The sequence below is a fragment of the Tiliqua scincoides genome, chromosome 5 (genome assembly GCF_035046505.1).
Source record: "Tiliqua scincoides isolate rTilSci1 chromosome 5, rTilSci1.hap2, whole genome shotgun sequence".
Taxonomy (NCBI): domain Eukaryota; kingdom Metazoa; phylum Chordata; class Lepidosauria; order Squamata; family Scincidae; genus Tiliqua; species Tiliqua scincoides.
Genome location: NC_089825.1, coordinates 17,189,957 through 17,329,306, shown reverse-complemented (window position 1 = coordinate 17,329,306; position 139,350 = coordinate 17,189,957). Strand labels below are relative to the sequence as shown.

Below are 139,350 nucleotides of genomic sequence, written 5' to 3'. Positions count from 1 at the left end.
ATTTTATAGCGATGCATAAATTGAGGCTCTTTATCTTTGCCATCACCCCTTAGTTCCTATTTTTAGGGGACAGGGTGAGCGATGTAGCTAAAACTAGGGGGAATCAAAGGGAGACTGTGTGATGGATTTGATTAGAGAAAGCAGAGTCTCCTATTCCCCTTGTCCCCATTCCAGTATTTTATTCTTTTTTAGTATAGCTTTCAATTTATAGCTTTCCTTCCCGCTCCTTCTCCTTCTCCAAAACAGATAACAGAGCTTCTGGTGCAATGCCACTACAGCAATTTCTGCCACACAGGGTGACCAGACGTTCTCTTTTTCCAGGAGATGCCCTCTTTTTCAGCCTCATGTCCTGGAAAAGAACTTAAATGTCCTCCTTTTCCCTGTGAGCGGGCCCCTGTAGGCAGTGTATAGCCTTCTTGGAATTAATAAATTATATGCAATAAATTATATGCAATATAGTTTTAAATTTAATAATAAGTAATATAGTGTTTAAATTAACCACATGAAATCAATATACAACTGTTCTTAGTTGTTGTTTTTTGTCATGTCCTGCATTTTTCTTGGATGTCCTACATTTTGGGGTGCCTGGTCCTTTTTTGCCGTTATGACATCTGGTCACCCTGCAGCCACATGGCCTACCAGTTTGAAACAAATGATTTACAATTCGTTGTAGTGTCTCGGTTGACCAACAGGGCTTTCATCGTAGGTAAACCAGCCACTAGAGGGCAGTGGTCAATACATAGGAATGTTTTATGTCATGTTTAGACATGTTTTATGCCTTTGTAGGGAAGTTCTCATTAACCGGAAATATGTAAAATACAATGTTTTATGTAACAGCTAATCACAGTTATTATAAGCCTTGGCTGTTATCATATGAAGCAGAGAAGCCTCTCTAATGATGGGAAATTCTGGACATTTCAAATGGTTTGAATTGTCAGTATCACAGATGTGTCCTGGAGTAACACTAGTGATTGGAAGGAAAAGATGAAACATACATTTCAAAGATGTCTATGGAGATGAATAGAGGCTTGCACTTTATGGGTTCATTGTGATCTGTGCACTGAGGTAAAGAGCTCACCATTCTTATTTTCACCTCCTTCTAGAAATACACACATGGCTTTACAGTAAATCAACACTGAATAACCTTTCTCATCCCTTTGCTGAGCTCTGAGAAGGGGAGAGGAGAAATGGTCCCTGAAATATTACTTCAGAATATCCTAGAAAGGGAAGATAAATCCTCTTCTATGGCTCTGTTGCCCAGAGTTACTCCTAGAGGACGGGCCTACTCTAGTGGAGGCAGGGGAGAAAAGTGCTGCCACTTGTGAGGTCTGCAAGCACTCACAACCCACGTGCACCACGTGCCACAAGTCCAGTGCTGGCACTCCTGAGCACAGTGCTTGAGTACTTGCACACTTTACATGCGGCGGTGCTTTTCGAAGGACTCTGGTAGAGAGGTTCTGCCTCATCTGCCTCCCCACTCATGGCATGTCTCCAGCCTACTCAGGCAAAATTACACTAGCAAGTCTTTCTGTGTGTCTGTTTTCCTTAACTTCGTTTGTTGATAAGATGGGTTGTCGATGACACAGCCCCTTACACAAAAACATGCCAATCTCATTGACATACTTCAAGAAATGTGAAAAGGCCTTAAAAAAAACTACCATGCCAAGACCCAGCCTCAACTGAGAGCAGGGGGCTGAGAGCTAGTGATTAGATGCTGTCTGTGGGTCTGGATCCTTTTCCCACAAAGTGACAAGTGATTTTAGCCAGGCACAAAGAATCCAAGTGAGTTCAAAAGTTCGGATGGTTCACCGACAATGCTTGTGGCCCACCAGCTCTGGCCCTCCAGTCTGGCTTCCATTTTGGAAGTGTTTGCCGAAGGCAGTGGTCCTCAGACATCCCAGGAGCTTTACTCAAGGGGTAAGTCATTGCAGGGGAGGGGGTGAGGGTGTGTGTGATGTGTGCAGGATGTTGCAGGAGGAATGGGGAGCCCCACACAGCCCTCCACAGGGCACCCCGAGTCTTAGAACGTTGGAGAAATGTGAGTGCAAAGCACTTCCTCTTTGCGTTCGCAGAGACTCGAGGAGCTCTGGGGAGGGCTGCATGGGGGGCTCCCTGCTTCTCCTGCAATGTCCTGCACACATCTGCAGGTAAAAGCATCCCCCCTTCCCTTCCATCCTGTTAGTGACGCGATCCTGGGGATCGTGTCGCTGCCCTTGCCCCACCCCCACCCCTTAAAGGGTTCAGGGAAGCTTTACACGAGCTAGTGGGTCATGACCCACCAGTTTGAGAACCACTGCTCTATTCTATCCAAAGTTATAGGCAAAGAACCAGCGGGGCATTGCCCTCCCACTGCAAGAACTGCATGGGAGGAGGTCATGGGGTGACATGCTGGCCTGCCATACCGGGTGACCCAAACCCTAGACAGCCACTGACTGCACCCCACATGCTTTTTAAGTAAAATAATTTAAAAGCAACTGGCTGGAATACATATTTCCTGCAATGTGTAGTTTGGCCCAAGCCACTTGCAGAGTCATCCAGAAAATTTCTTAAAAAATATGCAGAAGAAGTTAACTAAAATAAGTTGACTTTACTTTTGCATAAGAGATGAGCATATGGATTCCAAGAAGGGCACTGCATATTTTACCAAAATTATAACTACAGAGAGGAAATGTATTATAAAACTAAAGGTAAAGCTTAGTTGAGAACATCTCAGTTACCACAAGCATGTAGTAAAATCTAGTAGAAAATATAGTTATTGTAAAATAACACTTCCCTATTCCATCCAAGAAACTTCTGCAGAATTATAGAAGGAATAATATACATTTTAAATAATTTGGGCGTAAGGATGCAGTGATCCATTTAACGACACCAGGAGAAAGACCATGGATATAATTTCAGCCTTCAAATTTCCTGGGTTTGGTGAGCTTAAGCCAGATGCTCAAGTTTGTTTTTGTGAGGAAGCAATATATAATATCTTTGATGTATTCATGATTTCATAAGGGAAAGGTATGCTCTGTGTACATAAAATACCGCCTCATTATGGATGGTGCTATTAGAATGAATAGGGTACAAAGCAAAAAAAGGTTCCTTAAAGGACAATTTTGTGGAGAAAATTGTGGAGAAAAATTACGTACATGTGAAGAACGTCAACACCACCATTTACATTGTGTAGGGGATAGTATGTTAAATTTTGACCAGTGACATCCAGGCTCAAAGTCCTGCTCAGTCACCAAATTCCTGAGAGCGCTTGGGCCAGTTATCTTTCAGCCTGGTGTGACTCACAAGAAAAGAAAGGAGAGAGAAAAACAGGTACTGTCCAGAGCAACATGATGGATCAGTAAGATAAGAAATGTAAATGTCCCTGGTGCCTGCTTCATTGTCTGCCTTCTTTACAGGGTGCTCCATATTTTGTGGACCACAGTACAACAATAATGAAGCGGCATATTTTGTCTTGAAAGAAAGTTGACCCTCCTTATGGTCAAAGCAAAATCTGAGCAAGGGATAACTGGAAACGATTTACACTATTAAGTCTCAGTTCTGGAACCTGAAAATAAGAAAGGGAAGTGTGATGTGCATTTCTAGGATGTGCAGAGTGGCTCTGCCCAGCACTGAGTACACATAGCACATCCTACCTGTCTAGGATGATGTGTAACGTGCAATTTCCATTTTCCCTTCCCATGTAAATGTGGTAAGGGAATGTTCAGAAAGTAACTCCATGTGTGTAATGTTCTGTCTAGTAAGTTCTAGGATGCAGTCCTTTGTGATAATTTAATGAAATTAGCTTATTGCTTTATATCCTTCCATTCCACGTGAAATGCATTCAAGGCAACCTACAAGTATCATATGCACAATATAAATACAAATTGCAGCGGACTAACAGCCCAATCCTAACAGCAACGCCACCGCCGAGTGTAGCAGTGCCAAAATGGCCGCCCTGCCGCGACTGCTGGAGGCTTCCATGGGGGAAGGGGATTTTTGGTCTCTTCTCCCAAGTAAGAGCCACAGTGGGTCTTCTCTAGTCTTGCTTTTCAGTCCAACACAGAGCATAGAATCTGGCAGAGCAGGGCTCTGCAGTCCCACTCCCCTCCTGCCCCGGTTGCTCCCCTCCCCTGCCCTCCCCCACCACAGAACGCCTCCCCTCCCATCCAGAAATCCCACACCGCCACCCAGCGATGTACCTTACCGTGAGTGCTCCCCCGGTGGCAGCCTCTCTGCACTGGGCACAGCACCGACTGGCATGGCCCCAGCACTGGTGCTCCTTCCTCTCCTGTGCCGTAAACATGCTTTATGGTATGTTTACGGCACCCAGTGCCAGAGCTGGAACTCAGCACTGGTGCTGGCATAGCATAGGATTGGGCCCTAAGATCATAACTCAAAGAGGCAGCAGTCCTAAAAAAGACAACTGAAAAAGCGAATTGTCTTCACTATCCTTTTAAGAGCACAGTCCTATTGTGCTACTCAGAAGTAAGTCCCACTGTTCGATGGACTTTATGCCCAGGAAAGTGTGTATAAGAGCACAGCCTAAAAGTAAGCAGAGACGGAGCCAGATGGATCTTTTTTGGAATGCCATTCCACATGGTACAACAGGAAAGGAGTCCCTGGCACTCAAACATCTGATGGTGGGAGATTACAGAAAGGCCTTCGCAGAGTTCTTGGGCAGGTTCATAGCAAAACTAGAGGTGCTTTGAGAAGACTGCTTCCGTCATACAAAAACCAGAACATTCAAACTGGGCTATAGGAAGCAATCAGTCCTCAGTTCCTGAATCGCAATAGGTTACTACCTCCAATCACTAAGGGATTGTACTTGTGTGTTTTTTTTTCCTGTGCAGCGACTGTATGAACATTTAACAGTGGTAACCCTAGCATTGTTCTGCAACATGAAAACCTGACAAATGTTTGAACATTTCTCCTCCATCCAGAGGGCTGTCAAGAGATTCCTTATTGGAAGTAGGCATGAATATTGTAAGTCAAGACATATTGTTTAGTCGTAAGAGGCGACTAAACAGCCAGCAGGTAGATGAAGCTTGTCAGCCTGGGAAGGCAGCTCATCTGAGAGAAGGAAACTCTGACCTCAAACCTCCACTGCCTTGTGGCTATATCCAGTTGTGGAAAAGGTTTCAGGAGTCAACCTTGAGGCAAAATCAGGAGCCAGAGTCCCTGAGGCGGCTGAACACAGTCACGCTCTGGCAACCCTTAGGAATCAACCTCAACAGATGGGAAACCTTGGTCTGAGCGTCCCGCTTGGAGGCAGGCTGTGCAGCATGGCCTCTCCCAGTTTGAAGAGACACTTGGCCAATAGTCTGAGGCAAAGAGGCAAAGAAGGAAGGCCCATATCCAGGGAGACAGACCAGGGACAGACTGCACTTGCTCCCAGTGTGGAAGGGATTGTCACTCTGAAATCGGCCTTTTCAGCCACACTAGACACTGTGCCAGAACCACCATTCAGAGTGTGATACCATAGTCTTTCGAGACTGAAGGTTGCCAACACAATTCTCCCAATGTGATTGTGAAGTGGTCGAGGCATGAACTCTGGGAGACTCATCCGTATTAATAAACTGTGTGGTTCTGTAACGACTAAAATTGTGGCTGCTTTCCCAAAGAGGACAACAAAGTACACAGACTTGCAAAGTGTTTGCTAATTTGTGGAACTGGGTTATGGTTCACCGAGTTCCATAAATACTCTTCTTTAGGTATGCAGAAAGAGTAATTTATATATTTATGTAGCTCCATTTCTAGCCCACCCTCTCCCTTGGGCTTGGAGCAGGTTACAGTTTTAAAATAACACAACCAGTATCCTGATTAAAAACAAACAAAACTAGATGAGAAACGATTTGTAATAAAAACATGATCTTGTTAAGCAAAAAAAAGCGGGGGGGGGCTTGTGCAACTTCTGGAAAATGCTCAGATTTAGGCTTGGGAGACTACTTCATCACATGTTATACAATTCTTGCAAAGAAGGCACTTCTGTGTAAGATAAGAAGTAAAATTTATGTGTCAGAGATGTGGTTCTCCACCCTTTTGGGACGTGTGCATAGCATTTTGATAATGCCATTTTGATAATGTGTGCATAGCATTCGAAGCAATCAAGAGCCTTCTGAGAAAGGGAGTTCGATAGTACTTGTAAAGTGCCTGAGGTAGATGTTCTACCACACCTTTGTGAAGTCTGTAGTCACTATTTACAGAAATAAAATTGAGGGATACCACACATGCTCAGGGACACAAGACTGTGGCAATGATACAAGTGAGTCCCTGACTGTTGGATGTGTGCTGTGCACCCCAGATCTGCCAGCTAAAAAAAAATGAGGCTCAAAATAGAAAGCAAAACAAATGCTTTTTATTGAAAGAATTAATCAACAGTGAATGAAGGTGTGTGTTTGTGTGAAAATAACACCAATGCAAGACTAACAATTATTGTTTGTGGAGCCACTCAAAAAGCTTAGTGAGGGTATGTGTGGGTATATTCGGGGGGGGGGGGAATTTATGGAGGGATGCTGAACCCTCAACCCTATATGTATGCAAAGTTTGGTTCTCCTCAGAGCGGGGGTGCTCAAACTTTCAACTTTAGGGATGCTGGACCTTTAACAAGTGTATAGAAGAGAGAATTGCAGCAGGTGCAACTTGTCATCCCACAGATGACAAGCTACACCTGCTGAAATTCTCTCTTCTATACACTTGTTAAAGGTCCAGCATCCCTAAAGTTGAAAGTTTGAGCACCCCTGCCTCAGAGTTCCCCCAGACAGTGTGAACAAAACAGGTTGTCAGATGACCAGGAGAGAGACAGGGAAATCCTAGAACAGAAACAAAGAAAAGCCAGCTGAAGCGTGAGGCTATAGCTCAGGGGTGCCCAAACTTGCCTCAGGGGTGCCTCAGGGACCCGCAGTCCAGCCCGCGGGGAGCACCCAGTCTCCAATGAGCCTCTGGCCCACAAGAGACTTGCTGGAGCCCACACCGGTCCGATGCGACTGTTCAACCGCTCTTGAGAGCTGAGGGCCAAGGGCTCCCTCTACTGCTTGCTGTTTCAAGTCTGTGAAGTGGTGGTAGCAGCAAAGGAAAGAGCTCCTGGTGCTCCCCTGGTGTCAGCCTTCCAACGCTGGGCCCAGCGCTGGCACTCCTTGCTCTCCTGGTGCCATAAACGTGCTTTATGGCACGTTTACGATATCCAGTGCTGGTGCTGGGAGGGGATAGGATTGGGCCCTAAGATACTGGAAGAGTGTTTTAAAGGATGGAACAATGTGAGATCTTCCACATGAATACTAAGAAGAAAGTTCCCTCATTGTGACTCCTTCACCTCAAAACCTGTCATTAGAATAATTCTTGGAGTGCTAGGAACTCTTTGTTACAGTTAATATTTGGATTTGCTGTTTTTTGAAGCATTCCTGTGGTTCGGTAACTTGGCCTTCTACTTTTCCCAACCCAATAAAAACAGGTTTTTCTTTTTACCTTGCATAATTTTTTGTTCATCACAGATATTCTGTGTGTCTGTTTCCCCAAAAAATGAGTTCTAGAAAGTGGAAAAACAATCTTTTCTGAAATTCATTGAAATAAAACTAAAACATATTTATCATTTCAGGGTAACATCAGAAATTGCAGATGAAGTACAGCTTCAGAATGGGGGAAAATATGTAGTTTTGATATTGCTTGGTCAAAAAGCATTTTTAAACTTGCCCACCTGCAAAGAAAAATACAGTTTACCTCAAAACAGTTGTCTAATTTCCCCCATGATTCCCTAGCAATGCAAACCTCCTCCCAAAACACCCCACCATATGGCTGAAATGGAATTTTTTTCTAAAGGACTCACATAAAATAAAAATATTTTCCTTCTGTGGAAGGGAGATATTAAGTGTGTGCTTATCAAAACACATATCTGAGCCCTCAGTTCTTAATCAAGCAAAACACTGTGGGTGTTTGGGCAGTCCATCACCCCCAAAAATGTGGTTTGGGACAAGGCACAACGTTTTTATTATTTTGTATTCATTTCTTCTCATGCTTTTCAGTTTCTAGTTAAATATTGGAAACTGTTCAGGCTAGGTTGGGTTGGATGAGTCAATCCAATATGTTTGACCAAGGCATGTGGAATGAGAGAAGATTGTCATTAAGGCCACATAAGAAGTTGAGGGATGCCCAGCAACACCAATGCATTCACACATATTCCCCAGCATGTCACTATCTTCCCTGTGGGCAAAAGAACACTCACACAACATCAATACTTTAGACTTAGCCCTATCAAGCACCCAGCATACATAGATCCATCAAGGCTGCCTAAATGAGGAGAGCGGTTAGATCCCACCAGGAATGACAGAAGGGCCTCAGAAGGGACAGTCTCCAAGCTGTTAGTTCCAGAACCAATTAAACTGTCTATCCAAATGGGCTAGAAGTGAGTGCTTGATCCATAACAAGCAGGAAATGAGATCCAGAGCAGCAAACAAGGACCAGAGGGGCTAGAGGCAGGTGCCTAACCAAAGACAAGCAAAGATCAAGATACAAGGCTACAGTCAGGAACAAAGAAATGGATCTATGAACAGTTCTCACAATAGACATAAGTTGCCCAGCCTGAGACTACCTCTGAGGCCAAGGCTTTATAGAGCAGGATTCATAGACCAGAATTCCAAGGGTGCCAGGATTGGCTCTGGAAGTCAGCTGAATGAGTGCTCAGGCAAACCGATACTGTAGAGTAGATGATGCCCTTGAAGCCCGGAGCTCTGTCTACTGGGCTTGCAGTAGGAATGTTTGTAGATGGCACAGAAGGTAAGGAGCTAGAGCCTGACCCAAGCACCTTACAAAAGCCCATAGCTTTCCTTTCCTCCTATAACTGGGCCAGTGGCAACCAGTGGCAGGTGATGTGCAGGAAGCCATTGACCAGAAGGGAGAGATGTGGTTGTGTGTGAGCACAGTAGAGTTTGAGGAATACGCCCTTCATTTTTATGTTGAATCAGACAGCAATAGGGGAAAGTTTATCAAAACTTGGCCTGTGACCAGTGTCCCCTTAGCCAGTACGCAGCCTGTCCAACAACTAACACCACCCCTGGCTAGAAAGATTAATGGAAAAGATTATCTGAAAGAGGAACATTCAAAAATCACTGCTTAAGATCATCTTAAAGTAGTGGTTCCCAACTTTTTAGGAGCCTGCGGGCCACTGAGACAAAAATTGGAATCGTCATGGACCATATGCAATCCCACCTTCAGCATATTAAAAATACAACTAAATTTGGTAGTCCATGGGGGAGCACACAGTGAAACACTGGAAGTGTCAGGTGTGGATACAGGTGGTCCATTCTCCACAGTGGAGTAGCTGGAGGGGGGTGGAGCACCCAGTCTGGCAGGGAGCCTCAGCCCGTTGGGCAAGCGGCCCGTCCCTTTGGAGCCATTCCAGGTGGGGGGGCAAAATGGAGCGGTATGGCTTCGTTTTGCTCCCCCCCCCACCGGGAATGTCTCCGAAGGGAGGGGCCGCTTGCCCATTGGGCTGAGGCTCTGAGTGCTCCGCCCCCTCCAGCTCCGCCCCCTCCAGAGAATCCAGGGTGATTCTCCACCCTCTGTGATGGTCCATGGCGAAGCATCTCCCGAGCAAGCAATCCCCATGAACTACCAGAGAGGGCAGAGGACCACCCACATCTACAGCCAACATTTCAGTAGTCCATGGGGGAGCACTTGCTCGGTCAGGCATTGGAAGTGTTAGAAGGTGATCATCTTTTTTTCCTGAGACCTCACAAATCACTCCTCAGGGTCTCACAGATCATCTGTGGTCCAGGGACCACAGGTTGGGAACCACTGTCTTAAAACTTTTCTTCCACTGCCAGTGGAAGAAAAGCATGAACAGTGTCACCATGCAGTGACTGCTTCAAAAAAACTGGCCATCATGTGATGGTTATTACACTCCTGTGAATAGCATGGTTGTCTGAATTGGTCCTGGTTCTGTTGTGACATCAGCCTTCACAGAGCCACCTTGGGCCCCGGCATGCTAGAACACAGCATCCAACAACTACAGCACTGTAGGTGTTTGTGTGAATTGGCCCCATTGTAAGAGACATTTATTTTCATGTCATCTTTCTACAGTATTGTTTTTCAGGTTCTTGGCTCAATTATGATCATTTCCAGCTGTTGTTATTTTAAATTATCTGGAATCCTATGGTTAAGTGAATCTGTTTTTCAGGAATGCTTCTTCCCATCTGAGTCATGAAGAGGAGGAGGAAAAATAGATATGCGCTGAATAGCCTGGTGTTCTGTCTGTCATCACGCAGATGCGGACAAATATCAGAGCGCTCTACTCCTGTGGCTACAATAACTTTCTTTGTGGCTGTGGAAGGAGAGTTTAGTGATTTGCAAGTGCAAGCACTTTGTAGAGCTGCTTATTCCCAGCCCTTGTTTTCAAGATCCAGATTTACCTTGCAAAACATTGCAATAGCAAGTTTACTCTGATCATATACAGAATGCTTTTTCCACCTCATTATTGAGCCACTCTGTATAGACACTTGGCGTTAAAAGCTCCCAGGGTTAGGTAGTTCCAGAGACAGGCAGGTTTAAACTCCAGAACACGCTTCATTTTGGAAAGAAAACACTGTAAGAACAACACAGTTTTGCAAAGAGATACTCGCACTTAGGTATTGTGGCCCATCTTCTAAAGTCCTTTATTGAATTTTTTTAATTGAAAAGATGCTCTTTTCCCTCTCACACAACACCAGAACCAGGGGACATCCACTAAAATTGAGTGTTGGGAGAGTTAGGGCAGACAAAAGAAAATATTTCTTTACTCAGCATGTAGTTGGTCTGTGGAACTCCTTGCCACAGGATGCAGTGATGGCATCGGAATTAAATGCCTTTAAAAGGGGATTTGACAAATTTCTGGAGGAAAAATCCATCATGGTTTACAAGCCATGATACGTATGTGCAACCTCCTCGTTTTAGAAATGGGTTATGTCAGAATTGCTAATGCAAGGGAGGACACCAGGATGCAGGTCTCTTGCTGTCTTGTGTGCTCCCTGATGGGCATTTGGTGGGTCACTGTGAGATACAGGAAGCTGGACTAGATGGACATATGGCCTGATCCAGTGGGGCTGTTCTTATGTTCTTATGAATTTGGATTTCTCATGCTTTAGAGCAGCCTTCTGCAGGCCTGATGAAGACAATCTCAGGAGGTGCCCCCTCCCCCAGGATCCTGCACCTAGAACAAACTGCGATAAAGTGTTCTGATTGCTTATGTCTGTGAGTAGCACCAGCCCCCATGCCAGTGGCATTGCAAAGACTCCTGGGATGCAGCTCCCAATGCCTTATTTATTGGCATCCCACATGACAGTTTGTGCAATCAAGCTGTAGACCTTTCAGGGAATGCATGAATGCCACCTACTCATATCTCCCCCTTGCTGTTCCCCAGCAATGTCAGTTAAAGAAACCCTTGAGGGAATGTTCAGCATTTCCCCACTCAACCCTCATCCACTTCACTGGAGGCAGGAAAGTGCTGAATGTGATGCTGCTGCTGCGTCACTCATTTCTTAGAGCAGGGGTGCCCAATACATCGATCGTGATCTACCGGTCAATCGCGAGGCAAAATGAGTTGATCGCAGGCTTCTCTCCCGTCCATGCATTCCTGGGAGTGAGCCCCGTCCTGGGAGTGAGCTCCCTGGGAGTGACACATCCCTGGGAGTGAGCTCCTGTCCACGCATCCCTGGGAGTGAGCCCGTTGACTCTACTGGGGCTGACTCGAGAGTAGACTTGGAGAGGAGCCACTGGCAGGCTTCTCTCCAGTCCACGCATCCCTGGGAGTGAGCCCCATTGACTCTACTGGGGCTGACTTACCTTTCCCCTGTTTTTGCACTGGTATGCATGGAGATCTGCCCCCCCCCCCCAACTTCCATCTGTTGGTTCTGTGTGCAAGGGGTTTTGCACTGGTCTTGCTGTGATGTCTATATAGAGATCTTCCCTCCCCCACACCTTTCCCCTGTTTTTGCACTGGTCTATATAGAGATCTGCTCCCCCCCCCACTTGTATTGGAATCGAGGAAGATCTGGTGAGGAGGTAGATGTGGTGTCAGCAGTGGCCCCTTTAACGGTAAGGCCTGGGCATCCAGCAGAGTGTGCTGCACAGCTGCAGCCACTTGAAGGCAATAGGGCCCTCAGGGATATAAGAGCACCTGAGGCAGGAAGGACTCCACTTATTTATGTCAGTCAGCCTTTTCCTACATGAAGATCATTAAGTCCAAGTTCCACCATGACTGATGAACATTTGGAAGTGTGCTTGAGGCTGGCTGTCAGCAGCTACTGTCCGGACTATGCATCCTTGGCTGATTCACTTCAGTGCAAGTCATCAAAGTAAACTCAAGTAATTACAAAAAATGTTTATAGTTAATTGTGTTGTGCAATATTGGCTCATGCGGTTATGCAAGGTACACCAACATACATTGTACCCATAAATGTTATATGTTATGATGGCGTGATCATTGTAAAAAAACTCTGGTAGATCTCCGGGCCTTGCTGGGTTTCAAAGTAGCTCTCTAGCCAAAAAAGTGTGAGCACCCCTGTCTTAGAGGGACATAACCAGGGAGACAAGTGGGGATGGGGGCAGTCTTATGGCCGAAGTAACATCCACAGGGTCTTAGCCAGGCTGTGCCTAACCTGAGTTCATGGTCACCTGAAGCAGGGCAATTTCCTCATTCAACAGAGACAACTGTTTTTATAAATGTTCTGATGATGCTGTGCTATTTAACAGCAGTGGTGGTTGGATAACTGTGTGTGGGTCAGCCCAGTTTCTAGGTTTGCATTTTGTTTGAAATGCTAGTATATAAAATAATCTTCTGGGACAAAAAAGGAAGGCAGGCAGGCAGGAAGCATAAAAAATAATCTCCAGCTAATGGAGGGAAATAAAAGTCTTTTTCATAATGAGTCGCCTTAAGCAAGTTATTCAGCTACTCATTACCTGCAAAATAATATGTAGGCTATTTCCATACTGACATACATGACTATGCGCATGAACCCATTGATGCTTGTGAAACTTCATACACTTTGAGCAGAGGAGTCTAGAAAAGAACATGTCCAAAGTCATGCTGATAAAAACAAGAGCGTGGGTTCGAATGCAGAATAATAGCTGCTGTGGGATCATAAGAATGAGAGCTTTCACATTAACAGTGAACAGGTTTCTGGCTTCATGGTTCTGGAGGCAAATTGTAAAGATGTGGGCAGTTTCTCTGTAGCTAAAGCTGATAGTGGGGGGCCTTTCAGTGACAAAGAACAGTGCTTCCATCAGCATTACCACAAGTCCCTTCCAATTGGCAATACCAAGCTGCCTTATACGAAATAAGACCAGTGATTCATCCAGCTCAGTTTTGTCTCCACTGTCTGGCAGTAGCTCTCCAGGTGGTTGGACATAGCTCAAGCCCTGCCCTACCTGGTGATGTCAGGGACTGAACCTTCCTGCAGTACATGTGTTCTGCCCCTGCTCCTCCCACCACTACTTATGCAAATATTCATTCTCGGCCTCTCTAGTCATTTAACTGTCTCCCACTTCTTGTTCTAGTCAGCAACCTCCTCTTCTGCTGGCGATTGCTTCCAAAATAGCATGTGTCCTGTGCATGGGAAGCTGGTCTGCTAGAATGATTGAAGGTGGTGGCGCCATCGTGTTAAATATGGTCTTCTGGATCATTGCTGTAGGATATCTATACACAGTGCATATGCTGGCACCATCTGGAACAGTGGTTCCAAACTTTTTAGTACCAGGACCCACTTTTTAAAATGATGCCCTATCGCAGGGGTGCTCACACTTTTTTGGCTCGAGAGCTACTTTGAAACCCAGCAAGGCCTGGAAATCTACCAGAGTTTTTTTTACAATGTTCGTGCCATCATAACATATAACATTTATGTGTACAATGTATGTTGGTGTACCTTGAGCCCCACTGAGTATAACAGGACTTACTCCTGAGTAGACATGCCTAGGATTAGGCTGTGAGGCTGCAATCCTAGCCACACTTACCTGGGAGTAAGCCCCATTGAGTACAATGGGCCTTACTCCCGGCGTTTCCTCCCAGAGGCACCTGAAGGGGGGGTCGGCACTCCGCGATCTACTCATTTTGCCTCGCGATCTACCGGTAGATCGCGATCCACCTATTGAGCACCCCTGCCCTATCGGGACCCACCTATCTTTACAAGACTAAAAAAAAAATGGTTTCACATTACCAGCCACTCAAGCCTATGTTTCCATCCTTTTTACTATGATCGGGGGATCACCTTCTGGAGCATTTGTTGAGCTCCATGTACATCAGAACCATTCTGGTGGCCTTGCATTCCCCTTCTGCTGGCCTTTGATATGAGTCAAGGCATGTTTGCCTACTCACAAGTATAGGTGTGGCTCAGTTTCACTTTCCATAGGGCTCAATACATTTTCCTTGTCAGCTATCAGGTTGTCAGTTTCAGCTTCACAACCCACCAACAATCAAGTTGAGAACCACTGGTGAGCCCAGACCCATAGTTTAGGAAACACTGATCTAGAAAGTTCTTCTCGCAGCTGTCTCTACCCTCACTCCATGGGCAGCTTTTAAAAAAAATATTTTGAAAAACTGAGAAAAGATACCCACAACGGTGCTCAGAAACTGGCAGACTAAGGGCTCAATACTACAGGCCTTACCGATGGAGGTAAAGCACATTTGCAGTACTCGGGGAACAAGGTGCGCTCGTGTCACTTGGTGCTGGGCCTCAGCACAAGGAGGACGGCATGGAGCAGCCAGCAGGAATACTGCTGGCTGGTGGAGTGGCTTCTGGGAGCAGGGAAGGGTGAGCAGCAGGTGGACCTGGGTGGATGGAGGCTGGAATTTGTCCCCTGGGAGGGAGGCAGAGACAGCTACAGAGTCTGCCACTGTATCCTGTGCTCCCTGGCCAGGAAGTCCTACATGGGCTTCTTCAGTTCTGTGCCTGCTCAATAGCGGGTGCAAATTCAAGGAGACCTGTTACTGCTGACTGTGTTCTACCTGGGATAAAGGAGCAAATGCTCCCTTACCCCAAGGAGGATCTGGTGGCTGCCTCCGCACACCTAGGATAGAGTAACATCCACTTCAGCACTGTTGTTCTTCTGGGCACTGGGGCAGACAGGACTGGGATAGGATTGAGTTGCTAGAGCCTAACTCACCTTGCTATATAGTAAGATCAACTCTGGCACCAGGTTATTTTTATTTTTGCATGTTCCATTCTGGGAGGAAAAATCTGTTTTTCATTATGCAGTTTTCAATACTCTGTTTAAAAAAAATGCACACACACACAAACCATCTCTTTTCCTTCATTAAATCTGAATGGTTATGCACTGCCAATCAATGAGTTTGGAATCCCTCTAGAAAGCACCACTAATTTAACTGTTCCAGGTAGCAATGAAAGCAGGTGTGAGACCATTTCCCACACTGGCCATTTTGCTTTGCTCATTAATCTTGCTATCCCATAGGTGTGGCTTTCATGTCTAAAGCTTTTCATGTCTAAACCTTCTTTAGGTGTCAACCACTCTGTTCCTCATGAGAACCAGAGCCTTTACTAACAGTTTGTAATTATCATTACATAGGATTGGGCCTTGCCCTTAACTGGAGTATGTTGTTTGGAATTGCAAAACAGTTGTGTATATTAGGCTTATGCTAACAGACTGGGGACTGGCTTTTCTCCACCATGTCAGTTTCACAAGAGTAAGGGTATTAGTGTTGACATGCTGGACCAGTTCCAGAGTAGATAATTACAGCTTCTTTAACACCCCTTGTGGGTTCAGCTGGATTTGCTATCCTTTGCCTCTTACCCTGGTGGAGCAGTATCCTTGCATTTGCACCCTGTGTTGTCCCTAAAGATAGGCCAGCATTTCAGGGGTGGGTGCAATTGTGCCTCTTTGAGAGTGGTTTGAAGCTTGATTATTTATAGATCTGGGTTTGCTCTACATGGAACTAAACCCTGGTGCTTTTGTTTCAAAGGACAGATTAAAGTTGATCCATGTTTTCAGTGTAGTTTTATTTTTTCCTCTCTCTTCTGTCTCAATTTCATGGGCATGTGCTTTTTAAAGTGGCATTTGCTTTAGAAAGCCAGAGGGCTATTAAGAATTGTGATTCTTTATTGCTTCAGAGGTATGCACCAAAGCAGGCTGATATCATCACAAGCCTCAGATATAATATAGGAATTCCAAACCAGTTTTACAGCACAATTTAACCTTAATTATGCCTGTAATTATTTCTAGCATGCTTGCCTGTGTTAAGACATAGCTGTTTCTTTGCTTTTATAAGTCAAGGATCTTGCATATATTTTAGTATCTAAATGTCAAATTCCAAGAGTGATTTTTTTTAAAGCCAACATGCTGTTGGAGGTCAATTTGCACAGCTGATTTATTACTAAGTGGCCAGGATTGGGCCTGTTGATTGGACTTTACTGGCTCTATTTGTTCTAGACCAGTGGCGCTCAAAGTCATGACCACTGTGTGCCTGGAATACAGTCCCCTTCTGGACCGCATCTGAGCATTCCACCTGTCCATTGCGCAAAGTCCTTTGTTAGGACAGGGATGTTCTGGGCAGTCTTGTCTCCTGCCTGGCTTCCCAGAAGGCCATGCAACAGGACAACTGGGCAGATGTGATTGCTCAGAGCATCCCTGTTCTCCAAACAAGGAAGACTTAGCACGGTGCCTGGGTGGAACCAAAAGGTCTGCTCACTAGGCAGACGGATCCACCCGAATCACGGATCTGGCCCCCGGGCTAGGGTTTGAGCAACCCTGTTCTAGACTAGAGACTGATTCCCACCAGTTCCTTGTTGACTATTTCCCTATGATTGGCTGCATGGACTATATAGCAAGACTCCAAGAAGACAAGACTGGTTTTACACCAACATTTACGTGAGGTAGGGATATGTAGAACTCCTCTGAGAACTGCTATACCTGTCTTATTCTATACTTGTCTTATAGAAGTCCAACGTGCAAGGGGAACAATCCCCGCTGCCCCCTTGCAAAGAGTGCAGTTTTTTCTGGTACTTTTTGCAAGAAGCACAAGCGGCTTTTGGGGGGCAATTGCATGGGCTGGTGGCCAGGTTGTTGCCCCCAGGCAGCCCGCAGCCTGGTGCAATTGCTACCGCTGCATCCCCTCTAGCTACACCACTGACATGGTGTAAAGTAACAAAGACCTGGAGTAAATCCAACATCACTGATTCATTATTCTTGTGAATTGTACCATTTGCCATTCAGAGTTCACGTACAGGGAGAAACAACTTCTCGTAAATGGACAAACCCTCTCCATAACTGTAAGTGTAATATGGACAAATCTTTCAAAATGTAAACAGTCCATGGAAGTATTGAATGACGGGCATCTCTTACACCCCGCAGTGCCCTGCAGCCCTGAGCCAAGAGTGTCAGAAGCTGCTGTGTGACCTGCGGGGAGCACATCAGGCGGATTGTATATCAGCTGAAATCCACTTTGCATTAACAGGTGCTGGAGACGCTTTTCCACGAGGTATATTCTGGTATTCCCATCTAGGTTGGCACACACTGAGTATTTCTGCTCCGCCTCCCTTGTGTTAATCTCTGGCATGAAATTCCACACATGCCTTTTATTTAGGAAAGAACATAAGCATATGTTATCTTACTCCTCTGGAATTTTACACAGTTCTTTAGCATGTTAGTTTAGGCATAATTGGCTTGGGGGTCTCTTGAAATGTATATCTCAACACGAAGCTCTTCTTCCCGTCACACTGAGGGCTGTTCACTTCTTGTGCAGTGAATGTGCAGCATTAGATTGCAAACCTACCTAATCCATCCCTCCTCCCCCATGACTAGAAATCCTGCGGTTAAAATAACACAGTCTCTATTCAGAGCACAAACTTGGAGCCGCTCGCTGGAGCAGGATTGAAAAACTCTCAGCAGACGAGACCGTCAGGGTTGGTTTTTCACCCTGCTTCTTCCGATCCATGCAAGGAAAGCAAAGTCTCTCCTGTTTACATTTCAGGTAATGGTTTTCTGGGCGCAGCGTGTGTGAGTGAATGTGAATGTGGCGGCAAAAGTGACGCTATTAATATCATGAGTAGCATTTGGGGGAAACGGCTTCAGGACTTTGAAGTGTTTGGCTGGTCTGATGGCTGTTCCTGAACTGTACATAGAACCTGAGCGAAATGCTGAAATGATTCCTGCTCACTGAACCGACAGTAGCACATCCGTCCTTCTGGGTCACATGGAGAAGCCGCTGTGTGTTTAGGAAACTGCAGGGCTCAGGACAGCGGCAAATCTGGATTTTGTTATGATGAAGTCAGCCTAATGCTCCGCTACAGCCTGATTTTACTTGGCTGAATAGGAACCCCAGCAAACTCTCCAGGTTTGTCTGACTGGTGTGTGTAATCCTCGTGCCAAAGGCTCAAGGCGATGCTGACTGGATCACACTAGTTGTGTTTACAGTGTATGTCTTAATGCTGTTACAGTAACAAGACGGCCCTGTGTTCTGGGGTATTTCTTTAATAGATCCATGCCAGATAATTAAGCACCTCTCTGTCTGCTGGGTTGCTTTTCATAAACTCAGCAAGGCATCACTTCTGATGAAAACCTCTTTTGTGCCAAAATGTAGATAACAAAGCAGCATTGCAAAGAGAGTTATAAAAGCATTCTATACATAGCAGGCAGTTGTGCAAACACTACCTCCTCCTCATCTTTGTGCTGTGCAGATAATGAGAAGGAAATCTCAAAGTAAAGCAGAAAATCTTCATTTTCTACTTAATCAGTGCGCCGATTATTATTCACTTGTTGCAAGACATCCAAGCCTCTCTCTTCAGGATATAGCAGATCTGTGGGGGAGATTTTGCATTTTCTCACCACTCAATTCATGTTACTTGAAGCTGGGAAATACACTTCTACCAGATAGCACTTTGTTAATGGGAATGCCATGTGAAGTGTGCTTGTCTGAAACGGCACAGGCATCTATTGGATAGTATCTGTGACATGAGTTACAATGATTGAAACTCTCACTCTCACATGGGAGGCACGGAGAGAACATTGTGAAGACTGAAACCATTCATGTGGTCCTCTCTCTCCAGATGGCATAGATGATGTTGTCGTTTTGTTGTGGGGTGTGAAGGTGGTTGCACAAGTGGCACAGGAAGCTGTTGTGTAGTGCACTACCATCATGGTGACAAGCAATGTGCAATCTTCCCAGTGCTATTTTGTCAGCTTAAAAAATTCATCTTAGAGGCTGACCTGGCATGAGCCTGAAAATGCACCAGCAAATGTGCTGGCAAGAAGAGGAGAAGCTCCTGTGCAAGGCTTTCCTTGAGATCATGTGGCAGGACAGTTGGGAGAAAAGAGATGGCTTGCTCTGTTTCTGCTCTGCCTCTTCCCAGTTGCTGTGGGTGAATTGTGCTCTGCTGTTGGCCTTGTTGCAACTCTCTCTCTCTCTCTCTCTCTCTCTCTCTCTCTCTCTCTCACTTCCAAGTTCTGCTTTTTCCTCTCTCTGACACCATTCCTTATATGGGAGTTCTTGGTATGCACAGAAGTGCCAGATGATCAACAACTGTGTGGCACCTCACACTCTTGCCTAATGCAATAAGTTACATGATTGTACACAGAGCAGTATGAGTGGGGGTAGTAAAAATGCATATGTCTCCCCAGACTGCTCTGTATGTAAGGAAAATGTCATGTCTACCTTCAGCTTCACTGTTTTCTAGGTGGGATCTATAGCTGATAAGGATGCAAAGTTTTCTTGTGCCTGAGAGTGTGCAACACTGCCAGAAAACCATGGATTGGCAGAGGTACACATTGCCTTAAAGCCAGCCATATGTCCCTGTTGTATTGAGAGAGAGAGACGCTGTTTTCAAGTGTCCCACTTTTGTGGTGTGAAAATCCAAGTTATTCTGAGTACAGAAACCCACTTTGTAATCGTTCTCTATATATGGTCAGGCTGTATGAGAGATGCAACCACCCAAAGCCAACGTGTTCAGAACAAAGAAATGTGGTTCAGTTTCAATATAGAAAGTCAAGCTGATGTCATTTCAAAACTCCACACAATAGTGCCAAGAATTTTCTAAGTTCCATATCAAGCGTTTTTGTTAAAACACACACAGTCAGAGTTTGCTCATGTGGAAAAATGAACTTTTGTGGAAAATATTTATGGGAATCTGCCAGAGAAATATGTTAGCTCTTTTAAAATGGATTTGGATTGCATAAATAGACAAAAATAAAGGGCTCATGTGATTTTGCTTTCCAGTTCATTTGCAAAAAGTCCTGATGTTTAAAATGTCTTACAACATTAATTAGTATTTCTAAGGGGACTGGTACATTTGAAATATGTTCCTCATATTACTCTTTTGGCATTGAACAGGAGTTCTTCATAACTGAGTCTCAAAAATGCAATAGAGCGTGTTGGGTTTGGGCCATAGATATAAAGAGCCATCCTTTTAGTTTGGATGGAATTGAGCTGGCTTTGGATATGGCTTTCAGTGCCATATCCAAGGATGTAAGGCAATAGTCTCCCCTGGGGGCTGGGGATAAAAATAGGCCCTCAGTTTGGCTGTACCTGTCATAAGAGGCGACTAAACAGCCACCGGGTAGGTGGGACTCATTAGCTGGGAAGGCGGCTCATCTGAGAGAAGGAAAATTCTGATCCCAAACCTCCACTGCCTTGTGGCTACATCCAGTTATGGAAAAGGCTTCAGGAGTCAACCTCGAGGCAAAATCCAGAGCCAGAGTCCCTGAGGCAGTTCATGGTTGAACACAGTCATGTTTTGGCAACTCCTGCGACGCCGCTGGAACCAACCGTATTGGCCTCTGCCTTTCCATTGGACCATTCCAGCGACGTGGAGAGGGGGGATTTGCTGCATGGGAAACAGTCTATCCTCCATATCTACTTTACCCAGGCTTCGTGCACTGGAGAGGACACTCTGTTCCAGAACCACCATTCAGAGCATGATACCACAGTCTTCCGAGACTGAAGAATGCCAACAACAAGGCAACAGTAATATTCCACCATCCCACCCAGAAATCTGCTGGCCTCTACAGAGTTACTAACATGATCATTGTGCTAAAGGGGACAGCAAATTTTCTACTTCTGCATTTTAACTTAGTTTTGGTATTGTACAGTACTGTATTTTCTACAAACAACTGTAGAAGATACAGGCCTTATCTGCACTTATGCGTAAATTGCTCCCAGCTTGCTCCCAGGGCTACAAGGGGGCCATCTTTGCCAGGGGTATAGTCAACGGGGAGCAGGGGAACTGGAACTCCGGGACTTCTCCAACAGCAGAAATGGTGATGTCATGAGTTGGAGTGCTCAGGTGCTGCCTTTGAAACTTTTTTTCAAAGAATTTTGGCCAAGAAAAGGCATCAGGTTCAGCAGAAGGCAAACTGAGATATTTGCTCAGGGGCATATGTCAATGTCTAGGACTTTCCTAAAGTTTGCCTGAGAGACAATATTTAAGGCTACAGTCCTGTGCCAATGTACATGGAAGGAGGCCCTGTGGAACACAGTGGGACTTACTTCTGAGTAAACATGGACAGGCTAGTACACTGACAGCCCGATTCAATCCCTCACCATTGATGATGATGCCTTGCTAATAGAGCATGTGCTGTGTCCAGTGGTGGGGAGGTGACCAGAAGGCCAACCAAAGGAAGTAAAAACATTTTTTACTTACCTCTCGGTTGGCATCTTGGTGGCCTATGGGTCTCCTTGGACCCACACAGCTACGTAGCTGGTGTACATCTGACAAGAGAAAGGAGGTAGGGCAGGTTGAAAAATGGGGATAGAATCCTGGCACAAATCATTGCTACCAACATCCACCCTGTCCGACATGCTCACTGACCCTTGCCCTCCCCCTTCTTGCCTTGAAATTTCCTCTGTCCTCCCCCTCCCTGCCCTTGACACACCCTCACCACCAACTTACTGGCACCAGAAGGGTCCCCCAGCTTAACTGGCCATTTGGACGCTGTTTGCAGCAGTGGCCCAGAAGTATGCGATGGGAGCCTGGCTTTTGTGCCACCTCAGAAGACCTTGTGTTGCATGAGTGAGTGTTCCGGCAGCGTGAGGCCTAGATAGGATTGGGCCCTATCTTGTACATTTATTTGGGATATTTTAAATCCCATTTCTTGTGCGTATAAATTGGTTTTAAAACTATTGCAACTCACGCCAAGAACTTGGGACAAAATGAGTAAGATCAGTGGCTCCCAAACTTTTAGCACCAGGACCCACTTTTTAAAACAACACTCTATTGGGACCCACCTAGGTTTACTAGCCTTTTAAAAAAAAGAGATCTAGAAAGAAGTATTTCCCTTATATATTTTTAAGTAACAATAACCAGAAAAAAGACCCACAAACATTTATCTCCCTATATTTACACATGCTTGCAAACTACAGAAGCTCAGCTCCCTGTAGGACAGCAGCTATCTTGCAAACTGCAGGAGCTGAGCTCTTTGCAGGGTAGTTAGCAGCTATAGTATCTGATTTTTTCAATAGCCTCAGGGCTTGAGGCAATTATCTGATCTTTCCATCACCCTTTGATGAGCCACCAAAAATCAGGTCGTGACCTACCATTGGGTCCCGACTCACAGTTTGGGAAGCACTGAGCTAGATAATTAAATCAAGTAAAATAATTTTCAAGGCAGAATAAGTGGCAGGAGAAGAAAATACTAATGAAGAAATGTAAAAAGCTTAGTCACTACATGTGACTACATGAGCTCCTGTACTGCATAGTTGTCAAGATAAGGGCCTGCACGTTCAAATTTGCCATTACTCTCTTGATCTCTGCATTTCTTTTTTGGAGACTAACAATAGAGATTTACACTGGAATGTAAGACTTGATCTGAGCCTAACCAGGGGGAGTTAACCTGATTCTAGAAAGATATTCAGCTTTTCAGAAACAGTGTACGGAACTCCTCGGCAATCTCTGTCACCCTATCATTCAGGTCCATAGCTGGTCTAGATCTGAACTGGTATTCCAGTTTGACCTTTTCAGTATTTCTGATGCATCTTTTTATGCATTTCCTTACAAAGGGAAGAGTTACACTGAAACCGATTCCAAGCCAACTGAAATGAACGGGGCACCCATCCATTTAAATCAAAATACTTTAACGTAAGAGAATTGCAGTTGGGCAGTTAGATGCATTTGTCTACAATTAATTTCTGGAGTGGAAGGGATTCTTCCTCTGAATCAATGACATGAGCACATTATCCTCACAGGGGAGCCTGTAGCTACTGCCTGGTCATCTCTCATGTTCAACCAAGCATCTTGTGATTATGTCAGTGTTGATTATTCTAGCTTTTCGTCTCTCCACTTTCAGCATCAACTGGAGGACCTGTGAGTTCAAACTAATCTGGAAGAACAAAAGGGATGCCCCATATAAAGTGCTTCAGGCTTTATACAGTATTCTCTACTTTGACTGCGTTCTCCCCTGTTACCTGCAGAAGAAACTGATGAAAGACATGCTTGGGATTCATTTAATAATAGAGCTGTATTAGGCAACACAAGGCTTAAACCTGAGGCCAGGTTTCACAGCAGGGCCAAAGAGAGGTAGGGATTACGGTACAAATTACCAGGGTCCAGAAGGGGCCTGGGGCCTATATTTTTAGCAACATCCACTCTTGCTGGGGGCCTCCAATTTTTTTTCCACCAGAACCTGAACCCTTTCTTGGTGGTCCTGCATGCCAGGCACAGGTTTATCTGTGCCTTGCACCAGCAGAACTGCTAGCTGAAAAAGAGAATGAGCTCAGTGGTAGAGCGCATGCTTTGAATGCAGAAGTCCCACATTCAATCCCTATCCTTTTGAGATAGGGCAGAAAAAGATTCTTGTCTCAAAACTCAGAAAACTGCTGCCACTCAGTCTAAAGTCACTACTGAGCTCGGTGGTTCAATGGATTGGCACACTATTAAGCAGCTCATATGTTTTAATTCTGCCTTGGGAATCACATGGTCCCACAGCACTAATCCTATGGCACTGCTCTATCTCTTGTAAACCTTTCAGATCTGCAGCAGCTCCTCAGTTTCTTACTGAAGGAAGCCACCAGGATATCCCTTATCAGTCCTTGGACCCAAGTGTCTGATACGTAGTCTTTTTTCTTCTTCTCCAGAGATTGAAGATATTCAGAATTCTCACCAGGCAAAAGCCACTAAGCTCTGATCTTGGGCAAACCTTTTTGAAGCGAATGGAAGTGTAAGCTACAAGTTCCATTTGTTATGCTCTTAAGGATCTCAAACCGAAAAGCAGGGTTCATAAGGATGAATGATTCACTTCTCACTCAGTTACCCTGTCCTGCAGAAGTGACAATAAACTGAACAAGTAACTATACATGTATGTGTGATATGATAAGTACAGTTCTTCTCTCCTCCACACAGAGCATAAGAGTTAGTCATAATATGGTCTACCCACAAAACTGCTGTTACATTTGCTTAATGTCGACATTTTGGTAGTTGTTAAGTAAACATGTTGAACTTATGAAACACCACACAGACAGTCATTCTAATCAAATAAGCCATATGGTTATGTGTGGAGTGATAGTCAAAGAGGACTGTGGGTAAATAACTGGATTTTTCAAATGGCACCAGCCAAACAATTTGTTCTCCAGTCAGACATAATGACTTAGGGCCCAATCCTATCCAACTTTCCAGCGCCTACACAGCTGCAATGCAGCCCCAAGGTAAAGGAACAAACATTCCCTTATCTTGCAGAGACCTCTGTAACATGCCCCGTTGGCAAGGCTGCATCAGTGCTGGGAAGTTGGATAGGATTGGTTGCAATCCTGTACATAGTTTCCTGGTAGTAAGCCCCATTGAACACAATGGATCTTACTTCTGAGTAGACATGCATAGGCTTGTGCTGTGTTCTATGGAATTCTCTAAGGACCAGAATGTACTAAGACCGCTCAAAACAAGGATTGACCAGACATCACATCTTAGTTGGGATGAGACAGGAGTCACCCTCATATCTATAGATGCGGACAAACATATAGGCCGAACTAGAAGTTATACTTTGATTTGCCTGTTGAGACATCTAAATCTATTCAATCCAAAATTCTCCTCTGTACACTATTATTTCTCTTCTCAGCTCCACCTTACTTCCCAACTGTGTCACCACCAGAACTGTCCACGAGACATTTTTTTGAGGAGTTTTCCCTTATCTATTGCTCCAGAAGTGATTATCTCAACACTGGCTTGCTCTGGTGCCCTGCCTGCTTTTTTTATCAGCTCTGGCTTTAAATAATCTAGGGTTAGCTGATCTTTCTCAGGCCAAAATGACCCCAATCAGTCCTCAAGCTCCAGAGAAACGGTGGAGCTAATTTCCACCATCTGAGATGGCTGGCTGAAGCAAATGAACCTCTTGACCCGTGGAAGATTAATTAACCTGCTACGGAACCACTTTCTTTTAAGCCCACCCAAGTACGCTGGCATTAATATTTATTTATCTGTCCTCTCAAACAAACAAATAAGCAAACAAACCCCAGTTCAGCTTACTAGACCTCATGTAAAATACATATAAAACTACCTAAAATTCATCAGAGCAATAGGCACAGTAATTAAAAGCAGAAACAGATTGCACAAGAAAAGATTCATCACACTGAATCTGTAACATCTGGACTAATAACATTCAAAACAGAGCCAGTTTTAAATGATCACAGTTAAAACGACAGGCCTTCATTTTCAGCCCAGTGTATTTCCAGCAATCAGGTCTTCTCTGCTGCTGTACATGATGACTCTCTTCCCAACTTCCTTTTCCTGGGAAATGTTGCCACTTCTTTCCAGTGTGCCCTGTCAGAATTGCTGTTGAGAGAGAGAGAGAGAGAGAGAGAAGTCAGTGCCAGTGGGGCTGTTGATTGCCCTGCACAGCAGGGCCCTAGATCTGCCAGCTGCTTAGTATCACCTGTCTGTGGAGGAAGTCATAGGTCACAGAGAACCAAAGGGAATCCAACTGTGAACTCCATTATCCTTCCATCTTGACAGGCCACTGTGCTTGTTGCAAGGGTTCCCTGCAAATGGGAAGAGACCAGCTCTCTTGGCTGACTTCTTACATCAGCACATTTTTGATCCACAGTGTGGCTTTCTGTGTTATTTTAACGAATAATCTTTGATTCCACCTACAATTATTTTGTGCCTTTTACCTTCAAGGTTCATTTCCTTGGGAAGAAGGGATCGCATTACAGGGAGGAAAGCTAAAGTAAACATCACTGAGCTTTTCCAACTGCTGTTTGTTTTGAAAATGTGGAGGAAAAATCAGGAAGACCACCAAGCTTCTGCATGTATCTGTTTCCTCTATATAGTTTGGGTGTAGTTCTATACAATACTCTATATACATATTTTCAAAGGTTGCAAGAAGCAACAGTAAATATCAGACATGTAGTCTAATCAGTGTGAAATACAAATGAATCCTTTAAAGAGGACTGTCAGTACAACAAAATCAGCAATTGGACCTTTAATCAAATCAGTTTGCTTCCATCAACAGAAGTATGAGCAGGAGGTGGGTGGATATAAAGATGTTTGCACCTGCTGACCAATTTTCTGTTTGGAGAATGCCACACTGTAGGTACCATGACAGAAAAGGCCCTGCTCTCTGCCCTAGTCAATCTTGTAAGGGTGTTGTTGTTGTTGTTGTTGGCAACCTTCAGTCTTGAAAGACTATGGTATTATGCTCTGAACAGTGGTTCTGGAACAGTGTCTAATAATAATAATAATAATAATAATAATAATAATACAGGTATTTATATACTGCCTTTCTTGGTCTTTATTAAAGACTTTATTCAAGGCGGTTTACATAGGTTCTTTCTTTCAAGAACCACAACATTCAGGTGTTTCTCTCTGATCTGGTTTCACATTCTGGCCTCCATCCTCCCACGCTCAGAGCAGATGGAATAGCTCAGCTTCAGCTTGTCAGCTGCTTCAAGGTCGCACGGTGCCGGTGGCCTCACTGGTGACCTTGTGGATGTTATCTTCAGGCAAATGGAAGCTCTACCCTCTAGACCAGACCTCCTGCCCAAGGCAGACCTCCTAGTGTGACTGAAAAGGCTGATTCAGGAATGCGATCCCTTCCACACTGGGAGCAAGTGTAGTCTGTTCCTGGTCTGTCTCCCTGGCTATGGGCCTTCTTCTTTGCCTCTTTGCCTTAGCCTGTCGGCCAAGTGTCTCTTCAAACTGGGAGAGGCCATGCTGCACAGCCTGCCTCCAAGCGGGACACTCAGAGGCCAAGGTTTCCCATCTGTTGAGGTTCAATCCTAAGGCCTTCAGATCTGTCTTGCAGATGTCCTTGTATCAAAGCTGTGGTCTACCTGTACAGGTGAACAATCTGAAATCCAGAGGAGGTTTTTATGGTTAGGAGATCTACAGCCCAATCCATGGTAGAATGGTGTCCTGCTAACAGAAACTACTTTATGGTAGTCATAGAAAGGTCTCTGGCAGCACATGAAACCACGCACTTCCCTAGTCCACAATGAGCTCATTAGTCCCACTACACCTGATTATTATTGCTATACATGTGCAGGCATGCTTTGTTCAACAACAGACTGCATTTATGTTGGTGGTCCCATAAGATTATAATGAAGCTGATAAACCCTGTGGATCTTGTGTAGTTGTGTAACCTCATGTAGATGTCACAACCTGATTTTTGGTGAGTCATGGGCTGGTGCTGGCTATGGTGCCGCAAGACGTTTTGGGGTGTCACCGGCTGCCACAAGGCATTCTGGGGTGTTACCTGACTGCCACAAGGCAAGTTGAACTGCTGCTCAGCCACTGCAGTTGACGAAGCGGGTCAAGGTGCTAAAAAGATTGGGAAGCACTGTGCTACACCATATAGACAAGGTTTGTAGTATACCATTGTAAATATTAGTGCATCCCAGCAATAGAAAATAATTCTGTTAAGTCCCGAATTGGAGAGAACAATCTCTGTAAGCAAATGATGTTCATACAGCAATGAAATAACCTAACAACGCATTTCACAGAACACATCGTTGCCATTAAGCCACACATACCTGTACAAATAAATTGCGTATAACCTTATTTGCCAAATGCTAATGTTTATTTGATGGGGGAGGAGTGTTTGTTTCTTGAAAGAGTTGGAATTTATCATTTGCCCTAGAAGAGAGTTTTACAAATCTCCTACCTTCTCTTCTCAAACCATGCACATTTTGTTGATCTGAATGTCAATGGATGAGCAGGGAAGAGAAGAAACTATGAAGCATTTTTGTCTGCAGCAATCTTTTTCTCCACCAGTGATATGCAACTAATGGCAGTTACTAGAGTATAAGGGAACAGGTTCCAAAACAAAATCCTATGGCCTAGATATGTTCCTTTTATAGGCTTAAAGAGATTTTTTCCCATCTCACAGCTCTCTATGATTTTCCTTTTCAATCAAACCTGACCAGTGAAGCAGTTATCGTTCCAAAAGAATATTCGGCAGAACTGGATACACTTTTGCTATTACTGTGATTGGTACCTCTGAAGCTTATAAGCATTCATATTTTTAACCACAAAAGCTGAGGCACAGAATAGGTAGAGATGCCTGTACTGACCTAGCAAAGAAGACAACCCAAAGGCATTGGGAACGCAATCCCAATTCCCAGTTGAGCGGTGCAGCCAGTCCTGTGCCAGCTCAGAGTGTCACAGACATGCCTTGCTGAGTAGACATGTATAGGATTAGGCTCTTGATCCAATTGTATGAGTCGCATCAAAGTGCAATTTCACACATTATGCACTTAGGTTTGTCACTGAGTGTGTACTCAACAAAGCATTGCTCCCAGTTGAGTGCACAACAGGTACCTGATGAGAGTACGTGTTGATATATATTGTCTGACACATTGCATTTTTATGTCTACACTTAAGCTATCTTAGGGCATGAGCCTAACCAGGTCTACTCAGAGGTAAGTCCTATTTTGTTCAATGGGGCTTACTCTCAGGAAAGTGTTGTTAGGATTGCAGCTTTAGTTATACAACAAAACCAGGCAGGGTGTGAAATGAACTTTAGAAATGGGCTTTCAGGTCCTAAGCATTTTGTTCAAATTCTGGAATACGTCTGGATAATGCTTCTCATGGATTCCCATAATTCTGGGTTTAGGTTTGAATTTTTGTGTCAAGACCAAGCAGCCCTGTAATTAATTCCTTGTAAAAAACAAGCACACCCCCCCCCCCCAAGATTATTATATATACAGTAGTAAAGAGAGCTGCTCTGCCTTCAGCTGCATAACAAAGATTTACAGAGTTCCAGTGACTGTCCAGCACCAGATGTGTATTATCTCATCACATATATATGCTGTGGAGAAAAAAAATGTTGGGGCTGGGATATTCCTTCTCTGCTGAAGAGGCATGACTGGTACCGCCAGTTTGTGCTGACATAAATAATAACCTGTCCAGCCATCTCCCGTATCAAGCCGTGGGAGGGACTGAGCAGCACAGATGTTCCAGGTAGAGACAGAACTAGAGCCCTGTCATCTGGCCTTTCAGTTCTGTAACTGATCCCTTTGCAGATGTCCCAACTCCTTTGAGTCCGTCTACATTCTGACTGATGCACACAGAGAGCAGGACATCTGAAAAGTGCTTACAGTCTACAGCTGCACCTGAGCTTCTTCCGTTGCCAAGCTGCTGAGGAGGCTCTACCTCTCCGTAGGCACCTGGGGAATCTGCCATTCCACCTGCACAGAAGCTGCAGTTACAGAGAGTGAATAAGGTCTTGCCTTTTCTATGCAGGTTATCAACTAAAATGCCAGATGGGCTGTGAGCCCTAAACCTGAGTCACTAGCCAGTGCTAAACCATTTACTGCAAAGAGGTGAAAGGAGGACTGACAGCTTAAGAGGGAGTCCTCGTCTTCTCCCTCGCCTTCTCCCCTTCTCCCATCAATGACTGGTGCCTCTACACGCCTTTTTAGAAGCCTTTCCAATTTTTCTATTCTATTCTTAAATCAATTACGTAAGATCATTAAATGCTGGTCTTCTGTGTTCATGAAACTGAAGGGGTTAGGACAATGGTTCCCAAACTTACCTGAGTCAAGATGCCCTTGCCTGCAGCCTCTTCTTCTTGGCTCAGACAGGTGCTGCCATCTTGGTTCTAGCGAAATCCAAGATGGCAGCATCTGGGGAAACAGGTAGTAGGGGCGATCAGGGACATCTGCAGCACCCTTGTGAGTGTGCCGCAAAACACACTTTAGGAACCCCTAGGTTGGGGCACAATTTAAGGGCCACAGGCAGGGTGCTAACTTCCTCCCTGTTCAAGGCTTTGATCCTTGCAGCTGCTATTTCCAGGGTCATCCTTCAGGCAGGCTTACTTCCTATATCAGAACTGAGGGTGTGAATATCATGGGGACAAGGGGGAGGAAGTACAGCAAGGATTTTCTTTTGTCCTTTAAATGTACCCCACCTCACTTGATGTGTGAGTGAGGCACACCATTTGAGACAAATTCCAGAGGGATAGCTTTGTTCATCTGCTGCTGTCAGCAGAAAAAGAAGCCTTAGATTTATTGTGGTGTAAGCTAGTCCCAAATGTTTTTGCCATAGTAAGTCTTCAAACTGCCAGGACTTTTCTTCTATATGTGTTTGCTTCCTTTACAGTATTGAAAAGCTTGCAGCATCTCACTGTTTCTGTAGATGGCAGAGAGAAATTGTCCTTGCAATCAAAACATATGCACTTTCTTTTAATTACAGGATTGTTAAACGTTTCAGGATCACTTCCTGTACAAAAGACTGTAGAGTTCTTCCATTCTTTGTTGCTACAGTATTCCTCCAACTGGGCTACTCTTTCCAGAATTTCAGATCTGCCTTTGCGTGGTCCTGTCTCAAGAGAAATTTAATTGCTATGGGGGGGGGGTAAGAGTTGTGTGTGTGTGTGTGTGTGTGTGTGTGTGTGTTTGCCAACTTCACATACTTTTCTTTGTTAACTTCCAAGATTCAGCTCCAGATGATTATGGGCTTTTCATGTCAAAATGTTGTTCAACACAGGAATATTCTAGGTGTCCCTTTGGTTAAAAGACTAGGAGGATGTTCAATAGCTTGCCTTGATAGATCTGAGGGGGGAGAGAAATCATTGTCAAATTGTTTGGGAGTAGAGTTAGGACCCAGTCCTATCCAGTTTTCCATTGCTGGTGCAGTTGTGCCACTGGGGTGTGCGCTGCATCCTGTGGTGGGGGGGGGGCAGTCACTGGGGCCTTCTCAAGGGATGGGAACATGTGCTGCCTTACCACAGGGCTACATTGTGGCTACAATGGAGCTGGAAAGTTGGATAGGATTGGGTCCTTAATCTACTATTTTGTTCCAATCATTCTTGTGTTCTGTAACCACTTGCATTGGTGCCAGTTCTCACTTTTGGGTCCATTAGTTTTGATCAAGTAATGATCAAGCAGTCATTAGTTTCATGTGTGAAAGAACATTTCGCTTTCCCTTGCCTGAAACAAAATTAAGTTTCGACAGATAAGGTTCACGTACTGTACTCTGTATTCAGCTGCAAGTCATCAAGTGATGCTTGAATGCCAGGCCTCCAAAACAAGTCCTACTCTCTTTACAAATCCCCATCTTTCTATCCATATAGTAGCAGAATCTCATTCACCCATCCTTTATCACTCTGTAGAATCCTCATTCTGACCAGGGGGTAATTGTACAGTTCTGCAGAGCTGTTGGAGTAAAAAAAGATGAGCTGCTTCACTCCAGCCTTCAAGGAATAAGGAAAAAGCCAACAAGAACAACACCTCCTGCCTAACAATTCTGACTTAGTACTGTTCCAATTAGATGCTGCGTACTGTAGAGACCATTGAAAGGTGAAATCCCTGCAGGGAAGGATTTGTGAGATTCTGCAGGAAATTGGTATTACATGTAATTGTTTCCTGCTGAGAAAGATCTGAGAGAAAGTGTAAGAAAACCTGCTATACTTTTCAGCAATCACCCTTTGGATGTAGATTGAAAATGAGTTTCACTCACTCTGTTCTGCTAAAATATTGACTAGTTACATACTGTCGGTGAACTGTAAAGTTACATTACATTACTTATATCGTAAGTCATAAATGTCCTGCATCTACAGTGAGCCAGGGAGTTAGTGAATATTAGCGATTAAGACCTGTTGCTGGTTTGCCTGGAAAGAGGGGAGGAAAGGTTAGTCAGAAATATAAACCTGAAAAACAAGCCATACGGCCCCATCCTATCCTTTCCCCCTGTCCTTTTCATGCCATAACATGAAGCCGCAACACAACAGGCTACACTGCATGCTATGGTGGGGTGGGGGGGGGGGTGCAATCAGAAGGCTTGGGAAGGGAAAGAAGAAATGTTTTCCTTTGCCCCTCCAAAAGCCCCATGACTACCAATGGGACATGTGCCATCTCTTTAGTCTGTGTAGACAAAGGAGGTATGTCGGCTCGCTCTGGAGGGGATAGTATTTGGCGCAAGTCACCCACACCTGGTGCCACTCACTCCTGTCTCTAACATGCCCCTGGCCCACCCCCTGTTCAACCCAATCCTCCCACCTCCTGCCCCATTCTGCTGACTCAGCAGGGCTCCTCTTAGCTGCTGCCATGGAGGATTTTCCCTATCGTTTGTATTGGAGGCCAGGAAGCACACAGCGCTGTACTCTTGCAAAAGGTGTTTTATGATGCTGTAAAGCAGGGGTGCTCAATAGGTGGATCGCGATCTACAGGTAGATCGCGAGGCAAAATGAGTAGATCGCGGAGTGCCAACCCCCCCCTTCAGGTGCCTCTGGGAGGAAACACCGGGAGTAAGGACCATTGTACTCAATGGGGCTTACTCCCAGGTAAGTGTGGCTAGGATTGCAGCCTCACAGCCTAATCCTAGGCATGTCTACTCAGGAGTAAGTCCTGTTATACTCAGTGGGGCTCAAGGTACACCAACATACATTGTACACATAAATGTTATATGTTATGATGGCGCAAACATTGTAAAAAAAACTCTGGTAGATCTCCGGGCCTTGCTGGGTTTCAAAGTAGCTCTCGAGCCAAAAAAGTGTGAGCACCCCTGCTGTAAAGTGTCATCACCAACAGAATGTTGGTTCTGGCCTGATAGGAAGGGGCCATCAGTCACATTTAAAACCCAAGATTTACCTATAAATCAGATTTGTACTTCTGAGTATAGCCCCAATCAAGATCTTATCCGCTTCTCTCACAAACAGGGGACCAGGCATTTGTTCTTTCGTATCCATTGCGGTAGCACATCGATGGCATGTGAAATCCCTCAGGTTTGTTCTCTCACATCTCGCATCTGCTGTTAAAGCAGCAGACAGCAAATGATGAGAAAGAGCTCTGCCGTAGACCCTGGAGACGCTGCCACTCAGTTAACAGGAGAACAGATAGCTAGATGGTCAGCAGCAGGTGGGCTTTATATGGTCACATTTGGAATATAACAGGTATTATTAAGATACAATTCCATTTGGTGAAAAAGGTTATGATCCTCTTGGTCTTAGTTGTGACCCAGATAGTACACCAACATTTCTCTCAATGAGATTCATTTGGTTCAACAAGTGACACTTGAAATGAGGGAAATATCAGAGCCACAAACTCATTTCTTGACAGAACCTGTTGGCGTCATCTTTAAATGACTTTGTTCCATTTCAAGAACTACTTAGGGCCCAGTTGTATCCTCCCCCCCCCCACTGGTGCAGCCCCGCCAAAAATGGACACACTGTATCTAGTGGGGGGAGGAATGGATTGGGAAGCTTCCACAGCAGTGTTTCTCAGGCTGTGGGTTGGGATCCACCAGGTGGGTTGCGAGTCAATTTCAGGTGGGTCCCCATACATTTTAGTTTGAATAGACTTGATGCTACCATGGTATGTGACTGCATTTAGGGAAATGTGATAGACCTGTACTAACAAGCTACTATGTATATTCTTTTAACCAGTGGTTCTCAAACTCTCTGGGAGAGTTTGAGAGCCACTAAGTCTTTGCTGCAGGCAGTGTTGGTGATGGCTTGCTACGGGGCAGAGGGAAGGCAGAGACCCCCCTGCCTGCAGCAGCCTTCTGGGGGTTGGGGGAGCCTGGCGCCAGCCTCAGCAGGGCTCACCACGCAGCGCAGAGCCCTCCAGAAGACGATTGCGACCACTTCCTGTTTCACAATCACAAAACCGGAAGTGGTCACGATTGTCTTCTGGAGGGCTCTGCGCTGCGTGGCGAGCCCTGCTGAGGCTGGCGCCAGGCTCCCCCAACCCCCAGGAGGCTGTTGCAGGGAGGGGTGAGTGGCAGCGTGGCCCTGTGCCCAGATCAGAGGTGCGATGCTGAGCCCTCCCCAGCCCCTCCCCTTAAGGGAGAACTGCCCAGGGCTCTCAGGCTGGGGCGTTGCAATGCCCCAGTCTGAAAACCACTGCTTTTAACAGTGGTAGTCAATGGAACTTACTCCTGGGTAAGTGTAGGTAGGATTGCAGCCTAGGATTGTTAAAAATTTACCTGTTTGATGATGTCACTTACAGTCATGACATCACTTCCAGTGGGTCCTGACAGATTCTCATTCTAAAAAGTGGGTCCCGGTTGCTAAATCTGTGAGAACCACTGTTCCACAGGAAACAGAATTTAAAACCCCTTCCCTTGTGTAAGCCTCCCACTCTGCATTGGATTTCCTCCAACCTGCACTAGTGATTTCATTAGCTCAAGTCTGAGGAGAGAAACGGGGTGGGAAACTGTAGAAAATGGGGGCTAGGGTCAGGAGCATGCCATTGCCACTGAATCCATCCCCTCCCGCAGCCTTCCTGTTACACCCCCTCCCTACCCAGTACCTGACATGGGTGGAAGAAGATGACTGCAATTTAACCTTGATTAACACTTTAGCTGCGCAATCCTAACTTGCATGGGAGCAGGCAGGCCAGTGGGCCTGCGCTGCATCCAGTGCAATTTGGGGCCAGAAGCAGCGCCAACGGAGGTAAAGGGAAAACTTTCCCCTTACCCTGTGTCACACTGCACTGGCCCCAATGGGTCTACTTGGATCTGCGCCACTTGGTGAGGTGGCACAGATCTGAGCAGAATGGAGTGTCGGATCCTGGCCCCACCTCCCATTCCCCGCCCACCCTGGGAACACCCAGCATCTGCCCTCCCCCCATCCTGAAATGCCTCCTCCCTGCCCTCCCCACACCCTGCATTGGTTGAGCTTGGCTGACGCAAACTGACCCCACCAGGTCTGGATCCAGTGTGGGAGGGCCAGCAGAACTCCTTGTGCTCCCCCCCCCCGATTTCTGAGTCAGCACAAATGTGCCTTATGGCATGTTTGCAACACTCCAGGGTTAGCACAAATGACTCATGCCGGCCTAACCCAGGGGTTAGGATTGTGCCCTAAACCATTCAAAACTCTTTTATCTCTATAATCCCTACAAGAACCTTGTAAGGTGGGTCAGTATTATTATTCCCATATTGCAGATGGGAGGGGGCTGAGACTGAGACTTGTGGCTTGCCAAATACTATCTGGGGAATTCAGAGAAGTGGTGAAATTTGCACTTGGATCTTCCAGAACCCCTTAGCTACCATTCTGCGAAGAAAGTAGCATGACAAATGGAGCAAATAAGAACATAAGAACAGCCCCACTGGATCAGGCCATAGGCCCATCTAGTCCAGCTTCCTGTATCTCACAGCGGCCCACCAAATGCCCCAGGGAGCACACCAGATAACAAGAGACCTCATCCTGGTGCTCTCCCCTACATCTGGCATTCTGACTTAACCCATTCCTAAAATCAGGAGGTTGCGCATACACATCATGGCTTGTACCCCATAATGGATTTTTCCTCCAGAAACTCGTCCAATCCCCTTTTAAAGGCGTCTAGGCTAGACGCCAGCACCACATCCTGTGGCAAGGAGTTCCACAGACCGACCACGCGCCCGACCACAGACCGACCGACCACCAAAATATATTAAAAATAATATATTTTTATTATAAAAAATAACTCTTTTATAGTAAGCAACAAAGCAAAACACGACTGTACCAAGTTCCTATATATGCTGCAAGAAAGATGTCACTTTCCTTGTTAAGCTATTTCTGCCCAACGTTGCATATATGCAACAGGGATCAAATGTGTACACCTGTGGGCTGGACAAAAATGGTCAAGGAAAACTGCTATGGGCAATCAGCTCAGATTCCAGCTAGCCTATCACAGATGCCACTTCTTCACTTTCTTATTCAAATAAGCCCAAATGCACACTTTCCCCCAACTCAGCTAGATAAGTTCTGTTGCTGGCTTATTACAGTACCTATTTTTTTCCCCTTTCAGCTGCTCATGGTTTATTGCAAGTGAGGCAGCAGAACAATTTTAACCATGGAAGTGGCCTGGTGCAGCCTGGTTTCTTCATTTCCCTGTAGATTTGCAAAAGTAGGCCGTTGCCAGCTGTTGGTTAGGATGCCCCCCCCTTCTTGAAAGCACACGCTGTATTATTTATTGGCCCATATAACTGTTCTAAACTTGAAGATTTTGAATGCCACAAAAAAAAGGCAACAAAAGCAGCTCTATCATTATTGCAAACTACAACAAATGTGCTGTAATTCTGTTTTGTAACTGAAGTTGCTTTCAGGCTTCCAAACTATGCCAGATCTACCTGCTCAGATCTCTAAGCAAATTGCTACCTGGACCTTTTTCACTTGGACACAAAGATGTACTAGCTGCCCAAAGGACGTTTGCTGGCTCCCTTGCTCCTGGTAATTTTAGGAGGAATGATGGTCCCTTGGAAACAGGGAGCCTTGTATTTCCAGAGTAGTACAGCAGCTAATTGCAGGAAATACTGTTGAACAAGGCTCTTTCATCTTCAGAGCTGTTCACTATCATGCTCCTTCTCATTATTCTCTTTCCCTGATGCGTCTGCATGCATATAAATATTTTAAGCTGGGCGCATGTACATGCTGGCTGGCAAAGGAGGTACTAAATCTGAGCTTGACCCCCAAGACAGAAGATAATTTCCCTTCTTCTCTTTTTCTCATGTTCTTCATAAGTCCTCAGCTGTATTGGTCATGATTATTTTAAAGGAAAATACTTCTTTTGCGAGGTCTGCCCGCCCAGTGCTTGCCAGACTCATTGGCTAATTAGGAAACCCACTTGTTGGAAAGGAGTGTAAAAAGACACAATTAAAGTCTACATTGCTCCTATGTATTTGCAGCAGCAGGCTAAATGTAGGCAGAGAAGCAACTTCTGGCAGCTGCCTAAATAGCACCTGGCACCAAGACATTGCTTGCACCCCCATCAAGCCACATCTGTTTGATGGGATAAGGATTTGTGGTCAGGGGGAAAGATTCTTGAACATCATACTAAGTGACATGGACTAATAGTCTGACAGCATATGGCAGATTCCCTTGTTCTGTGTTTCTGTGTATAATGAATTGTTAAGGGAACAGTGCTTATGGGTCCATAAGGTCCATCTGAGTTCATCACCCTGCTTCCCATAGTGTCAACCATGTGTCTCCAGGAAGCCTGCAAGCAGGGTAGAAAGGCCATTGCTGCCTCCAGCTCCTCCTCCTTAACAACATACTGCCATTGACTATTGGCGATTCCATGGCTGACGGCTGTTGATACACTATTGTCAATGAATTTAATTCCTTTTTAAAGCAATCTAAGCTAGTGGCCACCAATGCATCTTGTGACAGTGAATGCTGTACACTAAATACACATTATACTTGCTTTTGTTTGTCCTGAATGTACATCAGTTTCACTGAGTCATCTATTGCATGCTAGTGATGTGGAAGGGGGAGAAAAAAAATACTCATTTTGTCTATATTGCTCTGGCTTCACCATTTGAAAGCATGAATCCTGGGCTACAGAAATATTAGCCAGGGTTGGGCTAGCAGTAACAGTCTACAAGCCCTAGCCTGCAGTCCACAGGACTCAAGAGCTGTAGCACAATACAGCTAAAGAGTAGCTGTAACTACAATTATATATGCTTGGGACAGTCAAATACATTAAGATATCAGAAAATAAAGTGGAACTCCTCCTGCTTAATGCTCTGGTGACGCCACTTACATTTGTTTGTGCCCAGATGTTTAGAGTTCAAAGAGGGTCTTAAACTTTGTACGAGGCCCTGGAATTCCAGGGCCAGCAGCCTTGGTCCTCCCCTTGAGAATATGTATCTGTACCCACTAGAAGCATCCACAGGACTGTTTGGCCAGAGAGATGGTCTGCTCTTTATTTTTGTCTTGAAAACTCATTAGCTGACAATGGTGCAATGTGAAGGGAGGGAATTGAAGGATGTATCCTATAGTTTGTTCTTAAATCTTCCTTAATGTTGGTAAGGTGATAATTAGGGAACATTTCACATGAGTACAGCACATTCATCCACCCTTAGACTCTTGTATCAGATGATGACTTTGTGAAAAAGCCATCACAGAATAATTACCACAGGTACAATGTTCATATCACCTGATAGCAGGTGTCCCAAATAGAGTTCTTGCATGTGCGAACCAAGCCCAAGTGTTGAGGAATCAAGCAATGATAGATGCAATTAAAGAACTGCGTGTGTGAAGCAGCCTTAAGCAGCTAAATTGAGCAGGCCTGACTACAGTTTAATGTGCATTTACGGAAACTGCACCAAAAGATTCCCAGACTGAATGACTTAATGAATAAAGCATATTGTTCACATCAAGGCTTACTAGAGGCAAATCTTTGAAAAAGTGCAAGAGTTGCTATTTCATGTATCCCTAACTGCTTTATCATATGGGCAGAGAAATCTGGCAGTTCTCGTATAGCAGCATATACACTCTTTTGAAAGGTTTCTGTCAGATCACCCAACCAGATAGTCAAACTCCAACTAAAAGGCGCGGCTGATGAAACAAATTGAGTTCCCTGTCTTATTTTCTCAACCATTCATTCCTTTGAGAGGCTCACATGAAAGGAAATTATGTTTTCCCCATTCAATGCAGGAAGAAAATGAGAAATTCTGTAACTTAGGTCATATTCAGAAGAACTAGCAATCCCCCTCCCCCTGGAATGTTACCACATTTCCTTAGCCTGATAAAAGAGCATCAAATACAATAGCAGGGAGCTCATGTTACAATATATATTGCACCTTGTATGAAATTGAATGAAGATACCCTTTTCAATGTTAATCTAAGAGTAAGCATTCTTCACTGGTGCAAATGTCCCCAACTTAAAATCACAAACTAGCTAGCATAAATTACTTTAATATTAGCTATCTGCGGCAAAAAAGGATGTCTGTTCTCCTTTTGTCTATTTGGTAACTACAGACACTTATGGGATAGATATGCCTAATAACACAGATGTGTTAATCATGGTGAATAAACTTAGGCTAAATACATGGCTTAATTTACACCTGAGAACTCATCAATTGAAGACTAACTTCAAGACATAACTGAGGTGTGAATGAGCCATTGCAGTTAACAATATAGGAGCTTCATACCATCAGATCCCGAAGATGTAGTGAAGTTTAATAGAGTCAGTTCACATGTTCAGATGCTAATTTCAAGGGGGGGGGGGAATACCAGTCTCCTTGCAGCTAGCCTCCAGTGCTTTATCTCCTAAAACACCTCACCTGGCCCTTCAGCAAGCCAAGTTAAAACAGCCTAAAGAAAGGCTGCCCTTTAGGGAACAATGCAGTTAGTTGGCCTTATAAAATTCATACCTCTAAGCCAGGCAGACAATCCAAGTAACTTGTAAAAATAGTAACAGATTACCTCACCAAGTTAATAAAGTTCAGGCATTTTAATGTTTTGATTCATTTGGAAGATGTTCCAAAATATGTGTTAAAAAGCAAAAATCTAAAGGCACTATAGTATTTTGTATAAATCATTGTATTTTGACAGTGATTTAATTTTTTTTGCATTTTAACAATGTTTTAAATTTAAATTGACTTGCAGCTGATTTCTTGTTAAAAGTTATCTTCTGTATCTTAATTGATATACAGTAGACCTGAGAACTAGCCTGAAATTCTCCTTTGATCTAGCAGATCAACTTTTGGAAATCTTATCTTAATTGCCAGCACCATTGTTTAGAGAACCTCAAAGAAATAGTAAAAGCCTGGGAGCAGTTTAGATGAGATGAACAAGGGCAAATTAATGACTATGTGATTCAAAAGGGGTAGAGAACAAGGTGGTTACTTTCCATTACCAGCTGAACATATTGAGTTGTTAGTTGAGGATTAGATTAGAACACCATCTCTGGCTACGCTTATTCTCTATGTTTTCCTCACTGATCTGTCTTTTAGAACAACTGAGAAATTAAGTAACAGTGGTTTGTATTTACCACTCAATAGGAGTTCATTAAAGTTTGATGACCCACCAGTTAAGGGATGTGGCCTGTGCACTTTCTGGCCTCTTGAAAAGGAAACATGTCTATAATTAGTATAGCCTGTCTTCTATTTTGGGTGGAAGGTGGGGTCCTGGGTTTATTATTTAAGAGGAAGTTGAAATGTTAATATAAACTTGGAGACAAAACAAAATTACCTGAGATTGTGTCTCCTGTATGTGACATATAGACAAAACACTCATGCAGTAACTAGGAAACTGCCTTCTGGAATTCCCTTGTACTTGGATGGACCCTAAAACTCTCTCCACCATCACCATCCAAAAGAGGTGGTCTTGGATCAGCCATGGGACCTTCTGAGGGCCCTTGGTAGCTGCTCAGTGATGTCAAGCCCTGACTCAGAAGTCAGTCCCACTGACTTTTATGGGATTTTCTTCCAGGTAAGTGTACATAGGATTATAGCCTGCCAAAATAACATTTAAGTTCACATTTAACTGACACATGCCAGGTTGTCTATGTGTGTGAATGTATATACAGTGCATCTCAAGCTCTGATGGTATGCAAGGATTAATGCCTGTTATTACCTACCTTAATGCTGGACAGAAGTCTATTAATATCAAATATGCCTGCTGTTTTTTTGTGATCTTGTGTGTGGGCTTCTTTTCTTATGGTTATAGAACATGTGGCAGTCATTTGTTCACCTGGATCTTAACAGATGGGACTCCAGTCCCTTGCTAGTAGTTTCTCTTTACTTTGTTGGCAATCACATAAGACAACTTCTAATTAACAGTCAGCCAGACTTTATTATATTTATCAAAGACTGATAATTCACCTCACTTTCTCTCTTAAATGAGGTCCAAGATGCAAGCAGAATCAAATGAAAACTCAAAATGCTGCTTTTTGTTCTCTTTGGTTACGATGTGCTACTGGAGTGGATTTGTTTATTCCTTTTATTTGTTCCTTTTCTACTGATGGTTTTTTATGTTCATCACCCTGAGAATCTGCATGATTTGGAGATAAAACATACATTTCTAAGTAGTTAAATAGATGATGCCAACTCCCCTTAAGGGCTACTAAAAAGACTTATGGGGCAGGAGAGAGGAGAATGATTTGAGAATTACAGCTTAAACATGTTTGCCTAAATGTGCATGGTCTACAGAGCAATTAATACACATGTGTAATGTGTCACAGAGCACTGTCTTTAAAGGATTCCTTGTCTTGCTCCCCTGCTACCCGGAGGCACCCACAAGCCCTTGTCTTCTACATGTGAAAGAATGTTCAGGAAACTGTTAAAACTGTTAAGAAACTTAATCACTGCATGACTAGGGTAAAAAAATCTGCCTTAAGGGGAGGCAGAGAACTGGGAAGGGACATACCTCTTTTGCATGGCAGTTCCCCTCTCTCATTGCCACCATAAAATACTGAGAGCTCCCGTTTCCAATGAAAAAATGAGGTGCCTATTTTTCTTAGCAGGTGGCTTGCCTTCTAGGGGCATTTCTTTCTGGAAGGAAGAATGGAAATTTTGTTTTCAAGTCGTGCCTGTTGAGTGTGTAATATATTACAGCTCTAATAACTGCCCTGTCAGATAGGAGGGCAAGGGGGGAAATATTGCTGAGGCTTAATCTACATATGTGATGAGTTAGTTATGGTAGCCTTAAGATATTTGGTGGCTTCAATATAGGTTCTGAAAAACAAATCAGGCCTCAAGGGCTAGAGAAAACTATACAAAGATTTAAAGTAAAAAAATTAACATATACATGGCCCAGTCCTATCTGCAGGCTACACTGGCAGACCGTGCATTCCACCAATGTATCCCATGGGCCACGATTCAGCAGCCTTTTCCCCCCATGGTGACTGGTGCCACCAGTGTAAGGCCCTGGGGGTAAGGCCCTCCAGGACTCACACCTCCAGAGGTGCTCTGCAGACCCACGCCTCCAGCAGTTCTTGGCTAGCAGCAGGGGTAGGATGGGGGAGGACTTGGTAGTACTAGTGCATACTGGGTCCTAACTATGCTGGCCCAGCCTGGATTAGCCCCCTGAGACTTCTCAGAGCTAGGCCAACAAAAAGATGGTGTAGATCTGAGGAGACCCATAGTTGACCAGGCAGCTGCCAGAGAGGTAAGTAAAAATTTATGTACCTCTCCTGGCTGGTATTCTCCCCAACTGGCCCACAGGATACAGTGGATGTTGTGTCGGTGGTGCTGTGCCATTGCTGGCAAAGGGTAGGATTAGGCAGTTAATTAACTTTGCAAAATACAAAGTGCAATTGACTGCTCAAGTTTGCAAGTATAATTTATTTAGCCTCTCATTCATTTCCAGCCAGGTGACTTTTTAAAACTCTAGGAATGCAAAGTCATTTTCAGAAATGAGACTCAAGCATGTTCTTTACGAGCTTAGCCAGAATGATTGCAGGTGGGACCTTGGCATCCACTGAATTGGCATCCACTGATTTAACTCATCACTGATACCAGAGTTCACCTTTAAGTGCCTTGTAACAAGGAAAAAGTACCAAAATCCAATTTCCTACTGTCACACTGTTAAATAATTACAGTTTAAGTCCATAAGATTACATTATTCACCCAATCTAGTGGCTGAATGTGGCATAGCATTTATACCGATGCATTCTGGGGCGACAATGGAGGCACAAGAGTCCTGGAACTGGGTCTTTAAAGCTATTTTTCCACTAATTTGTTAGCCACTGATTTTTTAATCCACTCCAGAACAGGACCCTAGTGGATAACGAGGAATGACTTGTACTGTTTAGTTCTGTAGTGCTACAGTGGTGTACTTTACCATTAGAAGGGAACACCCCACCTCTCCAGAAAGGGCACTGTCCAAAGGCTCACAATCTAAGGCTGCAATCCTACCCACATGTACCGGAAAGTAAGCTCCATTGACTATAATGGGATTTACTTCTGAGTAGATACGCATAGGCTTGGGCTCTAAGAGGGAGGTACTGTAGGGAAAAAGAACACCTTACAAAATCCAATAGATTCTGTCATTGAAAGATTGGAAAAAGTCTCTTGCCCTAGTTGCAGAGTTGAAGATTAAAGAAGGGGTCATTGTTCAGTAGTAGGTGGGATGCTTTTCTTGCAGGATCCCACAGTCAGTCCCTGGCACATGCAGGTAGAGCTGGGAAAGACGTCATTTTGGCAATACTGAGCTAGATGGACCAGTAGTTTGATTTGGCATAAGGCAGCTTTCTATAGGGAGAATGAGCCATAACTTGGTGATAGAGCACATGTGTTGCCATGCAAAAAATTGCAGGTTCAGTCTCCAAGAAAGGCAGAGAAAAATTCTTGCCAGAAATCCTGGACAGCTGCTGCTGCTACTACTAGTCCTGGTATTCAATGCTACTTTAGCTAGATAGACCCCGGGGTGACTCAGGAGACTCTTGTTCCCAAGATAAACACTGTTCACAAAAACACTGTTGTGTGAGGAACAGTGCCAAGAAGGTACATCTAGATCTCACCAGAGACAGTGGCAGATCTCACCTAGTTTTTACCAGGCTCTCCATTTGGTCCAAAGTGACTCAAAAAAGAATACACAAATGTGATCCCACACCTAGGGGAATATAGCTTAGGGCCACCCCAGACATGGGAGATCTGTAACTGGATAGCCAGATGTCTCCTCTCTCCCATGCCATAGTGGTGGGAGGCTGTTTGCATGGAGACTGAGCCATAGAAGAAGCATGGCACTCCCCCCCATGTACTGATTGCCCATTGCAAATCCCACCTCCCTCAAATATTATTATTACACAGAGGAAAAAAAACCATACAGTTATGCATTGTATCTGTATTTTTCTCTCTGTGGCTAGTTGCAGCCCTGGGGAGCTGAATGAGTTGCATTGGGGAATTTGTATGGGGAAAGGGGCCTTTGCCCTGTGTTGTAGCCCCAGTCCAGATTGGGGGGCCCCTGCAGGTACTTTAAGCAAGAGAGAACTCTGGCACCACATGTAGTTTGACCTAGGAACCCTTGATAGACGCTCCCCCACACTAACCAAGCTTCGTTTCTGTCAGGTAGGACTCCTGTTCTCCCAAGAGACAATTCAGTAAGGAACTTCGGAGGTTTGAAGCCACCTTATATGCTCAGCGAAAATAACAGGCTTCCATTTCCCCACATCCCCTTTCCCTCTCCACCTCCGCTGCTTGCTGCCAAGGACTGACAGCTTATTTTGCTCTGGCCCATTGCTCCTTGTGCCACTTTGTCATCAGACTGACAGACATTCAACAGATGAAGCTTTTCCTAGCATGAAGGTAAGTGGTGGGGGAAGCTTCATCTACAGATTTTTCTGGGTGCCCAGCCAGTGTTAAAAGCAGAGGAAAGGGTCAGTAAAAGGCAGAAGCCCCTATGTGCATGGTTCATAGCTCTGGAGGTTAATTGCATGGATTGGGGGAAAAGCAGCATGGCCAATGGCAATTATGCTTTCCTCAGTCTGACCCACTTGCATGGGACAGGTGTGTGTGAGAGAGGCTGCTCCTTCCACAGGAGGATGATCAAATCCTTCTTCTAGCTTCTTTAACTTTCAGGGGACACCCCTCCCCCCCAAAGCAAATCTATGACCTGACAGGATATCCCTTTTGCTGTGTTGTCGTGGGTACCATCCAAAGCTGTCACACTGGGTTAAGTATGAAAATGCACCCTCTCTTCTCCCTCTTGATACACTGTTTGAGTTTTCCCCAGAGAGGCTGTGTTTGTTGTCTTCCATTTTCCCTGGATCTTAAGGGCTCTCTGTCTCCTCAGAGGGAGATCCACAAATATGTGTCTGAAAAGCATCTGTATGATTGCTGGTTGGTTGTCACTGATGGTGGTAGCTGCTGCTGGTTTAGGCTCCCCTCCATTTTTTTTTTTTTTTGCTTGATGTGCTGAGAGCATGAATGCACCTTTTCAGATTGAATCTGCTGGGCTTCTGATAGCCAGATGTCTGTGCAGCAAGTCAATATGCAGTTGCTCTTGATGGAGATTGGTGCTTAAAGCACACCAGGCCTCATGGCTGCTCAGTTGCACGGAGATGTTCTGACGTGGAGAATTGTTTTCATCTCTTAATATAAGCCTTGTGTTTGTTGAAGAAGTAACTCTTCTGTGGATTTTGACTGGAACGGTTAACATGCCTAGGCTGACAGGAAGCTCATACACTTTTGTCAGAGAATTTGCTCTGCAGAGATAACACACATCAAGATGTGCGATTGAGGGTGGAGACTCCATTCATAAGAAATAGATCCATCAAGGCCAAGAATACAAAAGAGGCATATGATAGTAGTATTCTAGTGAAACATTCTCTTTCCAACAGTGTGTGAGTGAGTATTCTCTTTCCAACAGTGATATGTCAGGTGCTGTTAGGAAGCTGAATCACAACCAAGAGCTTTTCCCTTGTGTAAGTCCCTAGAATTGCAACTTAGCAGGTCTAGGGCTTCTGACTCTGGAGGTTCCATTTTGCGATAGACTTTGGCAGTCTGTAAAAAAAACTTGGAACTGTGAGTGTGCTGTTCTCCAAAAATTTGATATATCAAAATTATTTTAACTTCTGCTTAAAATACATTATATATATCCCACTTTGCTCACAATTTATGGCACAAAGTGACTTGTACTATATTATAAAGAAGTTTTTACCCTCCACATTTGCCTCTAAAAATGTGACAGTCTCTTACCTCCATCATGTGAAGACAGATACATTTTTTTTTATGTGAGCAATTGTAAAGAAGTTTTGCTTTTTATGGAGTGTGCACAGGGTCGGCCCATTGATGAGGCCAACTGGAGCCGTCGCATCAGGTAGCAGAAAGATGAGAGCACTCTTTTCTGTCTGTTTTCTTACTTCACTGTTCCTTCTCCTCTTTCTGCTTCCTGGATTGGAAAAGGAAGGGGGAGACACAGAGAGGAAATGTAGAGAGGAGGTGAGCACTGGACTGGAACATTGGGAGTGGGGGTGGGAGGAAAAGAGGCTGGCACATCATCTAGAAAGGTGGGCAGCAATTGCCATGCCTTCTCAGGCAGCAGTGTAGATATTTTTATTTTATCCCATTATTACCTCTGGTCAAATGCAGGTTTTGAAATGGTACATCCTGTTCCCAGAGCTCTAAACTACGATGTGTTGAGTTGCCAACTTTTCATCTGGCTTTTGTAGTCTTTTAACAATTGCTTGAATGCGTAGGTGCTAACAGAAAACGTCCTTGTTGCGAAAAGCTTCTTCTGCTGCTTTCTGCAGACCAACCCAATGTGGAAAGCACAGAAGAAGCTGGCCAGGTTTTGTTTGTCTCCTGGTCAGTTGGCAACCATAAGAACCTAAGAACAGCCCTGCTGGATCAGGCCAAGACCCGTCTAGTCCAGCTTCCTGTATCTCACAAGTGACCCACCAGATGCCTCAGGGAGAACACAAGACAACAAAGATCTGCTTCCTGGCGCCCTCCCTTGTGCCTGGCATTCTAAGGTAGCCCACTCTAAAATCAGGAGGTTGCTCATACCCATCACAACTTGTAACCTGTGGTGGACTTTTCCTCTAGAAATCTGTCCAGTCCCCCTTTAAAGGCATCCAGGCCTGATGCCACCCCCACATCCTGTGGCAAGGAGTTCCACAGATTAATTGCAGGCGGGGTAAAGAAATATTTTCATCTTGGGGATCAGCTGTCATTTGGAAACCAGGCGGTGAGGAAAGGTCCTATCCCCTCTTTCTGCGCCAACCCAGAGTGGTGGTGACATCTCTGCTGGGTGGCAAGGATGCTTTGGGAGCATAAATCCAGAGGTATAAAGCGGACTTAGGCAAGAGCAGAGCTGCTGCTATCCAGGTTGCAGCCACCAAAGAGCTTTGTTTCCCCTTTAAAGAAGCTGCTGCAGCGGGGGAAAAAAGCCCAACGCCAGGAGCCCTCCCAGGTACTAGTCAGGGGGAGGAGGAGGAGGAGGGCAGGAGCCTTGGAGAAGTTGCAGGCGCTCCCTGCTCACTCCCAAGTCTCTCCAGCGCAGGCAGCGGGCAGGCAGAGGCTCCACCAGGCATGCTCAGCAGTGGAGACGCCTTCCTCTCGCTGCGCTCCCGGGAGAGAGGCGAGCATGGGGCGCCAGCACCCGCCCGGTGAGTCTCCTGTGGAGTGTGCCCGCTTTGCGGGCCGGGGGTGGGTCGGTGGGTGGTGGGCCTGGAAGGCTGGAACCCCGGCGGGGGGGATTCCGCTCGGGAAAGTTTCTGCTGCTCATCGGAGCCCGGGTGTCTTCTCCACTCCACTCTTAGGGGGAACCTGGAGGGATGCTCTCGGGTGCACGTGCTGGCGATGGGGCCCAAAGGCGTGGAGCTCCCGGGCTGGGCGCGGGGGGGGGGCTCTTCAGCCCCGCTGGTTTGGTTTCCCGGCCCCGATCTTGGCGTAGAAAACGATTTCAGTGCCAGAGTCCTTTGCACGCTCTGAAGCTTGGCTGGTGGGGAGGGGGACCTCAGGGTTGCCACTGCCCAGGCTGGGCTGGGACCACTGCAGGCTCTTTCCTACCTTTTGCTGGGGGGGGGGGGTGCCTTAGGCTGCGATCCTTTGCACGCTTTCCGGGAGTAAGCCCCATGGAATTTACATCTGAGTAGACATGCTAGGATTGCGCTCTTAATCCACGAGGAGGATTTAGCCCTCAAGCTCGCTTTCAGTAACTTTGTAGCAAAAGGAGGAAAGAGCAGAGTGCCTCTGTGCATGTGCAGAGTGATTCTTCAAGTGCAAACACCCCTTTCCACCCACATCTGGAATTATGAGGAAGAACTTTTCAGTGAAACTGATCAAGGTCTCAATCATGAGCCAACCCCCGGCTGTGAGATAGTTTTGGACCACATATGAATATGGGATACGCCATGGCAAACTAGAAAATTAGTGAGAAGTTCCAGTTTACCATAGTAAATGAGCTGGTATTGGTTGGCTGGAGCCTGGTGCTGTGGATCCTTCAGAAATAACCCTCACTTTCCTTGAGGTCTTGGCAACCCCCTCTCCACCCAGCAAGCTAAAAGAAGGAAGTGCTACCTGGAAAATGCATAAGCTGGCAATGCAGAGAAGTCATCATGATCCACTTTGATGATCCACTCATCATCCACTGTGGGCATCTTATTTTTAGGAGAATAAGGTGGGATACAATATTTTCAAATATATAAATTTCAGTGGTACTTGCTTCTGTGTAAAGGGATTAGGAAGCCAGTGAGCAGCCTAGCCAAGCTCTAGAACAGCAATTTTCAACCAGTGGGCTGTGACACACTGGTGTGCCACAAATGGTCCGCAGGTGTGCAGCAGGAGTTTAGGGGAGGGTCTCTTATTAATAGGGCCATTGGGGAATGTGGGCCCCACCAGCAGTGCACTGTGCCTTGTCAATTGTCAAAAAAACTGATAGTGTCCCTTGACAATTTCAGCGTCTTGTCAGTGTGCCATAAAAAGGTTGAAAATTGCTGCTCTAGAGAGAGGCCAAAAGGTTAAGGGGGAACCTGCCTCATTTTGGTGATTCTGTCAGTTTCCTCTCTGCCCCACCCCTGGCTGTAGATGTAGAAACCATTAGACCATCTTCACGCATGACGCATAGGTAGTGTTTGGGCTGTGTGTGCATTTCCTGTGGCTGCAGTTCAAATAAATCCCATCCCATCCATTGGCTAGAATGCATAGTTGGTTTTAAAATTACCCTCTCTTTTGTTTTCTGCCCTTCATTAAAAGCATTCATGGGTGATGTTTTCCACACCCGCTAGAGCTCTTTAGCAATGCTGAGGCACTACTTCTCTGAAGTTCAGCTGGAAGCCACTTTCAAATGGGAGGTTCTACACTGGTACTAACTAAAGTGGCTTTAGTTGGCTAAGATCATGGCTTCATGGCTTCATGGCATAGATTCATGGCTAAGATCCTCCTGTAATGCTATATCCACAAATACTGTATATTCTATTAATAGAGGTGTTATTAAATGTTTTTATTTTTTTTTGTGGGTTTTGTTTTTTTCCGAAGAAGGAAATCTGCAGAGGGCGATGTTATGTGTTTTTGCTTCCATTATTATTTTTCACATTTCAGGGTTTGTGTTCTTTTTCTTTCACAAAACTGAGAAGTGCAGAAAGCGGTGTTATGTGTTTTTATTTCGTTATCACCAGAAAAAATCACACCTCTACCTATTAAGCAGAGGTTAGCAGTAATATTCAGATTTCCTTCTTATGTTTATTTAGGATAATAAGAAGCTGCCTTATGCTGAATCATTGGTCCATTTGCCATCACAGGCTGGTAGCATGTCTCCAGGATTTCAGACATGATTTTTTCCCTAGCCCTTTTTCCGTCTCTTATCTGGAGATGCTGGGGATTGAATCAGGGACCTTGTAAATGCATAGCCTATGTTCTGCCACTGAGTTACAGCCTTTGCTAAAATAGTTGTAGCCTGCCTTTCCACATTCAGTGAAGGTGTCTGTGGCTCACAATCAGTACATGAAAGAATCAAATTGAAATATTTGGGGGGGGAAAATCACAATGACCACAGCAAATGAATAGGTTAAAAATCTGAGAAAATGGAAATGGTGAAAAGTAAGAAAGCAAACCAGCTGACTGAAACAAGGTTCACCGTAAAAGATCACCCTAACCCAGAAGAATCAGAAAGCAGCAAAAAGGTTTTTGGGGCAACCTACGTTCAAGGGGAAATGAGTTCCACATCCAGGGCATCACCTCAGTGAGAGCCCTGCTACACTTTGTTGCCAATCTGTTTCTTTATTTGTTTACAGATTTTTACCCCACTTGATCTCCCTAAAAGGCATTCAAAGTGGCAGCATGCTCAGCATGTCTTATTGTTTCCTGATGAATGCAGGTGCAGAATTAGTGGTAGTTTGATTATCCCTTGAAAATGTTTGCTTCCCCCTTATATGAGTGAAAATGTTTTTGTTTCTGAAATCTTGACATTGAAATGGTTAAATTCAGGCATTCTGTCTTATCTGTGGGGGTTCAGAACACCCCCTACATGATTCAGTGAAACCATGGATATGAGGGAACGCCCCCCCACCCTCCAGAGGCAAGAGGAGGGGAGGCGAGACCCACCTCTGGAGGGTCTTTTGAGCTCTGCAGAGTCTGCGCCTGCCCAACTGTGACCTCTGCGCCCATCCAACTGTGATCTCAGATTGACTCTTGGAGTCAAAAAAGTTTTTTTGAAAATCCAGAAGCGACGTTTTAATACCTTATAAGGCATTAGGAGGCCCGGGAAGCCTTCAGTGGGACACTTCAAGAAGGGCCCGCGGAAGGGGGCTGTGGACCCAATCCATGCATAAATGAAACTGTGGATATGGGATCCGTTGATACACCCCCCCATATTTGTTATTTTGAACAGTTATAAAGATATAAAGTAACTTGGGCCAGAGTTTGTAAAGGCTCAACCACTGAACTAATTTGAAGGCTCAGTCTTGGACTGAAACAAAGAAAGTAATAATAAGATAAAGTGTCTCTGCCCACAAAGTGTCTTCTCTTACCAGTGACTGATAAAGGAGTATGGGGAAAGGCTTCACATAAAGCTTGAATGCAACAACTTCACATTTTACAAGCTGCAAACCGGGTTTTTCATGTTAAAGAAAAAGGTGAAATGCTTCTTATCCAGGTTGCAATTTAGCAAACTGCATATTTTTTTCTGCCTAGCCAGGCATCCTGTCTTCCATGCAGATGTTCTAGCTATTAACCTGAACTGATCTGCTGGTCATTGGATACTGAGATCTTGTCTTATCAACCCATTTCCACACAGGTTCTGATTGGTTCAATGTGCTCTGAAAGCAGTTTAGCCTCTGACATGGAATGCTGCTACTGCTAGTACTTTCAAGAATCTATAGATTCCAGAGGTAATGGAACAAATGTTGACTACCCCTCTCCCCACTGCAGGATGCAGCACACACTCTGTTGGCACAGCTCATTGGTGCTGGAGAGTTGGATAGGATTGGGCCCTCGATCAAAGAAGTGTCTGAGTGTTCAAAGACTCTAGGCTAGGGCTCTGCTGCTGTTCAGTTCCTAGGATGTTAATTAGCTACGGCCTGTTCATGGGCCACAAGTTGTGAATTCATTGAATTAGAAGGCTGTTGAAATCTGCACCAGTCTTCAAGTCTCTAATTTTCTCCGCATCTCTCTCAAGGTATAATCCATTTAAACCATAAAGTGCCACACACCTGTCTGCGATTGTAGACTTTTTATAAGAAGATGAGTGAATGAAGGCTTTTCAGCAATGTTAGCAGCCTGTTTTAGTTAATCCATTTCTGCCCAGCCCACAGGTGTACGCATTTGATCCCTGTTGCGTAGATGCGATATTGGACAGAAAAGGCTTAATGGAAAACCAAAACTTTCCTTGGCCTAGACTGGGGAATAACAGAAATGGCAGCTTCAAACAATATTGGTTGGGTTCAATAATGCTGTCACTCCAGTGCAGAGTATTCAATGAAAATTGGCAATGCCGGTATATACAGTCAGTTGGTTTGGGTGGAGGGTCAACAGCCGGAACAAATCTTGCTCTTCACCACCCTTTAACAACTGCTTTTAAGACCAAGTTAATTTCAGGGCTAACCCAAGACAATTTGGTGCCTGAGGCAGAAACTCCAAGTGGGACATCCTCCTCCCACTAATTAACATGGAGCACAATCCACCGCAGGCCTCCCTGAAATGAAATGGGAACTGTTTGTCTTGGGAGGGGACTGCGATTCAGAGGCAGAGCACGTGCTTGTATGCAGAAGAGACCAGGTTCAGTCCCTGCCTTCGCCACACAGGGCTGGGAAAGATTCTTGCCTGAGGTCCTGGAGAGCAATTGCCAGTCAGCACAGCCAACAGGCAGCTTCATATGTTCCCCATATGTACACAGAGGCATAGCACACTACCCAGCGCTTGTGGCAATGACATCGCAACATTGCGTGTATCATGACATCCCTTCTGGGTTTTCCCTGGAGAAGGGGTGCTCACTATGGTGACGTCGCACCCTCTGTTCCTTCTCCTGTGGAGGCCCCCCAAGGAACAGAGGGCATGAAGCTAACAGTGCCTCTTCCTCTGGGGAGAACCTGGAAGTAACTGCCTTGCATCATGGTGCAAGGCAGTCACTTCCAGGTTCTCCCCAGAGGAGGAGGCACTGGTGGCTTTGCACCCTCTGTTCTCCTCCCTTTGGGGAGCCTCCATAGGAGGGTGTGAAGCCACCCGCGCCTCCTCCATAACTGGGTGGAGCCTGAGGGGCAGTCACACAAACACACCCCTTGGCTTAGCACACAGGGCAGGTGCCCCCAGGCTCCGCCCTAGTTACGACTCTGCACGTCCAATCAGGTTTGGACATATGAAGATGCTTTATACTGAATTAGGCCATAAGACCATCTTACATGGTACTACCTTCTCCAGCTGCCAGCCTCTTTTCAGGAGTCTCCTGCTCCTTCAGGTCCTTTTCAGGGAGATACCAAGACTGAACTAGGAACACTGTGCAATCAAAACTTGTGCTCTCATAGAAAACTATGGTGCTTAGTGGGTTTTTTTGTACCTTGTGATGAGATACTACCATGCTTGCTTGGCTTCTGGTATGGTATGTGACTGGTAGGGTGATTCAGAGTAAATGTGAATTGCATGCCACCCTGTGCACAAAGCTGATTGTGACTGTATTAGTGCCTTGACTGCTACATTTAGGTATTTTCCTCTGACATCATAGTGTGTGGAGGGTGGGTGGGAGGAATACGTCAGTCCATGGATGACTATAAAAAATGTATTTGGATCCCTTTGACCACCATGCTTTTATTGCCTACTTTGGAGTAGTTTAACTGAAGCTAGTGGAACAAAAGTGCTTTGAGGATTGCCACCTTATCCTCTCCAGTTTTGCCAGATTACAGTGGTATATTGTTCTGTAGATACATAATTAGACTGGTCTCTCATGACCTAAAAAATCACAAGCTGGCGGGGGGGGGGGGGTGGGGAGGAAATAAACAAAAGACTTTTTATTCCATGGAGGGGAGAGCAAATAATCTCTGCAAAACTCCACTTAATTAAGGCGAGATCATTGAACAAATTTTTTTGAACTGTCAAAGCAAGCCACCCGCACAAACGCAAGCTTAATCTTGCCCAAAATATATTTATCTTCAGGGTGATGCATTTCTGAAGTCCTCATGAGCTTGACCGGCTCATTGTGAAATGCTGTCCAAGTCTTCCATGTTAACAGTCTTGACTGGAGTCCAGCTTAATTAACTTCGAACTGAAGTGTGTGATGGAGAGGGGGTGACGATATGGCACAGCATGCAATAGTTGTTTCATTTCAACTTTTCCTAACTCTGTTAACTCACCAAGAGCTGCACCTTCAAAATCCTCTGGGTATCTTAAGGGAAGCCAAATACATGGTCATAATGCATTTTAACAGATGTTTTCCACTAATTCTGTTTAAAAAAGGTTATCTTGCTTGCTATTGTGCATTGTTTCAGGGGTCTATGGCTTGGAATGCTGGGGGGGGGAGCTTTCCTGCTGTCTTGTTCCAGCTGCAAAACAAAGCAGAGGCCAGTCTCCAATGCCTTCAGTGCAAGCTATAAGATCTAACTGTGGATTACTGTGCAGGCTTGTGGGATCTCTTAATATCTATGGGAGGACTGACCTACGTAATTTGTCTCAAGAGCCCAGTTGGGTTAAATGCAACATCATTATATGATTATTATCATAATGGGCATTGAAACATGGCTACGCTGATATGTATATTGTTGACACGTTTTAGATCAAATGGCTTGGTGCCACTTCCCAGCCGGTTTGCAAACTTTCCAGGACAGTTCCTGAGACTCTAGGGTTCAGTGTAGCTCCTCCATGTAACTACTACATAAAGCCTTGAAGACTGTAGCAGAGCCCCCTTGTCATAATGACAGTATGTAACATTGCACAGGGAAAAAAAAAATTCCAGGAATTGCTTCTGTCAAAGTTGGCATCTCTATTTCCCAGCATCCTCTAGGACAGTTGTTTACAGGTCTTTCCCTCTAGTGTCAAGGCACCCTGATTTGCCCTGGAATAACTTTTCAAAGTTAATGGCTGCTTGAGAACTTGCATCACACTTTTTTTTTTAATAATGCCTGCAGGACTTTTCAATATTGAAAGTGCTTCAAGTACTTTCTTGATAATCATTACAGAATATCTCTGTGTGCCAAGTTGCTCTTATACCCATTTTACAGCTGGGAAGCAGCTGTAAAGACTGACCTTCACTCAAAGCCACCAAGTATGAGTAAATTACTGAGCAGGGATTTTGAATGCAGGTCTTAGGGTTTAGTCCACTATCCATGTTGAACTACTGAAAACTATGATTTTTATGTATGATTTGGTATGTAGAAGATAAGATGGAACTTCTCAGGGTGTGGGCCCTGAACCTGGAATGTGGAAAATGTCAATCGTTGTGTAGGCTAAATCTCCAACACCTTAATCTCCAAAGTTGGGAAGTGCACATAAATCAGCCAGCAAGCAAGGGAGCCTCTTAACCAGTAAAGTTAATCTCTTTCAGACCGAAGACACCATGTACACAAGGGATGCATTTCTGATTCTTTTTCCAGCATGTGTCCATTTTTCTCCTTGCTTTCAAGAGATAGGGGTAACCCAGTGGTTCTCGAACTTTTCCGGCTCATGCCTCCCCTGATCCTTGTAGCCATTGGCCATGGCTCTCCATTACAACACCTCACCTCCGTTACCCCCAAAATGGGGATGAAGGTGTTATACAAGGTGTTATACAGTAGAAACAAGGCTGCCAGCACTCTGAGGCTGCAATCCTAACCACACTTACCTGAGAGTAAGCCCATTGAACAAAATAGGACTTACTTCTGAGTAGACCTAGTTAGGATTGTGCCCTGAGTTTGTTAGCAGCATACCTGGAGGATTTTGGGAAGGGAAGGGGGAAGTGATGAATTTGCAGAAGGAGAAGACTTTTTTTGTGTATCTGCTAACTGCAAACTGAGACCTAGAGACTGTTTGGCTGGAATCCTAACCCCACTTTCCTGGGCGTAAGTCCCATTGAACACAATAGGACTTACGTCTGAGCAGACCTAGCTAGGATTGTGCTTTTTCTCTTACAATAGCAGCCAACAGAGTACCCCCCCCCCCAAAAAAAAAGGAGGCAGGAGGAAAAAGGGGAATGGCTAAAAAGGAATAGGCATTTTTATTTTTAATCAATTTTTGGAGACAAAGCTATTAAGAGTGGCTTTTTTTTCTTTTTTGAAGGGAGAGGGAAAAGAGAACGGTGAGGATCCTGGTTTAAGCTGACACAGACCCCAAGCCTATGTAGGTCTACTCAGAAGTAAGCCCCATTTGAGTCAATGGGGCTTACTCCCAGGAAAGTGTGGAAAGGATTGCAGCCACACCCAGCAAGATTACAACTCACCCCAAAGTAGATGGGGGCTGCTCACATACATACACCCAACATGCAGATGCTACCCCTGTTCCCCCAGGCAAGATGGAGGAATGCAGCCTGGGGCATTTGGACCCCCCCCACTAGGAGTAGGCTGGCTCCTTCCTTCCCAAGCAGCCTTGACCAATCCCAGGATGCCCAGGGCGAGGGGCACACTGGGAAATGTACTCCTTGGGGCGAGGTTGCACATGGAGAGAGCTCCATGAGATGGGGCACCTCTGCCTGCCCAGCCAGCCTTCTCTCCCACCTCCCCCCACCATGTTTCCCACGTCCTCCCCAACCCACGTTGCCCCACCCACCTCGTTCACAGCTGCAGAGAAGCAGCAAGTCAGGAGGCAGCACGTGCAGCTGCGCAGAACAGAGCAGCCTCCCCCCCCAGATGCCTGGCAACGCCCCTGGGGCCTAGCCACGCCTCACTAGGGAGGTGGGACGCACAGATTGAATACCTCAGGGGTAACCCATTGAAAATAGCCTTACCTGCCGTACAGAAGAGACTGTTTGGGCAAGTGCATGGATGAGAAGCCTCTCTTGTCATGCAAGGATGAGATGAATCTCCTAATTAACCTCCTTGTCACTGTTATGAGTAGTAAATACATTTTATGTTCCTCTTTTTTCATTTGGACAGCCCTTACTTGCTCGCAAAACTATTTTAAAATGGTGCACTAATGTAACCCATTCCTTTGAAAACCAATCTTCTTGGCAACAATAGCCTTGAGTTGATGTGCTCATACTCTGTGATCCCTGTGAAAGTGTCCAGGGCACATTTGCTAAAACAGGGCTTGAAGGGTTGAAACAGGGTTGAAACATCTCTCTAGACATCAAAGGGTTCCCAGATACTCCAGTGATTTTGCCACCCAAGCTTGCTAATAGCCTGCTCAACAAGAGAGATGATAAAAGCTTCCTGTTTAGGTTTGGACGTTGCCTGGGCAATTATGGTCTTTCCTGGCTCTGGGCTCATTCTCTGATTTTTGACCTTCTGACACTTGACACCGGATTCCTGACTTCTGCATGGCTGCCTATAGCTCAGCTCTGACCCAAAGCTGTGGAGTTCCTTACCTTCATCCTGGTTCACCTTGTCAGGGGAAGGGGCTGACACAGTTGGAGGGAAGTCATCCTGTATGGCTTTTCCCTGATAAAGCTTAGTCTGGTGTCTGATCTCTTCTGTTGCTAAGATGTTCCACGTTCAGGACTGCCACTCGGAGACCAGTGAAACTTGCTTTGCTTTTCATAGTCCAGTGAAACCCAGGTTAGCACCTGTCATCCATTGTGATATGAAATCCCTTTGTTTAAGTAAGAGTTTCTGCATAACATTCCAGTGAAGATATTGCAAGCCCAAATGGACCTGTTGTCCTCTTAAAAATAACAATGCATTAATGAAATAGCTACTTATGAAATAGGTAGCTACCTATGAAATAGCTACCTATTTCATTAATTAAGTCGTATAATTGGGGTATTTTAAAAAGGTTGAACCTTTTTAAGTTCTCTTCTGTTGTCTAGTATGTCCTTGATCACTATGTGACAAATAAGGTCTGCCCGCCCCACAGGTGTACACATTTGGTCTCTGTTGCGTATATGCAACATTGGGCAGAAATGGCTTAAATCCAGAAATGCAGATTACTGACAATTGCAAAGAAAGCATGAATATGTTTCATGTTGCATACTTGATTTATTTCAATTCACCTGGTGTGTACGCTGTCTTCTTGTTTGATCTGTTGTCTGTATTTATCAGTTGGATTTTGCTGGTAGCCCCTGTGATCTTTTCAAATGATAAAACAGACTATGTGTTATTAAGATTTAAGAAAGAGCTTTATATATTTTGAAAACCTAGCTGAAAAGTTTTCTTCCAAACTCATGTTTGTGTTTCAGTCATTTTGAAGAATATTTAGCTAGTTATAACTGGGTGCCACAGGAACATTGACAATTCTTTACTGAATCGCTTGTGGTAATGGAATATCGGAAGTTCTGATTTCATTCATTTTTAAGCCTAAAATGAATGCTAGAGCAGTCATTTTCCTTCAGATCTGGGACTCCCCTTTAATCCCAAACCACAATATGGAGTCCAGTTTGCAGTTTTTATTGTACATTATTTTTATTGTACATTAAACTTTCCTTTCTCTCTATTATGAGGCCACAGGCAAAAGAGGACATCAGCACTTGTACACCTGAAACAGTTTTAGACAGTGGAATTACAATCAGCAGGTGTGTAGTAGAGGTGATGCAAGTCACAAGTGTTGGAGATAGAACGCTGCTTCTGCTTTCTGAATGCTAATTCTTTCTCCCCACATTTTGTGTGTGTGAACTAAACTACAGAATGCCTCTTGAACCACCAGTAAGTGTTTTGTATTGTGATCTACTGATCTCCCCCAACAGAGAGTAATTGATATTTGGAAATATATTGTACTCTTATTTTTGTCATATTTTTGCTAAAACAGTCTCCAAAGCAACATGTAAGCACATTAAACAATAATGTTCTTAAAACACTGAACACAAAATAAGCTGAGCTCATATTGCAGCAGTCGATAACACCAGAGTATCCCTGATGACAGAGCCTTCATGTTTGGGCAACACCATATGGGAGAATACACTCCTTTAAGTACCCTGGTCCCCCAAGCTTTTCAGAGCTTTAAAGATTGAAATCAGCTCTTTGCATTGTACCCAGAAACACACTGATAGCTGTTGTAGATCTTTTAATACAAGAGATGTTAAAAATGGTATTTCACAAACACTCTTGCATCTTCCATGGTGCATAATAATTTGAATATGCAAATAATTCAAATAGGACAAAGAGCATTAAGCACATGTAGCTGTACCCATGCTAGCTGCAGACGTTGAACTGAATGCATGGAAGCTGGGAACGGGGGAATAGGAGACATGATCCCATTTCTTTCCTCCACACATTCTGCGTATCATATGAATAAGTTTGTAGTTATGCAATTTTTTTTTTCAAAGATAGACTTGTTGATCTTTCATTTTTTTAAATGAATGTCATGTGATGTGATGGGGAAACCAATCCTTGGAAAAATGCTAACCAATAATGAGAAAGTCGCTCAACCCTTTGAGTGGCTTGTTTAGTTAGTTTGATTTGGATGGGGGGGGGGGCTTGGTCAAGCACTTTGAAACTTCTAGCAACAGGGCATACAAAGAAGTTCTGCAGGGTAACTTTCTGCGCACAACCTCTGATAATCTTCAGCACTGATATAGGTGCATAGGAAAGCACTTCATGCCAGTGGCTGCATTGTACTGATTAAAACCAGCCTGGTGAAAACAAGCCCCCCTGCCCCCCAAAAGGTCATGTGAATTGGCCCAGAGGAACATGCATGAAAGCGAGCAAGCAAAGCAGTTGTGTGGAGGATGTGCTCAGAATGTACTCCCACCATATGTGTGTGATCTTTATCTCTTTGCCCAGCGGAAAATCGGTTCTACTTTGTCTACATCCCAATCATCAAGTGCTTTTGAAAGACACCCGGAAAGTGTTTGTTTACAGTTTTTTCTCCTCTTTAAATCCCATCCTGAATGACTGATCCATCCTGCTGTGATTCATAGAATGCTAATGTGTGTTCTTCTTTAATTAAGGAGCCCAAGCTTATTGCTTGTTGTCTCAAACAGTACAAATGATGGAGTCCTCCTTAAACACTGCCTTGCGTTCAGTGACTGAATGCAAGCGGCATTATGACCTCATCTATAGCTTTCAGAAACTGGACAGAATTTTGAATTTTTTATTGCTGTCCGTGTAAACAGTTTATTGGGATGTAACATGATCTCGGTTCTTCCATTCACTCTCGAAGTCTTCAAAACTGCAAATTCCATTTGCTCCAACAAGGAACTTTCACAGAAGTTGTTCTCCTAGGAGTGCCATGTGGTGGTGGCTGGCCAACACGCTAACACAAGATCTGCTCCTGTTTTGTGAGGTACCAGGCAGTCTTGCAGTAGGACTTGCATTGCCTCCTATGCCACGAGTGATCTGTTTTGACTGCAAATCTGACTGTCCTCTGATCTGGACTTGAAGGTACCATCAAGGATGCAGAACCAGTCTTTAAGATTACTTGGGGCCCAATCCTTTCCAAATTTCTGGCACCAAGGCAGCCACAATGCAGTCTCAAGGTAAGGGAACAAATGTTCCCTTTACTTGAAGACACCTCCGTAACTGCCCCCCTACTGCAGGATGCAGCACATGCCTTATTGGCATGGCTGCATTGATACTGGAAAGTTGGTTAGGATTGGGCCTTCAGACAATAGACTCCAAGAATTAGTCCTTGGCCATCTGGCCTTATAAATCCACTCCTCTGAGCAACTTGCCTCCTTTGTAAGGACCTTTCCTGATGAAATTCCTGCTGAAATATCCTTGATGGCTGCTTTGGTATTGGATTCACGACTGTAACCTACTTTAGCCCAGTAGAATTAACAGCCAGTTTCCCTTCTATTCCCTTCTGAATTCTTGTCATGTCCTGACACGTTGTGGGGGGGGGGGGGATTTTTTTTTTGCCTGCTGAACTTTCACCAAAGTAGCACAGGAAAATGAAGGACTTGTGCTCTATCTCCTTTAGCCATTTTCTTTACATCTGAAATGGCCATTCATTCATTCATTCATTCATTCATAATTTAGCATAATTGTGATACGTGAGGGTAGAAATTTCGGTCAACCAGTCACCCTGGCAAAAGATACAATTGCTAATAAACAGCTGCTTCTCTAGATCCGCCTCCTCCCTATTTCATCCTGCCCAGCACTTCCAAAGCAGGTAATTTTAAAAGCTTGTTTTCAGCGTAGCAAGTCTGCCCTTCGGCCGCATGGATCCTCCCCTGCAATGCCTCCTCTTGCTTGTTGGACAAAGTAATATGGTGTCAGGTGGCCAGGGCAGCACTAGCAGATGCTAGTGGGTGGTGGGATAACCACAGAAATGCCTTTCCACTAGAAAAAGCCAAAAGCTTTTTTGCAGAGCTTTCTGGGATGATGTGCAGCGGAAGCTGCTACTCAACACAGAGATTGGGCAAAAGGTAGAAGGTTGCAGCGTGGAATGGCAAGTCTTCACCACTGCCATCTGGTGCCTGAGATTATTATCCTGGTGCAGCACAGATCAGAGTTCAGAGACTCCTGCACTAGAGGTAGTCACAACCCTTTTGCGGGAGGTGCACTGCTCCTTGCTATGAGAGGCAGATGAGTGTTTAGGGCATTGGAGGCCTGGGGAAGGGTTGTAGCTTACCTACAAAACATGTTGTCTATGTGCAGAAGGTCTCAAGTTTAATTCCTGGCATCTCCAAGTCAGACTGAATGACTAGTTTGAAACCCTGGAGGTTTGCTGCTACCCATTTGTTTAGGCAGCACCAACCTCAATGGACCAATGAACTGACTTGGTATGTGCTCATATGTCAAATTGTGGCATCTTTGGGAAGTTGCTAAGACCCCAAAGTGTTTTGCAAGAAGCTAAATATTGAAGCTTGTGGTATCTTGAGTATTAGTATTGGGTGGAACTCCTAAATGACTTCTGAAAAATCTTTTGGTAAGGAACTACTGATGATGAAGCCCTTAGATTTTTTTTATGGAGATAAAGCATGACAACTCTGGAATTTTATGCCAACCCCTCTCCACCCCAATTTGTTACCACTCTGCGGAGATAGTGCAGCTTTGTTTAAGGGCATCTCAGAAGCTTCAATGGTTAAGTTGGTTGTGGTCAACCTCAGGGCATTTTTCTGATGGGTGTCTGAGACTCAGCATCCTACCATCTACCAAGGAACCTGCTGTTTTGCCTTGTGTTGACATCACTCGACCAAGATCCAGCTGTGGTTGTTCCTCCAGTGTGTGATTCATGTGTCTCGCTTCTCATTATAACAACCACAGGCCGTTCTCTGCTGCTTTAAACAAAACAGTCTTCCATTCCAGCATTTTTATTGTTATTAATTATATTGGCCACAATTCAATGTGTTTTTGTTTTTATCCCACGTCTTCTCCTTCCTCCACTTTTCCTTTTAATAATATTTTTGTTATTTGTGAAAAACGAGAGGGTGGGGCTTGAAGATAGATGTTTCATTGTTTTTGGTATGTTTCCCGTTATTTACACAACTCTGGGGGCACATCAGCAAGGAGTGTTCATGGGTGGTACTTCATAAATTAAAGTTTTGTTCTGTTGTTTCTAAGAGAGGAGTGATTGTTATTGTGCTTGATTTGAGTTGGGGAGAAGCAACTGCCAGAGCACATGTAAGGAACAGCAGTTGAGCTACACCACGTTCCTATGTGGGAAAGTTAGCTTGACTTCAGTGAATGAGCCGTGGTTGGCTGGGGGCCTTTATTGCAACACCAGGGTAAGCCCGGTTCTGTGCCTCTCAAAAGTGGAATCGGATCTGTATGAATTATGCCATCTAAGTGAATTTGCATAGATGTTTTTTTGCTTCTCAGGTTCACAAGGAAGCTCAAGGAATTCTGCAGGGCAATAAAATCTCCACCTCTATTGGAAAGTGTCCTTAGCCTTCTCCCTCCTCTATCTTTGGAGATGTTCCTGGTCATTGTTTGGGGCTTTCCAGTCGTCTTGTTAGTCATAAGTGCTCAAAATGTCCTCCTTTGGCTCTAAAGGCTCAAAATGTCCTTCTTTGTCAATTCAGTGTGTAACAGGGGTGTCAAACTCGTTTCATACCAAGTGCCAAACAGCATTCATGATGCCTGCTGAGGGCTGGAAGTGATATCATTATTCAAGATATGGGAGAGCCAATTTTCATGTGGGCTGCCCTTCCAGCAGTAACATCTCAGCACTTCTCAGCTGCTGAGAGCCTCAGGGCTGGATAAAAAGCTTCCATGGGCCACATCCGACCCCTGGGCCTTATGTTTGACACCTCTGGTGTATAACTTTAGTACAAGTATAAATAAACACATCCATCCTTTCCCTCCTTGTCACAGTACTGTTCCCTACATCTTCTGGTTCCTACTCTTCTTTGTGCTCTCCTTTGAGGTCAATTTACATGACTTGGGGAGACAGGGTGGGGAATGACAACAAAAGCCACCTTAGACACCAACTTCTTTTCAACTCAGATGTTCTCAAGGTGCTGAGTTCTGGTGTGGTACTGAAAAATGTGCTTGCAGTGCTGCCCCCTCAATACTGTCCCTTGGAACAGTACTATCGTGTCATTGATAGATTGTTTGGAAATTCTGCTCAAAGTGAAAATTCACAACTAATTTTGTTGTTCCTTCCATGGCAAAACATCTGAGAATTGTCGAAGGAAACCAAACGGGTTTCTGTAAGACCAGTGACATTTCTCAAAGGGTTCTGCAAAGGGTTCTCATATGGTTCTGTCCCTACAACTTGTTACAGGGAAGGAACAGAAATAGTAACTAGACTTGTCCAGGCTTCTCTTCTTGCTCCTAATAACATTGCAGTTGCCATGTGGAGTGAAAAAATTAGGGCACCCCATACAGGACCAAATGTCTCCTGCACAGAAGTGGTTTTCTAGGAAATTTGGGTTGCGGGAGAGCCATCCTTAGAGAAACGGCAATGTTTTGAGTTGCATGGGCAAGCACAGAAATTTGGCATTTGGAAACAATGTGCATTTTGTTTTATGTTTTCCTCCAGGCTTTTTGTTTTTGCTCACATACTAGAGATGCAATCTGTTAGCAGGAATTTCTAAACTGACAGCCTGTGCCATCTTTCTTCTATCTCGGGCAGCGTTGCCGCTAGGGCTCACCTTGACAAACGTACTAGGTGAGAATGTGTGTTGCTTCAGAACAGTTTCCTCTCTAAAACAAATCACATTAAAACATATTCTGTTGCAAAAGAAGGAAAACAGATCAGTGGAAAGAGTGGGATCTCATCGCTTTCTCTGTTTTTTGGCCAACGCTGTGTGAGTAAGGCTTGAAACATAAGCAGTTCTAATGGAACATAGAGGAGATAGCCCAAGAGGATCTGGCTCATGTTTCCACTGATCCACGGAGCTGGCCTAACTGACAAGTTGGAAGCTAAGGGAGATAGCAAGCATCCTGAGGAAGCGAATTCTATCTGAAATCTGTGATGTCATTGGCAAATACAACAAAGGAGCGCCAGGAAGACATGCTCTTTTCCAGCTTTTCGACTCTTGCGTCGTTTTAGGAAACCTGCACATTCGATCTCGGGCAATTTCTGGTGAGAAGATTTGTGAGAGTGGGGGTGGATAGCCTCCATTCCATTTTTTCTATTTGGTTGGCATTTGCTTTTAGTGTACAGTGTTTTCTTTCTTGAGGATGTAGTCATGATAAACTCTACGAAAGGTGAACATGATCTCAAATAGTCTTGTGTGCAGGTCCCCACTTTCCCAAGCTGTAGAAGAGTCTAGGGACAGACTCTTAATTAAAGGGACAGCTTTAAAAGTATGTGAGAATACTGGAGATTTATGGCACTCTTGAGATTTATTTTATTATACTTCTGTCCCAACCTTCCTCCAAGAAGTTTAGACCAATGTACATGGATCTTGTTTTTATCACAACTCTGTAGTCAGAGAGGCTAAGAGAGAGCATGAGCATGGTCCAGAGAGAGATTTGAACCCTCTCTGGTCCAAGTCTGATACTCTAACCATTGCACAATATGGTCTGCCTAGCTGTTTGCAAATATACTAGTTGAGCTGAGTCTAGGGAATCGGGCAGATTTATAAACAGAACTCTCTAAGTATCATTGACAGGTCAATATTGTTGTCTCCAAATTGCAGAGGGGACATGTGTGGGACTGAGGCTGAGAAGGTTGCCTAAGGCTACGTAATGAGTTCATCACTCATCACTTAGAGGCAAGATTTGATCCTGGGACTTGCAATTTAACAGTTCAGTGTTTAGGCTATTATGCTAGAACATTATTAGGTTTATGGTACCAGAGCTGGTCTGGTTTGTCCTTTGCGCTATGGTGACCCCCCTTCTCTTGGCAGTGGGAAACTCATGATTTCTAAGTGAGGTGGTTTTTATGTCCTCAAAAAGGCAGCTCTGGGGTTATGTGCCTTTTCAAGAAGTTCTTATTTGCGATGTTTACATCTAGTGGGGGAATGGATACTAGCAAGTCATTTTGAAGGACATAATGGAAGTTCACGATGTCATGTGGAGCCAATTTAACTTGCCTTGTAACCTTACTTCCAGTCTCTTTGTCTTCTTAGCCAGTCTTCCTCATAAAGGAAGTGTTGAGAGGTTCTTATGTACTATTTTTGCCCAGACAGCAGTGTGTCACTGGCCAGGAGATGCATGTCACGCACACAACCATTATCATTAGTCTGTGTACCACCAGGAAAAACACAGATCTTCCTTGCACCTGTGACCTGTCAACTACCATGCTGTTGTTTATGGTCATCACAGTGGATTTTCTTTGTAGCAGCTGAATTGTTCTAGCAACCAGCTGTTCTGTGTTCTGACCGTACGTGTTCCTTGCACAGTCCCAGGTGTTCCTGCCTAAAAAACCATTAGGGATGGAAAAATCATTTATGTTGGCCTGAACCGACCTCCCCTTCTGTTGTAAAATTGTTTCAAATTAAGAGGTTCTGTGTTCTCCCCAGGACTTCCCTTCAAGAACAGGACTCTGTTCTTTTGCTGTGTATGGGACAGTTCACAGTTGCGTAGTTTGGTACATACTTGGGTGCTTAAAGTGCAGTTTAGGTTATTCTGCTTTAGGCAACTGCTGGAACTAGATACTGGGCAACTGGGGTGATCCAATGGCCCAATCCAAACATTTGCTGCAGCAAAAGCACCGTAAAGTGCTTTGTGACAGTGTTACTAGCCAGTGCACAAGTGGGAAGGCCAGAGTGTTCCCAACATGAGCCAATGGAATAAAAGACATTTGGCAGACCAGGTAAGTCCAGCACAGGAGCAGGGGGAGGGGGTTGAATGGGGTGGGGGAAGGGCAGTGACAGGGAAGGGCTGGGCAGACCAGGCCCAGGAAGGGGCAGGATCAGTGGTGCTATCCTATCCTATCCCCCTATATCCTATCCCCCTTTCTGGGTCCAGTCTGCTTGCATGGATCAGCTGGGACTTGTGCCAGTGATATAGCTGGTGCAGGTCCAAGTTGACCCATTGCAGTTGCTGGGGCTTACCCCAGAGCAGGGGAGACAAATTTCCCCTTATCCTAAGCAACTGAAAATCCCATGCAGGATTCAGCTGAGCCTAAACCAGTGCTGTTGCATTCCCACATGGAGATTAAGTTAGGATTGGGCTGTTAGATTATTTTCTTGGCTTTTTTTTTTATTTAGACCAGGTGTGTCCAAAGTTTTTGGCAGGAGGGCCACATCATCTCTCTGACGCTGTGTCAGGGGCCCAGGGGGGAAAAAAGGAATTAATTTACATTTAAAATTTGAATAAATTTACATAGATTTACATAAATGAATATATTAAAGATGACCGTATATGATTGAATGAAGGTCTTGCAATAGCTCAAGGCCTATAAAAGGCCTTGCACAAAGCAAGGCTGGCCTTTCCTTTGCTGCCGCTACTGCATCACTGACATGAAACAACAAGGAGTGGAGGGAGCCCTCAACCCACAGCTCATGCAAGAGGTCAAACAGTCACCCTCACACTGAGAGCAGTTGCGTTTGGCCAGTTTGGGCTCCAACAAATCTCCGGAGGGCCAGAGGCTCATTGGAGGCTGGGGGCTCCCTGAGGGCCTCATTGAGAGGCCTTGAGGGCCACAAGTGGCCCCAGGGCCAGGGTTTGGGCACCCCTGATTTAGACCCTGACGGTTGCCAAGGCCTTAAGGTGGCTTATCTATATGGACTGTCATACCTAGAAATGTCAACAGGATAAAAGTTGATTCAAGCAGTCCTTTTCCCCTGCTTGGTATGTTTTGGCCACTCAGAATGCTTGATGCAGATGTGACAGATCCCACTGGCAAAGCTAATTGAAGCCAGCAGCGCACCAGTTATATGTGTTAGATATGGGGTGTCAAACTCGTTTCATACGTGATTCCTTCTGAGGGTCAGAAGGTTAAGCAGATGATGACCAGAAATAAGCACTTTGTGCTCACATAGAAACTCATTAGCTGCAAAGGACAGAAGAGAATATGTGCAAATCTTGTCCATATTTTGAAGATATGAGAGAGCCCAATTATCATGCTGGGAGAGCCCAATTATAACGGGGCCCAGATACATTTCTTCAGGGGGTAGCATTTGGCCCATGGGCCTTATGTTTGACAGCCCGAGTTAGATTTTCATCTGCCCTTTCAAACCCCATGGAGATTTTCAACCATTTTCCTAATGCTTGTCTTAAGGTATGTTTGTGACTGACTTCAGCATCAAGTGACAACTTACATGTGTGACATGGCCATCACAGACCAAAATCGACAGTGAGAGCTTTTCTATTGTCTGACGTTGCCTCTAGTGAAAGTCTTTTTTCATTGGAAAGCATTTGCATGTTAAGTTGCAAGTACTAGATGATGTACATTCACGTGTGAAACCACTTTTAAAAACTGACTGGGGAGGGCATGGGAAGTAATATTTGAGTTGGTAGTGGCGGTGGGTGCAGAACAGAGGTGAATGCTGGCTGGCTGACTTATCGGCTGGCAAATGCCTCTGTTTTGCTCCCACCGGCTGGAGGAGGGGCCACTTGCATGCCGCGCTGAGGCTTCCTGCAAAACGTAGTGCTTGATTGGCTCTTAGGAATTTTGTAACTTATGTTTCCCAGTTTTGCCAGTGATTTAAGAAATTTTTATTGCACTTTCAAGTAAACCATTACTACGGGGAAGGCACATTATGCATTCATGAACCTTAAAAAAATAGTCATACTATGAGAGACAGTTGATGTGGTTGGTTAAGGCTGCAGTTCTATACACACTGTCCTGGAAGTTAGCCCCACTGAATTCAATGATACTTCTAAGTAGTCATACATGTTGGCAACCTTCAGTCTCGAAAGACTATGGTATCGCGCTCTGAAAGGTGGTGAATAAGTAGTCATAGGATTGTGCTTTTAGAGATATTCAAGTGCATTGTTGCTGCTGGGTTTTGCCTTTTGAAATCTAAATGTTGTTTCTATAACTATGCAAGAGGAAGAACTACTCAATATATTCAATCTCAGCCTTTTATATACAGGGGGCCCCCATTTCCGTGGGTCCCATAACCATAGATTCAGTTATCTGGGAATTGGGTCCAGGCCCCCCCCATGCCTCGCCTGTTTGCCCTCTCCAGAGGCAAGGGGAGCTCTGCTTATAAGGCATTAATAATGTCACTTCCAGTTTCTCCATGAACCTGGAAGTCACATGTTTTGAGCTCTAAAGCTCAATCTAAGCCCGGCAAAGGCTGGGGACGGACATCCTTGGCCTCTGCTAAGTTCAGAAGCCCCTCTGGAGGCTAGGGAACCAGAGCTCCCCTTGTCTCCCGAGGAGGGCGTGCCCCCCCAGACTGCAAGGATGGACATTTGCCCATATCCCTGGTTTTAGCTATGGGGGGGGGGGGTTCTGAAACAGAACCCCCAAAGATAAGGGAGCACTCCTGTAGCTCAAGACTATTGAAGACAACTATATTTCTCTACTAATAAATACCTTTCAAACTGAAATTGTTGAAAATCCTACCTCATGCAAATTATATTGGTAGAGATTATTTGCTCCCAGCCCAAGTTCACGAATTATGTAACAGAACAACATCCCTCACAGGGAAGTTATAAGGATTAGTAAAATAAATATCATAAACCACATTTTACCTCAACAATGTTCTTTAAGTTATAATGCAGTGATTCGTTGAAATCTCTGCATGCACACAGATTATAACTTTGTTATTTGGTGGGTGCTTTAAAGTTGGCTACAAATGGGTCTTTCCTTACTCATGAAGTCCTTTTGTCTCCTCTTCCAGTGATGGACCCAGCTCAAAAGAACATCCAGGGGAACCCAAGTGAATGAAGCCAGTGCAACATGTTCAGTGTAGAAGACCTCCTGATTTCTCATGGATACAAATTGTCCAAAAATCCCACCAATCTGTATGATAACAGATGTGATAGATTCCACCATGAAACTGCAGATAGGAGAGCCACACATGGAACAGTGAATGGCTTTCCGACCAACTCTGGAGCCTATGTTGAGAGCAAAACAACAGGGATCAAAAGCTACCTAAATGACAATGAAAATAGCCACGTCCTCCAAGGAAGGCAACTGAGTCCCATTTATCACAAAGACGTCCAGGGTTTGGCCAATACCCATGCTTCAGAAGGAGGGTAAGTTTTATGCATCTTCTTTATTTTGCTAGGCCTATCTAAGTCTAGCCCCTTAGTTCTTGTTGCAAATGTTGTTTTGTTCTGCTTGTGACCATATTCTCACTTTTGCCTTTATGAACAATGCCAAGTATATATTGTGTTTTGCTGATAATGCCATCTTCTGCCTATATTTTGTGTTAAACTATACCTGAGAAAGACAGACTTCAGAAAGAGTACCTTTTAATTAATCAGTCTGTTAACAAGTGAAATCATTATATCTCAGTAAAAATAATATTTTAAGGATTTTTTTTTAAGGAAGAGAATTACTTTCCTAAATTGGCTTATCAAAGTTGGAGGATGGATATCTGCAAAGAGAAAGGAGTAAGAGTCAATTGGGACTAAAGAACAGGGGCAAATTGATAATTCACTTTTGGATGTCTAGAGTTCTAGACGGGTGTTTCTCAACCAGTGGTCCACGTATGGTGAGATGGTGTCAGGTGGTACTCGAGGCACACCCAGACCCCCTCCACCTGGCAGCGAGAGTAGTGATGCAATGTGACAAGCAGCACTAGGAGGCTTGGCTTGGCAGGCAGAGGTTCAGTTTGCACTTTTTGTGCACTCAAAAATGCCCTCTTGTCCACCCTGAGCCTTTTACTGGTGTTTGTCGTGTTGTGTTTGGCCTCCCAATCTCAAAGTAACTAGTGATGACATCATTGCCAGTTACTTCTGGTGGTATTTCCATTGGGTGGATCATGCAAAGTGGTACAGTTGAGGACAAACATTGAGAAATGCTGTTCTGGATAATGGCATACAGCAACATTAACAATGAGTCTCTAAAGTAGTTTTAGTTGTGCCCCTTTGTTCAAGGGCACAGAACTTTTTGTGATTCAATCAATCACAGCATCAGGGTGATTAAATGCATTTGCTACGATATTGAGAGTTACAAATATTCTTATGGAAAGATGGCAGAACAAGAGCTGTGATATTTTGAAGCAAGAGCAAAGAGATATCACCACAATTTTGCTAGGAACAGGAGTCTGAATTGGAATCCAGCACTTCATTGTAAATGAGTTGAGTAACTTCCAAAGAATCTCTTTGGGTGTTCTGTAGAGAGTTCCGTATTCCTCAGGAGTGTTCACCGATGCAAATATGACATGGTACCTGAAAGATCTCATTAGACCCACTCCATCCAGCCCCATGGAAGGCCTTGATGTCATTTCAGAAAACTGCTGCAGTGGCACTGCCCTGCAGCTTATTCCATGTACACTTTTCAGCTGGAACTAATTAGACAGGAAGGATTGTGTGTTTAGAGGTGGAGAGTCTGTAATCGTGTTCTTGCAGCCGTCTGTTAGCTAAACACGAGCAAACGGAAAAGGCTTAGATTATTTTAAGACAATGCAGAAAGTACAGGTGGTCCTCAATCAAAAACAAAAGCAAACATGGTTTCCTTTTCCCTTTGCTACTTCTGTATGTGAGGTACTTTAACAGTTCAATCCTATGCATGCTCATGCAGAAGTCCCACTGAGTTCACTGGGGTTTCCCTCGGGTAAGTTAGACTGCATTCTAAAAGTCTAAGGGCCAAATCCTATTCAACTTCCTAGCACCAATGAGGCATGTACAGCATTCTGTGGTGGGGTGCAGCCGTGGAGGGTCTCCTCCAGGTAAGGGAATGTTTGTTCCCTTTTCTCAGGACTGAATTGTGGCTGCACCGGCACTAGAATGTTGGATAGGTTGGGCCCTCAATTCGGGTGTATAAATAGATCCATCTCTTGACTGAGTGCGACCTTGGTAGATTGTCCTTGTGACTGTGGTGAATCGCAGTTTTTGTTACACCTGCCCATTTCATTGGGTCCAGCTGTAGGTCACGCAAAATGGAAACAGTCACCTGTGTCTGCTTTGTTTGGCCTACTTTATTACATCTTCCGGGTGTTGCCTTTTTTGCCAACACTGGAAGTGGCCCAAACTTGATAGTTTCAAAATATGGATAGTTGTAAACAGTACATGTAGGAAGCCAGGTTGCCTCTGGCCCGAACTGTAAGGAACTTTGTCCTCCTACACAACTTGATGTGCATTGTCTGTGCTAATCTTGTATTTGGACCCTCTCTTATTTCCGATAACCAAAAGGAAATAATTTTCCAAGCTGAACATTTTGCCTGGATTTATTTTAGTCTTTCTGATTGAAATAGAGATATTGCCCCAGTTTGTTCCAAACAGTTTTTCTTGATGGGATGAATCCATGTGCGTAAGTGGAAATGATTGAACTATGCTTAGACTGTGGATTACTGGCACAGGGGCTATGTGCAGTTTTGGGAGCTCTTCATTTTTAAGGGGGCGGGTCTTTGGTTTTCCCCCTCCAATTTTTTCTTATCTGAGAACAAGCTGCATATCAGATTTGAGGGAAAGAGAAGCAAATTCTTCCATTTTATCTACATTCTTGTCATACCCCTGTCAAATCTGATCTTTTTGTTTGGTTTATGCTCATGACAGTTACATATTTGACCCTCTTTGCAGAAGCGTAAATAGTCCATCTTGATGTGCTGTGGAGAGTAGACAATTTTCCTATAGAAGTTTGTATGGTGTGATGAATTCCCTGTTTCTTCCCCCTATATTTTGCCTAATTTTCATTATTTTTGAAGACTTCAATTTGGACTCTCCAGGCATGGCTGTGCAGGTACGCAGCTTAAAAACCGCTAAGGCCTGCAACAGTCTTGGTCCTCTGCATAAAATGATACCCCACTAGAGCCATGTAGATTCAAGCCGTTCTACCAAGATTGACATGTACCTACAAATTGGGCATCCAGACCAGTCTGTCTAGGTAAAGGGGTAGGATGGAATGGCCAGATGGGGTCCTAAAATCTAGGCAGGTCACTCTGTGACGGTTGCTTAAGTTCAGGCCCAGGGATTTTTGTGTGTGTTTCCCCCTTGAAATCTAGTGTTGGTTCTCGGAAGACAAACCAGCTTACTTTCCAGTAAGTGCAGGGACCAGGATTCCTGGCACAATGTAAGTAGCTAGCAATAGAGACTGTATTTCTAATTAGATGCGTTTTGGGAGTTAATTTTGTTTTGTTTGCTCTTTTCACTCCAAGTCAGCCTGCAAACTTTATGATTTAGCTAGGCTTTGGAGGTTTGTGTGCTTTGCTCTTGAGCAGCGCCGGGCAAATTAAGTAATTTGCTCTGAATTACTAGTTATCATATCGGGACTATGTGGCGACATTCTGTATCAGTGAGGCGCAGAGCATCACAAAGTCCAGTGACCCAGAAGTGATGTAGCATTTGTGGGTCTTTAGACCTCTGAACGCAACTGGAACCTTGTTCCACTTGCATCTGGAGCCTTTTTGAGGCCTTCAGTGGCCATGCACAACTTCTGTGGGCCCGGAAGTGTTTAAAGGGCATTTCCAGATTTTGCTGAAAACCAGAAGGGTTTCACCATTAAACACCTTTGGGGGGCTTTCTGAGTCCTGTAAAGGCTGTGTGCAGCCTCTGCAGGCCTCAGAAATGCTCCCGGATACAACTGGAGAACATCTTCGGACGTGTCCAGAAGCTGAGGTCCAGGAACGCAGGTGAAGGTCAGCCTTCCCTAACCACACATCCCTGTATTGTATCCAGTTTGGTGAAGCCTTTTTTTGTGTGTGTGTCCATCCAACCAAGTTCAGGCATTTTACATTGGCCTCCTTGTACTTTTTCCAATTCCCCCCCCCTTTCCCACTGTGCTTAATTCTTTTCTTTTGGATTTTTAATAAACCAGTTAAGTTTTGACTACTTGCCTGCCCAGTCCATGTTCACAGATAATGTAGTGGGTTGTCTCATCTGATTGCTTGCAGGTACTACTGTTTTTTTATTATTTAATAAGAACACATGGGTCATGTGATCTCCTGAAAGAAATTTTGTTTCCCACACCGTCTGCCTGGTCTCTGTAGACTGGGATGGTGGCAGTGAATAGAATTTCCCTTCTAGTTCAGTTGCTGACCCAGTAAAAAGGGAAAGTGAAGAGTAGGAAGGATCTGTGGGTGCTAATCACTAGACACTACTTTCCTTGGTTAGCCTGCCTTCTCCTGGAACCTTTCATAACATATGCATTTCTCAGAAAGAGCTGCTTCACACATTATACATGTTTAACTAGTGCAGATGTCCACATCAAGTACTTCTTTTTCCATGCCATTGGCACAGTAAGAAAGAATTCAATATACCTTTCCTGCGTGCTGTGATCCCATTTCTAATTCTGATCACCCTGGTAGCTGCTATGTAATTTTTTTTTAAAGACACGCTGGGCCAAAGTGTGAATCTAATGAAATGTGCAGCTTGGCTCTTATACTTCAATTCTATGCACACTTTCCAGGGAGTAAGTGCCACTGAATACAGTGGGACTTACTTCTGAGCAGACATACACAGAATGGTGATGTTTGGGTGGGAAATAAGCTGGGTGCTGTTACTTCACTATCAGAGTCTCTAATAATATGCTTCATTACGGAGAAAAGCTAATTGTGTGTGTTAATATGACCCTCTTCAGTGAGTCATTCTCTCTTTTGCAGGTTTTATACCCAACCACCTTTAAGCTGGTCATCACGTCCCAAGCAGGATAAAGATCTTGCCTACTGGAGAAGAAGAGGTCAAGATTTTAGTATATTGTTCAGTCATACTGACCAAAGAGGCTCTGAAATGAAAGACACAGCAGTGCCCTATGCCTCATATGGGCATGATAAAGAAAGTCAGTGGGAGGTAGGAGGCGGGATAAAGAGTGTACGGAGGACTGGGGTGCAGGAAAACTGGAAATCTGGTGATTACAGGTCACAAAGCTTAAGATCTGAACATTTGCACCAGCCAGTCAAATTTGGAGGATTTACATCTGAGGCTGATAGAGGTAGGCTTCTTGAAGATATGTATTCGGTGAGACAAGGAGATGCGGCTGTTGCCTCCCATGCCAAGGGGAAATCACAGTCTTTGCCAAGAGTTCTTTCACCAGAGAGCCTGAGGTTTGTTGAAATGCCTTCTCTGGTCAACAGTAAACCCTCACTCAGTGGAACTAAAACATCATCTTGTCCGCAGACCGGCTTAGCCCTGGAAACATCCAGACATTCTGACCTATCGGCCCACTTCCTTCCTTTGCCCAAGCCCAAGTATGGGAGACCCCTTAAACCTCCATCGTACGAGCTTCATCAACAGACCAGGGGAACGCCGGAAACCAGCTTGCTTCAGGATGACCAGCGAAAAGATGAAGCCATCTCGTATTTGACCAAAGCTAATGAGCAGACTCAGGATACTTCCATTCAAGACTCTGGTCTGGAGCCCCCTTTGTACATACCTCCTCCATGTTATAAATCTCCAGCTCAGCAAAGCATGAATCAGCATTTGCCCAGTGAAGTGCCTGAGTATGATGTGTGCTTTAATAATGGTATGCAGAGTCCACTAGAGAGAACCGTTCCTGGTTACCAGGCCTCACCTGGTACCTTTGGGATTGGGGCTGAGCCCTGTAAAGATGAACAATTTCCTTGTGACAAGAGAAGTTATTCTAGATATGGAGAGGGCTTTCTGTCATCTGTCCAGTACATTCCTTTTGATGACCCTCGAATACGGCATATTAAAATAGCACCCCCAGATGATCTCAAGGAGGATGACAGAATCACTGGGGATGCAAACAGGGTGAACTCCTCTGCCTTCCCAGAGAGTGCTCTGGAACTAGAATACAAAAGTGCCTTTTTTGATATGTCTGACTTGAGAAATGCAGCTGTGAAACGTGATCCAGTCCTTGGTAGCTCTGCACATAGCAGCAGATGGTTAGCAGAGTCCAGTGTAGAGAAGGACAATTGTACCTCATCCATCCAAAGAGATGTTTATGATGCAGGTAATGACCAGAGCCACAGATGCCCCAAAGGCAGGCTATCTGCAACAAGCCCACAGACAGAGCCATTCTGCGAGACCGTGACTAAAGTGAAAACATTTGAACCTGGAACTGAGGTCCAGAACAAGAGGAGTTCAAAGAAAAAAATGAACGAGACGATATTTTGCTTGGTCTCCATCCCAGTTAAATTTGAACTGAACCTACCAGATACTGATAGAAACAACAACTTAACACAGGGAGCCGCTGCGAAGAATGGGCTTGATAACAGTGGGGTTCTGCAGGAACAAAGCCTCCTAAGTACCTCTTCCACAGACTTGGAGCTCCAAGCCCTAACAGGAAGCATGACCAACAGGAACGAGTTGCAAAAACAAGAGTTGCAGAGACCGGAGTTCAAACAAACAAATGACCTCAGATTCCAGCAGCCTGCAAAGCACAAGGAGCTCCAGTACTCTGGCTCCTGGCCAGGTGACCAGTACAAGGATCAGCAAACACAGACCAGCTTCACAGAGGAGCCCAAAGTGTTGCGGCTTGTCCGTAGCTTAGAACCCAGTGGACCAAGTAAGATGGCAACATCCCAAGTGTTAAGAGATGCAACTTCTGCTGAAGATTCAGCACTGACCATGTTGCCTGCTGATGACAGAAAATGTAGGCAGGCTGCATCCTTTGTGAAAAGTCAGTGCTATCTCGATAAATCTGGTAATGGCGTGTGTTATCGAACTGCAACGCTTAGTGGAAAGGCAAGTCAGAACCTGCCATGCACAGGCCTTTCTGGGCAAGAAAGGGAAACTAGTTCTGTCCTCGGGGAGGAAGGGGGTGTCCCTTGCAGCAGTAAGGAGCTGTTTGGACAGTTCCTCTTGAAACCTGTTGGCCGTCGTCCTTGGGATATAATAAGTGAACTAGAAAGTTTTAACAAGGAGCTTCAAGAACAGGAAGAAAGTAGTGAAAATGGTGTAGAAAATGAGAGCAAGCAGGAGAGAGATGAGGAAAAGGAAGGAACAAAAGGGAGTGGGAATCGTAAGACTACGGGACCAACCCAGTACCATAGCAGGCCTGGCATGCAGTCAGAAATGGTGATGCCAGTCACTCCTGTGGGTAAACAGGGAAGAGAGAAAAGCAAATCTGAAAGTTTAAGTGTGTCTGACAGTTCAAGTGCACGGGTCATACCTAGTGACTTTTTTACCCATCCACAAAGCAGTTTGAAGGCCAAAGAGATGGGTGTGATGGTGAGGTCAGTCGATGGATATGTTGTTGCAGAACAAAGAAAACAGGAAGCTGGAAAAAGGACAATAAAGCAAGCAGGTAGTCCAGTCAAGAAAGTTCTAGTGAGTAGCTGTGATGATGAGAATCACTACAATCCCTTCAACAGCATCCTCTTCAGGGAAGAAAACAAAGTTAAAAATCACAGAGACAATATAGTAGATTTTGATAGGATGAAGATAAATGCAGCACCCAGGAATAACCTAGCTTTAGAAAGAGGATCTCTAGTACGTTTGTCTTTAACAAATAGGAATCAAGGTCTCTCTGAGCCAGATTTGAGATCTGTAGGGCTTGATGGTGATGATCAAGGGCCTGGTGCACTCCAACTTGATTGCAATGGAAAGCCTATAGACCCTGAAATTCCCCCCAATGAATCACTTCAGGCAAGAGCAGCCAGGATTCTGGGCATAGATGTAGCTGTGGAGTCCCTCATGCCCAATAACAGAACTTTTCCAAATGAACACGCTCACTCTGAGAACCTTCTCCAGAGCTTTGAACGGGTCGCTGAGAAGGTTCATGGTGGCAGGATGGAAACAAAGGCAATGTCTTATGAGGGAAGGCGGAAGTGTGGCTGGACAGAAAGCTCCCTCTTTGTTGGAGACAGAAATGTCTTGTCGGGGTCTGTTGAAGACCAGGATGCTGGCCAAGAAACTGTGTGTGGTGCTCAAAATGTCATGCACCATAAAGGTCTTGGTAGACAAAGAGACCAGACTTTTTCTCTTGAGTCTACTGTGTTACCACCTGCTGAAAGAAACACGGTTCTCCCCAGTGTGGAGAAAAGAGGCAGAAGTACTTCAAAAGTGATTGAGACCTTGCAAGGCAAACTTGCATCTCCCCCTAGCCGAGCTGCCATGGATCGCTTGGTGAGAATGAAAGAGGTTGATTCTGTTTCTCGAATGAGACGTCTCAGCATCAAAAATGCGGATTCCAGTGAGGACCAAGATGAGGACAAACATTCAAAGGGATCTGAAGAAAAAGGAAGTGATACTCCCTTTGGTGGCAGTGATCCGCCCCGCAGACTGTCACATGGGAGTTCTGTTTTCAAGCGCATCATCTCGTTGGCTGAAAATGGGCTCTTGGACAACCTGAGTGAGAAGAAACCTGGAAGAGATTTGTTTTGCTTAGGTAAGATCTAAATTTCCACAGGGCTTGTATATTTGGTGCGTAGACAGGAGATGAGTATTCACTTCCTCTGACGGGACCCCCAAAGGGAAGAGCTCTTTTCCTGTTTCCCTTTTAGGCACATAGTCTACAGCTGCTACTCATCAGTCAACTGCTGGAATAGAAAAAGGCCACTCAGTGAATTGTAGAGGTCTTGGGTAGGTTTGTTTGGAGTGCCAGTGTCCTACATGCAGGCACAAAAAAAAAAGGTCCTTCGTCCATACATAAGGTTTCTTACCGAAGTTACATGACGAAAGAAACCATATCAGAGCACACAAGCCAAAGGGAAAATCCATCTGGGCTAATTTTTAGAGAGAACGAAAGATGCAAGGGTGGAGGGGAGAGAGCAATACCTAGGCTTTTTTGTTTTCTTAGACTACTTGAGAACTCCACCTTCCATCAAAGAGGAAGCCCTTTGCTAAAGTGATTGTTACAAGGCTGCCCCCTCCTAATCTTACGGAGGTTACATAAGAATATAAGGGAAGTCTGACTGGATCTGGTTCAGCATTGTGTTTTTCATAGAGGCCCAACAAGGTGCCCCTGGGAAGCTCACAGTTGTGGAAGATCAGGGCATACTTCTCCCTTGCAACTGGTATTCAACCATAGCAGTTCCATGCTGATTTGAGGGAAGAATGTTTAAAACAACATGGTTATATATCTGGCCTTTTAAATGTACAGCTACATCCAGAAAATGTAAAATGTAGGTTGTCCTAGAAGACTTGAGAGAACTGGTGCCACCTAAAAGCCTATTTTCTTTCCATGTGAGCCCTTCTGTATACAAAGCCATAATATGACACCCATTTTAAATAATGAAGCCTCCTTTGCTTAAAATAGAGCTTCCATTTTGTTTTTGAGCAGTGATGAGAGGTTTGAGTGGCAGGAGGGAGGGAAAGTTTAAAGCAAAGGTCAAAGGCCTGCCAAAGAGCAGTGTCTTTTGAGGTCATTTATTGTGTTTAATTTTGTTTAATGCCTCGTAATAGCTGGGTTATATAGATGTAGCGGAGGAATAATCACTTGCAATCTGAAACGTGGAGCCCGAGCCCCCCATAAGTAGTGCCCCTGCTTCAAAGATGTTTGGCAACTTCTTAAGTGACTATAAAAAGCACCTATAATTTTAAAATGAGAGAGTCTGTCTTGCTGAAAAGCCACATGGAGAAGACCACGCTTATTTACATAGACTGTGGTCTTGGGGAATTCACCAGATCTTCTGAGTGCACTTCTGTTCTGCTACCCTGATTGGAAGGCAAGTCGTAAGGCCTTGGTTCTTTTCACTGAGGCTGCAATCCTATATATCTACTTGCAATCCTATACACTTATCCTATACAACTTGCCTTCCAATCAGGGCAGCAGAAAAGAAGTACACTCAGAAGATCTGGTGAATTCCCCAGGACCACAGTCTGTATAAATAAGCATAGTATTCTTCTTGTGGCTTTTCAGCAAGACAGAACTTGGTGGGGCTTACTTCTGAGTAGACATACCAAGGATTGTGCTGCTTTCCTAACTGGTCAAACCAAAGAAATATCAAGGCTTCTTTTTCTCCAGTGATGAGGCCTGTTAATATTTCCTCTTACGAGTTTTGCTAAGAGTTTGCTAAGAGTTTTGCTAAGAGTTTGTAGCTGGCAAACTCCTGATGAGTCATCTGATGCAGGAGTGGATTTGAGCAGATTCGTTATGTATGCAGATAAGAATCTAATTTAAGATTCAGTGTTCTTGAGGTGAATACTATGAAGGAATAATAACATGAAGGTGAACAATGCTGGACCACCTGATGGTATGTTGTGCTACATAACACTGTAAGATCAGCAGGTCTGTCCAGGATAGTTCTAGACTTAAAGGTCCCTGCCTTACACAAAGGAATTTCTCTGAAAAATGAAAACCTCCAGAACGCTCTTGCTTACTAGCCTGGAATCTGAAATGGGCAGGACCGTTTCCCCCACTGGTCCAAGAGAATGAGACAGAATGAGCTGGTGGGTGGCAGAGTCACTTCTTGCCTCACTTAGAACAAATCTGCACTACAAACAGGAATTGTATTGCAGAAAGGTGCCTGGATTAGCTGGAACTTCAAATGAGTGACTCACCGGAAGTAACTGAGAGAATCGGTGATTTCCTCCTACAGGAAAAAGTGGGAAGGGAAGTTTCTGAGTTGTCTGCCCATTAGCCGTTTTGCATTTCGTTCTCTTGGACCAGCTGACTTGGATTATTTTCTCTATCCAACTGCAAGAGTGAGCTGGAATGCAGGCACAAACTAGTTACAGACCACTTGTTGGGTCTCTCCTAACAGCCCCACTGGCAGGCTGTACAGGCCCAAGATACCTCTGTCATTCCAGGTCTTGGTTCATCAGAGGTAACTGAGCCAGGATCTTCTGTCCTACATGCATTCTACATCTCTCTGTATTTGTGTGGCAGAACCATTGCTTGTATTTCATGGCACTTTTTCGCAGGATCACATTTCTCCTGTAATAAGAGAAGTTATCATGTGATAGCCCAGTTTGTGTGACATGGTCCCACATCAGGGATAACAAACTCGTTCATCCAGAGGACCAGAGTTAGCATTCATGGTGGCTGCTGAGGGCAGGAAGTACCATCATTTAGCAGGAGCATCCTGAATGTGAAAACTGCTCTGTGAAGCTTCAGTTCTGCACAGTTACCAGTGCATTACCATTGAAATCAAAGGGACCTACACGAGCGTAACTGAACAACTGGAATTCAGTGAGTGAGGGAAATGACATCATAAATGAGTTGTACTAATGCTAACGGCTGCCTTTCCTATTTTACAGATACATATGATCCCACCAGAGTGGAAAGGGTGTGATACGAAAAGACTTGCGTCTCAAGAGATTTCTATCTGCAGTGGAACATTATGGGTTGAGTTCCTCCAACACATGGAAATAGCTTTAAGCGTCACTCTTTAGGGTGTACTGGCAAAGCCGCCTTCTCTGCCAGTTGGGAAATATGTATTTCGTATTCCTGTGCTTTTTGGAGCTTGCATGAAAGAAGGCAGGGAGGGAGGCAGAAATCTCTCACTTTGGAACCATCTGTTTTTTGTAGCATTAAGACTTAATGCTTCCCCTTGGCATGGATTGGTCATTTTAAAGTCTCTGCTGAACAGTGTGCAGGCAGGGTGGTAAACAGGATGAAGACGGGAGGGGCACTGGGGTGGGCTTATTCCTCTGTGCAACATGTAAACAGGGGAGATTAGCAAAATGATTTTTGAAAGAATGCAGATTTTTAAGCTGAACCTCTGAACCCTAAGCTTTGTTTAACTTTGGCCATAAAGCAGGCAGGGGGACGGCTGCTGCCTGCGCCTTTTCAGCTCCAGTGAACGCAGGCCAACGGGAAGGGAGGCTGATTGACGGGCTGTGAAGTCAGCAGGGACTTCCAGAGTTTGAAGGGGTTTGGTTTTTTAATGTTCTTCCTTGCCACATGCAAAGAAAATAAAAGCAAACACTAACTCACACACAGAGCCAAGGTGTTGTATGCTACATAACTACAGCCTACATAACTACTACCAACTCCCTGATATCAGCACCTCCTAGGCTCCTGTTTTGCACTCAGTATTACATAATGGTATTTTTTTCTACATTTTCTTTTCATAGCTTAGTCTAAACATTATATGCTAGTTAGAATTGCAAGTTAAATCTCTTAGATCCTTCAAATGAAGCTAGCTTTTAAAAAAAAAAGTGATCTATTTTTCTACTGTATTCCCTATTGCTATCCAATGGCAGGTTGAAAGATGCATCTGTCTGTTTTTATGGAGACAGGCCTTACGGAGAAGCTAGCCAAGAAGGCTGCAATTGTATATCTTAGTGCACATTTCACAGTCTTCCCTGGCCCTCAACTGGCACTTTCTGTTGTTGTCAAAAGAGGTATGTGTGTAATATGTGCATATGTATATATCTCTCTCTATAAAGTATGTATTTACACAGGCTTAAGTTCTAGTTTTTCTTATCAGTTGGATTGCTGCGTCTGGATAAAATCACAGCTGAAAATGTTACAGGGTGGTCTTCTAGTATGCCACCAATAATCAAAAAGTTAAGTGTGGCATAAGATTTTGTGCCCTGCCCCTATGGAATGGCTTGATTGCACTGGAACCAGGGTAAGTCAAAGCAATGCAGAGTCAGTTGGTTCTTCTCCGGTTCTGCCAGGGAACCACATCTCGTCCTTTACTCTTAAATTTGGGTGCTTTTTACCTGTCTTCAAAGCACCATAATAAGCTATATCAGAGGACATGGCCCTGCCCGCTGTGGCTTAGTTGGCTGGCACAGTAGTGGGCTAGAGAAACACCATCTCTATCCAGGGGTCAAGTCCTTGTGTCACTACCACAGCTGGAATGGCTGAGTCAATGCCTGAGAGCCTTATACCAGATCTTGGCACTGAGGCTTGTAGGACTGGGCTGTTTCTCCATGTGCTTGGCTGCTTAGACTGCACACATTTAATTTCGTAAGATGATGATTCCATGTCAAAACCACTTGTATAACCATGCAGAGCTATTTTTGTCCTCTTTTTAAGCATTCCTTTTGTCAAAAATATTCCAAGTGTATTTAAAGGCAACCTTGTAAATTCTTCCGGGATTAACACTGATTTAACCTCCACAACACTTATTTATATAGATTTTTTTTTTTAACTTGAGTGTCTGCCATTCTGTGTCTTTGTTTGCTAACATATCTCAGAAAATTTATTTCTGACCATTTGTATTGGCCTTGTCTATACTGTTGTTCTTCTGAAACCATTTCATCTCTTAAGCATTTCAAATTCCTGATGTCTTTTGGGGGGGGAGGGGGGTTTCCAAAATTTGGCCAATTATAAAAATTACCCATCTATTGTACTTTTGGCAACCACAATAGCTTTTCTGTAACACACATGATTCTATTACATAGAATCTTTTTTAAATATTTAAACTTTGTTATACATTGAAGCAAAAAAAGTTGTATGTTTTACTTTCTTCATTGCATATTTCTTTTCTTCTGTAGTAATAGGTGGTCTAGAGCTCTTGCCCATTTAGTGCTTCAAAGCTTTAATATAAAGTGAGTATCATCACTCCTATGCAAATGTCTGCAATGTCAGGTGAATTTTGTGATGATCCAAAACTACATACGTATTTTCCACTTCTGAACTGCATAACTAAATGTAGTTGATAGCATTCATTCTAACCAGGTCATCGTCCGTCCCCCCCAGTTAGAAGCCCCCCCCCCTCTAACACCAGGTCAGCCTGAACATTTGTGCATAGTTCTAGCTCTGACATGTGTATGTAATATACTGTGTTAAAACAAACATACTCTGGCAGCCCAATCCTAAGATGTGCTGGTGCAGCCTGGCCACATGGCCTGTGCTGCATCCAGTGGAGTTCAGGAGGTGGCTTGAGGTCTCCACAAGGGAAGGGATATTTCCCTTTACCTTGGGTAAAGCAGTAGCTACTCCATGGGGCTCCTCAGATCCGCACCAGCTATAATGCTGGCACAAAGCCAAGAAACAACATGTAGGGCTGCTTGAGCCAGGAAGGGGGTTTAGATACTGCATGTGCTGCTGCTAATCTCACCCCCTCCTGGCCCTCCCTGCCTCCAACATGCTCTCCTGCCACCCTGTCCCAGCCCCCGAGCCACCTGGCACAATCTTACCTGTGCTAGCCAGTACAGGGAAGTGATGCAGCACTGCTGAGCCCAGTTGTTTGCAACAGCCCAGTTGTTTGCAAGCCCAGTTGTTTGCAACAGCCCAGTTGACTCTCAAGTAGTGACACTCTGTGACATTCTGAGCCAGCGTGGGGATGGCTGTGCTGGCTTAGTGGATCCTTATGATTGCACTGTTTATTTCCACTAGCACCATATTGCACTCCTATCACCCTCTCCTCAAATGGAAGCAAACTCTTTACAGGCCATCCAGAAGTTCCCATCATTCAGGGACCTAGGAAGGAAGAACCCAGTGGTTTGTTTTTGCAGAGTGACTGGGAAATGGCAACATGAATCATGTGTTAGTGAGAGAGGGAGAGAGAGAATCCACACCTAGTTCAATGAAAATCTTGGCTAAACTTCTGGACCAGTTGAAGAAAACCAGAAACAGCATTTTGCTAATTGATTTTATACATACAATTATCCACTAAATCTCTCTGCAGGGGCATGGGATAAATGCTATGTTGCTGGATCTCTTTGTCTTTTTTCTTTTCTATAATGAAAGAAAAGGACAGTTCTGCAAAATGGCCTCCTAGCTACTCTGAGCAGTATGCCTTCAACATGGGTTGGAGAACTGCATCGTGTACTTGGATGATGGGGGTGGGGCAAGATTAGAAAAACTCCACGTTCATATTGACCAACACATGGCAGAGATTAGAACTGAAAATGAAATCCCCCAGCCTAGGAAACCACAATAACATACTGCTCATGAAACAAATGAGGAACTTTCCATCCTAGACGGCAGAAAACCCAGCCTGCTTGCTGGAACTTGTGGGTGAGAATAACCAGACCCCTCCCAGGAGCAATAGCTGAACTCACAAAAGAAGACCAGCGCATGGAAACACCAGACAGTGTCTGATAGTCCCTGTGCCTCTGTACTGAAGCACAGCAAGTGATTTTTCCAGAGCGACTTTTCACAGGGGTTTGGGTTGGGTTTGCATTGCCAAAAGGAAATCATTGCTGGAGATCCTGATTTAAGGCAGGCAATTCTAAAGAGGATTCAGAGGGTTAGAAGGGAGAACAGGTTAAGCACTCATGCTAACATTTGGATAATATCGTTGTCCTTCAGGCAATCCTGTTTTCTCTGTGCAATGTCAATATAGATACATGAGGCTGCTTCTGAAAAAGTGGGCAGCATTTTCATTCACCTGTTATTTACACAGAACTATCAAACCCATTGTTGTGCAGCATAAGCAAAACCAAATTTAGGCCCTGGCCTTATCTTGCATGTGGCAAAAGAAGAGAGGCAATGGATGGATATTCTACAAAAAGGAGAAGTGGTGCAGAATGCAGACTGATTTCAGAGAAGTGTGAAAACACAAAATGATACTTCCTTTGTTGACATTGTGTAAGACACTGGAAGAGGTGGATGTCAGGAGCTGAACATGCGAGACTGCCTAGTTGCAGTGAATTCAACCAGCAGTGTCAGCAGGGCTGGCCTTCAGGCAATTTGGCCCTGTGACTGGAGGGGCTTGTTCTGGGGCCCACAGCTGTGGCTGGCATTTTGCTCTGTAGCTGATGCTCTGGCATGGGATCTTCCATGTCAAGACATCGCGAGGAGGTCACGGTGAGTGGAGCATTGCCGCTGGGCAGCCCTCTCCTGCCCTTGAAATTGGCTAAAAATCCCCCTAGAAGCAGTTGATGTTCACCACTGCTGCTGCTCCTGGTGAGTAGGGGGGAACCTTCAGAAATGTTTTGCATCGAGCCCTGCAACTCCAAAGGCTAGCCCTTGGTGTCAGCCACAACTGTCTAGGTAATTAAAATCCACTTCTGCCTGGCCCAAAGGTGTACACATTTGGTTCTTGTTGCATATACGCAACATATACACTGGGCAGAATGTCTTAAATAAATGCTTATAAAGTTAAAAGCCAAGGTCAATGAAAATGAATACTGCCTTTACATTTTGCCCCTCTGTGACTGGAGTCAATGTAACTCCATTAAATAATGCCCCACTGCCTCCGTGGAGTTGCATTGGCTTCTGAAGAAGCCTGCCAGAGACAGCAGGTGAAACATGAAGATAGTACTCGTTTTTCATTGACCTTGGCTTTCAACTCAATAACCGCTTATTTAATTATGAACTTTGGCCAGAAAAAATCTTAGCAAATATGTTAAACTCTGGGAGTTTCCACCTTCTGTTACCTGAATTGTTACATTGGATATACCACAGATTTAACGAGACCTTCTCCATGTGTCCTCCCACTGAGCTAAAGCCCCTCTCTGCCTGATGGCTGCTCTTAACATGCTCAGGTTAGAATCAGAGGAGCAGCGCTCCCCCACCCATGAATCTTTGCAGAGTTTTCCTGCTGTCCAGCTCAAGATTCATCCCCGTCCTCGGGGGACCTGAGAAACACCAGGCTGCTTCAATCCCATCTGCTTCTATAGCAGTGTTTGAAATGGTGCTTAAATATCAAGGTCTTCCTGTTTAAAAAGTGAAACATAACAGTTGAGAATTATCCTGCAGTTTTCTGCTCTGCAGGGTGGGGACCAACTTGGTAGGTCTTCAGAGCACTGGCGTCGCTGGGGGGTGCAGGCCGCACCGGGTGATGTGCCGGGGAAGGTGGCGCACCAGGGGATGATGCACTAAAATTGTGGCTTTAGGAGCTACCCCATTATGCCATACACCATTGGATGCAAAATGTCCAGTGAAACGCAATGCAAAAAACCAGAGTGAAATAACTCCTTTCCTTCAAAAGTTATGGTCAAAAAACCGGAAAGAAAAAAATGCATGGAGCCCTATGGAAAGTGAAAGTGAGCTGTGTCGTGCGTTTACTCACAAGTAGGCGTACTTGCCATAGTCTGCCGGAAAGGGCAGGCTGAGAGAATGACACCAGAATGGTCCTGATCCAATGAATGCAGCCCCCCAAAAACACCTGAGAAGGAGGTCCTTCCCTCCCAGCTGCAAATTATTGAACTCTATGGAAAGTGAAGCAGCCTCACGGTCGCGTTTACTCACAAGTGGGCAGACGTGCCTTAGTTGGTGGTCAGGCCAGGCAAAGGGAAATGTGAGGACACCACAATGGGCCTGATCTGATGGAACTGGAACACAACAAATGCTCCCGAAGGCAGCCTACCCCCCTACTAAAAAGAACAAAAAAAGTGGCTTGAACTGGTAAGGTAACTGAACTTATTTAATTATTTCTTTTATTTTAATTTAATTATTTATAATTCATTTTAATTTGCTTGATGATGTCACTTCTGGCCATGACATCACTTCCAATGGGTCCTGGACAAATTGTCATTCTAAAAAGTGGGTCCCATAGCTAAAAGTTTGAGAACTGCTGCAATAAGGTGTTAGTAAGTTGACATGGGGTGTGTGTGTGACTCTACAAGTTTTCAAAATCACTAAAATCAGAGTTTGGAGGAATAAGACCATCATGTTATATATCAATCAATGTGTCATTTCATGCAGAATGCAATGAAACAAACCACATTGAAATATCTGTGTTCTAACAAAAGGTGCAGCCAAAAAACCAGTGGGGGTGGGGTGATGGTACATCACAATGCCCACCACTTGGGGCGTTGCCCTGCCCACTGCATGGGGTGACACGCCGGCCTCCCACACCGGGTAACGCGAATCCTAGTGATGCCACTGCTTCAGAGACAGACAGGCCAGAACTCACCCCACCAAGGGTGCCACGTTTCATGGCTGATCACTCTGGTGATGGTAGTTTATACAGAAGGTGGTAAATAAATGCTGGAAATTAGTTTTTAAGGTGTGAGTTACATTGAGCTGTAAAGGATAGGCAAGAAGGTTGCAAAAACCCATCTTAGAAAAGAAGGACTTGAGGCCCCCAAAACATCATCTCACAAAATTGTTGGTTGGTGCAATGCAAATACTCCCTGCCATTGTGCAGGGAGGGACCATAACTTATTCTGGCAGCTTATTCTATGATGACTTAAAAAGTGTCAAGTGCAATTGGGGGGGGGGGAGAAGTCAGGAAAAATTTATCAAGGACCAGTTGGTTTCCCTGATCACTGCTCTAATAGAGGCAGCCTCCTCTACAAAAGGCTGTGACTGGGTACTGTCTGCCTCTTATTGGCCATGAATGGAACTACTGTTCCTGGCTGTTCCTCCAGAACTGGAGTAGATTTTAGAGTCTGTGGCTGCAATTCTAACCACACTTCCCTGAGAGTAAGCCCCATTGAACAAAATCGGACTTACTTCTGAGTAGACCTGGTTAGGATTGTGCTCTATGTGTGATTGGAAGCATTGGTGTTTTTTAAGGCCTGGTTAGCACTGGAACCTGCAGCATGACATAGGATGTGTGTGTACCTGCTCCCTGCATATAGTTTAGGTCTTGATCATCTAAGACCATAAGAAGAGCCCTGCTAGATCAGACCAAGGGTCCAGCTAGTCCAGCTTCCTGTATCTCACAGTGGCCCACTAGATGCCTCAGGAGCATACACGAGACCTGCATCCTGGTGCCCGCTTGCATCTGGCATTCTGAGGTGTCCACATCTGTATCTATTCTGCTCTGTTCAATGTACCATACAGAGCTCTGAAGGGCTGGGCAGAGGTAATACAGCATCAGATCCTCTGTCTTAATAGCAGGATGGTTGGCTAATCTTACTGAGAATGTGAAATGTTTTGAATTGGGGGTTATTGAATTCTCCCCCATCTCATTTCAAAGTAGGCTGATTCTTTCCAAGCATCTTCAGAGAATTATCAAAGGGGGATAAAAAGCTCTAGTTTTTTTCCAAGAGTATTTTGAAATTTCAAAAAGATCCTAACTCAATCCAAATGGTTCCCTACCATCTCTTCTTGTCGTCGTCCCCCCCAGCTTTCTCTGGACTTGGTTTCCCTTCTTGGGGACCGGCCAAGCAGTGACAAACTACAGTTCCCAGGAATCTATGCATGGAGGACTTCTTCTTGGTATGACTTTAATGAGGGTCAGAAGACTAGCCCTTTGCATCACTGATTCTGGAAGGTACGTTTCGGAGAAGCGAAATTGGCAGAAATAGCTTGGAATGGCCCAATCAGCTTAGCTCAAATTCTAAAGGAGTTTGGCTTGACTTCTGTAACCTCCTTCTTCTTTCAGAAGTTTGCAGCATCATCACTGTGCATCCTCAAAATCTCTAACGGAATAATTACCATATGTTGTTCCATAGCCTTTGGCCTTTTCTTAGATGAAAGATGCTGATCTTTAATAGTCAGGGTCCTATGTCTTTGAAACGTGTATAGATGATAGAAGTTTCTCGAGGGCAGATGCTCTGTTTCCAGCAGGACTCTGACATGAGCAACTTTGCTTACTGAGATACTCTCTTCTCCAAAACTGTTCAAGGTGTTGGAGACTTAGAGCCCGATCCAACCCCAAGCCACCACTGGTCTCCTGTGCGCTGCCTGGGAGACAGCTGTCACAAAAGTGCCATGAGGCATGAGGCATGATGCAGTGGCCAGAGGGAGGGAGGCCAGTGAGGATGGCTGCTGGGCCTCTGTGCGGTCAGAGGAGCCCTGGGAGTTGTTGTCAGTAAGTTCCCCCTGAGTGATGGGGAGGCATTTTGGGGCGGGGAAAGGCAGGGAAGGGGCAAAACTTTGTAGGGGAGGATGGGAAGGAGGATGGTTCAGGCCCAGGATGGGCAAGGATAGTGATGGATACCTCCACTAGTTCCTAACCCTTATCCTGAGCCTAAATGCCCTACATTTTGACCATGACTGTGCCAGCTATATATCAATTTCATCCCCAGCAAAAAAAGGATCTCTCTCCCAAGAACTCTGTTGTCCCCTCTTTGGAAACCCCACAAGGTCAGGGAGTCATTTTCACATAAAGTCTTCCTAACTAAGATTAGAGATAGTCTGTAATAAATAGTGCAACTTTATCTTAAGGTGACTATGAAATTGCATAGAGAAGACTGACTACATAAAATAGTTTATTCACATTGAAATGTATACAGGACAAAGCGCAGACGTAGTCAAGGCAAGCCAACCATCCCTATAACAGTTGTTGGCAACCTTCAGTCTCGAAAGACTATGTTATTGCGCTCTGAAAGGTGGTTCTGGAACAGCGTCTAGTGTGGCTGTAAAGGCCAATTTGGGAGTGACAATCCCTTCCACACTGGGAGCAAGTGCAGTCTGTACCTGGTCTGTCTCCCTGGCTATGGGCCTTCCTTCTTTGCCTCTTTGCCTCAGACTGTTGGCCAAGTGTCTCCTCAAACTGGGAAAGGCCATGCTGCACAGCCTGCCTTCAAGCGGGCCGCTCAGAGGCTAGAGTTTCCCACCTGTTGAGGTCCACTCCTAAGGCCTTCAGATCCCTCTTGCAGATGTCCTTGTATCGCAGCTGTGGTCTACCTGTAGGGCACGTTCCTTGCACGAGTTCTCCATAGAGGAGATCCTTTGGGATCCGGCCATCATCCATTCTCACGACATGACCGAGCCAACGCAGGCGTCTCTGTTTCAGCAGTGCATACATGCTAAGGATTCCAGCACGTTCCAGGACTGTGTTGTTAGGAACTTTGTCCTGCCAGGTGATGCCGAGAATGCGTCGGAGGCAGCGCATGTGGAAAGCGTTCAGTTTCCTCTCCTATTGTGAGCGAAGAGTCCATGACTCGCTGCAGTACAGAAGTGTACTCAGGACGCAAGCTCCCGTTATGTCCCTATAACAGGTCAGCGTAAATGCCTGTTAAAGTGGAAGTCATTGGAAGAAACAAGATGACTCCCTGACTGTGAGCATTTTATAGATGAAGACACTGCGTGTGACGGAAATGGTAAAAGACAAGCTGTTAAGTATTAAAGGATTCAGGGAATTTATTTACTGTATCATGCCTTTCCTTTGAGGAATCAGGGCAGGATGTGTGGTATTATATCCCAGCATCCCTGTGAGCTAAATTAGGTGGAAGAGTCTAACTATGCTCTATACCAGTGTTTCTCAACCTTTGTCCCCCACCCTACCACTTTGCATGGTCCACCTATTCAAAGTACCACCAAAAGTAACTGGTGGTGATGTCATCATTAATTACTTCCAGAGTGAGAGGCCAGATGCAACTCAACAAGCAAGTAAACTTAAGTAAGAGGCTCAGGGCAGATGGGAGGGCTTTTCTGAGCATGTGAAGCTCTGCCCACTGAGCTGAGCCTCCTACTACTGCATTGCTGGTCTCTCTGCCAGGCAGTGGGGTTCTGGGGAGATACCATGCGTACCACTGGACACCACCTCAAGTACCACTGGTGGTATGAGTAGCACTGGTTAAAAACACTGTTCTATACATAGTTTTTCTGCGCTGTGAGCTTCAAGCCCCAAGGAGCCTTATTCATACGCTTTGAATGAATGTGGGAGAGCTGAATGTGGGAGAGCAAGATCTCTGCTACAGATGCAGCCCACCTTTCCCACATTCACCTCTCTCACATTCAATGCACACTCTCTGTACATTTAGCTACAGAAGCACCAATGAACATGTGGAAGTTGGGGGTGGGAGTACCATTTCATACCCCCCTCCCACTGCCCAACATGTTTGTTATCTCATGGGATCACATGAGCAGGACTCTAGAGAAGATGCCTCCACTTTCCATGACACTAGTCCACTTGTGTGTCACACAGACAGCCATTGATATCCCCCACATGTCTTTGCTTCCTGGCAGGATGGGGGGAGGGGTTAGAAGAGGCTCTTCAGTGTGCAGAATTCTTCCAGTGGAGTAAAGGTTTTGCAATAGCACCACCTACTGGATGGTCAATGGAAATGCTGAAGTATCTTTCCAAACATTTGGGCCAGCAACTGTAGATGTCTCCAGTGTTTTCACGGACAATTCTTGTATCTAGCTATTGTGTTCACTCTGCTCTGTTTGTGAGCTGCAGGCAAGCCACCTTCAGGGAGGTGTAAGAAGAGTAGATCATTGGCATGCTGGAAGTGATGAAAAAAAAATTGTAGGGTTGCCAAAGGCTCCCTTGCCTTCCCTGTCATTACCTGATACCTTTCATTTGTTCCTGAAGAGCCCTTCTGCCAGTAAACTAGCTTGACTAACAGGAGCTGGGATAATTCCACTGCTTACAGATGTTGCTGTGCATAAACAAAGCGTCTTTGTTCCCTTTGTTGCTGCCCCATGATAGGTCCCTTTAAGATGCTGCCAATGTAGCAATTAAAAGCAGCTGGAGCTATTTGGAATGCACTGGCTTAGTGGTTAATACACATCACATTGTGAAAAAAGCAGGAGAACCTGGGCCAGGCAAGAAGCTTAGGAAACTTCATCTTTCAGCATGTGCAAAAGTGTCCTGGCATGCTTAGAAATGCTCAGATGTGGCCAGAGGCACTTGCTGCATGCCTCTGTGAGTGCTAACAACCCACCCCCCCCCCCAAGTAGAGATGGCAGGAAATGACTACTCTGCCACAGGTGGGTGAATGCACTCCCCATGCCTGGCTTAGCTACACCACTGACCTGGCAGAATCTTCTGGGTCCTGGCAGGTGCTGATGTTGTCAAGCAGCTCCTCTGTTGCACATAACATAAAGGCTGAAAAGCACTCAGGGTCACTTTGCAGGGCACTTTCTGTGCCTCCAGTCCATGAGAGCTTTTGCCACAATAAATCTGTGCCAAAAGACATTTAAATGAGAGGCCTGTACCCAGCTTCTCACTTTACAGTGTTCTTCCTGCCTGGGTAGGACTGGCTGGTAGCTTCAGTGGGCATACCAACAATTGGGTCCCCTTTGCCTCCCCCACTTAACTGAGCACTGTTGTTCCCATATAATTCTGTGAAGAAGGGGCTGTTGCACAGTCTTCATCTTTTCAAACACAGAATAGAACTGCAGAAGCTCATTATCAACAGACCCATATGGTAAGCGTGTGTTTCTCCTCTCTTTTGGCTAAAAAGCAGTACATAAATATTTTTAATAATTATAAATGTAGCCTACATGCATGTAGAAAACTAACATGTTATAGAGACAGCTAAGTTAGAACTCTTGTCCCTAGTTTTCATGTGCTCGTTTTCACGTTCATGTTCAGTTTTGACAAATACACCAGGCAAAATGTTTCTGTCAGTAGGAAGGACCTTCTCCTGTTGTGTGAACTGACATGCTCCGGCATCAGGTTTCATCATATGGATCTTAGTTTCGGCTCTTGGTTCCCTACCAAGCTAGAAACAACCCACAAACCTGTACTGAAGCTGCTGTGGCTGTCTTCAGCTTCAGCCTCAATATTTGCTACCAGTTGCATAAATCTCAAGTACAGGGGCCAACTCCAAGTATGAGGGGGCTGTTGGCAAGGTGCACTCTGTTGGGACCCTTTTTATCTTGGAAGCTCCCCTTTCCCTGATCTTGGTTGTAGTAGTGAATACAGGTTTCTATTTTCCTCGCATATCTGTCATTGCAGTTGTCTCCAAGGCAGAAGACAGCAGCCCACCCAAGCTGGTCGCCACCAGTACTGTCTGGACCCAGTCCTCCCCTCCAAATGAGGGTGGGCATCAGAAGTGTGCCTCAGCAGCTACCCGAGGGTGCCATGTGCCCTGCCAGGATTTCACAAGCTTCTCTGATGAAAACAAGATCAGAAACAAGACACCCCCCCCCCCCACACACACACACTTTTTCCAATGCCAATAAATCTCCTTTTAATGAAACAGGCCTCTGTTTTGGTTTTCCAGTCTGTAGCTGAGCCGGTCCGGCTGCTGCTGCCTGATCCAGGCCAACAACAATACTGGGGCTGATCATTGTCATGAGAATATTGAGGGAGTCTTGGGAAAGCTGGGGTTCTTCTGGCCGGCTTGCACATCTGCCTTGGATTACAACCGTATGATTTTGCCTAACTCAGCAGTGTTCTCAGGCATATTTACTTTATCAGACAAGAAACCACTAATTTATTTCCTCAGTCTGCAGTGCAGGTAGGTGGAGCTCCCCAGGGTCAAATGCTTTGTGTTTTTCTCCCTGTCAATTTGTCACATTTTTTTAAAACCCTTTTAGGCCAGATTTTATGTTTTACGGAATGGATAAGAGTGAATCTCAGAAGTTAAGCCTTGAGTGCGTATGGGCCACCCTCCTCTTGTTCTGGAACAACAATGACACTGGCACAATTATGAACAGAGTGAACTGAAAGCAAGCCATGCTTTTGGCCCATCCAGATCAATGCTGTCTATGTAGACCAGGGGTGCTCACACTTTTCTGGCTCGAGAGCTACTTTGAAACCCAGCAAGGCCCGGAGATCTACCAGAGTTTTTTTTACAAAGTTTGCGCCATCATAACATATAACATTTATGTGTACAATGTATGTTGGTGTACCTTGAGCCCCACTGAGTATAACAAGACTTACTCCCGAGTAGACATGCCTAAGATTAGGCTGTGAGGCTGCAATCCTAGCCACACTTACCTGGGAGTAAGCCCCATTGAGTACAATGGGCCTTACTCCCGGCGTTTCCTCCCAGAGGCACCTGAAAGGGGGGGGGTCGGCACTCCGCGATCTACTCATTTTGCCTCGCGATCTACCGGTAGATCGCGATCCACCTATTGAGCACCCCTGATGTAGACTATACCCAAGTTACCGCATAGATCTTTCCCAACTGAACATGAACATGTTTTTTTTTTCACATTTTTATCTTCCTTCAAGGAGCTCAGGGTGGTATACATGGCTCCTTCTCTTCTTTTGTCCTCACAATAACCCTGTGAGGTAGGTGAGGCTGATAGTGGCCCAAGGTCACCCAGGAGGTTTCATGGTCATGTGGGGGTTTGAAGCTGAATGTTCCAGGTTTGTGTTCAACACAAGAACCTTCCCAAATAGCTGAAGATGCTTCTTTCTAGAGTTGCCCTTGTGGGGCCACATCCTAAATTGTCCCTTTATAGTTATATTGTAAACAAGGACTCCCTGGATATTTTAGTGTTGTTACTATTAAGGTGGTCTAAAATTGCTAGATGCTGTACAAAAATTAGTAATAACACAAACCCTTTGGGTTTCCAAGGCAAAGTCTGGATCATTAAGGAGGAGGGAAGATTTAGCTGGGGAAAGCCCAAGGAAGGGTTGACAGAACAGGACAGTGTAAAAGGTCTCTTTTGGGCAGGAGGTCTGGTCTAGAGGGTAGAGCCTCCGTTTGCCTGAAGATAACATCCACAAGGTCGCCAGTTCGAGGCCACCGGCACCGTGCGACCTTGAAGCAGCTGACAAGCTGAGCCAAGTTATCCCATCTGCTCTGAGCATGGGAGGATGGAGGCCAGAATGTGAAACTAGATCAGAGTGAAACATCTGAATGTTGTGGTTCTTGGAAGATAGAACCTTCTTTGTAAAAATCCCTACGGGGATTTAAATAGCCTGCCTATGTAAACCGCCTTGAATAAAGTCTTGAATAAAGACCAAGAAAGGCGGTATATAAATACCTGTATTATTATTATTATTATTATTTATTTATTTATTTATTTATTTATTTATTTTCTCTCTCCATGCAGAGTGACGGACTGCTGTGAGAGCTCAAGAGGTGGGCAGGTAAGAGGCAAACTGTTAGCAGAGCTTTGAAGAAAATCAAACTCATTCACTGCTAAGCTGAGTTACTCAAAATATTTATACGCTGCAAAGCAAAGGAAGAGAAGTAACTGGTAATGGCCACTTAGGTAGGGAGGCACAAGACAGGGTAGTCAAGAAGTGTAGTCAAAGCACTGGAGCAAAATGCTAAGTTTTGCAGGCTCCTGAAGGCCAGGATAAAGCAGACCCTCCCCCTTGCCTTATAGTCAGAAAGCTTTGCTTTTGCAGCCAAGGCTGGCTCTGAAGGCAAAGAGGAGGGGCTGCTTTACACTGGCGTATGGGAGCTTGCTAACCTTAGTGTGCCCCCCTCCAGGAATGCCAGCAAGTCAAAGTAGGAGGCAGCAGTTCACAAGACTTTAAACTAGGAACTAGCTGGGTAACAGTTCCCCCTAGTGGTGGGAATTAACACATATCCACCCCCACAATTTTGGTACAGGTCTAGCTAGCCTAAATGCCATTGCTCTTCCAACAAAAACAAACTGAAAAAGGGGATGCTTTGGGAAGGTGGGAGGTTCAAGCAAAACACAAGTCCGAAACTGGCATGTTAGTCTTGCACTCATCAGTGCTTGTCAATCTGATGGCTTCATGGCAAGGGGGAAAAGACCAGTGTTGGATGAAGTGATGATTGTGGGTTGAATGAGCACTGGAGGTTTTGGAAACACAGGGATCTCTTAACCTCTGTATTATCATGGAGGGACCGGGCATTGCACAGCTAAGGCCAGTCCTTAATATCCATTTTTCCAATGTTTAATGGAAAAGGAAATAACCCTTTATTGCTGTTGACTGCAGCTGCAGAATATATTAAATGGAGGAGGGAACATAACCCCCATTGATCCTGTGTAGCTTATGAGAAACTCGCAGCGATTTTTACTGCAAAAATACTCATGAATAAGCCTGGAAAATACTGAGTAAATTACAGGGACCCAGCTGAATTCATCAGAGAAAGACTAGCAGGTGGCAGCAGAGGTATAGTGTTCAACTTAATATAGGCCACTTTGAAATAGAGAAGCAACACTTTCAAGCGGAGAAAGAATTCAACCTGGGAACGCTGGAAGCAAATGCTATTTCAATTTGTTACATAACCAGACATTCCAAAAGAAAGTGGATCTCTTTTGCTTTCTTAGGGGAAAAGCATTGTGGAGGACCTAAATGAGGTGAAAGTTCCTGCCTCTCGAAATGCTCTCTGTTGCTGTAAATGCATCTGGTTTTTCTGAGCATCACAATTTAAGATAGTTGCCAAAAAAAAAAAAAAAAAATGGAAAGGATGTCATGGAGACCAAGGAAGGGAATGGTTCTAGAAAGGATGTCAAAAAGGCTCATAACCAGAAATTTTGAAATGAGGATACCTGGGGGTTGATTGAGGAGTCACTGAAGATCTGTCAAGTATATGGTATACCTACCATAAAGGTAGGCTAATGCATTCAAAGTTATTTAATTGTGCTGTTTGACATACGATGCCTTGTATGGAATGAAACCTTTGGTCCATCTAGTTCAGAATTGTGCATACCAGTGGCATAGCTAGAGGGAATGCAAAGCACTAAGTTTTGCAGGGAGTCTCACTGCAGCATGCAAGGGGCCCCTCCCCTTCCCCTTTGGAGCCATTCCAGGCAGTGGGAGCAAAATGGAGGTGTACACCTGGAATGGCTCCAAAAGGGAGGGCCCCTTGCATGCTGCGGTGAAGCTCCATGAAAAACTTAGTGCTTTGCACCCCCTCTAGTTACACCACTGCTCCGTACTGACTAGGAAGCCAATCACTAGGTCCAGATATTGTGCTGAATCAGTTCATCCATTCATTTATTATAGATGATAAATCAACTAAAAATCCTTCCATCTGTTGACAGCCTCTGTGCATTGCTTGGGGGTTAGCTGATAGTCTCTGTTCCTGCTACCTGATTTAATATACGAGTTTGAGTGAGTATGTTTAGCACATCTGTGTTGCAAATTAAAGTCTTGTCTAGGTGATGGATGGAGACACTGTCTGGACGGGAAGCAGCTTTCTCATGCTCGCATCAAACCTCCCTTCGCCTTCTGTCACTCAAGCAGATGGGGAACCAGACAGTCGCTAAAGAAATGTGTCTGTCGATCTGGAAAGTGCACAGATATTGGGAATGTGTGTCTTTTTGAAAACAATTCTGTTTATTTTTTTCTTCACATCTGTGGTTGCTCAGTTCTGCCATCCATTTCTGCAGTTCAATAGGCTTTCATAGTGCCCTCAAAATTTCATTATTCTGTGCATATGGCTATCTGTTGGGGCTGCATCTCAAATACACAGTTAGGCCCAGGTTATATCAATTATGCCTGGGTTGCATCAGTTAGGAGAGGTGCAAAAAGCATGATTGAACTTGGCTTTGCCACTTCAAGTGCGCTGAAGTGTCCAACTGGAAAGGGTAAGACTTCTGTTTCTATGTTGTTTAAGAACATGAGTGGGAGATCTGCTAGATCAACCCAAAAGTCCATCAAAGGCCTTCAAACCAAAGGTCCCACAGTGGCCCTTAGATGCCGTTGGGAACTGAACAAATGGGATGTGTAGGCATATAGCCGTCTTCTACTGCTCCTTCCCTGCAACCAGTATTCACAGTTACACTGCCAATGAATCTGGACATTGGCTATAGCCATCATGATGCATAGCCATTGATTGATGTTCCTTGCTCTATGAATTTATGCAATCCCCTTCTAAACCCATCTACACTAGAGGCCATGACCACATCTTGTGGTAAATTAGTTCTTTGCACAGATTCGTTACGGACTGTGTGGAGAAGTACTTCTTTTCGTTTGCCCTGCCCCTGAAGAGCCCCCTGGTTCTGGTGTTATGTGGAATGGAGAAAGATGTCTTCACAATCTACTTTCTCTATACTGTGAATAATTATATGAATCACGATCATGTTCCCCCTTCGTTGCCTTTTTTCTGAACTAAAAAGCTCCAGATGTTTTAGCCTTTCCTTACAGGGAAGTTGTTTCAACTGAGGTCACCCCATGAGTTGACTTAGTTCGCTAAGTGGTGAGTGAAACCAGCATCTCCCTGCTTTGCATCCAACACACACTGAATCATTCATTGTTTCGTTAGGATTTTAAAATTTTGACTTTCGGGGCAGTTTCCACCCTAGCTGCTCCCTGGATGGCACATTTCAAGGTCAGTGAAAAGCAGTAGGGAAGGAGGTTGCATCATTCTTTTTATTCCATAGCCCAGTTGCTGGTGACAACCCAGGTGACTGTGTAGGACTGTGCATGGAGGTTTCTCATGTGCCTATAGTGAAGGAACTTGATTGCACCCACAGGATTCATTTAACACATCTGGCATAATGTGTGAAGAGCTCACAGGTGTGAAAGAGCTCACAGGTGTATAATCCTCTGGTCTGTTGATATACAGGACCAACACAGCTTATTGATCCTGTATGTAGCACTTCCTGTACAGTGTATTGGATCATCAAACATAAAGTTGGGCTGTTTGGATCTTGATCTCTCTCTTTGGAGACAGAGAGAGAGAGAGACAGAGAGAGCCTGCCCAACCTTATGACTGTCTACTCAGAAATAAGGCCTTATTAGTTTATTAGGACTTAAAGCATGGTTTGGGGTGCAGCCTAAATTTTAGCCCTGTTTTTTAACAGTAATCTTTATAGTTCTTTTATTAGCAGTTGGCCTTTATGTATAGTGTTTTCATGGGTGGAACGTTGGCAGGAAATACAGAAATAAAACTAATGGCAAGGAGCGTCCATGTCGAGAATGAAGCAAAAAGATGATAAAGAAGCAAAACTGTGCCCTATGGCTTGACACTTGAGTCCATGGTTTCCCCTGTGACTGTAGGTCAGCATTCCCTGTACTTGGAAAGGCAGAATCATCTCTCTGGGGTGGGGTGGAAACAGCTGTTTGTATTTGCATACAGACAGCTCTGTTTATACTGAGACATGGTCCCAGCTCAAATTCGGTCGTCTTGTTAGTCTTCTTCCTCCCTTTTATTCTGGCTGTAGGGAAATGCAATTCATATGGTGTACCAGAGCCGCAGTGTTAGAAGTTTGTTTGCTTTGGACTCTGGAAGCCAACAATGTGGTTGCCATTCCTCTGTGTTTTGGAATTGGCTTATGTTAAAAAGTGTCCAATGGCTGCATGTTTTGGTTTTATTTAAATAGCTAAATGTTCCCACGGAGAATGAGCAGGACTTGTGCCCCAGAGGCCCTACAGCAAACTCTGGTGGGTGTGCTTTGTTCCTCATCCCCACAACAATGCTTTCTTAGGTGGAACACACTAAGGAGGGACAGATAGTACAATTCTTTCTTTGTGATCAGTCAGAATAGAAGCATTATTGAAGCCATCTTGTCTCTCTCCTCATACCCAATGCTGGGTAAACCTCCTTCTGCCTCACTAACAGGGAACTGGGAAAGTGTCTTACCCAAGAGGGTTCTTCAGTTTTTCTCCAGGCATTGCTGCCCCCCTTGGGTTTAGCCTCATTTCTACCCACAACAAGGGGCTAGGGAGGACAAATTCTAGGAAAAGTCAAAATCTGTGGTGTCTGTGTGTGCATCACAGTTCCATTAGCAGAAGATGTACAGTTGAATGTGGCAACTGTCTCTATTGAAACGTGTGCTATCTGAGGTGATTATCAAAACTGGACAGGGAAATTCCGCTAATTTGGCAAGTTCTGGAGCAGGTGGAGCCCTTTGACAGCAGTGCTCAAAATACAGAGGGCAGAGGAGACTGTAATCTCAGTAACTTTCCCAGAGGAGGGGCACAGTGCTAGGTGTACTCTTGCCACCCAGAATGCCTCCAATGGCATGGGGGGGCAGCTTATATAGCACGTTGAGGCACCTTGCAAAACTTAGTGCTGTTCCCCCCCCAGAACGCTACTGTGTAACTTGTTATGTTGAATGGTTTGTAACCCAGTAGCATACAAAGAGTGGGGGCAGTCTGCCCTTGCTAAATCTAAATCTACCCTGTCCACTGAGTAGCTGGTAGACCTGGCCTTCACCAGGGGATCTCAAGGTGGAAGCCAGGTCTACCTGAGTGGCCTGCCCCAAGTGTCAAATACCCAAGATAAACCATGGTTGCAACCCATTATATTGAGAAGGTTGTGGGGGGACATCACTTGTTTAAAATAGGGGGGAGATGGGGTCAGTGGTTTGGGCTTGTAAGTTTCATTAAGGGCCATTAAGGAATGACACTTTTGCTCCATAATTCAAGCTTGAAGTGGTGGAGTGTGAAGCCCATCCATTTTTGGTAGATCTGGGAATAGAAACTAGCTAAAGAGCTGTGCATTCAACAATACTATGCAGTACAGAGAAAGAAAGAAAAGTCAAAGGGAAGGAAGGGAAATGACTTTGGCCCTGGCTGTTCTGGAATGTGGCCTGAAAGCAAATGAATGAATGAATGAATGAATGAATGAATGAATGAAAAACCTGGTTGAGCCTGTTCTTTTGCGACCTTGGTTGAGGTCTTTTGTGAACAGGTTGAGCCTGTTCTTTTGTGAACAGGTTGAGCCTGTTCGTGCGACCTTGGAGCAGCTGACAAGCTGAAGCCGAGCAATTCCATCTGCTCTGAGCGTGGGAGGATGGAGGCCAGAATGTGAAGCCAGATTGGAATGAAACACTTTGAATGTAGTGGTTCTTGAAAGAAAGAACCTTCTTTGAAATTGTAAAAATCCCTATTTAATAAGGGATTTAAATAAAGCCTGCCTATGTAAACCGCCTTGAATAAAGTCTTGAATAAAGACCAAGAAAGGCGGTATATAAATACCTGTTGTTGTTGTTGTTGTTGGTTGGTACCTTACTGGTGAAACAATAATCTGTCTATCTTGTGTGATCTATGATGACTGTTTCCTAAATGCAACATACCACTAGATATCAAGGGGTGAATATGGAGGCATTAACTGTTCTCACTTAGCCACAAGGCTCACTGGCTGACCTTGACCCGTTGTGGTGGTGGTGAACCATGTATATCACCTGGAGATCTTTGGAGAAAGGGTGTGTAATAAAACAGAGTGATGAATGCATGAGGCTGCCTTCGGACTATCAGTCCATTTGGTCCAGGAACTCTGGCTGATGTGTAAGGAACTTTCCCATGGCCTAATTCTTACTAGATCTACTCTATATAAGTAAGAGAACACACTGTAAGGTCAATGCTACAGACTTCATCTCACACGATCACTCACACTTTCACTGGTGATATACATTCCAGCCAATCTGGGTTATATCTTATATGAGAAGCTGTGCACCCATCATTGCAATGGGAGAGAGAATGAGAAAGTGGGGAAGGCTGCACCCATCACCACCCCATCAAAACCTTGTCAGAGACCAACTTCATATGGATGTGATATATAGGTATATGTATTAAAAAGCAAGCAAAAGATTTGGAATTGTTAACATCAGTTTTGGAACTGACAGTTTTGAATGCAGGCCAAACCCTGCCTGTTTTTGTCATTTGAGACAAGGCTGGTAATGAACTATTCAACTGTTCCTGATGAAAGATGCTTTCTTTATCTAGATTTCAATCTTGTGATTCTGAATTTGAAAAATGCAAAACATCCTCAAAGACTTATTAATTTGGTCTCATCTCTTCCCCCCCCCACCCCCCCGCTCATATCAAAGGGCTGTTGGAGCTCCTTGTTTGCCTGGCCTGCTGTTGAGAATCCATTCATGGGCTGGCAGGTCAAAATAAAAGGAACCTTTGTTGGGTGTAAGTAGTGCTCAAACTGTATACAGTAGATTATCAGGAAGGAGACCAAGTAAAGTTCAGCAATTTAAGGTCTCAAAGTTCACAAGACAGACAAGACCTTTCCTAAACCTCTGGTTTTGCTCAAATACACATAGCTCGGTTAATTAAATTAGCAGGGGGGAAAAGGTCTTTGTCTGGCCTACTCACAGGGCGCAAATGGACAGCCATTTAACCACATGACTGTTCATTTCATCTCACAATGCATAATTAGTGCATAGAATTTATTGCTAGGTGATGTGGTGATGGCCAGGAGCTTAAATGGGTTTAAAAGGCCATTAGGCAGACTATCTCCGGACTATCTCCGGACCAGATCAGATGGAAAGCTCTTCAACCTCTCTAGACTGAGAGCAAAGTCCAAAGTCCAGCTGAAATGTCTGCGTGACTTCCTCTTTGCCGACGATGCAGCTATCACTACCCACTCTGCCAAAGATCTCCAGCAGCTCATGGATCGTTTTAGCAAGGCCTGCCAAGATTTTGGACTGACGATCAGCCTGAAGAAAACACAGGTCATGGTTCAGGACGTGGACTCACCTCCCTGCATTTTCAGCCACACTAGACGCTGTTCCAGAACCACCTTTCAGAGCGCGATACCATAGTCTTTCGAGACTGAAGGTTGCCAACTACAGGCAGACTAATGCACACTAGGTCTGTTGATGGCTATTAGCCACAAGGGCTGTGGAACCTCCAGGTTCAGAGGCAGGATACTTGTAAAATACCAGTTGCTGGGAACAAGGATAGAGGAGGGCTATTGCCTGTGCTTTGCCTGAGGGCTTCCCAGTGGCATCTGAGTGACTACTGTGGGAAGCAAAATGGTATTTAGTCTGTAAGTCTCTGGAACTCCTTGCCACAGGATGTGGTGATGGCATCTGGCCTGGATGCTTTGAAAGGGGATTGGACAAATTTCTGGAGGAAAAGTTCATCACAGGTTACAAACCATGATGGGTATGTGCAAACTCCTGATTTTAGAAATAGGCTACCCCAGAATTTGAGATGCAAGGAAGGGCACCAGGATGCAGGTCTCTTGTTGACTTGTATGCTCCTCGAGGCATCTGGTGGATCACTGTGATCTGTGATATCACTGTGAGATACAGGAAGCTGGACTATATGGGCCTTTGGCCTGATCCAGCGGGGCTCTTCTTATATTCATATGTCTGCTTCAGCAAGGCTCTTATGACATTCTTATGTTCAGATAAGCATCATTTGAACATCTTCTCTGTGTGGCTTGAAAGAGAACCTGGAGGGCAAGACAGGCAAAGCACCCTGTGGTTAGTAGTGGCATCTTTCTTGCTTGCTCCCTGCCTCACTCCCTTGCTGGTTAAACTGTTAGTAACTGGGAAATGGTAGGTCTTCACTGCCACCACCCAATGCTAGGAAGCCCAGGCAGTAAGCAGCCATCTTGGGCAAGGGGTTTCCTAAGTTAACAGAGAGCCTCAAAATCTGGATGATCCCTTAAAAACCAGGGCTCTCCAAACCCCAGCCTGTGGGTTGGATGTGGGAAAAGCCCACATGTGTTTAGAAAAGCCCCCCCCCCCCAGTGGTGCTTACCATTCTGCATCCCTGTGTCCAGATCAGCTCGAAAGAAACACAGCACCGCGGCAGAATGGTAAGCACCGCTCAGGACAGAGAGGGCTTTTTCGGGACACAGGGGTTTCCAGTTTGGAGACTGCTGCTTAAAATGGTGCAGAAACAGAATGTAGAGGTCTGAGAGATGTGGCAACACACGCCTTGCTGAGTGAACACGGACAAGGCAAATAAAAAGAATAAAGATACAAGAAGCGTATTAAAAGGCTGAGAAATCCACAAAATGGATGGGGAAAAGCAAGGAATGAAAACAAGGCATGGATCAGCTCAGGAAAGAAGAAAAAGAACTGCTACGAGCACAGGGTAAAAACATGATGCTGAGCACAAGGAGAAGCAAGGGACCCATGGACAAGGTTGGCACAGTGGTTTAAAAGGCAGGCTGAAGGCCAAACAAATCCCTGATGCAGCTAATGTGGTATGATCCCTAGTTTACTCATGTTGTTCAAGGGTTCTGGCAGAGGAGTCACTTGTAAGCAGGGGAGCCTTTCATAAAGTAGCTGCTGTTTCCAACTACTGATGGATCTGGGCAATACTCAGAAAAGATGTGTGTACCCTTGCTACGTAATTGGGTAAGAGGCACTTCTTCAAGTGGGGGCTCCTCTTTTATTTAGCAGGAGGAGAGTAACTGGCTGTCCTCACCCCAGCAGTGTCTGTTCTAGTGGCTGTATGCTGGTGTTTTGCATCTTTTACATTGTGAGCCCTTTTGGGACAGGGAGCCATTTAGTTATTTGATTTTTCTCTGTAAACCGCTTTGTGAACTTTTGTTGAAAAGCGGTATATAAAGCCTGTTAGTTATAATAATGATACCACCTCTTTATACAGCTAGTGGGAGTTCAGTGTGCTTTGTACAGAGGAATTGGTCATCTGGAGGGGATCACCTAGTTTCTGAATCTCCTGCCCTTGGACATCAGGTGGGCTTTGTGGTTCAGTGACCTGGCTCAGGTGGTTAGCTAGAGGAATGAAGGCAATGTGGCTGTTGTGCTATCCCCTGAGACACCCCTGCTCTTCCATTTCCCTTCCTGCCATGGTTACTTCGGTAGTAAGGCCTTGTCCTGTTTCCTTCAGCAACAGCACAATCCTATGCACTCATAAGACAATTGGGCAATTCAGTGATGGGAGTAGGATCCAGGAGGGGGCAGGATTGGCCATGCTGGTGCACGCAGTATCCCATCCCCCTTCCTGGCCCTGATCTGCCATTATAGATCAACTTGGACTTGTGCCAGCGATATCCCTGGTGCGGGTCTAGGTTGACCCATTGAGCAGGTTGGGGCTTAACCCAAGGACAAAATTCCCCTTATCCCAAGGAGACTTCCCACCTGCTAAACTCCTCTGCTGGATACAGCATAGGCCATGCTGGTGCCACTGCATTAGCCCAGGGTAGTTTAAGAAGTATTGGGCTGCCCCTCTGGCGTGAATGGGTATGGGATTGCAGCCCAAGAGAGCTTCTTGCCTATGCTGTGAGCTTCTTGTCTGAAAGCTTCTTGCCTATGCTATGCTATTTGATATGGTGCAAATAATCTGCAGATCATTCTGGCAAAAGGAGCCAGTCTTGCTTCGCCCAGGTGGTGCTGGCACACTGAATTCATTTACACGGACATATTTCTACAGTTACGTATTCTGTTACAGAGCCCTACTACAGGGACTCTGTTTACATGCACCATCCTGCCTGCTGACAGGCACTGCATGGGTGAGATGTTTGCTGCAGCATTTACTGCAAAATGACCTTTCGCTGATGGAATGGTGATTGTGCACTAAAGACTGTAGTCTTTCTTTTAAAAAAAAAAAAAAAAAAAAGCATCAGGCCAAAAAGAGCCTCCTTCCTTTAGAGAAGTGGCTAATGGCCACTTTCTAATCTGAACTCAACAGCACTGTTTTCTTTCTGTTTGAAGACCTTACAAGGATCTTAGTCATTCCAGAAGAAAATGACCTCTGTTTCCTGACGTCAATCAATGTTGGGGGGGAGGGGGGAGCACCAGGATTCATTCCACTTTCCACCTTCCCCTTTCACCTGCCCAACAGATGAAGAGGTCAGGTGAAGAGGGAAACTAGGAATGGCTTCCACAGAGCTTGCACTTCCCTGTCATGGAAGAATAGTCTGCAGTGAACAAGGCAGCAGCTATTTCTTGCACATGGAAAGAATCGCAAGACCAGTTCATATTTGAAAACTAGTCTTGTTCTCCACACAACTTCTCCCTACCAGCCATGGGACAGGATCCTGCAGGGAAATGACATGCCTGAACCCTCTGTAAACCACAGATGGATAGCTGCTGGATCCCCAAACCACACTTTGATTTCTTGCAATGTCTCATGGGGAATCTGGTCCATGTTCACAGGAAAGTCCAGTTTTCTCTGTGTTTTGGAAGGTGAGGGATTTGGGTGTCCTAGGAAATGCAGATCCTATGCTCTCAGAGAATTGGAACTCTTGTGGCCATTTAAGGGTTGGTCAACCAAGAATTGTGTTCAATTGCTTTCTTTTCAAAGAGTTTCTTTTCTTTGAAGGAAGAAAAGTTTCTTTTCAAACATTTTATTTGTAGGCTTTCATTGACGTCTATTGTAGGCTTTAAGCCCTCACTCTTCTGCCTCTATAAAAAATAACACCCCTTCCCAAGAATGACAATGGAGAACACAGGTGGAAACCTGCATGGAAACACAGGTGGGAATGTAAGCAGAAGTGGGTTTGGGTGCATGGGGATCACTTCAATGGACTTCTCTCTCCTTTGGAGCATTTTTCCAAAACTCCAGTCATGAAAATAATAAAAACCCCAGATGTGAAGCCTATTGATGAACCTGGATGAAACATGTTGTCCTGTCTCTGTAATTATCTGTGCCTGCCTTGTTCTCTCAGGAGAATCTAATTGTTCCATTTAAGATTCAGCCTTGACACCTGAGGGACATCAGATGCACTCGTATAATAGCAGAGATTGCTAGGGAATGGGGAAGACGTAAGAGCCTGTCCATAATGACTGAGAGTCAATTTGCTCAAAATGCAGCATTGTGGCCCTTCTTGCACATGTGATTAGTTGTTATAAAATACATTTTCAACACAGCTAGAGACCCTGCTCCTTGGATTGAAAGCAATTCATGTACAATGGGCCAAGCCAACTTAAAATCCACTTCTGTTTATCAGTTGCTTGTGGAAAGAATATTACCTTGCATTGTTTTCCCTGTGGTGGAAGCCAATGTTGTAATTACCCACCTAATGGGATAATGGGGGGAAGCAGATGTTCATGTTTGTCTGTTATTTTTGCTAATCTCCATTTAAGTGGCCCCTCTGTCTCAGTCTGTCACTTTCGCTCTCTCTCCTTTCTCCTTCCTGCTTTACTCTTATCTGACCTCTGTGGGGGAAGGAGGAGGCCTGGACCATGAGATTTCAGGCAAGCAGACAGAGAGGCCAAAAGGGAGGAGGGAAAGGAGGAAGCACAGCTTCCAGTGTATTGGGGGCTTCCTTCACTGGATTAGAATAAATTAAACTGCCTGAGAAACTGGCAACAGGCAGATTACAGAGGATGTGACTAAACAGAACAAAAACAGTTTGGCATTAATTTCGCAATGTGCAAATGTCTCAGAAACCTTTTAAAAGTAAGAGAGCTTACTCTTTTAAAACTATGGCCTGTGGCTAGCTACTTATGAACAGGGAACCTCAGAGTTTTGGGAGTTTGCTTTGCAATTCCATCTCCCTCAAGACCTTTGCCCATTTTTCCACATTCTGTCGTTGCTCTAGTTCTGAGCCACTAGGTGGGTCACAAGCCAATTTCAGGTGGGTCCCCATTTATTTCAATGTTTTATTTCTAATATGTATGACTTGATGCTACCATGATATGTGACTGCAATTGGGGAAATGTTGCAGACCTGTATTTTTAACAAACTACTATGTACAGGATGACCCCCCAAAAAAGAACCCACAAATCTTTGAATAAAACTGTTAATTTTAATTTTTCTTCTTTTTTCTTTCAGGGTATACAAGTCGACTTTGTGCATGGAATATTGGAACAATAATCTTCCCCAATATGTCTTGGTCAACCAAGGAAAAGACATTTTGGACATTACTGGACCTTTGTAAGATTTAATAAAATTTTTATGGGTTCTGTTTTTTTTGGGTCACCCTATATATTCTTTTATCAGTTAGAGTAAATGGGACTTACTCCTGGGTAAGTGTGGGTAGGATTACAGCCTTGCATTGTTAAAAGTGGTCCTGCTTGATGATGTCACTTCTGGTCATTACATCACTTCTGGTGAGTCCTGACAGATTTTCATTCTAAAAAGTGGGTCCCGGTGCTAAATGTGTGAGAACCACTGGTGTAGATGACTTCGGGAAGGTTCCCTTTGGCCATGTGGGCATCCTGAATCAAGATGGGGTGGGACCCCAATGGGCATGTCCCTCCTCTTCTCTGTTTTCACTCCATTATTTCTCCCCAAGGCAGTGGCGGTCCTGACCTGTGTGCCACCCCCTTCAAATGCTGCCCCCAACTGGAGGGAAGAGGGGTGACATCATTACTTCTGGCTTGAGTGGCACAGTTTTGTGCTGCTGTGGTGACCACCCTCCTCCTCTGCCTTTTTTTTTTTTGAAGTGGAGGACATAGGTGGGAGGCCCTCGAAGAGGTAGGAAAATGCTGTAAAGGTGACTGCAAGGAGAGCAGTTTCTCTCCAAGGCCCACCTGTCATCCCTGCTTTAAAAAAATAAAAAGCAGAAGCAGTGGGCAACCCTCAGAGCAGTGCGGAACTGGGTGGCACAGCTGGCAGCGCCCCCCCAGCCATACAGCCCAGGAGCAATTGCACCTGCTGACACCCCCAGGTACACCAGTACCCCCCAGGTACACCAGTGCCTCAAGGTTCACATCTGCGCAGGCTCCAGTCAGTTCTGATGGAGGGGAAGGGTCTGCATGTATGTTTTAGTGAGTGAGAGAGAGAGAGAGAGAGAGATGGGGCATAGTTATGCACATCTACTACAGAGCAGCAGCCACCCAACACCATCAAGCACCCTTAAACTCCATTGATATCAAGAGGTTTAAGCATGCTTAATTCAGTGTTGGACTGTGTCTTGCACATGATTACAGTTCCTGTTTGTGTTTGGAAGGGAATGGCCAATGTTTGTTTATTAAAGTTGTAATCTGCCTGTCCGTGGTGCTCAAGGTAGTTCTTGGGCACCCACCAAATTTTATCAGCGCAATAACCCTATGACCTAAGTTAGAAGTATGCATTCTTGTTTAAAAGGACTGGAACTGAATGAGGTCCAATGAACCCGACAGCGCACAAATGGGTTCTTTTTTGAAGTTTTAAATGAAACATTCTCCCTTGAATTTGTAGTTTCTGCTGCTGCTCATGTCGGTGGTGACGGGGCACCGTCTTGGTGAGCTCCAACCCCCTAACTGCCTTGGGATACAGCATCATCCTGGGACAGTGTGGGTTAAAAAAAAACCCAGCAACTGCTATGTAAAATGGTGACCACAAGTAATACAGGTACATACTGGTTCCCTGTACAATTCTGGGATGCATAAAATCTATCCTTTAATAACACTTTCAGTATCCCTTGTGGCCTTTTAGTCTTAATTAAAGTCACTGGGGTGAGCAAGAATTCATTGCCAGTAACATCGCTTCATAGCAAAGCTGACTACATTTGATCTAATCCTTTATTTGTTGAGAACCAAGTGCAATCCAATGAGAAGAAAGATCAGACTAATATATTTTGGACCTTCCATGGCTGAGGTGGACATTGCCCTCAGAATGTGTGGCTAATGGCTGCTATACTTCACGGCCTGGTGGAAGATCTAAAGGTCATCAACAGTGCAACTTCGTATCTCCAAATGTTCTTTGCTCATTGCCTCAGGCAGCCAGTGAGAGCAAAATAAGATGTAAATGGCTCTTTTGACAAGCTTGAAATATTGTTCAAAGTGTACTGCTCCCAGGAAAAAAAAAAAACTGAATTCAGTGGGGTGGTTAAAAATTGAGGATATTAGATGTACAACATTTTCTGCAGAAATTCAATTGGTAATTTTATTTCCCTTCCCCATTCCCTCTTCCAACATTAACAGGTTTCCACAGAAATCTGCTAACTGAGGGCCCGATCCTATCCAACTTTCCAGCTCCAGTGTAGCCACAATGCAGCCCCTTGGTAAGAGAACACCTGTTCTCATACCTTGAGAGGGCCCCAGTGACTGCCCTTCCACTACAGGATGCAGTGTACACCCCACTGGCACAACTATAGCAGCACTGGAAAATTGGATAGGTTTGGGCCCTGTATCATTCAAGTCTCCAGATGTAGTTTGCTAGTCATCCCATTGCATCATGAGTTTTGAAGGGTGCAGCAATTAATCAATACAAACATAAATGTATGCAACTATGCAGGGGATAGAGCAAAGTGGAGTGGAATTATGCAGAGTGGATAGAGCAATGTTCTTTTCCTTCACACACAACCAGAACCAAGGGGCATCCACTAAAACTGCGTGTTGGGAGAGTTAGGGCAGACAAAAGAAAATATTTCTTTACCCAGTGTGTGACTGGTCTTTGGAACTCCTTGCCACTGGATGTGGTGACGGCATCTGGTTTAGGTGCCTTTGAAAGGGGATTTGACAGATTGCTGGAGGAAAAGTCCATCACAGGTTACAGGTTGTGATGGGTATATGCAATCTCCTGGTTTTAGAAGTAGGCTACCTCAGAATACTGGAAGTGGCTTTTCTTTTTTGCCTCTGTGGGACATTCATTTACATTTAAAACTTGAATCAATTTGCATAAATGAATATATTAGAGATGGAAATTATATGAATGAATGAATGAATGAATGAATGAAGGTCTTGCGATAGCCCAAGGCCTATAAAAGGCCTTGCACAAAGCAAGACCGGCCTTTCCTTCACTTCCGCTGCTGCATCACAGTTGTGAAACAGCAAGCAGTGGATGGAGCCCTTGGCCTGCAGTTCACATGAGAGGTTGAACAGTTGCCCTCATGCTGAGATCAATTGCATCAGGCCAGCATGGGCGCCACAAAGTCGACTGCGAGCTCCCCATGGGCCAGACTGGGGATCCCCAAGGGCCAGAAAGGCCTCCCGGGCCGGGGTTTGGGCACCCCTGGTGTTTTCCTTCATTTGATCAGTTTAGACTGGGGCATTCCCCGTGAATCCACCCCATTTGCTAGCTGTTGCAGGCAAAGTGGTGGGTTCCACTTAAATGTGGCCATTCCAACATATCAGGCTTTTTCACAAAACTTTGTTCTGGATTCATTAGGGCTGTTTGTTTTGGAGTCGCCTAATAGGAATATTGAGATGCCTAATAGCTTTGCTTTTACAGAGTTTTAATACATATCTTGAGATAGAGCACATCCAATAAATGTAAACAAATGTAAACAGTTTATCCTTTATTATAAATACTTCCCTCTCTCTGTGTTCCAACTGTTCCAACTACTCTATTTAGAGAGTAGTGTTGTAATTGCACTGGGGCCTTTATTGTTTTTTTCAGTGTTATTGTTACTTTATAGATAGTTCTGTGCCTTGAGGGTAGATGCCACTTAAGACACACAGTTATCCTCTTGTTTGCCATGCCTCAGTAGATCAGCTTGAGATAATAAATTGCAGTGCTTAAGTACACAGGTACAAATGTGCCTTCCACCCACAAGATAATTTGTGTGGCAGCAACAAAAAGTACCGTAAGCAATCCCTCATGATCTCCTTTATTACTCTGAGAAATGCCTCTGAAAATAAATCGGATTTTATACCATTAACACAAGCTGTTAGAACAATACACTTGCAGTGGTCATTTTGTTATAGAAACAGGACAGTCCTTTCACACAGCCATCACAAACGATCTCAGGCAGTCTCATCCTGGAAGACACTCAAAGAAGTTATTTGGGAGTTCTACAAATGGGTCTCCCTATCATATTTTTTCGATTGAAAAAGCTACTGTAGAAGACCCATTTGAAATGGGGCTACCGGGAGGTCTAAGGCTAGGTGGGTCATGAGCCAATTTCAGGTGGATCACAAAACACCTAGCTCTGCTGCCATTGAAAATGTAGAGCTGAAAATACAGGATTCAGAGCTGCTGGGCAAGGTGGGCTCCTGGTGGGAGAGAGGCCTGGTGCTTTGCCCTGAATAAGTGGGAAGATGAGACACTGGAAAGGGGGAGGGCTGTGTTTGGAGAAGGATCCAAGTCTGCATTCTGCTTTGACTTCCGAGCTGGAGTGTTTGAATATCAAACTATGCAAAATAACAGCACAAGAGTTGCAACTTGTCCCTCAATAAGGTATGCAACTTGTCCCTCAAAACGGCCACGGTGCCAGTAGATTGGAGGATAGCAAATGTCACGCCTATTTTTAAAAAGGGAAAGAGGGGGGACCCGGGAAACTATAGGCCGGTCAGCCTAACATCCATACCGGGTAAGATGGTGGAATGCCTCATCAAAGATAGGATCTCAAAACACATAGACAAACAGGCCTTGCTGAGGGAGAGTCAGCATGGCTTCTGTAAGGGTAAGTCTTGCCTCACAAACCTTATAGAATTCTTTGAAAAGGTCAACAGGCATGTGGATGCGGGAGAACCCGTGGACATTATATATCTGGACTTTCAGAAGGCGTTTGACACGGTCCCTCACCAAAGGCTACTGAAAAAACTCCACAGTCAGGGAATTAGAGGACAGGTCCTCTCATGGATTGAGAACTGGTTGGAGGCCAGGAAGCAGAGAGTGGGTGTCAATGGGCAATTTTCACAATGGAGAGAGGTGAAAAGCGGTGTGCCCCAAGGATCTGTCCTGGGACCGGTGCTTTTCAACCTCTTCATAAATGACCTGGAGACAGGGTTGAGCAGTGAGGTGGCTAAGTTTGCAGACGACACCAAACTTTTCCGAGTGGTAAAGACCAGAAGTGATTGTGAGGAGCTCCAGAAGGATCTCTCCAGACTGGCAGAATGGGCAGCAAAATGGCAGATGCGCTTCAATGTCAGTAAGTGTAAAGTCATGCACATTGGGGCAAAAAGTCAAAACTTTAGATATAGGCTGATGGGTTCTGAGCTGTCTGTGGCAGATCAGGAGAGAAATCTTGGGGTGGTGGTGGAACAGGTCGATGAAAGTGTCGACCCAATGTGCGGCGGCAGTGAAGAAGGCCAATTCTATGCTTGGGATCATTAGGAAGGGTATTGAGAACAAAACGGTTAGTATTATAATGCCGTTGTACAAATCGATGGTAAGGCCACACCTGGAGTATTGTGTCCAGTTCTGGTCACCGCATCTCAAAAAAGACATAGTGGAAATGGAAAAGGTGCAAAAGAGAGCGACTAAGATGATTACGGGGCTGGGGCACCTTCCTTATGAGGAAAGGCTATGGCGTTTGGGCCTCTTCAGCCTAGAAAAGAGACGCTTGAGGGGGGACATGATTGAGACATACAAAATTATGCAGGGGATGGACAGAGTGGATAGGGAGATGCTCTTTACACTCTCACATAATACCAGAACCAGGGGACATCCACTAAAATTGAGTGTTGGGCGGGTTAGGACAGACAAAAGAAAATATTTCTTTACTCAGCGCGTGGTCGGTCTGTGGAACTCCTTGCCACAGGATGTGGTGCTGGCGTCTAGCCTAGACGCCTTTAAAAGGGGATTGGACGAGTTTCTGGAGGAAAAATCCATTATGGGGTACAAGCCATGATGTGTATGCGCAACCTCCTGATTTTAGGAATGGGTTAAGTCAGAATGCCAGATGTAGGGGAGGGCACCAGGATGAGGTCTCTTGTTATCTGGTGTGCTCCCTGGGGCATTTGGTGGGCCGCTGTGAGATACAGGAAGCTGGACTAGATGGGCCTATGGCCTGATCCAGTGGGGCTGTTCTTATGTTCTTATGTTCTTAAGAGTGCCATGTGATGGGACCTTTGGCTGATCGGGGCTCAGGTTTGAAGCCTAAACTGATAATGTAGCATTTGGTCAGGACATCACTTCCAGCTTAATAACATCACTTCAAGTGGTTCCTGACATTCTAAAAAGCAAGTCCTGGTGCTAAAAAGTTTAACTACTGGTCTAAGGAGCAGGAGGTCTGGTCTAGAGGGTTGAGCCTCCATTTGCCTGAAGATAACATCCGAAGGTCGCCAGTTCGAGGCCACCAGCACCGTGCGACCTTGAAGCAGCTGACAAGCTGAGCCGAGCTATTCCATCTGCTCTGAACATGGGAGGATGGAGGCCAGAATGTGCAACCAGATCAAGAAAGAAACATCTGAATGTTGTGGTTTCTTGAAAGATAGAAACCTTCTTTCAAATTGTAAAAATCCCTATAGGGATTTAAATTTGCCTGCCTATGTAAACCGCCTTGAATAAAGTCTAAGGAGAAATCTGAGGACCAAGAAAGGCGGTATAGAAATGCCATTATTATTATTATTATTATTATTATTATTATTATTATTAAGGTTTTCATCCTGTGCCACTGTTCCAATATATGCCACTAGGTCTGCCTGCAAATTTTCCTCTGCACAGCTAATAGGAAGTTTGGATGAGGCTATTTAATTTAGGTAATCAGTGCAGGGGCAGAATGATACCTACCTCCCCTTGTGTTGGAGTTCTAAACCAAATTGGGATTCTTCAGTGCTGCTTTTGGAGGTAGGAAAAAGCACGGAGAGGTCTCACGTGTCATGGGGCCCTAAGGGTGCATGTTTCAGATGCTGCGGAGTGAGCAGAGGTTTAGGCCAGAGCGGCAACATCTCCTCCAACAATTCACCACCTTGTGAAGAATAGTTGGTGATGACCAACTCTGGGTGGTCTCTGGGGGGTTGCCCCACCCTATGAAATTCCCTGCACTGCGAGATGTAGCATAATTCCCTCATTACTGGTTTGCTGCCACCAGTTGAAAACTTGTCTTTTTTCAACAGGAGTTCCTAGATAATTATGAATTCTGCTAAATTTTGTTGTGGTGCTTCTCTGGTTCTATGATTTTTCTTTTCTTTCTTTTGGCTTCTAATGCTCTTTTTTAATGATGTTAGATTTTTTTTTTCTTTTTAAATTTTTGCATGTTCAAGCCACCCAGGATTCTTAAGGAGAAGTGCAGTGTGTGTGTGTGTGTGTGTGTGTGTGTGTGTAATATATACACACACATTTTTAATATAATAAATGAAAACAGGGGCACTTTTGTCTACTGATAACATTCCTAGACCAACTTCAAGGATATCTGTCTGATTGCTTGAAGGCTCTTCTCCACCAGCAGTTAACCTTTAACCGCCCTCCAAAAGCAGAAATAAGAATGAAATAGGGGCTGGCATTTATTATGGGCAGGTTGTGGAAACTAGCCGCTGACCCTGGTAAATAGGGATAGTTGGATCAGCGTATTTAGCTGAAGTAGCACAGCGCTCTTCTGATAATATGCAACATAATAAAGAATCTCAGGGTCTGAGGACGACTGGAGTGTAGCCTCATGTCAAGGCCAAAGCCACAGACGGCCATGTGGAACCCAGTGCTGAAATGCACATTCTTCATCTCAGGATCTCTACAAGGAGGAGCCTTAAACGCTGCTGGAATAATGTTGAACTCTCTTGAGACTAGTCATGGCAGAAGACCAATAGCCTAGCATTTCTATCTGGACTGGCTAATGCAAAGGATTTGTACTGCTTGTCAATCCCAGAGTGCACACACAGGTTAGCTCACTAGACAGGTTCCAGCCTCAGACCAAGAGGCTTCTGGTTCCAGCCCCAGGCTCCCTAGTGCCTTATTCTCAAGCAAGAGCTGTGTGTGCTTAGAGCTTGTTTCAAGCAACAAGGCATAAGACCACCCCTAGCTTTGATCCCAAGTTTGGGCAAATGGCAAGAGGCCTTTTTCTTTCCTTGGTGCTGTTATGATTTCTGGTTGATGTATCTTAACTTTATTTGTTTTGATTTTTATAGGGCTTTTTATTGACTCTATGTTGTTTTAGCAGATGCTGTTGTGGGCCAGTTTGGAGGACCTTTGGAACTGAAAGTCAAGACTCGAAACATTTTATGAGGGACAAGAAGCTAGACCATATCGCAAAAGAAACAGAACACCAAAGTCCTTACCATGTTCGAACGTCCTCGCTGTTGAACTCAAAGCTTCATTTCCTGCCCCCTGATTCCTTCTGAGATAGACTTCATTTCCCCAACTAACATAGGGTGCACTCTGAACCCCTTATGTCAGTGCTTTCCAGCACTGACATAAGGGCAATGCAGCTCTGAGGTAAAGGAACAAACATTCCCTTGCTGTGAGGAGGCCTCCGTGAGTGACACCCAACTGTAGGATGCATTGGCACTGCTAAGCGAGTGCTGGAAAGCACTGACATAAGGGGTTAGGATTGTACCCTTAGATAGCTCTAATTCTATATCTAGCTCTTGGCTGGCAAGGCCATCTAGAGCAGCCATTTTCAACCACTGTGCCGTGGCACACTGGTGTGCCACACTGTGCATCAGGGCTGAAAAGTTGGATAGGATTGCGTCATGTGTCTATGAAGCAAGAATAAGCCCTGCTTTGGTTTCTCCAAATTCTCCATTGCAGGGTTGGCCAAGCCGTGGCTCGTGGACCACATGCAACTCTATGGCATATAATGCATGGCTCTCTGAAATATGTTGGCTCAGCTCATTTCTGCATCACAATGAATATAAAAAGTAAATAAGAAGTGTTCTGGCTTTATTTACCAGGTATAAACTGAGAGTCCACTGGATTAAAACATAAATTTAATGTTCATGGTGAATAAATATATTTAAGAATTTAAGTGCTCCTTAAATATTGTGGCTCTCAGACATCTGAAGTTTATTGTATGTTACCATGCTACAAAAAAGCAAGCACACAAACCAAATGACCAACGTTTGAGTTGAACCTCAGGCCTCATTTTGCTCAGTTCCAAAATGCAAAGTTTGCTGGTGTGTGATTCATTCCAAACCTGCAATGGTCGTCATAGATTTCAGTTCACCTATGAAAACACGTTACAAGCCTATTTGCATGCACATACGGAGTTGAATAAAGGTCGGATTGCACACAATGATGTTTTGTTTCTTTATATTGCGGGGGGACGGGACTGTACTGCTAAGTAGCGACACAAGTTGTTTGCACTGAGTGATATTCTCTGACTGTTGGCTTTTCATTTAGCACTTTAGAAATGTACCCCTCCGTTGCATGCTTCAACTGGGGCAATTTTTATGGCTAGCCTATAAATCTTTGGAAAGAACAGATTTACAGTCTAGATGCTGGAAACAAGGAGAGCACATGCACCCTCCAACAGTGCTTTAAGACTTCACAGAAAAGTCCCGAAGTCAAAGAGTGCATTGGGCACCGTTGATTTACTGCAGGAACTGCTGTTGGCTGTCTCCCTGTGCTGTGGGGTTCAGACATCAGTTCTCAGGTGTGACATTACTGCTGGGTGATTTGGCTGTATTTTTTTGGCTCTTTGCCTGGGATGCTTGAAAGAGAGAGTGTGGACTGTAACTATTTCTGCCCTCCTGGAGCTAAGACTAGTTGTCAAGCAAGCTTCAACTTCTTGATTCTCTCCCATCACGAAACAAACTTCTTCAAGGCTTATTTTGGTTCTGATGCAAAGGTGGCTCCTGGAGTGGACAAAGTTTGCCTCTGCCATTTGTTCCTGATCTCTGCTGCTTGCTTCCCTGACTTCCACTGACTTTTAGCTCCTCCATGGTCAATGTTTATATTGTAAGCTTTCAGGACTCAGTTCTTCTTTATTTTCTTATTCCTTCATAATGGGGTAGTGGTTCAGGAGTTGACCTGGAAGGTCCAGGTTCAAATCCCCACTTGGCCCTGAAGCTTCCTGGATGACCTTGGCCAGTCACTTTCTCTTAAGCTCACCTACTGGGTAGCCCAGTCCTGATCTGCTCGACATGTGGGGCTGCTGGGGTGCCAAAAATGGCTGCCACTGTATCCTGTGTGCACCAGGCAGCTGCTGGCAGTTCCTCGGGAGAAGGGGACATTTGTCCCCTTCCCCTGAGTAAGATCAATAGCCCCACAATGGGGCTACTCCACTCTGCAGAGGCTCTTTAGCCCGCACAGAATCAAGAAGCCTTGTGTCGGGTCACACAGTCCAATACGGGGCTTTGGATCCAGCAGAGCTGAGCTCCATCAGTCCTGCTCCATTCCCATCCTGCTCCCTTCCCCACCATGCCTTCCACCACCCTACACCTGCCCTGGAACGCCTCCTCTCCACCTCCCCCTATGCCCTGACTTGCCTCTCCGCCACCAGGTGCTTTGCATAGAGTGCCTCATGACAGATCGACAGCCTCCAACTGGCACTGTCCCAGCAAGGGCTCACCCTGGACGCCTTTAAAAGGGGATTGGACAAGTTTCTGGAGGAAAAATCCATTACGGGGTACAAGCCATGATGTGTATGCGCAACCTCCTGATTTTAGAAATGGGTTATGTCAGAATGCCAGATGCAAGGGAGGGCACCAGGATGCAGGTCTCTTGTTATCGGGTGTGCTCCTTGGGGCATTTGGTGGGCCGCTGTGTGATACAGGAAGCTGGACTAGATGGGCCTATGGCCTGATCCAGTTGGGCTGTTCTTATGTTCTTATGTTCTTAGCTCTGGCACTCACCCGGCAGTAATGCCCACAAATGTACGTTACGGCACATATGCAGCAGTGCGCACTGGTGGTGTGCCAGCATGCTTTGCATCAGGCTCTCACTGAGTTGTGAGGACAAGAGGAGGAGAGGAACTATGTACACCACCCTGAGATCCTTGGAGCAAGGGGAGTATTTTAAAAGTGTGAAATAAAATGTAAAATAAAGCTCCGTGTACACTGATGGTGCTATGGAGATAATTTGCAATTGCATTCAAATCCAGGACTATGGAATATGCTTTGGGTAACTCAATGAACATCCTTCTTTTTGCTTGTCCCAACTGTTTTCTGAGTCAACATTTTGCATAACTTCATTTCGAGAGCTGCCATGAAACTCACCCTTGCTACAGGGAGAGCAGTGCTTTCAAACAGAATCTAACTGCTGTTAGTGAGTGGTTTTCATCAGGTGGGAACCCTGTTGTGGTCCCAGTGTTACAAAGCCAAGGGCTGCGCGCAAGAAGCCTCCTTCATGCTTATGACTTCAATGAGGTGTGATGCAATGTCCCACAAGTGACCTGAGGGGTAGCAGCTGTTGTCCTCCAACAGAGACAATCTCTCAAAGGACCTGTGTCTTAGATGGGATGTTTCAATGGAAAGGCCACCACTGACAAATAATATGAACAGTTACCAGTGCTAGAACTTTCATGCAGGACGAGGGGCACATCTGGAGCGCATTAAGGCTGTAAAATTTCCCTTTAAGGACTGGTTGCCAAAGTTAAAAACAAGCCACCCAGAAATGATGGCACTTGGAGTAACTCAATATTTTTTTTCATTAAAAATTACTTACAGAGATTTACATCTTCTTCCCTCAGCCCACGTGCATTGTTTGTCTTGTCACAGCCGACAGCGGCACAAATAGCACACATGTGTTCAGCTGAAAACTGGGTTCCCTCTGACTGTTATCAGCTGCAAGCTGCATCGGCAAGAAGTATTATTTTCCAACAGGCTTGGCTGATTAGTACCAGATGCGAGGTTGCTGCACTTTATTTATTTATAAGATATAATATATTGGGTACAAGATAAATAACAGATATTGAATCAGAAGCAAACTGGCATGCAGAGCCCTCAAGTCTAGCGGAGGAGAGATTGTGGCTATTTTACCCAATTGTATGTGATACAAGGACATCTGCAAGAGGGAACTGAAGGCCTTAGGAGTGGACCTCAACAGGTGGGAAACGCTGGCCTCTGAGCGGCCCGCTTGGAGGCAGGCTGTACAACATGGCCTTTCCCAGTTTGAAGAGATACTTGGCCAACAGTCTGAGGCAAAGAGGCAAAGAAGGAAGGCCCATAGCCAGGGAGACAGACCAGGGACAGACTACACTTGCTCCCAGTGTGGAAGGGATTGTCACTCCCAAATTGGCCTTTTCAGCCACACTAGACGCTGTTCCAGAACCACCATTCAGAGCGTGATACCATAGTCTTTCAAGACTGAAGGTTGCCAACAAGAAATGGCAGATCTAACCATTGAGGCAGCTCTGTAAGAAGGCCCATCTCAGGCCTGGACTATGGGCAGCGCAATCCTAACTTGGCTGGAATGGGGGGGCCAGTAGGCCTGCCCAGTATCCAGTGCGGGTTTGGGGCTGAAAGGAGCTCAGTCCGGGGCAAGGGGAATCACTTCCCCTTACCCCAGAGAGAGCTGCTGCAGCCCCAATGGGACTACTTGGATCTGTGTCACCTAAAGATGTGGCGCAGATCTCAGCAGCCCAGAGCTGCCCCAGGCTGCTTGGGAATGGGGTCAGGATCTGGCATAACTGCTGGATCCTGGCCCCACCTCAGAATGGGTAGACTTGGGCTCCCATTCCAGCCAAATTTGCCAGTGTCCACCCAGTGGGTGTTCCCATGGTGCACAATTTTGCTCCCCAATGGCGGGTGCCCTTCCCTGCTGGCAGACAGTTTGGGGGGCCATGCACCCATGGATCCCCTTGGATCCACCCCTGATGCTGCTATTGGCCAATATTGTAAAATCTTGGTGTTTTCAAATAATACCATCATGTTATACATTATTCAATGTGGACTTTCGTGCAGAATGCAATGAAACAATCTACGTTTAAATATTGGTATGCTATCAAACATGATGGCCAAATAACCAGTAAAGGAAAACACAACTGCCTGGTGTAACAAAAAGTGGATTTTTTTTGACTCAAAACTAACAAATGAGACTGTTGTTTTGAGAGACAATGAAGTTATGACTCAGCAGGGAACCAGTAAGGTGTTAGTATGAGTCAGCTCTCATTTCCATCTATCTAGTTACTACTAGAACACTCAGTTGTGTGAGTGTCATCAAGCTGGCCACTGGTTTTCTTTGGTTACTGATTTCTAGAGTGACCTATACTGCTATATAGTAAAATAAATAAAGTTAATGGGGAGTTAGACCAACCCTAGTAATGCCGCTGCATTAGTTTATGTGTATTGTATTGTAATTTATTCTGTATAGTCTGGTATGAGAGGAGGTTCATCATGGGGTGATGCAATTAGTTCTTGCACCAGGTGATGCAAAACCCTAGTGACGCCTCTGTCACTCCTTCAGAATTATGGGAAAAAGAAAAATTCAAGCAACTAGAAAGCTAGGTGTCAGGGAGAAAAGTTTGAGTCTCACGACCCTGACATTATAGTCATCTGTGTCTAGTTATTTTTATCCCCCTTGGGGTAATTCTGGATCTCTTTACAAATAACAAAACAAAAACCCTACAGCCTATAGTAGTATTTTCAGGAACAGTTCTGCAAGCTCATCTGCTGATTGTATAGACCAAGAGTAGGACATTAAGGGTGCAATCCTAACCCATTTTCCAGCACCAACATAAGGACAATTCAGCTCTGAGGTAAGGGAACAAACAGTCCCTTATTTTATGGAGGCCTCCATGAGTGCCCACCAACTGCAGGATGCAACACATGTCCCATGTGCGCAGCTATGGCAGTGCTGGAAAGTTGGTTAGAATTTGGACCTAAGTATGATGAGATTAGGGATTTTGCTTTGTTGCTTCATGTGGTGATCAACATAGAAATTAACAAATCCTGCCAGAGTACATGAATAAGGCTTGTTCCAGCCTCCGCAGGCCGGCTAGCCTCTGTGCACCGGCCTAGCTGACTCCCAAGGAGGCGCTAATGTGCTGTGAGACATGTTTGCAACCCTCCTGGATCAGGAGACATGTTTGCAAGCCTGGATCAGGATTGTGCCCTTAATTGATTAGTGAATTGATTAACCAAACCAACCTACCAAACTCCTATTTGTTTAAATGGGTAACAACCCTGGTTTTTTAGACAGACCTTTCTTCAGGACTGATTTATTTATATACCACTTTCCCAAAGAGTTGATAACACAGCAAGATAAATGAGAGAATGACTCCCAAATGCAAAAGTGCTCACAAGAATCTAAAAATGATGCACAGTAGCTACTGTGGGGTTAGGGGGCAATTCCCCCCCCCAGGCGGATTGGTGATTTTCCACAGTGTCTGCTGGGGAAGGAAGGGGTGATGGGACTTATCAGTGTTACACAGTAAATGCTGTGAAATGGGCCTTCACACCTCCCTGGTCTCTATACAAATAGAGCTGTTTCTGAGGCCAGGGCTGTGCATGTGCAAGGATAGGAGGGTGACTGCACGTGTGGGGGTGGCACGATGAGAGAGGGCATGTCATTGCATCATTGGGCCCTGGGTTGCTCCCCAGCTATGGTACTGATGATGCACGAGGGAGATACCAGAAAACAGCCACTAGGAGGAATGCCCAACAGGGCTGAGGAGGGACAGTTGTTCTCCCCCTGCAAAATCAAAGAGAACCACTGTTTTTAAAGAGACTTCTTTGCCCAGGAAGCAGGAATCAGAGCTGTGAGTTAATGGGAGTTACAACTCACATTCCAGGGCCTGACCTGCTCTCAGCTCCCTGGAGCATGGAGTGTGTGCCTTTCCCATCAAGCCTGGGCTTTGGTACTGGCACTTCCAGGACAAAAAGCTTGGCTCCCAGGCTGGCTTGACCGCAGCAGCTCTCGTCATCGAAAATGAGTTCAGTTTGATGAACTCGTTTATTGCTCACAATCTCTTTGACTACAGACCGGATGCCAACATTATAGCAGAACTGGTGATTGTTATTTATCAGGGGGGAAAAATCTAATTAGACCGGGAAACATTAGCAGTCATTGTCTCCCTTTGTTGAACATGTGTTTGCATGTAACGTGCAGAAAATAATAGGTCACATGGTTATTTGTGAACAACAAAAATATCCCACAAGTGTACTTAGAAAAGAAAATTGGAAGCACATGTTGCAGGGAACAAAAATTAATATAAATACATTCCATACTGCTGAGTTTTTTTTTAAAAAAGTCAACTCTTGTCTATTTCCCCCAAGTCCAGAATATGTCTCAACACTCCATAAAAGTTCATTTCTGTTATTCATTTTGTGTTTGCTTGCTTTTCACAGGAGAATGGAAGGGGCATACGTGGAGACATGTGGCATGTGATGTAGCGTATAGATATGTGGCATGTCTCAGAGGGTTGAGATTTTTCATGAGTGCAGCTTGCAAGACTGGCCCAGATCTTAAAAGGACATTTTTTTCCCAATTGGCATAAAGACAACTTTGCTTTCTGATGGACTGTTTCACCATAAGTGCACACTTTGCAAATGCAATGTCTGAAGCAGCACTAAGATGGATCCAATGGTGTGTCTACATTTTACATGCACACCTAAAAATGTAGTCTGTGCATGCCACAAACACTTGATTTTGAATGCATTGCATGTGCCATGCCAAAATTGGGTTGGCCGTGTGAAATAAAGCATCCACATGAACACCTTCATTCAGACGTCACCATAGAGTCTCATCCAGCTGAACTTGTGTTCTAGTGTTAGGTCTCCAAGGATGTAGACAAGGCCCACTTCCTGAAGGCTTTCTTTCAGCACAGTTGTGTGTTGAATTAATTCAGCAGGAAAGCCAGTTGGCTACAGATTAGAATAAAGGCTATTAATCAAGCCAGAAATGGAAAGCTTTTGTTTTACTTGTTTACCTTTACTGAATATTAATGGAACGTGTTTGTGCTGTGGACTGTAGCACCTTAAGATATTACAGATGTCCTATAGAATGTAATGAATCTATGTGAAGATAAGCTCTTCCCTTGGTGGATGAGACCCAAATTCCACATAGTTCAATGTTCTGTTTTAACCAAGGCCAGCCAGATGCACTTGAGAAGCTCTTGAGCAGGGTGTGGGAGTTATAGCATCTGGGGAATCATGTTGTGTGTGATGTGTCTTCATGGGTGATTTCTGTATAGTGTTTATGTTCATGTCGCGTTACCCTGAGGAGACCTCCAGCAGCCAAAAATCCACCGCAGGATATGCAGTGGTAGCCATGCTGGCACCGCTGCATCACTGTGTGGGGATTTAGGTGGGATTGGGCTGTAAGCCGGTTGCTTGTGCCAGCTTTCAGGTCCTGTACCCGTTTTCAGTCCCCCACACCTGTTCTTGGTTCTAATCACTTTGCTCATGCTTATAGCTAAGGTAGCAGCCCCACTTGTGACCAGTGGCATAGCTAGAGTGGGTGCAAAGCACTAAGTTTTGCAGGCACCTGAATGCGCCATGCAAGTGGCCTCTCTGAAGGGAAGGGGGAGGGGCTGCTGGCACATTAAGGCACCTGCAAAACTTAGTGCTTTGCATCCCCCCTCTAGCTACACCACTGCTTGTGACCTACTCCTTTCCCCTGGATAGAGGATGTGGACAATAAGCCAACTTTGCATTGACTTATTTTGCCCAATTTGTATTGAACATTTCTTTTTGTTAGCCATGTTGAATATCCTGTTAGGAAGCAGGATCATCCTGTAAGGCTGCCGTTCTGTGCAAACAACTTATGTGGGAATAAGTTCCACCCGGCTGAATGGAAATTACTTCAGAGTAACCATGCACAGAATCAGACTGTAAGATTTCCCCATTTTTTTTCCTTTGCAAAAATGAGCAAGTTGTCTTGTTCAAGCCCTGGAGTGTTCTTGCCAAGGAAAACAGCTTAAAGCAATGGATTTGAGAAACAAAATATAGGGTTGGAAGAAAATCTCTCTGTTGCAGGCTGAGACAGGACAAGTGTCAGTGAAGTCATCCCAAGTTCACTCTGCAGGGTATTTGGGTGTGGTGCAGTTTTGTGAATGCTCTGTCCAGTGCCCCTGGCTCAGCCCTCTTTGTTCCAGTTGCTCCAGTTGACCAGGGACAGCCCTGATTTTTCTGATCCTTCTCCCTAGGAAATATCACCCCCCCTTTTTTTTTTTGGCCTTTTGGGGAGATCCTGGAGATGCCTTATGAAATGAGTTGCTAGAGTTGCCATTCCAGTTCCAGCCCCCTCCCCCAGGCTACTAGCAGTTGAATCTCTAAGTGAAGGGGAAGCAAATCATGTCTTTCATGCAGAATCCTGCTCTGCAGGATCAGTCTAATGATCCACCAAACCCAGCAAACCCAAACCCAGCAAATCCACCAACGCGAAAAAAGCATCTTCTTTTCCACAGTGGCCAACTGGGTGCTTCTGGAAAGTCCTCAATAGCTCCAATACTAATGAGGAACTTGACTCTCTCCTGCTGCTACTCCCAGAAACTGGTATCTAACTGGTATCTAATCTGGTGGCTCCATAACCACCATTGATATTTGTCCCCTGTGAATTTGTATGATCTCCTTTAAAAGTCATCCAGGATATGCCTTGGAGCAGTTAACTTAATGCATGTCCATCAGCCCCAAGGGACAAGGCACATCCAGCCATTTCACTCCCAGGAACTGTTAGCATTACGTATGAAGCACAGATATTATTTTCTATAACTTGCCCATTCTGGGCCACCATAGCAGCAAGACAGAGTGATGTTCTGGCAGCTGAAAGCTTGGGGAGTGGGACCCCAGTTTCAGACTATGCCTGTTTCACAATAACTGTGGAATGTGGAAGGGTATACTGACTCTTTTTGAATATAAGGTTCCAGTAGTTATGACTTCATCATGCAGATTCACAAGACCAACTTATCATGCCAGAGTCCTCTGGAAAAAATATTGTGCACTATTAAAAAAAAAAAATCCCAAACTTTCATGACAATCAAGTTTCAGCCCAATCTAGCACAAATTCCCCCATGTTGATTCACCGGCATGGCTTGCACTGCATCCCATGGGGGAATTTAACGGGGAGGTCTCTTGAGGTAAGGGGATATTTGTTTCCTTGCCACAGGGTAAGCCCTAGCATCCACAATGGGACACCTCCGATTTGCACTAGCAATAGCTGGTGCAAGTCTGTATTGTCCCGTGTCAGCAGATCGGGCCCAGCAACGGACTAGGATGCAGTGCGTGCCATTGCTGTTGGTCCTGGCCCCTCCTGGGTCCAATCCACCCACCCCACTGCCGCCATCCCCATTCTGCCCCTCTCCATCCTCCCCACTTCCCCTGCTCTTCTGCTGCTCAGTGTGGAACTCATCTGGTGTGCACTGTTCCTATGCGGTGCACATGGGCCAGCATGGGTCTTCCCACTAGGGTGTCCGACTGCTGTGCCACTGCAAAATGCTTAGTGGCACTTTTGCTTTGGCTAACTCTGCCTGTGCATGTGCCACTTAGGATTTTGCCTTTAGTCGTTCTCACCAGGTGCTGCCAATCTGTTCTGCGTTGCTTGTCATTTCCCCGCTTCTTTCCAAACTTCTTATTCATTTCCATCCCAAGGTTGAACTTCAGCTTGTTGTTCTAATATTTCCTCACAGGGCTCTGTTTAAAATATAATGCCCTCATGCGCCTGTCCATGCATTAGTGATGCTTGGTTGGAATCATGTGAGGCTGAGCAGAGGGAAACATGCTTGGGATGTTAGCAAGGATGCCTTCATGAGCTCCACTCTGGCTCAGAGGCGAGCACAGTTCCCCTCCTTGTACATTATCATCAAACCTGGAAGTGTAGGACAGGCTAAGCACACCTCGCAGTGCCTGTAATCCTCACCCCACCACATCATCTGCAACACTGATCTGCTTCAGAGAACATCTTAGTCATTCTTAGCATTGATCTAATGCTTCCACACACACCATGGCAATCACCTTCACACCAGTCCTGTTAGGTAGGTCAGTATCCTCACATATCCAGATCATGTGAAAGCAAACTGTGGGAGAATATAATAGCTAGTGTAAGGCCACCTAGAGAGGTCAGAGGTGATGTGCAATTTGGAAAAGGCCCTTCCCGACTCACTGCTCCTGCTCTTCATCATTCCAGCTCCTTTGTTGTGTTATAAAAATGGACGCAGAAGCTGCCAAAAACACTCATGCATTGGATTTTTTTACAGTAAATATTTTCATACTTGTTTCACCCTGGGGGTTGTCATTCTTCTTCCTGCCTGACAAAACCCAGGCCTGGAAAACAGCAAGGGATGGTTGTTCTTTGTTACAAACATGGTCACGCAAGGCTTTTGGGGAGCTGCCTTTGCAACACAGCTCTGAACAGATTAGTGCTTTCTCTGTGCAACCATAGATTTTGCCCATGTGAATATTGCACAGGGCTCCAGTCAACTCCATTCTACACATTTGCTAAAGGACCAGGCCCTTGCTAGCTGTCAGCACCATTCCTTTCAATCAAAACATTTTTTCTCAGAGAGCAGCCTGCCATGCATCCTCTATGCTAGAATGCAGCATGGGGCCATTTACATTGTGACTATTGACAGGTTTACTTTGTTCTCTGGCCAGCCTTGGCCTAGATCCTGGTGCTGGAGAGCACCTGCCATGCACTGAGTGACATTTCTCCCTTGGGAGGTGTGGGCAGAGGAGGGACAAGGGTCAATGAGTCAGCCAATGGGCTTGCGACCCCTTCATGTTGCTAGCTGCTTTGACCGCCCTGCTTGAATGCCTGGCTTAAAAACATGTGCCTGAAAAACGACAAGGGAGATTTGTTATTAGTTACCATAGTCAACAGTAGGGGTTATATATGGCCGGGGGTGGGGGAAGGAAGCATAGCTGGAGGGCTGTGTTATGTGCCCAGCACCTTGAACTGTCCAGTCAAGCTGTGTGCTCTACTCCTGAGTCTGTTCTCTTAAACAAGAGTTTGAACATCAAAGGCCTCCAAAGAATGGACAATACATTCTAGGCTGTGCTTATTTGAGACCAGTGGCTATACTTCAGATTGTGTCCTGAACTGAATGACAATGAAATGGGTGTGTTCAAGGCTGCCCTGGCTGCAGCCTGAATTGAAACGTATCCTGAGAGCACAGCTAAACCTTTGAACTTGTTGCAGTCTAGGATTGGTTTGCGCAAACGATTTGGGAAACGATATGGAACTATGGTCAAGTTCATGCACTTACAGGGTTGTTGATCTGATTTCATGTGGTGGAGGTGTGCATTGTGTGTCATGCTCCTCCACAGAGACATAATGTAGCATTATGTTACATGAGAAGTGAGTACTAATCTTTGGAGTAAGGGGGTGGAGACCAGGGTAGAGAGGGGTGTGTGTCAATGGCAGGAAGAGGGCGGTAGTGGCAGTAGTGGTGTCATCAATATCCTATCCCCCTTTCTGACCTCAATCCACCTGGGTACACTTGGAATTGGATCAGCAAAATAGCTGTCACGGGTCCAAGAAGACTCATTAGGGCAGCAGAGACTTGCCCCAAGGAAAGGGAATAAATGTTCCCTTCCCTCAAGGAGGCCTCTGGCACTCAAAACTCCCTCACAGGATGCAGCACAGGCCCCGTTCACACACCTGCATCGATGTGCAGGGAGTTAAGTAGGATTGGGCTGTCCCTCGTGAAGATAACATCTCCCACTAAAAACAAGGGGACTTAAAAGTATTAAGTATTTAATTCTGGTTAGGTTAACCTTGGTCTTTCCAAGATGAGATCTTTTGTTTACAATGTAGATTCAAGAATGTGGGATTGGGGGAAATCGGGCTGGGAGTGTTTGCCTTTGCAGCTGAGATTTTGTTATAAGAGCATTTGGAAATCTATTCAGGCGATTGCAAGAGATTTCAGTGGTGGGTCTCTAATCAAAAGCAAAGGCACAGGAAAACCAGCAGACTTGACTGAAAATATAATACTTGTGCAATGAAACCCTTACATAAAACTTTGGCAACTCCTGGCTAGGCACACCCAAAGCAATTAGCTGAATAGCAGAATGCCATTGTGTGAATGCCAGACAGGACTTCTTGTGGCTCTGGGGTTAGTGATGGATCTGGTTGTTGAACCTCACCAGTATTCCAGAGTATCCTCAATAGCTGCAGGCTAATCCAGGTGAGGCATTATATTGAACTAGAAAGGAGTGGGTGTGTCCCATGGGCAGGATTTAGCCTTCAGCATGTTGCTTTGTATGCATTAAGAGAAACATTCCAAATGTCAGATCTCGCTCATTGTGGAGGGTTCACACAGCCATCTGGCCATAGGCTAGAAATGATCATATACAGGATTGTCATGTCCTGGAAACTAGGTATCCATTCCTCAATTGCTGTGCTGATTGGAGAGAAACTGCAGGCCCTTCTTTTGAACATATGAGACAGATCTATGCTAGCACATTTGTTCCTCTGGGGGTTTCCATAGACTGGGGGTTCATTTTCAAGACTTTGTCACTCTGGGACAGCTGTAAGTGTTGGCAAGCCCATATTAGGCAGCTGCCTTCTGCTGAGTAAGATCCTTTCTTTCATCTAACCCTGCAGTTTTCAAACTCTCCATAAGTTTTAAACCCGCAGTAAGTCTTTGCGGGGGTGGAGGCAGCAGGGGAAGGCAGCAACGCGATCCCCAAGATCGCATCTCTCAGGGGGCTGCAGGGACTGGGATGCACTCACCAGTCCCAGCAGCAGCCGTCCCTGTGTGCGGGGAGCCCTGCGCGAGCGCCTGCAGGGCGCCCCAGGTCAGGGAAAGGGAGAGTGGAGCAATCTACTCTGCCTCTGCAAAAGCAGCCCTGTCCCTGCAGCCCGGTCAGAAGGGAAAGTGGAGTGATCATGCTCCACTTCCGGTTTTACGGAGCGGGACGCAATCGCTCCACTTTCCCTTTTCCTGATCTGGGGAGCCCTGCTGAAGGTTGCACAGGCCTCCCCGCACCCCCAGGAGGCTGCAGGAGGCTTGGGCAAGTGCACCCCAGTCCCTGTAGCCTGGTCAGAAGGGAAAGCGGAGTGATCGTGCTCCGCTTCCGGTTTTGCAATCGCTCTGCTTTCACTTTTCCTGACTTGGGGAGCCCTGCCGAAGGGCTCCCCACACCCCCGGGAGGGTGCAGGAGGCTTGGGCAAGTGCACCCAAGCCCCTGCAGCCCCCCTGAGCCCCCCTTCCCCCTGTCTCCTGACTGCCCCCACCTCTTAAGGGGGCAGAGGCCAGGACCCACAGGCTGGGGTGTCGCGACGCCCCAGTTTGAATACCACTGATCTTACCCAATATTGCCTACACTGACTAGAAAGAGCTCTCCAAAGTCTCTGGCAGAGAAAGGGTTTTTCACCCTGCCTGTTACTGAGCTTAAAATAGGGGGATCCTGAAGATACTGGAGGTGAAACCTGGTAGCTTCCGCTTGCAAAGCACATGCTATGTTCTTGAGCCATGGAATTCTGCTAGCATGCCATGTGCTGGGGGGGGGGGTGAGGTGTAATTAATATTTATATACTGCTTTTCAGCAAAAAGTAGTTCACAAAGCAGCTTACATAACAAAAGACATCAATAAATGGTGGCCCCTTGCCTGTTGAGCACAATACAGGAAGCAGCGTAATTGCTGACTGACTCTGTGCCATCACTGGGGCATCAGCTTTCCACCTCAATGGGCCACTTTGCTGGTGCCATCGGTGGTAGGTCAGCCACCCATGGCATAGACCAGGGGTGTCACACAAAAGGCCTGCAGGCCAAATGCAGCCCCCGGACGCAATTTGTCTTCCCCCCCCCATTATAATGAGGCTCTTCTAGCTTGATAATTGGGCTTTCTCATATCTTGAAAATATGAACAAGATTTGCACATTTTTCTCTTCTGTCACAACAGCTAATGAGTTGCTATGTGAGAACCAAGTGCTTCTTTCTGACCATCATCTGCTTAATGATGTCACTTTCTGCTTAACCATATCACTTCCAGCCCTTAGCAGGCACCATGATTGCTAACTTCAGCCCTCTGTATGAAACAAGTTTGACATCCCTGATGTAGGCTATTCCACCCCTGAGATTTCCTATTATTAATTTATTAGGAAGAGAGAACCCTTCAGAATCTGACTCAAACAGTAGCAGAGGCACCCAAAGCCATCCAAACGTCTCACTTGTTGACATGAAGTAGGAGCTCCTAGTCAGCTGTGGTGGAAATGGCCATCTTGGAGGTGTCAGCACCAACTGGCACATTTCCCATCAGGCTCCCCCTGAAAATTAGCAAAGCTTCAGCAAAGGCCACAAAGACTTGAGTTCGTACTACGTAATTGTTCTAATTCTCTTTGTGGCTTTGAAAAGGAAACATAGTCTAAAGGAGACAAGTAAGGGAAGGAGTAATTGAAATAGTGAGTCATAAAGCTTCCCTCTCTGGCAAAGAATCTTAACAGTGCCAGAAGGACCCATCCCTCGTCCCCGTCCCACATGCCACTTTTAAAGCTCAGATCATGACAAACCAGCATTTTGCTATGGTGCAAATTTTTTTCTTGGCATGTGAACAATTTTCTTGGACCTTATTTCTGAATGCAGCCATCTTTCCTAGAAAGTGATCCTTTTTGAAAGTCAAATTTAACACTCCTTTTCAGAGACACACACCCCTTCGAGCCTTCACATCCATCATTTTACAGAAGAAGGAAAGAATGAGCCTTTTCCCTAAGGGTTTGCTTGATGGAGCAGGGGGAATCAATGGCAGGCTTTAGAACTCCTCGGTCCGTTGGAGGACACAGAGTTATTCCATCAAGCTGTGGGCAGGAATCGGCTGCGCAGGACCTTTGAGCTTCAGGAACATCCTTTGCCCTGACTGACAGCTGGAATTTGGACTGTTTTCACAGCTGCTTCAAGGACTCCTGCTATCTCCAACTCCAGATGTGCAGAAATCCTCATTCAGGCCACAAGAAAGGGTAGGATTTTGTGGGAAAATATAATCTATAACCTAATTCATTTGAATCGCCTTGGGAATATCCCAAATATTTGGAGAATTGGAAGAAATGGGCACACTGTTTATAAAGAAATAAAGTAGCTCCAGCATATATCTGTGGAAGTGGCAGTAGGAAGGAATTCAGATAATCAAATGATTTCAGTAATCCAAATTCAAGCCAAAGGTGGTTCTGCTGTAATACATTTTTTTTAAAATGCATTCTGAATTCTGGAATGATGTTTTTGAAATTAGATTGTGTTACCCTGAAGTCTAGAAGGGTTTATGGAAATACTGTAAATGAAAGTGCAAGAAAGCAATGTCACCTAAAGTCATCCAAACTAGGTGTGAGGCCAGCTGTGCATCTAAGGTCCATTCACCCATTCCATAACATCCAGTGGTGATTACCTATGAGGTCATAGCATTTCACCATTTCTCACACTCTTCCAGTGATATGATGCAGGGCAGAATAGGTCAGAGGCAGAGTACCATCACATCAGAATATACACAAGTATTAGGGGAAGCTCAGTGTGCAGCTGCTATTCTTGGCAACAGACATGTGATTCATCTCATGTCTAATGTAGGCTTTATAGGATCTAGAATGGAGGCCCTGGCACCAGCCACTGGTAGGTACAGCCGAGCAATGGGTTTATTTGTGGTAGCAAGGTGATAAAGCATGATTGGGGAAAGTACAGCAATGGGCCCATCCAGTGCAGCATGAGGGGCAACTGGTTTACTAATGACAGGGTTAGGGTGTGGCTTGCTTGGAGCACAAAATGCCTGTTTGCCTATGAGTAAAATCTGAAACTTTTAAAAAGTCTTATTAGATCAAATTGTGCAAGTTTATGACTCAGAACCATTCCAGAGCTGATTTAGCACAGTGATGGTTCAGATCTCACCTTGCTCTGAATTCAGGGTCAAGTGAAACGTGTATGCCAGTCACACATATCTCATTCAAATGGTCACCTCCAATTACAGGTCCAGTGGGGATTGGGAAGGGAATTTACTCTTTATACACAAAGAAGTTCCCTGAGGAGGGAAGCGAAACCCACCCTGCTTTTCCACTGTACCTAGCAGTGCTTTGCAGTGCAGAGTAACATAGGGTTGGAGATGAGTATTAGAGGGCTTGTATGACTGGTAGTATGATGGGAGACAGGGAGTGATTTAGGACCCTAACACCCCAGAATCCTGACCCATGGATGTCCTAGTCAATAACTACCAGACCAACTCTAGTTTCTAAGACTTCAGCAGCCATGTCCTAATATCGAACTAAAGGACTGATCCAGATTTCTAGGACTGGGCAGGCCACTAAACATTCTCTAAGGCTGCAATCTAATGCACACTGTAAGCACCACTGAACACACTAGGACTTACTTCTGAGTAGACATGCATAAGATTTTGTTGTAAGTCCAGTTTTGGAATGGTTAAGCTATTTCCATGGATGGAACTTGTCTTTTGGCTTCATAAATCTTGATGTCAAAGGCTGGTCATTTGTTCAGCTCCCTGAGAGATCAAAAGCAGAGTGAGATTCTACAGTGCTTGGATTCCCTGAATTTTTGAAAGCTTTTTTGATTAATCATGAGTTGCTCTGGCAGCCTTCGCAAACGCTTTGCAACCCTCATTTAATCAGTCACAGTCAAAATGCTGACTCGGCCTGATCGCAGCCCATATGATCAGAACACAAAGGAGAAGGAAGGAGGAAAGTGCTGGGCCCCAAGACGCTGGGGGGTGAAGCAATTCACTTGGATCCAAATTCAATCTGGGCTCCTGTTGATTTCCTGAAGGGAAATGCAAAACCTATGCCCTTCCATGAAAAGGGGAAAAAATGAATAATCTCAATTGTTTTCTTATGGTGTCGGGGCCCCATTAATGGGTCACTGAATTAAAAGAAACGGACCATGTGGTTCCACAGACTGTTGTTTACTGCAGCTGAGAATGCCAAAATGCCAGGTACCATTAGCAAGCATTCTTCAACAGAAGCTATGAAAACCCGTGGCTCCCTTGCACATTAATTCTAAGGAGGCTGTCTTGCCAAAGCAAAGGGCTGGTTCTGTGGTCCATAAAAGTAGATCCAGCAACTTCAGGCACAACTTGCCACTGCCCAGAAAAGAATGGAACACCTTCCCATGCTGACTGGCACAGGGCCAGCCCCAGAAGAGGCAGGACACAGTGTAAAACATGTTTGTGTTTTACTCACCCCCATTCATCAAGTAGCCACAGTGATGAGCAGCTGTGGCAAGCCCAGGGCTGAGGACGCTGTGCACAAAGCTCGGCACCTGGAATTAGGCAGCAGTGACATGATGACATCACAGCCAACTGATTCCGAGAGGCCAGGGGCAAGTGGGTGGACCCATGCAGATGCTCCACTTGCTGCTCCAGCCTCACGAGGATTGGCTACCGAGTGAGGTGTCAGCTGCTGCAGTGGGTGCTCCACTCGCTGCCCTAGCACACGTGGGGCCCAATTTGGTGAAATCAGCTGAATTGCCCTAAGGCCAGCCCTGAACTAGCATATGCTGGCATGCCAGTGATGACTGACTTCATTGGATTGTGGCCCCAGTGGCTGAGAAGGACTAAGTAGTAGTAAGGAGTAAGAAGGAGTAAGTAGAATGGACACCCACAAACAGGATAATTCAATGGTAGTCAGAACTGACAAAGAAAAGAGAGAAGGAGGGGTAGTTACTCACTGTGGCCACAATCCTGCCTGCTCCTTTGAGCCCCTTGAGAACTGGTACTAGAACTTTTTATTGGAACGGCAGCTTCCCAAGCTAGAACAGGAATTGATTCATCAGTTCCTCCTTACATGAAAGGAAGATAAAGTTTTTCAAATCAGGTTGGAAACAGCCTGAGCAACAATAAAATTGACCATCAGGACTTGGCCCATGTTTGAATAACGTTCTTTGTAGAAATCACAGTTTTGTGAATCAGCCTTTGGAGTCAGTCTCTCTCTCTCTCTCTCTCTCTCTCTCTCTCTCTCTCTCTAGTGCAAGATGGTGTCTGGCTAGGTTCAGATGTAATGCTAAACAATAATTTAGTGCAACCAGAGCAAATCTTTCTAGGCTTGCACACTTCCCTCTTCACTTTTTATGTGAGAGAAGATTTAAAGCAGGGATGTCAAACTCGTTTCATGCAGAGGACCAAAGTTAGCATTCATGGTGCCTGATGAGGGCCAGAAGTTACATCATTAGGCAGAGCATGGCCGGAAATAAGCACTGTGTTCTCACTATGAAACTCATTAGCTGCAAATGACAGAAGAGAAAATGTGCAAATTTTGTTCAAATTTTCAAGATTTGAGAGAGCCCAATTATCAAGCAGGGAGAGCTCAATTATAACGGGGGCCAGGTAAATTGCTTCCAGGGACGGCATTTGGCCTGCAGGCCTTTTGTTCGACACCCCTGAATTTAAAGCTTCCATTCCCCTTTTAGACAACCAGGAAAATTATCACATTATAGTTAAACAAACCCGGATCAAACTATAGTTTGATATCTTGGCTTGTTAACTAACTACAGTTAGAATAAACCACAAATTAATTAATTAATTGTAATTGGAATTAATAAGAGGTGGATTACACTATCTCATCCACATGAAGCCATGCATCTTCATACGCATGAAGCCATGCATGTGACATTCGCCTATTGTACACCCATGTTATCGTCAACACACCTTCTTTGTTAACATGAAATGTATTCCTTGTTTGTGTTCTTATAGCTTACTTAAGCGGAGCAAGGCGGATGATTGACTCTTCTTGGGTTGGGTCTTGGATTAGATTTGGAATGGTTTCTCACAGCTGTGTACAGTACAGAGTTTATAATCATAACCTAAACATATTATTGGCAAAGACATTTCTCCTAGGAATCGCCAATTACTAGATGGGAAGACGTTTTATAGTGTAATCCAATCACCACAGATGAGTAACATGTTCCATTTGCCTTGCTTGTTGCCAACCAGGTTATCTGGAAACATTTCTCATCGACATGATTCTATTCATTGCTGTGATGAGCGCACAGATCCGGCTGCCACATATCAAGCCACTGAATCCAGCAGTGAATTTGCTCCATCTGCAGCATGGAACTTGAATAAAAGCACTTTTGAGGTGTTCGATCACCATGACGAATGAACGTGTGGGTAGGACTGGCTTCTCTCCTGAGCTGCAACCTTCTTTAGAACATCTGTAGAAGCCTCCCAGACTTACAGCTGTACTCAAGGTGGGCTCTTTCCACACAATCAGTAACCTAACAAATATAGGCTCAGGAGGCTAAAAATGCATGAGCTTCCCAGAAGTATCTGGCAGGTAGTTCAGACCCCTGGAGTTATTCTAGCTGATCCATCCTTTGACAGTGATTCATGTAGGGACAGAAAAGACAGCATAGGCTACAAGGCTGGCTTTTGGCAGTAAATCCTAGGTGATTCCATTCATGCAGTTTAAGATTGTCAGGGACAACTTTGCTCCACATACAACATCTGTTGTCAACTAGTTCAGCTGGGGAACATGCAGGATAAGGTTTTTTCAGTGGTAGCTCCAAACAAGCACATCGGTAAAGCAGCTACCATGTTTTCCAGACTCACAAAGAGAGTCTGGTCCAACAAGAAGCTGACGGAACATACCAAGATCCAGGTCTACAGAGCTTGCGTCCTGAGTACACTTTGTACTGCAGTGAGTCATGGACTCTCCACTCACAACAGGAGAGGAAACTGAACGCTTTCCACATGCGCTGCCTCCGATGCATCCTCAGCATCACCTGGCAGGACAAAGTTCCAAACAACACAGTCCTGGAATGAGCTGGAATCCCTAGCAGGTATGCACTGCTGAAACAGAGACGCCTGCGTTGGCTCGGTCATGTCGTGAGAATGGATGATGGCCGGATCCCAAAGGATCTCCTCTATGGAGAACTCGTGCAAGGAAAGCGCCCTACAGGTAGACCACAGCTGCGATACAAGGACATCTGCAAGAGGGATCTGAAGGCCTTAGGAGTGGACCTCAACAAGTGGGAAACCCTGGCCTCTGAGTGGCCCGCTTGGAGGCAGGCTGTACAACATGGCCTTTCCCAGTTTGAAGAGGCACTTGGCCAACAGTCTGAAGCAAAGAGGCAAAGAAAGAAGGCCCATAGCCAGGGAGATGGACCAGGGACAGACTGCACTTGCTCCCGGTGTGGAAGGGACTGTCACTCCCGAATTGGCCTTTTCAGCCACACTAGACGCTGTTCCAGAACCACCATTCAGAGAGCGATAGCATAGTCTTTCGAGACTGAAGGTTGCCAACAATATAGCTCCAAGGTTTTGGAATTGCCTCTCCTGGAATGCCGTGAAGGACCAGGAATCTCAAACAGCATTCAGGGCTGGCAGAAGGGTTCAGGCATCTAATTCTCTGAGTCACCAAAACAGCTGACAGGGTTGTAGGTAGAAATAGGCTACCTCAGAATACCAGATGCAAGGGAGTGGCAACAGGATGCAGGTACCTTGTTGTCTTGTATACTCCCAGAGGCCTCTGTAAGATATAGGAAGTTGAATTAGATGGGCCTTTGGCCTGATCCAGCAGGGGTTTTCTTAAGTTTTTTAAAGGGTTTGGCTTAATGGACCATTGCTATGACACAGTGGTCTCTTTGGTAGTGGCCAGAAGGGAAAATCAGTCACCCGGGAGGAATCCCAGGAGGAATCAGGTGACAAGCAGCCCAGTCCTAACCCATATTCTAGTGCCAATGCAGCTATGCCAGCAGGGCACACATTCTGCTGTGGGGAGACAGTCACCGAGGCCTTGTTGGTTTGTTCCCTTACCTTAGCTGCATTGGTGCTGGAAAGTTGGGATGCTAGTATTGGACTTATAGGTACCAGGTAAATATTGGCTGCTAGGTCTGTATTGGCTAATAGGGCCTCCACTGGCTCTATATAAGAATGTCCCTGCACTTAGCTCTCCAGTCTGAGCTTCTGCCTAAGAGAGAATGTACCAACTGCCCTAACCTCACTGTACCCTGAAACCAGTGGCATTCTCAAAGAGGAGGCAAAGTGCTACATTTTTCAGGCACCTGAACTGCTGTGTAAAGCTATCCGTCCCCCTCCCCATCAGAGCCATTTGCAGCTGCGAGATCAATGTGGAGAAAACACCTGAAAAACATAACACTTTGCCCCCCACCGGGAATGCCACTGCCTGGAACCCGACCCCTTGGCATCTGTCTCTGGCCCTGCAGACCATCATCTTCCTGCTCTGGACACTGACTATTCACCAGTCCCGTCCCATTCCCCCAGGAGCCTTGGAACACATTTAATCTGATAGAGGGGCATATGTTCTCATCTATCTCAGCCTTTAGATTGCTTCTTAAGACCTGCCTGTTTTGCCAGGCTTGGGGGACAAACCGAGATGTGGTCGTGCTGTTATCCATCCAATCTTGATGGTCTTATCTGCTGGCAGAATTATGGAACTAGCTGGTGTGCAAAGCAGTACTTTGCCAGAATGCTGGCAGAGAGGCTGGAGCACTCCTTGCATGGTGGTGACAGACCCAGGAAGAATCACCAGCCCACCTGAGCCAGTGGGGAGGTGGAAGGTGACAGGGGAAGGGCAGAATGGCAGTGGGGGTGAGTGGAATGGGGTGGCGATGGTGGAGGGAAAGAGATCAGTTTGGCAGCAGTAGTGTCCTCTGAATTCAGACCCCCTTCCCGGACCCAATCCCCAACCCAAGTCCACTTGGACTTGCACCAACTATTTCTATGTTGCATGTCTGAGTTGACCTGTCCAGGCTTTGGAAGCTTACCCCCAGGTAAGAGAACAAGTGTTCCCTTACACAGAGGAGACCTCTGGGACTGCCCCCACAAGATGCAGTGCATGGTCTAGCAGTGTGGCTGCATCACTGGGGGGGAGAGCATAGGATTGTACCATTTGTTTTTTATATTGTTGGTGTGCTGTTGTTTTTTTTTTTTGCTCTGTTCATTTTTTTTTATTGTATTCTTATATTTCTAGCTACTTTGAGGCAGTAAGGTGAATAGCAGCATAGACAACTACTTACAAAAATTAGTAATAAATGTAGTGGGGGAGGAGTACCTGCATCCAGCAGCAAGTATTGCGCATTTTTAGCTGGAAGGCCCCTAACAATACACCCCAGCAACCTCTTGCCATGACTAAGGGTCCAATCCTGTCCAACCTTCCAATACTGATGCAGCTGTGCTAATGAGGTGAGTGCTGCATCCTGCATCAAGAAGGCAGTCATGGAGACCTCCTCAAAGTAAGGAAATGTTTGTTCCCCTACTTCAGGGCTTCACTGCAGCTGCATTAATGCTGGAAAGTTGGATAGGATTGGGCGCTAAGGCTGCAATCCTGTCTATACTTTCCTGAGAGTAAGCCCCATTGAACACAATGGGACTTACTTCTGAGTAGACATGCATAGTTTTGTTTCTTAAGATACCCTGATGCAGTGGTTCCCAAACTGTGTGTTGTGGCACCTGAGGGTGCCATTGTGAACCCACAGGGCACCACAAGATGTCCCCTGTGTCCTCTTCTTCCTTGCTGTCCCAGGTGCTGCCACCTTGGGTCACACGAGAGTGGCACCTGGGAAAGCAGAAAGTAGAGGTCACCATGAAAGAAAGGTGCCGCGACCATGGTACGCTTGGAAACCACTTCCCTAATCTATCTCTGAGAGTCCAAACCTGAATTCAAGAACTGACATCTGCCTCAGTTCCATGAGGTTAGTGAAATCCACCTTGGGAGTTATTTTTATAGTGGAAAGCAGGGTATAATGTCTGCCCTTTCTTCTGTGGAATTCAAGATGTTGTGCCTCTGATTCTTGCACAATCTCATCTAGCGGTCTTTGCTGTTTAAAGTTACCTTCACGTATCATGATGTGCCTTGAAACCATCACCCTGCTCCTCCTTATAACTAATAATAATAACTAGGTATTTATATACTGCCTTTCTGGTCATTGGATTACTCCTCTGACTTTATTCAAGGCGGTTTACATAGGCAGGTATTTCTAAATCCCTCAAGGGGATTTTTACAATCATAGAGGTTCTCTCTTTTAAGAACCAACAACATTTCAGAATGGACCTTCCTGGTTTGGTCTCACTTCTGGCCTCCAGTTCTCCCACGCAGGCTGACAAGCAGCTCCATCTCTCACATGGAGGGTAGCCAAGATGCTTCTTGCTCACACCAAGAGCAGGTGGAATCACTCAGCTGGGCTTGTCAGCTGCTTCAAGGTCTCACCATTCTCAGTTGATCAGGGAGCTGCCAGTGTCCTCAAAATGGCAACCTTCTGATGTTATCTTCAGGTTAACGGAGGCTCTACCCTCTAGATCAGACCTCCTTATCCCACCCTATTGAGGATGGATATTCCTTGCTTTCAGAATCTGGAAATGGCAAGGCACACATACCATAAAGAAGACTCAATGAAGACAATGATGGCTTTGTTCAGAGCTTAGCTTTATAGCACTTTCTGGGGCAGGTGAAAATGTTCCTCTCCACACAGTCAGGAACTGAATGGTCTCTGCAGCATTGTCAGTTGTCACATTCTTTTCGCCCATTTTGCTTTAGGCGACTTCTATTGTTTTTCTTTCCAGTCTGCTAATTATACCTACTTTGGCAAACAACCATGTGTGACATCAAACCCAATGTGATGTGTACCCAAGCTAAATCAAATATAATCGGCAACTGCCAAGGACAGCAAGCCAGTGGCTATAACAAGCTAGAACATAAAAGCATGGCTTTTGCAATCGTCAGTGGTACTTCCAGGAAAAGAAATGCGCACCAGTGGTCTTGTTCACTTTTTAAAACACCTGAAGCAAGCAACATTTTTGTTCTGACAACTGGTAAGTAATGCAAGGTTTGGGTTACGCATTTTTATAGGCTAGACCAGTGCATTAAAATCTACAGTTGCCCCCACTAAATGCTTTGACTTTACCAATAATAACATAAAGGAGACATTTCCAGCATTTCAGACATAATGGGAAAACCATCGTTTCCTACTATGTGGAGAAGGCTCTGTGGGCTAGTGTGCTCCCTCTTTCCGTCGCCTATTCTTTTGTCTGAAAAAGGAGAAGGAGATCATGCACTTTCAGTTTGGAATTAGCTGGAAGTTTTACTTTCAATTTAAAGTGAAACAGAATTCCACATTATGAACAAACTCAAGAACTCTGAATCTTTTCAAACCACAGTTAAGGGAAACAAACCAGGTTTAAAATGTGCTTTCCTGGTGTTTTCCTTAACTCTGGTTTAAACGTAGTTAATATTTCCTAAGTTCATAATGCAGAATTCTAGAAGTAAGTGCTCTGTCTCTCCTCTTGTGTGTGAATGAGCAGGAAGGAGGAGTGTGTAAGCCCATGTTTATACAAAGATTCATTCATGTAGCAGGAACCTATAAATTCTCTTCCATCTGAATCATTCCAGAATGAAATGACCAGGGACATATGTGGGTGTGTGTGTGTGCGCGCGCGCCAGCAGGTGAGAAAGAACCACCCCATTGCAGTGGGAGCTTCTAGGAGGCTCTCCTTACACACACTTTCTTGGGTGCAAGGAGAGCCTCCTTGGGTGTAAGCAGGCAGGGCAACTGCAGTGCTTTTCCATGGATTACAATGGGGCAGTTCGACCTTCACGTGCTGTCCCCACACTGCACGTCTCTGGAAATGCCTGTGCAAATATTAGGTTTAAGGGACAGAAATTGTGAAAGGGGAAGTTTCCCTGGATACGAATTTACAGTCACCTCTCATCTTCTATGAGTGTTACACTCTGGAGTCAGTGAGTAAAGCTAAAATCGTGTATACTCAGATTTGCCTTGGAAAGCCCTTA

The 139,350-nt window shown here is 45.1% G+C and overlaps 1 protein-coding gene across 2 annotated transcripts; it reads left to right on the top strand.

Annotated features, from left to right (window-relative positions):
* The first annotated feature begins 17,727 nt into the window (after positions 1 to 17,727).
* JCAD (junctional cadherin 5 associated) lies at positions 17,728 to 81,786 on the top strand. Of its 2 annotated transcripts, none has more exons than XM_066627514.1 (4): positions 17,728 to 17,923; positions 68,143 to 68,500; positions 73,009 to 76,697; positions 79,511 to 81,786. In XM_066627514.1, the coding sequence occupies exons 2-4, from the start codon at positions 68,202 to 68,204 to the stop codon at positions 79,543 to 79,545; spliced, it is 4,023 nt and encodes a 1,340-aa protein (XP_066483611.1). In that variant the 5' UTR covers positions 17,728 to 17,923; positions 68,143 to 68,201; the 3' UTR covers positions 79,546 to 81,786. The 2 variants fall into 2 exon arrangements, with proteins under 2 accessions (XP_066483611.1, XP_066483610.1); XM_066627513.1 differs by lacking the exon at positions 17,728 to 17,923 and adding an exon at positions 46,989 to 47,128.
* Positions 81,787 to 139,350: the final 57,564 nt, after the last annotated feature.

Bases quoted from the DNA above. Each gene is read 5' to 3' on its own strand.
- JCAD (XM_066627514.1), top strand. From the start codon at position 68,202: ATGTTCAGTGTAGAAGACCTCCTGATTTCTCATGGATACAAATTGTCC. The intron at 68,501-73,008 runs GTAAGTTTTATG...TCTCTTTTGCAG, and splicing joins ACCCATGCTTCAGAAGGAGG to GTTTTATACCCAACCACCTT. The intron at 76,698-79,510 runs GTAAGATCTAAA...CCTATTTTACAG, and splicing joins AAGAGATTTGTTTTGCTTAG to ATACATATGATCCCACCAGA.